The 142,481-nt window shown below is 47.3% G+C and overlaps 4 protein-coding genes and 1 non-coding gene across 5 annotated transcripts; 4 read left to right on the top strand and 1 right to left on the bottom strand.

The window, feature by feature from the left end:
• Positions 1 to 30,735: 30,735 nt before the first annotated feature.
• Positions 30,736 to 49,807, top strand: LMAN1 (lectin, mannose binding 1). The gene is made up of 13 exons (XM_061131221.1): positions 30,736 to 30,985; positions 34,321 to 34,475; positions 34,559 to 34,666; positions 35,413 to 35,474; positions 36,425 to 36,524; positions 39,986 to 40,109; positions 41,658 to 41,716; positions 42,132 to 42,264; positions 43,853 to 44,046; positions 44,203 to 44,273; positions 47,194 to 47,347; positions 49,210 to 49,331; positions 49,625 to 49,807. The coding sequence occupies exons 1-13, from the start codon at positions 30,748 to 30,750 to the stop codon at positions 49,659 to 49,661; spliced, it is 1,557 nt and encodes a 518-aa protein (XP_060987204.1). The 5' UTR covers positions 30,736 to 30,747; the 3' UTR covers positions 49,662 to 49,807.
• LOC133047878 (small nucleolar RNA SNORA26) lies at positions 37,686 to 37,808 on the top strand. The gene has a single exon (XR_009690885.1). It is a non-coding gene; the product is annotated as a small nucleolar RNA SNORA26 (small nucleolar RNA).
• A 6,280-nt stretch (positions 49,808 to 56,087) lies between the features above and the next one.
• Positions 56,088 to 80,703, top strand: CPLX4 (complexin 4). Its single transcript, XM_061130713.1, has 3 exons — positions 56,088 to 56,254; positions 64,208 to 64,295; positions 80,476 to 80,703. The coding sequence occupies exons 1-3, from the start codon at positions 56,088 to 56,090 to the stop codon at positions 80,701 to 80,703; spliced, it is 483 nt and encodes a 160-aa protein (XP_060986696.1).
• Positions 80,704 to 97,431: 16,728 nt separating this feature from the next.
• On the top strand, positions 97,432 to 101,584 carry RAX (retina and anterior neural fold homeobox). Its single transcript, XM_061130837.1, has 3 exons — positions 97,432 to 97,720; positions 98,013 to 98,269; positions 101,078 to 101,584. Exons 1-3 carry the CDS (start codon positions 97,432 to 97,434, stop codon positions 101,582 to 101,584), a joined length of 1,053 nt encoding a protein of 350 aa, XP_060986820.1.
• Positions 101,585 to 123,867: 22,283 nt separating this feature from the next.
• Positions 123,868 to 136,791, bottom strand: GRP (gastrin releasing peptide). The gene is made up of 3 exons (XM_061130876.1): positions 136,546 to 136,791; positions 129,607 to 129,831; positions 123,868 to 124,186 (listed from the first exon to the last, which is right to left on the bottom strand). The coding sequence occupies exons 1-3, from the start codon at positions 136,682 to 136,684 to the stop codon at positions 124,149 to 124,151; spliced, it is 402 nt and encodes a 133-aa protein (XP_060986859.1). The 5' UTR covers positions 136,685 to 136,791; the 3' UTR covers positions 123,868 to 124,148.
• Between the last annotated feature and the right edge of the window lie 5,690 nt (positions 136,792 to 142,481).

Here is a 142,481-nt window from a genome sequence, read left to right as displayed (position 1 = left end):
AGAGGACACCTGCTTCCTTTCCCGGGGCCACCTTCCGCCCCACCCCCCTTTCCAGGCTACGGAGGACGGGCCTGGAGCCAGGCCCACAGCGTGTGCTAAAGGGCTCCAGTCGTGCCCTAGTCTTTGCGACCCCATGGACTGCAGTCTGCCCGGCTCCTCTGTCCGTGGGATTCTCCAGGCGAGAACACTGGAGTGGGTCACCACGCCCTCCCATCGGGGAACTTCCCGACCCAGGGATCACACCCAGGTCTCTTACGTCTCCTACACTGGCATCGGGTTCTTTACCATCAGCGCCACCTGGCCCACGGTGACCCCCACAGAGCAGGGCTGGCCATGCCCTGCACTAGCCTCTGAGGTTACCTGACCATCTGGGACTCAAGAAGCTCCTGGCTTGGGTTCTAGTTAATTGAATAGTCTGGTTACTAGACTGTTAATTTAACAATCCTGTGTGCTCCGATCCTTGTAAAACTTTTCTAAAATTCACGAACTCACTCTTCACCAAAGTAACGATGGTTTAGTTAGTAGGCAAGATTCTTTTTTCATTCCTCTCTTTTCTAATTTCCCATAATGAGGTTATATGTCTATATGAATAGAAACGCATTTAGCAAACTCACAAGTCTAGTTTCCTGGCTTAATAAACAGTACACACTAGAGAAGTGAACTTTTTCACAGTTAAGAATACTGCAGGTTTCAGGTGTCTCTTCTGAATAGTCCTCACTACTGGAAGTGCTGATGTAGATTGTGTTGAACGTAGATTCTGATTTAAAGAGATGTCCTGAAAGCATCACTGAATTTTTTTTTCTTTCAGTTATTATGCATTTTTCTACTACAGTCATTTCTCTTTCCCACAATAAATGCAGTGTGCACTGCATCAGCTGGGGGTCTGCTGAGAAGCAGGTGCAGAGATGGAATTCGATGGCCCGGCTTCTATTAGAGGAAAGGCTGTGAGGGGAAGTGGGGCAGGAGCCGGGGCCAGCTGAGAGCAGTCAGGTGGGGTGGCAAGGGTGATCCCAAGTACCTGCTGGCATAACCATGCAGCTGATCAAATATTGACTAAATCTACGAACAAAGGAGTGTGCCAAACCCTGACGGGACTCCATCACCAGGGAGTGGTGATGTACAAACAAATGAATACACGAAAAAGACAATAAACGTGAAAACTTGAAAAGACTTGGTAAAAAAAAAAATGGTTGCTAAAACATTTTTGATCGAATCAGATATGGGTAAGATTGCCAGGAAAGTTTAGGGGAAATTTATTAATATTTAGTATAATTTTATGCTTTTATTATGTTCACAATGTCTCTGCATTTTAAAGAAACCAAAACTGGCCATCATCATCCATGCATTAAGGATGTGACTTATACAACACAAGTGATGAAGGGCTCTAATCAATGGAGTCTTTGCAAAGAAAAGACAGCAGGCTTACATCATAAGATTGATGTGAATATATGCGCCTCTGCTTTAAGCTAAATGAAAATGTTTGCTTTTTTAAGAGTCTGTGATTTGATGGACTTTCTCAATGAACCAACCAAGTACTCCTGACCAGGAAAGGCATCTACATTTGTTCCATACAGTACAACTGCACTTGCCACGCATTTTCATATGTGGGGTAATAATGAAAAAAAGATGTTCCTGGGATGGAGAAAGTATGTGAAGGTCCATTTAGGGTCATGGTTAGGTCTTTTTATTCCAAAAATAGATTTTGGTTTATGCCAAAATCATAGATGGCCTACTTTGATCTCACATCTATATTTTCCAAAGTTATATATATATATATATAAGGCTTCCCTGGTGGCTCAGATGGTAAAGAAGCTGTCTGCAATGCAGGAGACCTGGGTTCGATCCCTGGGTTGGGAAGATCCCCTGGAGGAGGGCATGGCAACCCACTCCAGTATTCTTGCCTGGAGAATCCCCATGGACAGAGGACCCTAGCAGACTACAGTCCATGGGGTCGCGAAAAATCGGACAAAACTGAGTGACTAAGCATAGCACATATGTATATATAGGCATAAACTTTAAGACCCCAGAGACAGAGATCAATCAAAGAGTTTCTACTATCTCATTCTCTGGCCAAGACATGGCTAGGGAATATTCAGCTACCAGCTATATCAATTCCAGCTCTCTGCTGAATAAAGGAAGCATTGGCTTTAAAATTGGATCTGTCCAGGCCTCCCCCAACCCCCTTCCACGTGGCTCACTCCTTCACGCAGAATTGCCAGCATGCTGTAACCTGCCCTGAACATGCCCCCAGGTGGTGTGGGAAGTGCAGGCTTCGCAGCCACACAGATCCAGGCTTCATCTCTCCTGCCACACACAGGAGGGTGTGATCTGGGCAGCCTCTCGTCCCTGCAGGAGGGCACCCCCTTCTCGGTGCCGTCTGCAGGGGTGCAGGCTGGAGGCAGGTGGACCCTGGATGTCGGAGTCTCTCCACCACCCGAGTTTAGTCAAGCTCTGAGTGCCGGGGGCACACGCTGTTGCCCCTTCTTCCTGCTGCCCCTGCAGTTTCACGGGCAGGGGAACCAACCAGTGGGGATGGCAGAGGGCTCTTTGCCTAATCACCGCTCCCTGGAGGTTTTCAAGGACGAGGTTGGGGAGTGTTGGACTGGACTTCAGAGGAGTCTGGAGGGAGATGCAAAGAAAGCTGAGTACTCTGGAGAAGTCGGAGACTGGGGTCTCTGACCCTTTTAGGAGGAAGAGGATATGGCTGAGTGTGGCACTGGGGCATATTAATGCCCACATGCAGAGGGGATGTTTGAGAATTAAACCACCCATAAAGCAAGGCATTATACATGGGCCGTGAGTGCGGCAAACATTTACTTTGGGCCACAGAAGTCTGGGCTGCCGAGCGTCACGGGTGAGTGGACGACGGGGGTTGGAGCCGAGGAGGTGACCAGGGGCGCCTCGGTGCTCTGGAGGGTTTTCAAGTCAAGAAAACCTACCCAAGTGCAATCTGATGGCTGAATTGGACAATATAAAAAACCCACAAAGCACCTCCAGTCTAACTCTCTTAATAAAGTTCCGTGGACACAGGCAGCGGGAGTGGGGTTCCTATTGGGAAGCTTCATAGTACTTTTGTAGAAAATTATGAATTCCACTTTAGAACCAAACAAAATGGTTTGAACATACCGCTTTCTGAAACTAGAATAACAGGCTGTCAGTGCTGGCTTTGCTAACCCCCTGAGCCAAGCCACCCACCAAATTGCTGAGAGAAATCGCCCCTGTGGTCCTGTTGCCCTGGCTCACCCCTTAAGGACCTCCTTTTTCTCTTTCCTTTTCTTCTTTCTTTTATGTACATTTAGTTCCCACAGGCTTCCTTTATCAATATTTCAATTGGTTGCTGCTGACCTATACTTGAATCCAAATATTTGCCCTATTCAGTGTGAATTGTGCATTCAGCCAAATGCTTGATTATGTCTGTGCCCTTTTGAGCAAACTGAATGGGCTACTTGACTAGGTAATGCCGATATAGCCCAGTCATTAGGAATGTTTGTTAGAATTGACCAGATGCAACAAGGCAGGCAGGGAGGGGAGAGGAGCAGGGGTCTGTGTTCAGTGTTTCTTCCAGGACAGCCTCGGTGCAGAAGATGAGATGGTGTGCTTTCCAGGGCATAATGACAAGCTGTCTCCGTGTTCTTCAAAACAGACTCTTGGTCTAGTATGAATCAAATGAGCCAGTTTCAATCAGAGGAGATGGACACCTACCCCTGAAGGCTCACAGTTTTGTTTACTCCCTGGAAAATTACCCTCTGTAAAATAAATACAGTATTTTCCATGGTGGCTAGCATTTTTATTTCCAGTGTTTAGATGAGGACAGAAGAAATGCAATAAAGCCGTATATACCACTTGCCCTCAATTCCTCTCAGTCTCTACTCAGCCTTATAACCATGGCATTGTTCTCCATTATACAAACTGAGCTTTTATGAAAATCAAATGTCACACGACTGCACAACTTACAACTCTAATATGCTAAACCGTAATTCATGCACTCATGTACTGGTCTAAAACATGCCTAGTGCTGTTATGTTGTGGAAACAGTTCATGTGCAATAAAATCATGAAGTTAGTATCCCTGGCCCTGACCCAAGGGAGGAAGTCAGCACAGGTCCAGGGGGATTTGGCCAAAATCAAGAATGGCTTTGAGTAGCACTGACTTATACACACTACCATGCACAAAACAGACAGCTAGTGGGAAGCTGCGGTGTAACACAGGAAGCTCAACCTGCTGCTCCGTGATGACCTCGAGGGGTGGGGCGGGGAGGGGCTCAGAAGAGAGGGGATGTGCGCATACTCACAGCCGACTCAGGCTGCGGGACAGCAGAAACCAACACGATGTTGTAAAGAAATTCAACTCCAGTAATAATAATAAAAACAAGAGTGGTGGCTGTGAAATGGACATAAATTTGGCCAGCACTGCAGAGCAGGAAGAACTGATGTTTCTGAACTGTGGTGTTGGAGAAGACTCCTGAGAGTCCCTTGGACTGCAAGGAGATCCAACCAGTCCATCCTAAAGGAAATCTGTCCTGAGTATTCATTGCAAAGACTGATGTTAGAGCTGAAACTCCAATACTTTGGCCACCTGATGCAAAGAACTGACTCATTGAAAAAGACCCTGATGCTGGGAAAGACTGAAGGCGGGAGGAGAAGGGGACAACAGAGGATGAGGTGGTTTGATGGCATCACTGACTCGATGGACATGAATTTGAGTAAGCTCTGGGAGTTGGTGGTGGACAGGGAGGCCTGGCGTGCTGCAGTCCATGGGGTCGCAAAGAGTTGGACACGACTGAGCGACTGAACTGACTGAGTAACTGCAGAGCAGGATGTGGTAACAAAACAAAATGTGAATAAAATGACTCTTCCCCTCTGGAAGCTTAGTCTGTTAGAGGAGATCGTTCACAGACGTAAACAAACAGCAAGCAAGGCAGATTGTGTTTAAAGGAACGATATGGTGACACGGTATTCAGAGCTGGAGGAGGCCACATCCTAGGGTGCTGGGTCTGTCTAACCTATGTTTTCAAAAGTCTTGCTTGAAGTTCATGGCTCTGATGTACTCGCAAGCTCACACCACCAGTAGTTTAAATCTGTCTAAAGAATTTACAAAAACGTGTAAGCACCTCCTACATAGCTGTTTGGGTGGCTTTGTGGTAAAGGATCTGCCTGCCAATGCAGGAGACCCACCTTCGATCCCCGGGTCGGGAAGATCCCCTGGAGGAGGGAATGGCAACCCACTCCAGTATTCTTGCCTGGGAAATTCCATGGACAGAGGAGACTGGTGGGCTACAGTCTGTGGAGTTGCAAGAGTCAGACACGACTTAGCAACTAAACAAGAACAACACAGCTCTTTGATTCCAAGCAGATGTGCTGCCTGACTTCTGTTCCTATTTTACTGATCACGATGCCCCCTTGTATAAAAGAGGAGAGGAAGGAGCGGCCGCTCTGCTGATACTTCTTTCTTAATTTTTATTGAATACAGTTGGTTTACAACATCATGTTAGTTTCAGGTGTATGGCAAAGTGAACCAGTTTACCTATACATGTGCCCACTCTCTTCTTAGATTGTTCTCCCACATAGACTGTCACAGGGTGTTGAGTAGACTTCCCTGTGCTACACAGCAGGCTACTAGTTGTCTATTTTATATAAACAACTCTGCTAACTTAAGTAAAAAAAAATCTCAGCAGTTAACACTGACGAAACTTGCCCTGAGAAGTTAGCCTAAAAGATCTGGTGTTTGCCTATCTATTCCAAAACCTGAGTGTTTCATATTTGTGAATCAAGACAACAGGGTCTTAGGAATTCCCTGGTTGTCCAGTGGTTGTCCATGCTCTCACTGCTAAGGGCCTGGGTTTAACCCCAGGTCAGGGAACTAAGATCCTTCAAGCCATATAGCATGGCCAAAATAAGGAAAATGGGGTATTAATTAAGAACACACAGAGGCTGTTTCAACAATGACCAAGCCCAGTGAATTATAACTGAAGGCCAGAAAAATATTGGTTCTCACACTGCTATGATGGATTGTTCCATTAAGACAACAAATATTATATTAATTCCAGGAAAGATTTATTTCACTTTGCTGATGAAAGGAATTTTTATTTTTCCTTTTACAAATGATATGCTTGGCTATGACAGCAAAGAAGGGGTTAACTATGTGTAAATTATTCTGAGAGAGTTTCATAGACTTGATGTAGAAAATAAAATTTTTCCCCATCCTTGGTATTTTCTACAAGATCAGAACTACTTGTATTTGATGTTTGTTGTCCCCAAACTGTATAATCTGAAAAGTTCAGAAAAGTGTAAAGTGTTATAATGGCATGCTTAATATTTGATGGTTTTAAAATGAAAGTGACGTGAGAAGTGTCAGTCACTCAGTCGTGTCCAACTCTCTGCAACCCCATGGACTGCAGTCGGCCAGGCTACTCTGCCCATGGACTTCTTCAGGCAAGAATACTGGAATGGGTTGCCATTTCCTATTCCAGGGGATCATCCCGACCCCGGGATCAAACCCTGGGCTCCTGCATTTGCCTCTTTACTGTCTGGGCCACCAGGGAAGCCACCAAGAAGTTTTAAAATAGTTGTCACTTAAAATATCTTACAAAACATAAATATTAAATATATGAATTAATGCAAAAATAAATGAATTGATGCATCTTGGGGCTATTCCAAGGTATGGAAGGCATTTAGCTTGGTTCAGTAAACAGTTATTATCAATCCACCATCTTTTCCTTATTAAAGAGTCCAGAATAAACCCCTATGGCATAAAAATTATTTTGAACTGAAAGCATTCAACTTTCTGAAGCTCCTTATCTACCTAAAAGCACTCGATTGTCATAAATCCTCTCCCCTAAAGCAAATCTAATCTCTTCTTGGGGAAGAGAAGGCACCACACCCAAACAAACACCACCACAAAACTATCATGTTGTTCTGTTTTCTGCTTGTGTCCGACTCTGCAACCCCATGGACTGCAGCACACCAGGCTTCCCTGTCCTTCACCATCTCCCAGAGTTTGCTCAAGCTCTTGTACTTTGAGTCTGTGATACCATCCAAACAAAACTATCATTTTTCCTATCTATTCTCCCAAGGGCCCATTTATCTTTCTAAAAAGTCATTTGCTTTTCTTAACTTCCCTTTCTCCCTCTCCCTCTTCCCTATTTCTAAGCAGTCATTTGTTTTCCCCAAAGTTTCCCCTCCCACACCTTATTAAAATGGATATAAGCCCCATGGGTTTCCCTCCTAGCTCGCTCAGTAAAGAATCCGCCTACAATGCAGAAGACCCGGGTTCAATTCCTGGATCAGGAAGATCCCTTGGAGAAGGAAATGGCAACCCACTCCAGTATTCTTGCCAGTGCCGCAAAGCAGGAAGAATCGATGCTTTTGAACTGTGGTGTTGGAGAAGACTCTTGAGAGTCCCTTGGACTGCAAGGAGATCCAACCAGTCCATCCTGAAGGAGATCAGTCCTGGGTGTTCATTGGAAGGACTGATGCTGAAGCTGAAACTCCAGTACTTTGGCCACCTGATGCGAAGAGCTGACTCATTGAAAAAGACCCTGATGCTGGCAGAGATTGAGGGCAGGAGGAGAGGGGGACGACAGAGGGTGAGGAGGTTGGATGGCATCACCGACTCGATGGACATGAGTTTGCGCAAGCTCCGGGAGTTGGTGATGGACAGGGAGGCCTGGCGTGCTGCAGTCCATGGGGCCGCAAAGAATTGGACACAACTGAGCAACTGAATGAACTGAACTGACTGACTGATTGCTTGAGGCCCCCAGTCTCTCTCTGGGCTTGTGTTTAATGACTGAACACCACTCTGCAGCCAGAAAGATCCTCTCCATCCATTCATGATTCACTGACATACAACGAGCCGTGTGTTTATGTGATAGATAGAACGTAAATATATTAGTTTCTAGCTAGGATAGTATTGCCTGATTAGCTAAACAGTCTTCTTTATATGCAAATTGAGATGGAGCCAGTGTAAACATCTGTGATGCTCTGGACATTACAGAAAAGCAGCTCTGCCCTCAAAATCAAAGTATCTCGTGTTACCCCAAACTTGCAGTATAGTGGCTTCTGCCCACACCTCTGCTTTTTCACCAGGCACTTCATATTTAAATCTTACTTCACAGGATCATTGCATCAATTAAGGAAGCATCAAGAAACCAGATTTTTAAAGGTCAAATCCCCAAAGCGCTGTAATTTTTTAAATGACTATGAAACGTATCATCGAAGCTCACGGATCTGCTGCTGTCCTAGCCAAGGTGTTAGGTCAACAACCCGCTTGCTCAGTCTGTGCACCTAAGGGTTTATTTTTCGCCTAGAAACAGGGACATGCCCGGCGCCTTCAAAACTCATGTTAGAAAGCGCTGATAATAAATTATTAGGCGAACAAAGGCTGAGCTCATGGAAAAGCGATTGCTGTGTGGGTAAATACAGCCCCACTGTGTATTAAACAAAAATTAAACCCCATTTTCTTTTTTATAGTTAAGTTGCCATCAATTCAAATAGCGAGAACAAGGCAGTGGACACAGTTAATAGTCTGCAGACCGACCGGGCCGGCTTTGAAAGCATTTAAGCTTCCCTGAAGTACTGCTTGTGCCCAATTATAACTTACTACTTACCATCTTCATAATTTAAATCTGTCCGCCCCTTAGGGGGGGAAATTTTTTGCTAATCAAAGCCATGAATGCACCTTTTTCCTTTTGACAGCATTAAATTAAAGCTAAATGGTCGGTTTTGAATGAGTTACTGTGAAGAATAAAGGCATTAATGAGGTAATTTCATTATGGAGACTCATCCAGGCCTATGTGAATACAAGGGAAGTAAGTAGAGGGGAAAGCTGAAAGCTGCAGAGGAAATTAGGGTTCCTTCCACCCTAATTAATGTTTGGGGGCATTTAGTACAGGCACCAAATTAACTGCTCCAAAGAACTCTCATTGAAAAAAAAAATACATTGTTGCCCTCCCGTATAATTAGGAGACAGTACAAGACGCCCCTCAGTGAGTATAAAGCCAGCCTTTAACTGATGGCGCGGCCACAGAGAACCGGCCATTAGGGCTGCGAGGTTTGAGGAAGCAGTAGGCAGACAATATAGGATTGTTTAGGTCCTTGGGCTCTGCGAGCTGTAAACAGGTAGCCGCTGAATGAGGAATTATGAGACTCCTGGGAGGCCTGTCTTCCCAGCAAAACAGTCTTAAATGCATCCAAAGGGAAGAAAGAAAGAAAGGTGAATAGGCCCGGCAGAGTTAGCAAAGAGAATGCTTGATGCTTGTCTTAAGTGATTACATGCGGCTCTGCAGGCCCCTCTCATTGAGTTATCTTTACACGGCTTTTGTCTCCTCTAATTGGAGCTGATGAGGTGCTAATTGGAGGCCTTTTTTAAAAGCCCACTACTTTAATCATTGGAAAATCTGGGGAGACTGGGGGAGTGGAGTTAATGAGACCAAAAAAAAAAAAAAAAATGAAAGAAAACTTATAAAGTGTAGCTTGACAAAAAATAAAACTGTCATCTATGTGGCTCTGGGAGGGTGAAAGGCAAAGGTTTGATGGGAAAGAAAGGGGAGCAGCCAAGATATTTTCTATAAAAATTCTTTCCAAAGCATCTTCATGGGTTAGCTAACAGAAGAAGAGGCTGGGTAGGATGGCTCTTCCCGGTCTTTAATTCTCATCATGAGCCTGAATTCAGGCTCAACCCTTTACGTTCCCACTCTGACTGGCTTTCAAAACTGTAGAGAGAGACTTGCAGGGAGGCGGGCCTGCGTCACACTGACCTGGGTCCCTCCTCTCCAAACGAAAGCTTTTCCTGAGCCCTTTGTTCGAGACTCGTCCTTTCTCCTGAGTGCAGAGAGGACCCTTCATCTCAGTTCTAAATCGCGTCGCAGGCACAGTGAAACGTGACGATGCTGAGGAAGCAGGCGTCCTTCCAGAAACCCCTTCCTGAGGGCACCGCACCTGGCTTGCCAGCTCCTGTTCTCACAGGACCCCGTGGAAAGGAAGGGTGCGGTGGAGACTCAGAGGTAAACATCGAGCGTGTGGCTTTCACAGGCTTCCCCCATCCCTCGGAGGACTTATAAAGTAGGCCAAGGGATTTAGCACTTTATACATGGTCTCACGCGGCTGTCAGACACTTCTCGAAGGGTGATTTCCTGACACAGTGTAACTGACCTTAGGGCCGTTGACCCCACCGTGTGTCTTCCACTCCCAAGTATTCTTGGTCTAAGTTGCCTTTTCCAAACACACTGCCTTCATGTAAAATCCAGCCACACTAAGAGCCCGTCAACCAAATTCACATGAAACTGGCGCGCCTCGAGTCGGCCTGTGAACGCACGTGCAGAACCTCGCGGGGCTGCGCTGCGTCTTCGGGAAATGAGCTGATGCGTGTCAAGGGCTTGAGACAGTCACCAGCATTGCAGCCAGGAGTCAGACATTTAGAGCCGACACAAGAGGACTGAGAAAGAGGACAGCCTGGCAGGCACCGTCTCAGACGGCAGAGATGACGGGCAAGGGAGGAGACGGGATGTTTGGTTTGAAAGCTAAGGAAGTGTCTGGTTTCGGGGTGAGGGGATACTTCAAACAAACATCAACTGTGTCATCCCTGGGCCGAGAGGGCAGCCTGCCAGCATCTCGGCTCTGGGTGGGTGAGACAGCGTCCCTCAGGAGAATCTGAGGGTCACGGCCCCGAAAGACCCGTCCGTACCCCCGTTCTGCAGTGAAGATGAGCTCACAGTCTCCCAGGTTGCCACGAGTGGCGCTAAATTCCGGACTTAAGACCTCAGTGCTTCTGAGCTCAGCGCTTCTTTTTCTCCGGGATGGCATGCAACCCACGGGACCAGGAGCCGGCTGGCCTCCCTCTCTGAAGCTCCTCCTTTGCATTTACACACCCATGCCGACACCTGGGCCTATATATTGCTGCCCTGCTGGCTCAGTGGTCAAGAATCTGCCTGCCAATGAAGGAGACCCGCATTCAATCCCTGGGTTGGGAAGATCCCCTAGAGAAGGAAATGGCAACTCACTACAGCATCCTTGCCTGGAGAATCCCATGGACAGAGGAGCCTGGCGGGGTACAATCTGTGGGGTCGCAAAAGATTCAGACATGACTTAGTAACTAAACAACAAAGACCCACATATCAGCCCCAGTTTGGGGGAAAATTCTTTTCTCATTTTACATGGACAGTTTGTACATCTGTGGGTCTGGGTGGCTCTCCGTGAAACTGAGTTCCATATACATCAGTGTCTGGGTTTGTGAGTGTGTATTTCTTTAGAATCTTTGGAACATTTGCTGCCTTTCAGACAGAAGTCTTTTTTGAGTTTACATCAAAGATCACTAGGTTAAAAACAGTTACAGTATAATTCTTTCTGAACAAGTACATTTGAAGATAATAACCAACTGGTGTTACTATTTAATCAGGACAATACAAATCTGGACAATACTGCTCCAGTTGAAGTGAATTCTGCCACCATTAAAATTCCGATAGTATTTAGTGTTTGTTCTCATTAATCAGATACTATCTTGAATGTTTATTCTTTTCAGGTGCCTAGATTTTGTTTCCACAATAACATGGAAGGGCATTCCAGGATTTAAAAACAAAAAGAAACAGATTTATTTGGTCACCACGCATTCAGCATCCAGCAAATGCTGGGATGACTGCAAAGCGCCCTACCCCAAGCTGAGAGCTGAGGATACGGAGGGAAGCAAAGTCTGACCCAGCCTGCCCCCACGGAGCTTGCTGTCCAGCGCGGGAGGCCGGCGTCACACAAAGGTTTTCGAAAGGAAAGCTTTGATTCCTGATGCTGTGATCAACGCCATGGAGGAAAAAGCACTGTGTGTGACGCCAGAGTAGGTGGGTGCTGAGGACAAGCTGTTCACCAGGGTCTCCAGGTGATGCTGAGGCAGGTGCTTGGGCAAGAACCCCTGAGCTGCAGACAGCAGAGCGTCCCCCACAGCGGCCGTCAAAGCAGCTTCTGATGAGTTAATGAGCAGCCTGCGCCCGGGGAGGGGCGGCTGGCCGGGGGGAGGGCGCAGCAATCCCGGAGCCTCGCCAGATGCTGCAGCAGGAGGCGGACCAGCTATTTGCCAGTTGGCTGCAGCTTCTGAAAGAGCAAGCAGAGGGCCGGTCAGTGCAGCCTCTACCAACTCTGGGACCATCCTCGTTCACGATACTTTAAGAAATCAGAACATGTAGTCTAACCCTTGTGTTTTTGTTTGCTTGACAAATGAATTTGGTAAAATAACTTGCCCAGACACAGAAAATCAAACTGAACTTCATTATATAATTACTGACTGGTTTTATTGGATAAACATCATTATGTGAATTCTGGGGCACGTGAGAGCCAGGAATTAGGATCTCAGCATTTTAGATTGAGAAGAAAATTTAAAGACTGTGGAGGCACCACCACCACCCCGATTTGATAAGGAAGAAATGACCCTTGAAGATAAGTGAGTTTCTTACAGGTCATGCCAGTGGCCAGATGAGAGAACAGGACTTCTGGTTTATAATTCAATGCGCTCTTAAGAACACCCTCACCACTTGGCTGGCCCATCTACTGGTCCGCTGCAAACTTAACATATACCCAGTGAAATACATGAAAAGTTTCTGTCCATTACTACTAATAAAAGAAATGCTAATTAAGACTCTGATTGGAAAAGTTCAAAAAGTTTCATTGCTAAGTCACTTCAGTCGTGTCCGACCCTGTGCCACCCCATAGATGGGAGCCCACGAGGCTCCCCCGTCCCTGGGATTCTCCAGGCAAGAACAGTGGAGTGGGTTGCCATTTCCTTCTCCAATGCGTGAAAGTGAAGTTGCTCAGTCGTGTCCGACTCTTGGCGACCTCATGGACTGCAGCCTACCAGGCTCCTCTGTCCATGGGATTTTCCAGGCAAGAGTACTGGAGTGGGGTGCCATTGCCTTCTCTGAAAAAGTCTTATTAGAAAGCAAGAAAACTGGGACTCCCCTGGCAGTTCAGTGGTTAAGGCTCTGAGCTTCCATTACAGCGGGCACGGTTCGATCCCTGGTCAGGGAACTAGAATCCTGCATGCTGCACAGTGCAGCCCCCAAATTGTTTTTTTTTTTTTTTAATTAAAAAAGAAAAAACCAAAGATTACTGGGATTGGATCAACAGGACTCAGGAGGCAACTTGAAGAGGCTCCCCCTGGAGTGATTACAGCATGATCAAGGATAGCAATTGAAGTGGATGAAAACACATCAAATAGGTTAACAATAAAATGAAATGCCTCAACTACGTTCAACGCCATGAGCTCAAAATGAGAACAGATAGAAAAATAGTGACAGCTGGTAACAACACGAAGATACAGGTCATTTTTCGAGGACCCCTGGGAACTACTAAGTTTGAAACTAAAGAAAAAAAAGAACGAATCAAGCATTTCTCCTGCTCTTATAAGAACTGTTGCCGCTGTTGTTGTTCACTAAGTCGTGTCCGACTCTTTTTAAACCCCATGGACTGTAGCCCGCCAGGCTCCTCTGTCCACGGGATTTTCCAGGCAAGAACACTGGAGTGGGTTGCCATTCCCTTCTCCAGGGGATCTTCCCGACCCAGGTCTCCCACACTGAAGGCAGATTCTTTCCTGTCTGAGCCACCAGGGAAGCCGGCGTCCTTAGAAAGAGAAGACAATTCAGACACGAGACATAGACGGCAGGCGGCCACATGAACACAGAGACAGAAACTGGGGCGATGCATCCACAAGCCAGGAAATGCCGAGGACTGCCGCAACCAGAAGCTGGGAGAGCTGCCGTTCCAGCACGTCTGCTGAGTATCCCTCCCTCACGCCCTGTGTCAGCTGCACCCAACCAGGCTTGGCGCCTCGAGGGAGCTGGGTTTTGGAGACCTCCTGTCTGCACATTTGGGTCCCTTTGACTATGATGACAGTCATTCTTCTCCTTTTCTACTCAGATGCTCACACTCCCTCTGGGGCAGAATTAAAGTCCTTATGGGACCAAAAGCGCTGCGTGCCCACCTCTTCCTTCATGTTCGCCAGGCACTCAGTCATGTTAAAGCCAACTCCCCAGCAGACAGAGGCTCTGCCATACGGGGAGGACACCTTACTCTCTCCATAGCCCCCGTGCCCAGCACAGTAATCAGAATAGCAGCTAAAGGGACTGGGGGACTCCTAGGTTCCAAGCACTCTTCCGTATCTCTTCCCTGTATTCACTCAGTTAATCTTCACATTTCTGGATCATTATCCCCATTTCACTGATGAGAAGACAGAGGCACAAAGGGTTAAGTGACTTGCTGGGTATCACACACGATAACATGGTGGTGTGATTCAAGACCATCCCAGACCCAGAGCTCTCAGGGTTTACTGCCTTCCAGGACATAGGGTAGTGGTAGGTGCTTCCCCGATGGCTCAGCTGGTAAAGAACTCGCCTGCCAACGCAGGAGATGCAAGAGACATGAGTTCGATCCCTGGGTTGGGAAGCTCCTCTGGAGAAGGGAATGGCAACCCACTCCAGTATTCTTGCCTAGAAAACCCCATGGACAGAGGATCCTGGCAGCCTACAGTCCACTGGGTCGCAAAGAGTCAGACACGACTGAGCGCCCATGTACAGGTGGCCAGGAGACTGGACGGAAGCTGGAAGAAGGAAGAGGCGCAGAAGAACAACAGGCGATAACGTCTCTTCATAGCTGTTCATAATCTGAATCTGACCAATTCATGGTTCTCTCTTTTCCCCAACTGACCAGGCGAGAACCCCAGAGTTGGAAGCACAATCTGAGAACATGTCCCAGAGATGCTGAACCAAATGGCAAGGGAACCCAGTGGTTACTTTGCAATCTTCAGTTCCCAGACACCCGAGCCCAGTTACTGAACTTGACATGTTGTCCAGAGAGCTCCCTCTGACTGTGCTCTCGGACCTCTCAATAGTCACCTCTTGTACCATTTCTCACCTTCCTGCCTTTAGTGACAGTCTAGTTACCCTGCTTGCTCTCACTGCATCGAATTCTACTTGACTCCGGCCTAATGTAGCCAAGTTCGTGTTACGTTTAGCTTTCAACAGGTCTATTAGCTAGGTGTTTTCTCAAAGAGATGTTCGTGCATTTTAAAGTGTTAGTATCCAGGTCATTAACAAAATATTACAAAATTAAAATACAACTGGCGACCACCCACTAAAGACAGAAGTGTCCCTTGAGGAAATACCGTTTGGTGTGTTATGTTATCCACTCTTGACCTGAAAGTCTTTTTTAGACTGTGGTACAGTGCACGTAACCTAAAAGTCACCATCAGTGATGTTCAGTGCGTTTACAATGTTGTACCGTCATCTCCAGGGCTTTCCAGACGGTGCTCACGGTGAAGAACCCGCCAGCCAGTGCAGGAGACATAAGAGATGCGGGTTCCATCCCTGGGCCAGGAAGATCCCCTGGAGCTACCCGCTCCGGTGTTCTTGCCTGGAGAATCCCATGGACAGAGGAGCCTGGCGCACTGCAGACCATGAGGTCACAAAGAGTCGGGCACGGCTGAAGCAATTTTGCATGCATACCAGCACAGCCATCACCACTCTGTTCCTGGACATTCATCACCCCTAAAAGAAACTCTGTCCCCAGGAACCAGCCACTCTCTATTCACCCTCTCCCCTCCCTCTGGCAACCACACATTTGCTTCTCTCTGTATGGATTTGCCGACTTTGGATATTTCATCTAAATGGAGTCACACAGTATGTGACCCAGAGTGTCTGACTTCTTTCACTCAGCAGGTTTGCAAGGGGCATCCATGCGGTAGCACCCATCCACGCGTTGTCCCTTTTACGGCTGGCTGATATCCCGCTGTATGGATAGACCACATTTTGTTTATCCATCATCAGTTAAAGGACACTTGGGTGGTTTTCCCTTTTTTGTCTCCTGTGACTAGTGCCACTATGAAGATTCATGTACAAGTTTCCTTCAAATTCCCATTCTCAGCTCTTTGGGGCATTTACCCAGGAGTGGAATTCCTGAGTCACACAGTAGCTTATGTTTAAGTTATCGAGAAACAGTCACAATGTTTTCCAACGCTGCTGCACCATTTTGCATTCCCACCAGCAATGTCTAAGGGTTCCAATTTCTCCACATTCTCACCGACACTTTCCTTTTTTTAAGAAAATTATAACCATCTCAGTAGGCTTTCTGTCAGTCTTTAAAAAACACAAATACGATTGTAGCAGTGCTTCTCACAGTTTCACATACATATGCATCACTTGGATCTTGATAAAATAAGACTCTGATTCAGTCGGTCTGGGGTGGGATCTGAGATCCTGTATTTCTAAGAGACTCCCAGATAACTCTGGGTCCATGAGATTCATTTATTGGGAAAGATCACAGAGAAAGATACAGCAGACATCTGCTGGAAACTCCAGCCACCCATCTGCGATTACCCAGTTCAGTTCAGCGGCTTAGTTGTGTCCAACTCTTTGCGACCCCATGGACTGCAGCCAGGCCTCCCTGCAATTATTAACAGGGTGAAATTCAAAGGACTCCCCATGTTCGGAAAACCCCCACAGTCCTTCTAGCTCTCTCTCCACCGCCCTCTAACTTCTGACCGTGCCCCAGTCATTCTGGGCTTCCTTTCTCGCCCCAGGGACTTTCTGATTTCTGTTCCCTGGGACACCCCGCCCCTCCCTGACCTCACTCGCTGCCTCTCTGTCCCTCAGGGCTCGGATCAGACGTCTCTCCCATAGGGAGGCCCTCACAGTGCCCGCTACCTAAAGCATCGGATCGCCTGGCCCACCCAGTCATACTCGCAAACTCATTTCTGTTTGTTTTGTGTTCGTCTGTTTTGCAGTATTTATCAGCATCACGATTTGAAATCTTTTTTAACAAACCATTCATCGGTTTACTGTCTCTCTCCAAGGACTAGTGTGCAAAACTCTGAAAGATCACGGTCTCCTCTGCCTGGTTCTCTGCTCTCTCCCCAGTGCTTAGAGCTGCGCTCACACATACGGGTCAATGTTTATTGCATGAATGAACGGGTTGGCTACAGTTTTAGGCCTTTCTTGCACAGTTCTCTGTTTTTAAGCACATTGGCTTCCCTGTGGCTCAGACTTTAAAGCGTCTGCCTGCAGTGTGGGAGACCTGGGTTTGATCCCTGGGTCGGGAAGATCTCCTGGAGAAGGAAATGGCAGCCCACTCCAGTATTCTTGCCTGGAAAACCGCATTGACGGAGGAGCTGATAGGCTACAGTCCATGGGGTTGCAGAGTCGGACACAACTGAGTGACTTCTCTTTCTTTCTTTTCTTATGCACACTGGAAATTTAACCGAGAGCAGGTAATATAAATTATTACAGTAATTACAGGCATAGAGCACCTTCCTACATATTTGCATATTATTTAAACAGACAAATAGCTTCAATTTTTCTCTAGAGCAGCCCCTAGGAATCCAAGGGGGATTGATGCCAGGATGCCCAAAGACATTAAAATCCAAGGATGCCCAAGTCATTTGTATCAAACGGCATGCACACCCTCCTATACACTTTAAATTATCTCTAGATTACTTGTAATACCCAATTCAATGCAAATGCTACGTAAATAGTTGCCAGCAAGCAGCGAATCATAGTTTGCTTTCTTGGAATGTTCTGGAATTTTTCCCCAAACTTTTTTGATCTGCAGTTGGCTGAGTCGGAGGATGTGGAGCCCACGAGTGCAGAGTGCCCACTGTACCCCCCAACTGGCTCGTTCACGGTCTCTGCTCTCGAGTCTGCTTCCCTCCCTATCCCACTACTTTTGTATTTGTTTATATAAATACACGGAGAAAGGAAAGCAAGACGCCCCCCTTACCTCCGCCCGTTCCATTTCCCTTTGTAACCACACACGGCTGTGTGAGCGTCTCCGCTGAGTCATCTCTTTCCAGTCTGAGCTTCCCGTGCCCGCTCGAATAAAGTGGCACATTTTCCCACCCGAGTGCTTCACAGCATAACGAAGTGCTCTCCGTTTCCCGGGGTGGAGTTGACATCTTGTTTTCCCTTCATGCCTTTGGGCCTGAAGACTCCAGATTTCTTTGGCACTTCTTTGGGGCCCTGCTTGTCTCTTAGCGATCTGACTTGAGTCTCACCTCCCCCAGAGCATTCTGAGTTTTATTCTCAGATAGTTTTCCATTTTTGAGGTGTGGGGGACACGTCACGTGGCTTGCAGGATCTTAGTCCCCCTACCAGGGATTGAACCTGGGCCCTGGCAGTGAAAACACCAAGTCCTAACCTTTGGACTGCCAGGAAATTCCCATAGATTGCCTTTTTTATGTTTTTATTTTATATTGGAGTACAGCCGATTAACAGTATTGTGACAACTCCAGGCAGACACCAAATGGACTCAGCCACACATATGGAGATATTCATAGGTTTCTTTTTGTTTTTCTCAGTTTTTGTCAAAACTGGCCCTTCATTCTTTCATCATTAAAACAACGTCCTAAGTAAGCATCCAATCGTCATAAATCCCATCAGTTTTTACATCTGTTTCAGGGAATCCTAGGGCTTCCCAGGTGGCGCTAGTGGTAAAGAACCCACCTGCCAATGCAGAAGACATAAGAGACAAGGGTTTGACCCCTGGGTCAGGAAGATCCTCTGGAGAAGTAAATGTCAACCCACTCCAGTATTCTTGCTTGGAGAATCCCATGGATAGAGGAGCCTGGCGGGCCACAGTCCATGGGGTTGCCAAAGAGTCGGACGCACATGGAATCCTAACACTAGTTCCCGATGATTAGGAAATCCGTCCTTTTTCAATTTAGTGTCACATTTAAAGTGAATTCTCGCTCTCCATTTCCTGTCACCTACACCTGATCAGTGTGGGTTCACTTTCTTCTCTCACGCACTCAAATCTGCCCTGATGGAAGAACTAGCTCTAAATGATGTAGATGTCATCAGATCCCAAAACACGTCATACAGGTCTTATTTTCCTAGTAAGGAGGTTGGAGTAAATCTTCGCCGAAATCTCTTTCCTGCTCCTTACCCTTTTCTGCCTTAGCCCAGAAGTTCACTGCTTTCTGCTTTTCATCTCTTTCTTGACTTGGTGAGTATGAACGCAAAGCTTGGCCTGCCAATGTGTCCCCAAATCCTTTAATGTGGGTGTTATCGGCCACACCGTTGGCCTCAGTGATAAATCACCTTCCTTGTTTCTAGCTCTCCTTGTGACTGAACAGCCAAGACTCTGCGGCACCAGACGTCTGTCCAGCTGCGCTGACATCTCTCTCGGAGTTTGGGACCCGTTTCTGCTCACTTACCTGCCTCCTTCACTCCTGTGAGCGCCTGCTGCCACTCATCTCTGTATCACCAGCATCTAGCACAGTGCCCACTTCACACTAGAATCTCAATAAAGGTTTTTAGAATATTGAATATATTCACCGGGTGGCCAAAACATTCGTTCGGGTTTTTCCATCACACGTTATGGAAAATCCTCGAACGAAAGTTTTGGCCAACCCAATGCCATGACTTACAAACCAAGAGACCCAGGGCAGGTGAGACAGTTCCTAAGCCCTGAAAGAGAGCATACAGTTGAGTGTGAAGTACGGCTCAGTGAGCTTTCAGAACAGGGGAGTAAATAAGGGCTCAAGAGCTGTAGAAAGTTTCATAGGGAATGTAAGACCTAAACTTGGCCATTGGGGGAAAAAAAGAGAGAGAGAGAGAGAAGCCCTTAAGGAAGCAGCGAAGGTGCTTGCATTTTCCACCGTGTCCCTCCGACCTCTCTGAGTGGGGCAGCCTGTGTCCGTCTTTCTCATCATACCCCAGCCTCTCTCATTAGGTCAGCTGCACGTTCCGCTTCCACCTTTCCCAACCTGGCCTGAAAATCCTCTTAGGGTGCTTATCTGCGCAGCCTCATCTTATTTTTTTAGCCCAGCGGGAGATATCAAAGACTGATGGACAATGCCATTTTTGTCTCTTCTCCCAAAGGTCTCTGGGGCCACTCTCCCAGCCTGGTCTGGTTACTAAGGCTGCCCCTCTGGAAAAACAAGGCTGTGGGGTAATTAGGTCATAGAGAGTACTGAAACCAGAGGATTCCGCTGGAGGCAAGGCTAAAATTCATAAACAAAGATGGGCATAGCTGGAATTCAAGACTAGCTAATTTTAGATCCATAGGCTCGCTCTAGCAGGACGGTGACAATCATATCCTTTCTCGAAACGCTTTGCCTGGGCCAGCCTTTGAAGCATTTATTTTCCATCACTGAATCATTCAATAACAATATAATTGTTATTTTCATTTCCCTGGTTCGAGTGACGGGTGTAAGAGCCAGTCACCATTCCCAGTTCATTAACCGACTGGCCTTCGAATTAACAGCCCCTCCATTGGGGGTTGCCTTGGAGACAAAGCTTCCTGTGGGTAATCCAAGATTATCTAGCTCTTTATCCTGCATGTGACCCTTAATTACTTGCTAAATTAGAATGGTTTTCTGAAAATCACAAGCGGAGGTTAATACGTTCTTCCAGAGCTGGTCAAGCTAAGATGACACTGAATTCACAGGGAATTCAAGTGACATGATCCCTGAAGGCGTCTCTTTGAGGAAGAAGATGAACTCTCCCCCTGGGGGGCACTGCCCCCCCATAAAGCCCTGTCACTCACGGCTCCCCTGCCTGCTTTTCGAGCTGGGGTTTAATCTCCTTGGGACAATTCACTATGTCAATATTGAGCAGATTCATTCTGGTCCTGGAGCCTGAACCCATTTGTCTTTCGTAACCAACTGCTTTCATAAGTTCATATTTTTTTTAAATCATAATTGCAGATTTTTGCTCTATGCATTTACACAAGGTCAAGGCTTCACGGACCAATTACGGACAAACAAGGAAATGGAAGAAACTATTTAAAGAAAAAAGAAAGTAAACATTTTAGCGGGGGGAAAGTTGAGACCCTAGAGTATCTTCCCTAACATTAGACAGGCATCAAAGGGAGATTAGGGGGAAGGAGGAACTCTTAGGATGCACCTAATAACATTGCCTTTCACATGGCTTTTCCCCAAGTAAAATATGTGCAAATACAGCTATTAAATGAGATTTGTCATGAAAGCATACATTTAACATTGCTAGGTTTTTATTCATTCAGGCTGTAATTAAATTTTTTTAAGGTCTGAAACATTTATTTTTTGTTTTTTCATTAAACAAATATTCTCATGCCATTATATGATTAAAATATTCTTTAGTCTTTATTTCTCATTATCCCTGGCAAGTTAAGGATATCCACATTTTTGGCAGTCCTTCCATCAAGACACTGGACCTATGTGTTATACAAATTAGATACATTATGAGATATAAATATACTTCCAGTAAACTGAGTTAATAAAATGAAAAAGGGCAGTTGGTTAATATTATTGAGTGTCATTCCAGAAGATTAAAAAACTGTCTTATAATCTTAAATAGTATTAGTAATCCTCAACATTAAAGTATCAAACTCAAAATACTATAGTCTGGAACCTCACAGGCATCCATCCAAAAAGTGTTTAGGAAATTCAACTGAATTGAATTAGAAATAAACCTCATTGATGATTTGGCACCTCAAGTAACTCATTCAGATTCCTGAAGGAGTTGTCCGCAAACTGCTAAAATCCTAGTCAATCAGAATGCTTGACTGATTACATATAAAGCTTTGTGTGTCCATGGTTATACTCCTCAGCTGTGTACCATCTTTAAACATATTTAAGCATTTATTGTGTATAAGACATCACCCTCACTTTGTTCAACTGTAGTAGTCAAAATAAGAATTATTATAAAGGTCATATGAGAATCATTTTATTACATCTGCCTATAGCTTAATCATGGTAAGTCTGAAAAACCAGGAAATTAACTTTGACTATGGTACCCTTCAGTTAGCCGTCAAAATGATTTGCTTTTAGAGAGGTCTGGTGAAGCTTGGAGCGGTTACTCATGGAAACTGAGTTTTTGTTTTTTTTTTCCTGACAGTGTTTTTAAGTAGTTTTGCTCAAGACTTGTGGTTGCCAAGGGGGAAGAGGGTGGAATAAGGATGGATCGGGAGTTTGGGATTAGCCAACACAAACTAATATATAGAGAATGAATAAACAAAGTCTTTCTGTAGAGCACAGAGAACTATATTCAATACCCTGTGATAGGGTTCTTGTTGATGTATGACAGAAAACCACAAAATTCTGTAAAGCAATTATCCGTCAATTAAAAAATTAAAACTAAATTAAGAGAAAATATCCTGTGATAGACCATAATGGAAAAGAATTTTAAAAAGAACATACATATATATGTATATGTGTATATATACATTTAACTGAATTGGTGGCTTAGTGGTAAAGAATCCACCTGCCAACGCAGGAGACCAGAGTTCGATCCCTGGGTCAGGAAGATCCCCTGGAGGAGGAAATGGCAACCCACTCCAGTATTCTTGCCTGGAGAATTTCATGGACAGAGGAGCTTGGTGGACTTCAGTCCATGGGGTCTCAAAGAGTCGGACGTGACCGAGCACGCACACACATGAGCACATAACTGAATCACTTTGCTGAACAGCAGAAATTAACACACTATTGTAAATCAATTATACTTCAAAATAATCCTTTTTTAAAAGTAAGTCTTGTTCAACATTCCGTGAGGGCTGTTCCAGATGATAGAAAGCCTGCAGTGTATTACTAAGTGCTGTGCAAAAAGGATTCTGTAATCAAATCACCTTTGGAAATGTTTATTTAAATCAAAATTAACTGGGCTTCACCAGTAGAGAGCTTTTATGAGCTTTTTTGCACTTTAAAAAATTCAAGTCTCCTAAACTTACTTGCTTATATTGAATAGAATTCTTATTCTCTTCGTACCTAACAGCGTCTCCTGACACTAGTGATATTTAAGCACACTTTGGGAAAACACCTCTTTATTTTTTTACACACTTTGGGTAATAGGTGCAGATACAACCGATTTAAAAAAACAAACAGGGAATTAAGCATTCCATTATCACATCCTCACCTATAAAAAGGTACCCCCATTAAAAGTATCCTGAGAAGAATTTAAACAAATCACTTTGTAGCCCTGCTCTAACAGTTACCCACTGGGTGTTCGGAGAAAAGAATGATTCCATAAGCCAAGAGGAGAGGGGACCCAGAAAGGAGAGCAACTGTCCTACATAAAGACTTGATCCAGCTCCATGACGACCTGCCTTAGAAACCTAACATCTTGTATCACTGTTAATCAAAACCTGATTATTTCAATTACAGTCTAATCTTGAACTGAAAACTCTTTGTTCTTATAATTATGGTTTCATGTCCTCCTAACTTAGATCACTCTTACACTTTGCCTCTTTAATAATCAATAAAATCTATAAGACAGTATCATGTTCTTGCTTAAACATGTGTAGGAGACACTGTTGGTTGCCTTCTGATCTTTCATGTCAACCTTCTGAACTGATCCCGCCCCCCCACTTTGGCTAGATATTCACACACACACAGCTCATGTGAGTGGGGGGCCGGCCCCATCTTTATCTCCTAGGATAGATCATGATTTGCCTAAGCCAGTGATTCTCAATGTGTAGACAAACAGCGTTAGCATCACCTAGAACTTGTTAGCAATGCAAATTCTTTATCCTATCCTCAACCTACGATGTTAACTAGAAATGTTGGGGTGAGGCTCCCCAGGTGATTCTGAATCCCCCTGAAGTTTGAGAACCACTGTTCTTAACCAGGGGGGCTTCCCAGGTGGTACTAGTGGTAAAGAAGCCGCCAACCAATGCAGGAGACATAAGAGATGCGGGTTCGATCCCTGGGTCAAGAAGATCCCCTGGAGAAGGAAATGGTAACCCACTCCAGTATTCTTGCCTGGAGAATTCCATGGACAGAGGAGCCTGGTGGGCTACAGTCCATGGGGTCCCAAAGAGTCGGACACGACTGAAGTGACTTAGCACACAGGCACGTGCTTAACCAAACCTGGTGATCCCATGCTCTGTACCATAACTGAGTCAGTGCATGGCTTTTCCCTGGCTACCATTAACGTTCCAAAGATGGACATGTAACCTGACCCCATCAAGTGAAGGGCAGAAATTTTATTCCGAGGTTGGAAGAGAGATTTTCTATCTTTCATGGAACATGAGGAAGGTACAGCCATCTTAGAACTTCGAGAGAAGCCTGAGGACAGGAAAGTCAACACCAGGTAGAACCATGGACATTTCCAATTCAGAGCAGAGTCTGCCTGGACCTTCCTGCACCCAGCCCTACTCCCCACCTCTAACTACAGCTCTGTCTGACGACAGGCTTCCCTACTGTTTCAGCCACTTCACATTGAGGTTTTTTTTTTTTTTGTTCCTGCAGCTGGAAGCATCCCATTTATTAAAATGTTATAATAATGTTTTAAAGATTAACCTGAAATATCCCAGGAAGCTGTATTCCTCCTACTTTGCTTCTAGTATAGTAGAGCACTCAATTATGTTTGATGAATGAATACGAATCAACGCAAGCATGCATGAATGAATGACCACATAAAGGAAGCAAGAAGACAATAGCATCTTCATTACTCTTATCAAATACAATTTATTCAAAGTCATTATGAGGTTCCACAAATAGTCAATCCATTAATGCAAGCAAAGAACTAACAAGTAACCGTAGTCTTAGCACCATTTTTGCTGGAATCAAGTGAAATCCTTTCCAGCTAGCTTAAGCAAGAATGAGGATTATCATAAGGAATTCTAAAGTGACTGAAATGTCTCATAGACCATAGTTTGTACCCCTGACTCTTTGCTAACAAGAACTGTGCCTTTGGGGATTTCCCTGACTGTCCAGTGGTTAAGACACTGCCCTTCCGATGCAGGGGGCACGGGTTTGAGTCATTGGTCAGGGAACTAAGATCCCACATGCCACGTGGCTCAGCCAAAAAATTTAAAAAAAAAAGAATATGTGCCTTTTGTGAGAGGAATATTTGAGAGTTCCCATTTTTCTATATACTAGCCAATATTTGATATTATCATACTTGTAAATTTTCACTAGTCTGATGACTAGGAAATGATATCCCATTGCTTTAATTTCAATTTTTCTGACTTAATTCACATTAGTTGGGAATAACATCTTAACATTTATTTCCTGGCATTTCAGATTTCCTCTTGAGGAAATGGTCTGTTGTAATCTTTCTTTCTAAATTGGGTTGTATGCTTTCTTATGGATTTCAAGGAGCTCTCTTTCCTTTCTGGATATTGATCCTTTGCCAGATTTATGCGTAGAAATTGTATTCTTCCTGTGTGTGATGTTTTCTCCCACTTTGTTTAGTGCGTCTTTTGTTGAACAAGAGTTTTCTTGTGTGAATTTTCAGTAGGTGAGCTTATCAATCTTTCTCCTTTATGAGTCAAGCTTTTGTGTTTGTTTGAAAGAAGTATTTCCCTACACTGAAGTCATAAGTATATTCACTTCTATTTTCTTATAAAAGATTTTACTTTTTCACATACAGATTTTGTTTAAGATCTCTTTATTTTTGACTGTGCTGGTGCTCGCTGCTGCGCGCTTTCTCTGGCTGTGGCTCTCTTGCTGTAGTCCGAGGGCTTCTCACCGTGGAAGCTCCTCCCGCTGCAGAGCGCAACCTCCGGGCACGGGGCTCAGTCGTGGCGGCTCACGGGCTCGAGAGCTCTGGCTCAGTACTTGTGGAGCATGAGTTCACGGCCCCAAGACATGTGGGATCTTCCTGGACCAGGGATCGAACCTGTGTCCCCTGGATTGGCAGCGGATTCTTAACCCCTGGACCATCGGGGAGGCCCTCACATGTAGATTTTTAATTCACCTGCAATTTAATGTTGTATAAAGTGCAGAGTTTGAAATAATATGGTTTTACTATATGCTTGCTATTTTGGAGAGGGGAGAGGAAGAGCTCCCCACTCTGACCTCAACTGCTTAAAGCAGTTTTTGGTCTGGTGGGAGATTTGCGTTGCTGGAGATTTATTGTTGAGAAAGTATTCTCTTTCCAGCGTCATCTTGCCATAGGTGCCACATGTTTAAAGAATTACACAAAGAATCCATTATTTACTGAGCTAGCCAGTAGCTGACGAATTTTTATTAATGCCTCACATGTCACTGAGATTTCCTTCAGTTTTCATATTGAATACACTCCAGCATTCCAAATGGACACAGAAGACTTTACCTCTAGGGCATGGAGAAAAAAAATCCTAAAAGCTCTGGTTCAATTCTTCTTTGATACATAGTGGAGGGTGCGATTATTCCCTGTGTGCGCGTCCCCTTTCCTTACATCGAACTTTGACTCCCAGTTTAAATGTTTTGCTTAACCTCTCTTTGACTGGCCTTTGTCATTTTGCACTGGGAAATCAATATCTACAAATATTTATTTTGTGGTCAAATATGGTGCAGAATAAAGAGACTCACAGACTTGGAAAATGAACTCATGATTGCCGGGAGGGGTGGGGGGAGGGATAGTTAACGACTTTGGGAAGGTCATGTACACACTGCTGTATTTAAAATGCATAACCAACAAAAACCTATTGTATAGCAAAAAAAAAAAAAAATTAACTTTACTGAAGTATAATTTAACTACAATAAATGAATTTTGAAAAAGTGGTGCAGGAGGTCATAGTTCAGATAAAAACATTTTCCTCCCCTCTCCAGTTCTTTCTTCTTTTGCTTTCTGTTCTCCTGCCTACTTTTTCTTCCCCTTCCCCACCACCGCCCTTAACGGTACCTGGAATTTGTCAAGGAATGAAAGGTAATGTTTTGTCCCAGCAGAAGTATAAAGAGTCATATAAGAAGAAAAGTTAATTTTTAAAAAAAGAAGGAGAAGAGTTTAACAGTTCGGGTTTATAGTGAACAACATATCTTCTTTCAGGTGCCAGGCTTAATTTTACACTTACCAAGATGTTATGTACATTTTACCAAAATCTCACATTTGGGTAAAATTCCAGATTTAAAAATATATTTTAGAAGTTGGAAAGGGGTAAATTAGTCTATTTAAACATCACAGGACCAAGAAAAGTATCCTCACATACACTGACTGCTTAAGACAAATACTATTTGATAGGTTATAGACACCTGAACCAAACTTCACACAGTAGTACACAGAAAACTGATGTCAACATGTCCTGTGCCAAACACAGCATCATTCTCCCTTAACTGTCCCCACCGAAACTGCATCCAGAACAGTCCTTACCTATATTTTATTCATCAGCCTGAAGGTAACCATGAAGAAATTAAATTGCAAACTTGATTATATCAATAATTGGCAAATTCTTTAGCACTAACTACTATAGCATTTGTCATACAATTAAAATAGACCAAATCAATCACATTGGTTCTGCTCTTTTCAAATCTGTGGCATGACCCAGAGGCTATTCATACACTGTGTGCTACATACCTAAAAGACGTCAGGCAGCCTATGCTATCGACACTGTGGAGTCACCAGTTCTTCAGCGCTCACTGTTCAAATCTGACTGCCCTTGGGGTGCATTTTCTTACCTTAAGGAGAAAAGAAGAGCTGGGAAGAAGAGATGCACTGTGTGTCCTGACGAATGCAACCATGATGTGACTGATTTGATGGGGCTGAGTTAGGGTTCTCTTTGCTGTTAGTGGAGAAGGGAAAAGATGTTAACCAGAATAGCTCATGTTTACTGAGAGCTTATTGGTTCCAGGTACTAAATTCTTTCTAAAACGTAAAATCTAAAATGGCAGAGGTACTATTATTAATCTCCCTATCTAGATGAGGAAACCAAGCTTCAGACAGGCTAACCATCTTGCCCAAGACCACGCAGTGGGAAGGCCAGCAGCCACCCCCAGCTGGTTGACTCCAAAGCCTTTGTCATCACTGATTTATAATTGATGAAAATTTGGAGAAGAGCTTTTAAGATGTCCAATATGTTATTTCGGGGAACAGAGTCATTGAAGTTGAAAAAGAGAGCTGTTTCTTAGACATGAAACAGGCAGAGCAGAATAAATAAAAACACTGGGTTAATCCCCAGGTGGCTCCGTCTGTAAAGACTCTGCCTGCCAGTGCAGGAGACACAGGAGACCTGGGTTTGAACCCTGGGCGGGGAAGATCCCCTGGAGGAGGAAACGGCAACCCACTCCAGTGTTCTTGCCTGGAAAATCCTAGGGACAGAGGAGCCTGGTGGGCTTCAGTCCATGGGGTCACAAAAAGTCGGACAGGTCTGAGCACAGCTCACAGCTACAGCTGTGTTTACCACCCAGACCCATGCCTGATACACAGTAGCTCTCAATACATGTGCACTAGGTTAGCGGGATTGCAGGTAACCAAACAGGAAACAGAGGCTTAAACCACTGAGGCTTTTCTCTGAAGGTAGAAGACGGGAAATAGGCAGACATCTCCTGCCAGAGTGGCTCATGAAAATCGTTAAAAATGGGACACCTCTGACTTCCTGGGCCATCATTCTTAGTGGCCACAAGATCTGCTGCTCCCACACTGCACACACGTTTCAGGCAGAAAGAAGGACAAAAACAGAAAAGCAAAGCCTTTATCTCATGAGGCTGTAGCTTTCTATTTGGTAAGTGACTCCTTCCTTAAATATTTCCACCTACCTCTCACTAGATACCCAGCAGGCTGGAGAAACAAGTATTTCAATAAGCTAACATGCTATATAAAATAAGCTAGAATGATGTACTGTTTAACACAGGGAATATAATCAATACTTACTTATATATTCAATGTTATATACTTATATATACTTATAACAACTATAAATGAATTATAATCTTTAAAAATTGTGAATCACTATATTGTACACCTGCAACTTATATAATATTGTACATAACTGTATTTCAATAAAAGATTTTTAAATAAAATAAATAATATGTGCACAGCCCTCAGTGCGATTCCTGGCATATAGCAAGTATTCCTTAAGGGTTTGCCATAAAGATTAACATCAGCATTTCTTTAACAAATATTTATTCTTTATGAAAGAAATAGAGTTTGTTCCCACAGAGATGACAGAATTGAAGAAAAAATTATTAATCTATGAACTGAAAACCCTGGAGAGCCCGGGGCAATGACCCACACATACTACACAGACAATAAGTGTTTTGTTCTTGCTGTTGCTGAGGTGGTAATGAGAATGTACTTTCCTTTAGTTCCATCTGGAAACTGAAGAGTGGAGAACTGTACATTCATATTCAACTTAAAGATTTGATTTGATTGAGCAAAAGAGATTTAGTAAGAATGGGCCATGAATCTGGAGATAAGTTGGAAGGTCAATGAAAAATAAAATATTGTGGGCATGCTGTTCCAAGGGCCCGGAGGTACTCACAGCCCACATTTAGAGCTCATGAAATAAACTATTTAAATCATACTGCTTATTCTCACCTTCCATGAACCAGGAAGCAGGTGCCCCCCCCATACCTGAATCAGTAGCACCTTGACCTTGGAATTCCCAGCCTCCACAGCTGAGAAATAAATGTCCGTTGTTTAGACGGAGGAAAAAAAAATCATACTGCTTGTTCACAGATTTTTAAAAAATTCATTAAGACACATTTATGAAAAACAAAACTCTGGATGATCATCAGTATTTTGACAATATTTTTTCTAGATAAGGAAAAGAAGGTTCCCCTTTAATTTTTATGTATTTATGTTTGACTGTGCTGGGTCTTCCTTGCTGCAGGGGCTTCTCTCTAGTTGCGGTGAGCAGGGGCGATTCTCTAGTTGTGGTGCACTGGCTTCTGGATTGCAGCTTCTCTTCCTCCTGGGCCCCGGGGCACAGGCTCAGGCTCAGTAGTTACCGTGTAGGGGCTTAGTTTTTCTGCAGCACGTGCAGTCTTCACAGACCAGGGATCGAACCTGTGTCTCCTCACGCGGATTCGTTACCACTGAGCCACCAGGGAAGCCCCAAGATTCCCCTTTAAAATGCAGAACTTATTTGTTGACTCAAACACCAATACTATCTCAAATGTCCAGTTTCTGTGGCTCCCTCCCTTCGCAGCTCCTAATCCTTCCTATCATATACTCAGTTTTATTTGAATGCATTATTGCTACGGTTTCAAAATTTGGAAAGCTATTGGAATTAGATTTTGAGAAAGGTAACGGCTGAGTGATAAATTCAGGCCTGAATCAACACCAACCAAAAGATGCTAGGTCTCTCCAGGCCCGTGGATTGCTGGTTGCCGGTTTAAAATGCCCTAACACGGCCTGGTGGAGCTCAGTGGGTTAGGTCCAGTAATACTCGCGATTATGCCTTAATGCCAGAAAGACCTGTTTCTACGAAGTTCACGTGCTGAACACCAGAAACTGAACAATTGGTATCACATCAAAAGGAAGGCCTTTCTCCTAACTAACGCTGTAAGGATTTAGTATGGCCAGGGGAGGATTGATGCGCTGGGTTCCACAGGTGTCAGGGCTCCAGAGTTCTAAGATATGTTAAAAGGCAGAAGGCAGCGTCTCACAGGTAGCCTTCCTGCGCCTCCAACCCTTCACGGCACGCGGTAAGACAATGCTAGAGTCCCTCGCCCACCCTAGAAGACCAGAGGCGTGTGCGCGGACCTCGCCGCCTGGCCCCGCCCCTCCTGTGGCCCCGCCCCTCCCCGTGGTCCCGCCCTCTCCCTGTGGTCCTGCACCCTCCCTCGGCCCCGCCCCCTCCGTGGTCCCGCCCCTCCAGTAGCCCCTCCCCTCCCGCGGCCCCGCCCCTCCCCGTGGTCTCGGGGGGGGGCCCCCCTGTGGTCCCGCCCCCTCCCTGTGGTCCTGCACTCTCCCGTGGCCCCGCCCCGCCCCCGCGGCCCCGCCCAACGATGCTCGGCGTCCCGCGGCCGCCCGGATCGCAGAGGCGGGGCGGGGTTCACCCTTGCCCCCGGGGCTCCGCCAATCAGCGAACGCCCTGTTGGCCGTCCGCGGCGCCCGCCCCGCCCGCTCGCGCCGGTCGCCTTCTCCCAGAGTCCAAGATGGCGGGGTCCAGGCGGCGGGGTCCCCGGGCCGCGGTGCGGCCGCTGCTCTACGTTCTGCTGCTGTGCGTCTGCCGTTCCGCCGGCGGCGACGGCGCGGGAGGCGGCCCCGGGGCGGCGGGCGCCACGGACAACCCGGCCGCGCCGCCGCACCGCCGCTTCGAGTACAAGTACAGCTTCAAGGGGCCGCACCTGGTGCAGAGCGACGGGAGCGTGCCCTTCTGGGCCCACGCGGGCAGTAAGTGGGACGGGCGGGCGGGCAGTAAGCGGGGCGGGCGGGCGGCCCGGGCCCCTCCGCGCTCTCCGCGCCCCTCCGGGCGCGCGGGCCAGCCCAGATCCGCGGGCCCCCGATCCGCACCCCGTCCCCCCTCCCCACCCCCCCTCCTGCCGTGCTCCCTTCCGATGTCCCCCGCTCCTTGTGTTCGGTCTCGGGGCTCTTCCTTTCTTGCTGCGCTCACTTGAGCTCGCTTCGAGGCGTCGCGTTTCACCCCAGCGCCGCGGCTCCGGGGAGACGTCCCGCGCCCCCGTCCCCCCGCTCCGATCGGCCCCAGCCTGGACCTGCGCCCCTGCTCCCCCCCGGGGTCGGCCGAGGTTGATGCTCCACTTGAGTGCCCGGTGTCCCCTGACGGCTGCAGGGATGGCCCGTGTTGGCTTTAGAGCGATCTCGAAGTCTTCATGTCGGAGGACATGCTTCTCACCCCGCTGGAACTTGTACCTTCAATTTGCCTTTCTCAGGGACGTCGTGTGCTCTTTGATTTTTTCTCTTGCATTAGCACATTATGTCGTTTATAGTTAGCTTCATTTAATAGAAGAAGGGATGCGAGGTATCGATTGAGAACTTGAGTCTAAAAACTAGCACTGTGTACAGCTGTTTCATGTTTAGTGTTTTTGGGGGTTTTTTTTGGCATGGGAGATTGAAATACCCTGTGCCCAGTGTTTTATTCATCTTGTGTATGTGGCGCTGTGAAGCCCCGGCCGTGGTAAGAGAGCCTTGCTCCCTGCTCACACATGTGAGAGGAAACCTATCTGTACCAGAGCTGATGGTTCACGGCCGCCTAAAACGTGGCAGTTGGCTTCTGTAAACTGCTCAGTGACCATCAGATGCAACCTTTGAAACAAGTGGCAAATGCCTTTCTATGGGGTGGGAAGCACTGGCAGTGTGAATTCCATCTTTGAGTGTCATGAGCGGTCCTTCATGTAAGGCTTGCATGCATTCTTTTAGATTGTCCAGCACTTGAAACAAAATGTTTCATTTCTAGAAAGTAATCCCTGCTTTACAAAGCACACTTTTAGGAAGAGCTATGTCCTTGAAATTAATGTATAATTAAAAGGTAGAAATTTCAGTTAGACTTAATGACCAAGTCATTAAGTATGTGGAGGAGAGTGCAACTATTCTTTCACTGCACAGGGTTACTGTATACCCGCTCCTCAAAAGCCTGTCCCCGGGCATTTGTTACCAACCTAGCCTTGTTAGTAACAGAGCTGGCGCAGGTGTCCCAAACACAAGTGTGGGGGAATTTTGTTCTTCTTGAAATGATGCTGAGTTTTTCAGTAGTGGTGATAAACGTGTTACGTTTTTCACTTCTGCATTTCTCCATTGTCTTGTTCTTACACTTTTTCTCTCACTCACACCACATACATCAGCCAATTAGGAATGTTAGTCAACTGCTAAAATTAGTTACATTGACCTTCTTTTCAGAACCTATAACCAACTAAGCTTTTCTGCTGCAGAAATACCACATAATACCACATACCTGGGTGAATGAAAATTGTATGGCTAGACTGAATTTGAAATAAGGAGTTCAGAATTTTAGCAGTGACTTTTCTGTTGACTCTGGGAATCATCGCTCTGGGTATCTCTTGCTTTATCACTGTGATTTTTACCGTCTCACAGTTTTCCTTAAGTCCATTCATCATTTTTCCCTTTTCATTTTGCCCTGAGATCCATTATTAAGATTTAGTTTAAACATATCCCCTTACATCATCCTCAAATTAAGACCAAATCTATGGTGTTTCTTTTTCTTAACTCTAATGTCCTTTTGTACTGTCAGTACACATCCTCAGGTCCATAAGGGCAAAAATGATAACAGCAGGTTGTCAGCCTTTGGAGCGGTCAGAGCTCTTTCACCTTCTTCATGCTCTGATTAGATCCCTAGTAGGTCAGGCAGGTGCTGGCTGTTTTATAGGTGAAACACCTAACATTCAGAAAGGTAAAAATTCTTGGCAAAGGTTGCGTAGCTAGTGTCGGTAGGATAGGACTCAGATCCAGCTCTTCTGGCTCTCTGTCGGGTGCTTTTTCTGAGAGGACTGCGCCGGACGTTTACGTTCTGCAGGTGATGGTGGCAGATGGCAGCCACACTCTCTAAAGGATCTCAGCTTGTCTTTCCTGCCAGTTTTCCTACCTGTAAAGAGACAATAGGCTTGTGTCCCAGCGTGGACGTCAGGATGTCAGAACTGGTTCACATCCAGTAAGGTGTGCTCCGGTTGTTCAGTTAGACTCGTAGGCGCTTTGATAATTACTCGTCCAATAAGGTGACAGTGGTGAAGAATCTGCCTGCCAGTGCAGGAGATGCAAGAGACATGTTTGATCCCTGGGTGGAAAAGATCCCCTGGAGGAGGAAATGGCAACCCACTCCAGCATTCTTGCCTGGAAAATCCCGTGGACAGAGGAGCCTGGAGGGCTGCAGTCCATGGAGCAGCAAAGAGTCAGACACAACTGAATGAATGAGCACAGTCCAGTAATAGGAATAGCTAACATTTATTGAAATATTTACATGCGCTTATATAAGCACTTACATGCCTGTGAAGTTGCTGGAGAAATGGAGTGACTTGCCTACGAGCAAACAGCTAGTAAGTGGATGGAGACACAGACCATCGTGTCCCTGTTCTCTCTGAGAATCTCCTGATGCTGAAGAACTGTATGTTGACTGGAAATTCAGTTGACCGTCTCTCCAGAAGAAAGTATACATGCTCAGAATTCTGCATGTAACTTTTGGGGTGTATATAAATGATTGAGCCCAGCCCCTTCATTTTACAGGTGAATATATGGTGAGCCCAAGAGAGTAAGAGAATTATTTGCTCAAAGGCACACAGCTGAAGTGAGACTAGGAATAGGTCTCTTGATTCCTAGTGGTATGTGCTTTTCACACTATTTGAGCTTTCTAACATTTGTACACTGGTAAAAAAAAAAATACACCAAAGTTTTAAAAAAGGAAATATATGAATTTCTGAGGTATTTGAGAAAGATTATCATAAGAATCAAATAGTTGATTTGCCTTTCAAGCTGTAATTTCTTCCCTCCTACCCCTTGAATTTTTAGTGGTTAGTTGCAGCTTTAAGGTTTGTTGTTTGTTTTTTGCAGAGATATCACGTTTTCCAAAGATAGAGGGGTATTAAACACCCCTAAAATTTAAAAGTTGAAATTGTCAGCATGGAATTTTTCCCTAACAAATTACTGTACAGGCGACTGAATTAAAGTTAGATCTCTTTAGGTATATATAACAGTTTGTTGATGATTCATTGGGTTTTATCTAATTATAACATAAAGCTTTTCTTCCCTGATTGCTATTCTAGATGCTATTCCAAGTTCGGATCAAATCCGAATAGCACCATCTTTAAAAAGCCAAAGAGGATCAGTGTGGACAAAGACAAAAGCAGCCTTTGAGAATTGGGAACTTGAGGTGACGTTTCGAGTGACTGGAAGAGGTCGCATTGGAGCTGATGGCCTGGTATGGTAATTTCTTTAACTTTGAAAATTTACATAGATGCATATACCACTAGTCTCTAAATGTTCCCTGTTATATATTTACAGGCAGTTTGGTATACGGAGAATCAAGGCTTGGAGGGGCCTGTGTTTGGATCAGCTGATATGTGGAATGGTGTAGGAATATTTTTTGATTCTTTTGACAATGATGGAAAGGTATGGTGTTTTTCAGGACTGTTACCCACTTTAAATGTATTTGCTAACAAAGTTAGTCTGTGAACAATATAGTTTATTTGACACTTTTGTCAGCTTTATAGTAGAGGACTTGAATCTTTATATAGCTGGGAATTTATAAATGGAAAGCTAGAAGTTCATGGTTTTTCTTATTCCAACTTGAGGTGACAATGGAACCTTAAGGCTGAGAACTTTTCAGGACCCACCTCCCCCGGACCTTGTTTATGCTTAATAATTGAGGATCAGCTTGAGTCCTTTAGATGCAGACAGTGAGACCAGTGGTGGTTCGGATTGTTACTGCTTTTTTCATGAAAACCTGTGCATTGCGACTATTAGCTCACTTACTGATACCTTTCTATACCTGGTAATCACTCTCTTTGATCAGCCTGATTTCTCCAGAACAGTTAAGGACAAAATGTACTTATGAACTGGAAACATTAACTTGTGCTTTAGCAGCCCTAAGACTGTGATCATTGTTTCTGCTGCTAGTCTGTGGGTTATCAGAGGTCGTTAGTAGCAATTTAACAGGAGAGTCTTAACAATGAACTCCTTCGGTGTTAGGGCCATGTTAATTCTCCTGCTACTAAGTTCCCATAAATCCCACACTAGTTCCATGCTCACAGTATCCTAGGATTTTAGAGGTGTTAGAGAATTTATAGCACACCCAGAATAATCTGTACTTCTTTGATGTAAGGATTTTAAAACAAATACATTCTCCTTATTTTTAGAAAAATAATCCTGCAATAGTGATTATAGGCAACAATGGACAAATCCATTATGACCATCAAAAGTAAGTGTATTTTTTTACAAGTATTCCAATTTTTAGTTTCTTTTTGGAAACCTTATAAAATATATTGTTTCAAATCTGAACATTTTCTAGATGAAAAAGATTATTCTTTTCCTTGAGGTGTTTTTGTAACTTAATGGGAAGGTCTTATTTTACTTTGGTGTTGTTGTAAAGCTCCTTCTGTGGACTACCTCGACTTTAAACATAAAAATGTGTTGTCGTTAACCTAAAGTTGTATAATACCTTCAAAGATATATGAAACATTCCTGGCTCTCAGTGATGCAATAGTCATGTTTTCTCATCTTTATTCAAAGGGATCTTTAAAAAATAAAGTTTGGAACCTTAACCACCCTAATGACTAAGCAATTTATGCCTCCTTGTTCAGTCCTGGTATTGCTGTATTGAGAAGATTTTCAGTGGATTACAGAGCTTTTGAGAGTTTAGTGTATTTATAATGTGTGTGAATTAGGCGTGTACATTTTTAATTTTCACATGGTTGTGGGGGCATTACCTTTCAGCCAGTCTGTAAAATGCAAGAAAAATTACTTTCCTGCCTTAGTGATGTTTAACTCTTGATATTTCATCATGACCACCTATTGAGCGATTTAAACTAGCAGTCCAAGGCCTCTCCCTTGTGATTCTGCTTCAGCTTTAAGGGCAGAGTTGAGGAGTCTGCATTTTTTTAAAGCTCCGTATGTGACTCTGACTCTGCAGAGGAAAAATCTGCAGCCACGCTAACATTGGCTCCTCGTCCAGACTCCTGACCTGAGTCTCAGGGAAAACTCACGTGTCAACTTGGTGTCTTCTGTATAGATAACTTCAGATACCCCAAACTTTGTCATAACTTGATACAGGTTTTGATGTTGCTGGACATTAATTGTTTTAAATAGTGAGTTTTTAAAATACCAAGAAACTTCGCTAAATTTCTTGTCTTCCTTTCCCTCACGCTATAGTGATGGTGCTAACCAAGCTTTATCAAGTTGCCAGAGGGACTTTCGTAATAAACCCTATCCTGTCCGGGCAAAGATCACGTACTACCAGAAAACCCTGACAGTAAGTAACGTGCTCGGAGAGGCAGTCCGATGGCCAGTACTCTCGTGTGCTTCTCCCGCTGGTGGAAACTAGCGCGTTTTAAATTGGGTGGTGTTCACGCGCTCATCAGCGCTGCTCTCTGAGAAGAAGTGGCTTCAAAGCTTGGTTTACGTGTCACACGTTGTCACGCGTTGTCACGTGTCCTGTGCTGTCAAACTTGACAGCAGGTTTGCATTTAGTCAGTGAATGTCCAGGCGTGCTGCTGTGTGCCACGCAAATATGAATGAGACCAAGGTCATTTTCTCCAAAGAGCTTGTCTGATGGAGGCGACCTTATGAACACCACACTCATGTCGTGTTAACTACGCTGTGTGATCAGCGCTGCAACACGGAGACCACTGGGGACCCAGAGGGCAGAGCCCTGTGACTCTGCCGGGAGGGCGGTGACGGTCAGGAGCGGCTTCTCAGTGGGGCTGCACCTGGAGGGAGGAGGAGGAGGCTCCTAGGTGGGGCGCATATTCCAGGCAGAGCAAACAGGCGTCAGAACTGTTGAAACATTTGAGAAAGGCCAGTAGTTGGTCTGGCTGCAGGCGAGGGGAGCTGTGGAAGGTGAGCTGGGAAGGTTGGCAGCAGCGAGCCTCAGCCGCCTGGTGCAGTGCGTCCTGTAAGGAACCGCACGCAGGGTTTTAGCAGGAGTGTGGAGTGAGCAGGTTCCGGTTCAGGACGGTGACCGAGGCAGCGGTGGTCTTCTAACGGTGTTTGTGGGAGAAACAAGAAGCAGGGAGATTTAGACTGATTCTTAGTGGGACTGTTAGTGTGGCTTGGTCCTTTACATGTGGTTTCTCCCTTTTTTTCCTTCCAGTTCCATTGAGATAGAATTGACACAGCATTGTAGAAGTTGGAAGTGTGTAGCATGATTTGACTTACATATACCATGAGGTGATGAGTGCACTTATGAGTTCAGTGAATATCTATCATCTCATGTAGGTAGAAAGCGAAAGACAATAGAAAATATTTTTTTCCTTGAAAAAATTCAGCCTGAGAGTGTTCATTTTTTTTTATTAGGTTAAAATTTTCTATTAGATCATATTTTGTGCATGATTTCCAAACTAAGATAAAGCTACACATGTTTAAAAAAAAATAAATAGTAGTGTCAAAAAAGAGTTTTTTATTGCCCTTTCCAGTGCCTTTTTAAGGCTGACGCAGTGCCTTAAGAGGCTAACACAGGAGGGTAAAGAAAGTCTTCATAAAACCCAGAGAAGAGATTTTTAGAACTCCTCTCTGGATCCTGTCTGGAGTCACAACTGAACCGGAAGATTTTAAGTCTTAGCACTTACTAGTATGTGTATAGTTAATACCAAAGTCATTAAATTTAAACTTGACAAAAAAAAAAAAAAGTTTTTTACACTAAGAATCCTTAGTATTTACTCTTCTAAGCACTTTGAGGTGTAACATCCAGCCGTGTTCACTGTACTTTCCACGTTGTACATTGCATCCTTAGTGCTTGTTTATCTTATAACTGGGAGTTTATTCTTTTTGACTGTCTTCATCCACTTCTCCACCCCCACCCCCCTACTGCTGGTATCCGTAAATCCAACGCTATGATTTTGTTTGTTTTTGGAGTGAAATTGACCTATAACAAACACTATGTCAGCTCCTGGTATACAGCGTAATGATTTGCCATTTCTGTACATTGCAAAATGATGGTGGTGGGAAGTCTGGTTATCTGGCACTGTACAAAGGTATCTCATGATTCCTGGCTGTTTCCCTGACTGTATCTCATACCTGTGACTGTTCAGCCACTAGAGGTTCTCCCTGTTAATCTCCCTGCCCTATTTCTCTCCTCCCCCCAGCCCCCTCCCCTCTGGCAGCCCCTTTCTCTGTATCTGTAACTGTGTTTCTGTTTTGTTCAGTGAAATCCTGAAGCACTGGTCTTGGTCTGCTCTCCTTAGCATAACACCCTCTAGGCCCTCCTGTGTTGTTGCAGATGGCAAGATTTCATTCTTTTTTATGGCTGAGCAGTATTTTCTTGTGTGGTTCATACCTACCACATCTTTATCCATTCATCTGTTGATTATTTCAGTTGCTTCTGTATCTAGTCTGTTGCAAAGAATGCTGCAATGAGCATGAAAGAAGAAAGTGAAAGTGTTAGTCACGCATTTGTTCACTTGTGTCCAACTGTTTGCAACCCCATGACCTGTAGCCTGCCAGGCTCCTCTGTCCGTGGAATTCTCCAGGCAAGAATACTCGAGTGGGTAGCCATTCCCTTATCAAGAAGATCTTCCTGAACCAGGGATCAAGCCCCAGGTCTCCTGCATTGCAGGCAGATTCTTTGCTGTCTGAGCCATGTGGATGAATTGGGTTTGAGGTAATGTTTAGGTGGACAGGACCTGGCAGGCAGTTAGGATAACTAAGGTCGCTGGTACCACGTGAACTCTGCTTTTTTAAAGGTGCTGTCAGTATCTGGTCATATGATACTTATAAGTAAAGTATACCTTGCTTACGTTTTTCTTTTCCCTGAATCATGAGCTAGCCTTGCACTCCTTTGTGTAAACTCAGAAAAAGACAGTCATTTGGGAAACTTTGTACTGGCTCAGTCTTAAATTCCAAACTGATTTGGAGACCTCAGAATCGAGGCAAGTGTCCAGTCTGTTATGACTGACTTAGATTTGCGTTCCACTGGAGTTGTTACACATAGTACGCGCTGTGCAGTTTCATCGGGGACATCACTGGGTCACGCGTACCTTCACGTGGCGGAGCCCTGACACCAGCCGTGGCAAGTGCAGACCCAACACTTGAATTCACAGGTCCCAGGGTGGGTGCGTGTACAGCCCCACACAGAGGCCGTCAGCCCTGCCAGCAGTTCCCGAAACAATAGCAGTCATCCTGCAGCAGGTGCCCACAAGAGTTCCACAGTCAGATAAGGTCGGTGGGACTGTGCCTACGAGCAGAGTCAAGATTGTGGAAGTCCTGGAATAAAGAAGCCTCTGTTACGCCGCTCATTCTTCAGGCTTACTGGACCGTGGGTGCTCTTTCCCCTAGCGTCTGTGAATGTCTGTAGAGCCAGCGTCCTGAAGAATCCGTCTTGGAGCGCCTTGGCAGGACAGCCGGCTGTGGCTCGGTGGTCCTGGCCCTTGGCTGCGGTCACTTCCTGTGATGCACCCCCCTGTCCTCGGCCTGGCAGAGGCGTGCTGCTTCTTGAACATACTAGTTCAAGACTTCTTTCTGTAATGATCCGTCTCTCTGAAACTCTCTAAGTGTTTTTTTTCTCCTCTAGTGCTTATTTTTTCTTCCAGTTTTATTGAAATGTAATTGACACACAGCACTCTATAAGTTTGAGGTGTACAGCATTACGATTTGAAGCTGATGGCCCTTTGACAGTGATTAGACCAGGTACAAAGATGAAATCGTCGTAAGCCGACTGCATGAGATTCATTTTACAAGGTCTTTGTAAAAGCTCTAACCTGCAATGTGTCTTTCTAGGTAATGATCAATAACGGCTTCACACCAGATAAAAACGATTATGAATTTTGCGCCAAAGTGGAAAATATGATTATCCCCGCCCAGGGGCATTTTGGAATATCTGCTGCCACTGGAGGTCTTGCAGGTAAGACATCCCTGTCTTCTAACATTAAGAGGTTGTGAACTGAATCTTACTAGGAATCGTGTAGTTTGGAAATGGGTAGCTTTGTTTACTTTTAACCTTTTGAGACAAGTTACAACCTTCCCATGATCAGTAGGGCCAGGCCTTTGGTCTCTTGGGGCTGCTCACTCTTCTGTAGGCTTACAGCTGGCTGGGGGCCACATACAATTACGTACATCAGAGCACCAGTCTGGGTGCAGTATTTTATAGTGAAGGAGACATATTTAAAAGGTTGATCGCCTAGTGTTTTAGGACCCTGAGAGTTGTCACAGCACATTTAAATGAATTTGGTTGCCTGAGGAAATATTACTGAGGACTGAACTTTAAAGATGTACTTACCGTATCTTTTTCATATGTGGTGATAAATGAACTTACCATTAGATGTTAATACCATCTTGTGTTCGTTTTGTATAATAGTCTTATTATTTCCAATTATGTGAATTTTTCGTTTCAACAGCACCGGGAAGGGGGGAGAGAGAGTGAGGATAGATCATATTTACTCTATTTTTAGGTGGCTTTGCCAAATCTTGGATTTAAGGGCTTTCTAAAGATCATGTGGCCAATAAATCAGACCCAGGCAGGACTAGGTTGGCTTTCTGCCCCTTGGGTCCAGGGCTCTATTAACACTGCGTGACTTCTAACGTTACCCAACCCACCCTGTGGTGTTTCAGTTTCCTCTTTAATCTGGCTATGTATCTAATCTCCATAAAAGTAGCAGAAAGCAAAGAGATTGCCGCAGTTGATTTTCATGTCTCGTTTGTGGGTGTGACACTGGCCAGGATGAGTATGGTAGCTCCACATTTGATCTGTGAGCTGTTTTTAGCTCAGCCAGCTTGAAATGAACAATTTCAGGTGAAATTAAATTGCTAGCATCTGCTGTATGAGGGAACAAATACAAAAGGGGTACAGAAGAGTGATCACATTATCTAATTGAGATGCTTCGGTAGTGAAAGGAGATGCTCTTAGTAACACCAGGAAATCATGGATAAATCGGGTCTCCCAGTAGGCCAGGACAGAGCAGTGTCCTATTTGAAACAGGAAAGTAAGGCTCAGGGTGGTGAGTGTGTAAGAAAGGTTCAGAAACAGATGGGAACAGGAAATACCTGAAGGACAGGCTTCTGTCTCACACGACTGGGACACGGTCCATGAGGAGATTTGTGGGAAAATAAAGGAGGATCTTAGTGCCGGGAGTAGGAGTTTGCGCTTGCATTAACACTTTGTTCATTCCCTTTATCGGGTATTAAACATCCATAACACGTTGAACACGTTAACCTGGTAAACACGTTAGATGTTCTGGTTTAGGGTTTAAGAAAGTAAATTCTTGCTTAGTTCTAATGTAAGTCTTTCAGATGAACTTTTGTCTCTAAGCTCACAGAGCACCATTGCCTTTACGAAATTAGAGCTAATTTTCATTATTTTAAAGAAAGATATGTCTGTAAATTCACAACCATAAAAATGATCAACTGTGGAGGTTTTTTTAGTTTTTTGGTTTTTTTTTCCTTTAATTTGTAGATGACCATGATGTTCTTTCTTTTCTGACTTTCCAACTGACCGAGCCTGGGAAAGAGCCAGTGAGTACACTTATTTTTCTCAGAAAGCTCACTTGTAATTTAGTGGTGTTGCCTCATAGCTGAAAACTTGAGAAGATTAACTCGGGTTCAGATCTAGTTTCTCCTAATGATTGCTGTTACGACCTGTGTGAGTTGCTTAAGCTCCGTACGTGCCATTCCTTTGCTAGTAAAACAGATGCTTGTGCTGGCCACCTTGACGTTGTAAGCATTAAAGGCAGTGCACTTCTGGCAGGCACTCAGTAAATGGTAGTGGCTATTATTATTTTTTGTCATAGTATTAATAACAAGAGGAAATTAACCTTTCACCTAGTGGTGGAGTAGTTAAAATGAGAAAAAAGAACATATATCGAGGCTTATCACTTTCTTACTTTTTAATTTTTTTTTTTTAATGATCTATTCTTAAACTCCAAACAAGCCTACAGTCGATAAAGAAATTTCTGAAAAAGAGAAAGAAAAGTACCAGGAGGAATTTGAGCACTTTCAACAAGAGCTGGATAAAAAGAAAGAGGAATTCCAGAAGGACCACCCCGACCTTCAAGGGCATCCTAGTAAGTTGGAGCCGAGCCGGCCTCTGCTGCAGCGATGGTCGCGGCCCTTTTGAGTCCCCAGCGCTTCATTCATCTTACCTTTGCTCACTTATCTGTCACACTCTTAAGTACTTCCCGGAAATGATTTTTAAGCCAGTCTGCAGTCTCTAAAGGGCTTGGAGATCGATGCTTTCACCCGAAAGAGTGTCGCTTAGAGAAGTGGGCAGCCGGGAGTGCCGGGTGAAGGACGAACAGGGAGCCCTCGGACTGCAGGCCCCCCGCGTGCCCCGCTGTGTCCCCCCCGTGCCCGCACACAGCGGTCGTGCTGGCGCGGTAGTTGAGACTCAGTACACGCTTGCTGAATGCAGCTGTCCGGGGTGGGTTTCTTTCCTTTTTTAGTGGCACACACTTACCTTAGTTGATACAAAGCTAGCACTTGAAAACTATTGAGACTTGGGAGAGTAATGTGAAGTGAATATCTCCCCTTATTACTCAGACAGAATTCTGGACATTAAAGGTTGAAAATTTTGAAATATTAGTCTAAACTAGTGTAACTGAGAACTTACATGGGCTCCATGTCACAAACAAGATAATGCCAAGTAGAATGACTCTATGATCTGCGAGCTTTTATGATCTCAGTTTCCCATCAGCACAGATGGTCAAGGCTGTAATTAATTAACAAGGGCTTCCTGGTGGCTCAGCGGTAAAGAGTCTGCCTGCCGGTGCAGGAGATGCAGGTTCGATCCCTGGGTCGGGAAGATCCCCTGGAGAAGGAAAGGGCAGCCCACTCCAGGATTCTTGCCTGGGAAACACTATGGACAGAGGAGCCTGGTAGGCTGCAGTTCATGGGGTCACACAGGGTCGAACATGGCTTACTGACTAAGCAGACATACTTAATAAAGTCTGGGGCTAGCTTTTGAACTAAGTAGTGTGTTAATCTAAGTGAGTAACAGTGTTATTCAGATTTAATGAAGATAAAAATGAAAAATAAATTCTATTTTTTCCTTGGATTTTTTTTTTTTTTACATATCACATATGATTTTTAAGTATATCCTGAAGCTTGTTGTAGTAAGTGTTTGCAGTTATATGGTTTCAGCATGGTCAGAAATAAAAGGGAAATTCAAACTTCAGCTCCGTTTCTTAGTCTTTTATGTGAGTAAAACGCACAGATTTTAAGAGAATAGTTTGATGAATTTTGACAAATTTTAACCATCACTCAGATGAGTGTATAGAATATTTTTATTGCCCCAGATCAAGTCAGCCACCTTTCCACAGAGACAGCCACTATTCTGATTCCTATTAAGAAATTAGATTAGTTCTGCCAACCGCTGTAAATAGAATCACACAGTCTATTTAAAAGGGAAAATAATTTTTAGATGAAAAAATTCAGACCTAAGTTATAAATAATCAGCCATCAGAGATGGCGAAAACAATTAGTAATTGAATCAGGGTTGAATCAGTTACATGCATGTTTGTGACACAGGAAGGACCATAACAACTGTGTTCTTTGTTTAGTGGAGGTTGGAACTTGGTCACTTACAGTAATTCGAAAACTACGTATGTGTGGGTGACTCTTATGATGATTTTTGATTTGTGATTACTTTTTCAGCGGATGAAATATTTGAGAGCGTAGGAGACCGTGAGCTGAGACAGATCTTTGAAGGACAGAATCGTATTCATCTTGAAATCAAGCAGTTAAACCGACAGTTGGATATGATTCTTGATGAACAGAGAAGATATGTCTCTTCCCTGACGGAGGAGATCGCTAAGAGAGGAGCCGGAGCCCCGGGGCAGCCAGGACAGGTGAGCTTGCCAGGTCCGCGGAGGTGCCTTGGTGAGGGGAGGAGCCTGGGGTGGAGGAGCGGCAGGAAGGAGGCAGAAGTGGTCTGGATGTTACGCGGTGTGTTCGCTGGAGTCGGGGCTCTCGGGCTGGCTGGTCATCTTGTGTTTTTCCTCCAGACCTTTCAGCAAGAACTGGATACGGTTGTGAACACTCAGCATGAGATTCTGAGACAAGTAAACGAAATGAAGTAAGTACACAAAGTCCTGTCTGAGTGCTGTTTGATACCTTTATCCTGAATCCAGGACTTCTCTAGATGTGCAGGCATGTCACTGCTGTAAGCTCCTCCATGAGTAAGAATCACGTTCTGGATTATTTCTAAATAGGGGAGTGTAGAGTAGGGACTTTTCATATATAGCAAACATGTCTAAATCTTTTAATTGTTCCCAGCTAGAAAAGAAAGCTTTATCATTTTCAAGGGGAGAGAAAAAATGTTAGTCACAGTTGTTTGATAGCATTTGTGCATTTGTAAAATCCAGAAGAACTTCCCAGGCAGCTCAGTGGTAAAGAATGTGCCTGCCAGTGCAGGAGACTCGGGCTCAGTCCCTGGGTTGGGAAGATCCCCTGGAGAAGGACACGGCAGCCCACTCCAGTGTTCTTACCCGGAGAATCCCATGGACAGAGGAGCCTGGCGGGCTATAGTCCTGGGGTCACAAAAGAGGCGGACACGACTTAGCAACTAAACAACAACAAAATAAAAAGAATATGGGTAATACAATACATACCAGTCCTGGGAACTAACTAGAGGAATAAGCACGCCCAGTATTACAGGGCTGTGAGACAGGCATACCTGATGCAGGGGCTTCTCTGCGATGGAACAAAGCCAGCGTGAAGGAAGTGTGCTTCGTGTGAGTGCCTCTTTTCATTCTGTATTGTGCTATAAGAGAGACTGGGCAGAGAGTTGCTGCAGAGACACTGTGTCCTTGTAATGCTGAATGGTAGGGTTTTTAAAAGGGTTCCCTTCCCAGATGATTCACAGCATTCAATGCCTGAAGCAGAGAAACAGCCAGCATGCCACATGTCATAGGCTAACACGTTAGAGAACTGTCCCAGCCAGTACAACCCTTGACAAGCTAGAATGTTAAGGTGAGTTCTTCGGGACTGGAAAATTAAACTGAACGAGGTTAAGCAGAGGGTGATAGCATTTAACACCTAGAAGTTAAAGCTAGCTGCAAATTTGTATTTCTTTCAGTTGTACTGTTTGGTATATTTGAAAAATCTTTTTCAAAAAGTTTTTTGAACTCATGATTAAAACATGTACAATGCTAAATGAATAGTTAGATTATTTTAGAAGTAGAAACCAGATCAGTATAACATTTTTTTTAAATGTTTTGATCTAATTTTAGACATTGCAGAAAATAAAGGACATATATCCATCATATATATCCAGTGTATCCCTCACTTCACTTCCTGATGTTACCATGTTATGTAGCCACGGTACAATTGTCAGAACAAAGAATTTGATGTTGGTTTGGTACTATTAACTGAACTAATAAGCCTACTCAAATTTCACCAGTTTTCTACCAATGCCTTTTTCATTCGAAGATCCCATCCAGGATTGCACATTGCATTTAGTTATTTCTCTGTTGACCTCTGCAGTCTGAAATAGTTTATCTCTCCTTGTCTTTTATGACCATGGCAGTTTTTAAGAGCATTGATCAGTTCATTGGGCCAGTTTGGTTCCTCGGTTTGGGTTTGTCTGATACTTCCTCAGGATCAGATGGAAGTTCTGCGCTTTTTAACGAGAATACAGCGGTGCATCATGTTCATGATGTTGATATGTCTTACTGCTGGTGACGTTGGCTGTGATCATTTGGATATTGTAGTTTCTTCCCAGTTTCCCTTGGTGGTTAATAAACATATATTTGGGGAAAGATACTTTGAGTATATTTGTATCCCTTACACTCCTCTTGTATTAAGAAACCAGGAGATCATCCAGACACTGGATTTTGGTTAGACTGGACCAGACACTGCAGGGCTGATGTTAGCCTTCCTCCTGTCCCAGCTTGAGCATCCTCTCTCCAGCAAGGAGGAACCTGGTTCTTAGTCTCTACAATGTGTTCACTTATTGGTTCAGTTTTAGTGTGCATAAAGTTTATATAGAGTGACTTCAAATTATTAAACCATACCCCTATAGGAGACATATTTACTGATGGGTTTATGTGAAGCTCCTTTTGCCTCTAGCCTTACAGTATTTCAAACTCATGTCCATCGAGTCGCTGATGCCATCCAACCATCTCATCCTCTGTCTCCCCTTCTCCTCCTGCCTTCAATCTTTCCCAGCATCAAGGTCTTTTCCACTGAGTCAGCTCTTCGCATCAGGTGGTTAGAGTATTGGAGCTTCAGCTTCAGCATCAGTCCTTCCAGTGAATATTCAGGGTTGATTTCCTTTAGGATTGACTGGTTTCATCTCCTTTCTGTCCACGGGACTCTCAAGAGTTTTCTACAACACCACAGTTCAAAAGCATCAGTTCTTCAGTGCTCAGCCTTCTTTATGATCCAGCTCTCAAATTTGTACATGACTACTGGAAAAATCATAATTTTGACTATACTCACCTTTGTTAGCAAAGTAATGTGTCTCCTTTTTAATACAGTGTCTGGGTTAGTCATAGCTTTCCCTCCAAGGAGCCAGCGTCTTTTAATTTCATGCTTGTAGTCACCATCCACAGTGATTTTGGAGCCAAAGAAAATAAAATCTGTCATTGTTTCCACTTTTTCCCCTTCTATTTTGCATGAAGTGATGGCACCAGATACTATCATCTTAGTTTTTTAAATGTTGAGCTTTTTCACTCTCCTCTTTCACCCTCATCAAGAAGCTCTTTTTGTTCCTCTTCACTTTAGTTCCTTTTCACTTCCATTTATAGTATTGGTTTTAACACAAATTATTTAGTATTCTCTGTCCTTAGACAGCCCTTAGTAAAAGATGAAGGCATAACAATGTAGTTTTTATAAGTTATTTTCCAATTTTGAAGACAATTTTTTAAAATACTTGTTTTTTTTTAACGTTCTGTTGCATTGAGCCTAGAAATGTGTCTACCCCTTTGAAATCTGTGACTGTAAAAATCATCCTTCTAGTCATTCTGCTGTCTTAACGGGCCTTTCTGTCTCAGGAACTCCATGAGTGAGACTGTCAGACTGGTCAGTGGCATCGCGCACCCGGGGCCGGCGGCGGGCGTGTACGAGACCACCCAGCACTTCAACGACATCAAGGAGCACCTGCACATCGTCAAGCGGGACATCGACAGCTTAGCGCAGCGAAGCATGGTCAGCTCTCCTTTCTGCTCATCTGTGATTAATTATCACAGTCTGCTTTTAGGAAGGACAAACGTACATTCTACTGAAATTATTTTAATTTCTAAACTGATGCCAGTGCTCACTTTTAATATTCGGGGTAGAATGACTCCATTATGACCCAGATGTCTACGTGTTCCACATCACACTTCCATTGCCCACTGAATAGAATTGTTTAAAAAGATAAATTGCTATTCCAGTTACTGGGGCTATCCCAACCTCAGACGTTTTTTTTTTCCTAGAAGTTCTCTTTTAAAAAACATCTCTTGTTATCAGAAATGATACCCTTAAACAGCTTTGAAAAAGGCAGCTGTTTCTTGACGCACCCATTGGTGAGACAGATAGGCCCTGGGTAATTCATGATTCTCTAGGCTGTTCAGGAAGTGCAGATCTAAAACTGGCTGACTTAGAGCAGCTGTTTTTAGGCAAGATTTTTCTTTTTTCTAGCTACTTTCCTGTTGTACTTGGTTCTTTTTTTGAAGTTTTGTTTTATTTGCTTTATTAGTTTGGGTTTTTTTTTCTTTGTTTTTTTTTTTTGTTAGTGTAGGTCCCACCTACATTTTTGGAGAGAGGCAGTAAATGTTAAAGATAGGTAGCGTATTTTTGAAGTTTAACACAAGTAAGAAGCAATATTAGAAAACAGGCCTCTGGAGTGTGTACGTTTTTTCTTATTTACTGGCTTTGAAAACGTGTGAAATCTACAAATGGTTATAGCGTTTGCCTCTTCCCCTTCCGGTTTTTTAAACATGGTTCAATAGTTTTCTCGTTGACCATTTTACCTCCCTCCCAAAGCATTGTCATCTACTCCCTAAATTCTATTTGAGGTTATTTCCCCCCAAATTCAGCTTTTGTTACAATGGCCAGGTTAATGCTGTGGGTAGTAAGTACACTGTGAAGAGCCTTGTCCTGCAGATGGGAACGTATTGAGAACAACTAATCTTTGAAGCCGTTTTGTCTGGTTACCTTGATGAAATCTTTGTCCCCGGATTTTAGTTTTTGATACTTGCTTATGAATGGTCCTTTCTCAGCGCTCATCCACCCCAACCTCCTACGTTCAACATCACTGATTAGTTTTTTGGGAAAACATTTCTTTTCCCATTTACACGAGCATTCCTTCTATTATAAAGTGAAAGTGAAAGGCTCAGTCGTGTCCAACTCTTTGCGACCCCATGGACTGTAGCCTACCAGGCTCCTCTGTCCGTGGGGTTAAGGCACCCCACTCCAGTGTTCTTGCCTGGAGAACCCCACGGACAGAGGAGCCTGGTAGGCTACAGTCCATGGGGTCGCAAAGAGTTGGACACGACTGAGCCTTTCACTTTCACTTTATAATAGAAGGAATGCTCGTGTAAATGGGAAAAGAAATGTTTTCCCAAAAAACTAATCAGTGATGTTGAACGTAGGTTAGGTTGGGGTGGATGAGCGCTGAGAAGGGGCCATTCCTGTTGGGCAGGTGAGTGTAGGGCAGCCATGCTTAGTTGTCTGAACCGGAAGCCCGCCGACGGGGACAGGGCTGCCGTTGGGAGTTACTGCAGCCGAGGTGACCGGGGGTGTCCCGGGGTGGGCTCCGTGACCCTCGGGGGCGCTGACGGCACGGTCACTGTCATGGGGGAGGAGCCGGATGATGGCGGGAGGTCGGTTGACCGAGGGCACAAGAGGGTCCTCCACCGTCACCTGCTCTTTCAGGAAGTTTGGTTGTGAAAATGAAGAGGATGTTTATGGGGTGAAAAAATGAACGTATTTGAGTCTGTACCATGAGTTTTATAAAGATTTCACATTTATTTCCTTTTCTGAAATACTGGTTTGACTAATTACAATAGAATTTTTTTTCCTCACAGCCATCAAATGAAAGACCAAAATGTCCAGAACTCCCGCCATTTCCATCGTGTTTATCTACACTGCACTTCGTGATATTCGTTGTGGTACAGACGGTGTTATTTATCGGTTATATCATGTACAGGTAAGTCTCTGAAAGTTGATCCAGCATTTTTCTGTATCTGTTTAATTTGAAATGTTCAATAAAGTTATCTGTATCTATAATGGAACTTTGAATACCTATAAAATTAGGTTCATACAAAGCAAATGTTATGTCGAGAATATTTCAGTTCGCATGGGAGTGCATGTGTAGGACATGTGTATCTTCATGTATTTCATACTTCAAAAGGCATTTGTAATTTTAAGCAGTCCTGTTTCATTCCACTATAAAGGGTACAGAATTTCACAGGGTCTTTTTTTGTCTCTCTTTTTCCTTAGGACTCAGCAAGAAGCAGCTGCCAAAAAATTCTTTTGACCACCATTTTCATATGTGTACATCATGTATGTATGTACAAAATATCTTTTTGATGGAATTTAAGTATTTAAATTGCTTTTTAGTCTAAATTATTTTGTATAAAAAAACTGTTTAAACATTGACTTAAGAATAAACCTTAAAGACAACCACGTGTAAATTTGTGCATAGTACATAAATCTATTTAAATTTCAGTGAATTTCAGGCCAGTAGAATACAGCCACTGCACAGAATACTGATAAATCAGAGGGTTAAAAACCAGAAAGGCGGAACCTATCCCATATATGAAAGTGACCTGTAAGTCTCCGGTGTTGGAGGCTTCTGTCTTTAGCATAAACGCCCTTGCCCTCCTGCCCCCAGAGTATGAGGTCTGAGAGCTACCTACCCATCATGTTTATTTTGTAACCAAAGTCTTTTTTTTTTAAGAGGCCAGAATTTCTTGCTCCAAGACTCAGTGCTATAGTCCTTGAACCTAATACAGCTGCCTTTGAAATCAAAAAATATTTTGTCTGAGTGTTAGGATCTGGGTAATAGGATTCAATATGTTTATTGAAGCATTTTTTTTCCCCTTCTGATCATCAATGATGTATTTCACTTTTAAAGGAAATTTGGGGGGAGAATTAGGAGCTGCTCTTTGCCTGAAAAACCATTGAGGTGAGAACTTTCCTCTGATAATGGTTTTTATGGGTCTTTTGCCTGGTGAGATGTTCGTTTCATGATTGCTCATATTCTTGATTGTCTGTGTTCCAACAGAGTCAGTTCAACATTACAAAAATCACTCTGCTTTTGTATCTAAATTCACCTCAGATGGCATGTTCTGGGGACATTTTAAGGTCACAGCACCTACCACTTTCAGATTTACATCCCTCCATGCGGCTCGGTGTTTCTGACGCTGCATATTAGTCGAAATCCAGAAGGCAGGAGCAGAAGCAGTGTTAAAGTTTCTGAAAGCAAAATCTGAAAAATGGTGTTAATTCTGATTTGTTTTAATGCCAGAACTAAGGGCATTGTGAAGCACGTGTTGGTAAGCGTAACCTTGAAATGCCAGGCTGGAAGGAGTTGCTGTAGTCTGTACATAGTTCTAGGTGTTATAGAAACTGTCTGTAAATGACATTTAATTTAGTTTTCATAGCTAATGCAGACTTCAAAATACTCTTTTACTTTCCCTTGTCTAGCTAGCTGAAATGATGCCTTTCATTTGTCATAGAACTGAGAATAGTACTGTTTTATAAATAGTACGTTTAATTCTTCACAGCTTTCAGAAATTTGCTGTGAGTTATTATTTGCTGATTGGACTGACTGCCTGAAACCCACACAGAGACTGAAGGAGTCTGCGTTAGAGCAGTCGCTAACTAGAGCCGCACATGCAGACAGTCCTAGCATGCTTTTACAGAAGCGTTTATCCCGGAACACTGAGCAAGAATACTCTATTGACCACTCACACACTGACAACCACTTCAACACAGAACTGCTCCACAGGTATTTTTTTTCTTGTAGTGTTAACATGTTGAAATTCATATTTCAGAGACATCATCATGACAGAATTTACTCTTATTCCATGAAAAAAAAATTAATACCTTCAGAAGAATGTTTCAGTTGTAGACTGTGAGACTTGGATATCTATCCTCTTGAGATGAAAAGCTGCAGAATATCCAGTATTATAAAAACCCAGAGCCACGTGTGCCTGAACTTAAAGGAATAGTAGATCTCTGCAGTGTACATTTTCCAGGCTAAAATTCAAGAGGAATTGTTCCGATCATTTCTAATACAAGTGAAGGCAGCTAGGACAAAAGAACACACATGTAAATCTTTCTTCCTTTCCTTTTGCTTAAAAAAAAAATCACTCAGTAAGACGGTTCATACAAGTTATTATTGTTGGAAATTTGGTTTGTTTTCCTCAAAATCACTGACTTCAAGTAGTTTATTTCTGTTTTTAAAAAAATGTGTTTGCTATGTGGGAAAATCAATCACTGCCAGGATTCTCTCATTTCTGTACTGTTTTATAGAATTGAATTAACTTCTCTCACACCAGCAAGTATTTTACAGGTGCCTTGGATTAAAACAAAGTTGATTTTACAATTTTACTGTAAATCTTTGTGCTTCTGCCACTTTAAAAAAGACATGCAATTGTATAATGGTTAATACTCTTATTTAATGTACTTTTTGTGTTCTGATTGTTTGAATGTTTTATTCAGCTTGAACCTTTACTATGAGGGCACAATATTCTGTCATGTTTTAAAGAGACAGTAGTGTTTCTCAGAGTGTGGTCTGTGAACCATCTGAGTCCTGAAGCGCTTGCTAAGAACACAGATTCCAGAGCACCATTCCCAACCACCTGCATCGGAACTCAGCAGTGGGACCTGCAGAGAATCGTTTTTTCGGCAGGCGCCTCAGGCGATTCTGAGTGCACTGCTGTAAAGAACCACTGAGGTGAGGGCTGGGGAAAGAAACAGAGGCTTGTGTAGCTTTACAGCTGAGCTGAGAGCTAACATAGTATCTTCATTGCCAGCGACATTAACAAATATGCAGTGATTCTTTATACTTAGAATGTATTACTTAACATTCTTTTCACCAAAACTCTTGGTTTATCAGCAGCTACAAACTAAACCCAGATTGCTGCCTGTGGCCCTCGGTACTTTGGTTGGCAGCTCTTACAAAATCATCTTCAGATCATGGTCAAGCCATGAAAACCCCCATCTTTGAGTCTGCCTGCTAAAGCGTTTTGCTTTTCCTGATTGTGGTTTTTGTGACATTTTATCTCAGACAATTGTACTTTTGATAACTTGGGGAAAACAAAAATTACTTGAATAAGGGATTGCCTGACCCGCTGCATTGCAGAGACACAGTCTTTGTAAAGAGCAGAAATGACAGTTGTGAATATTAAGATGTGATCATCTTTTTCCTGTCCATGTGCTTATTGCAGGGAGATAGTGAACAAATGATTATATTGGGGATTTTTTTATTTATAAGATCTAATGTAAAATCACCACTTGCAACTTTTTAGATCTGTATGTTGCCTGTGTAATATATTCTTTTAAAGTTTAAAAAGGTTTTCTATCCATTGTTAATTTCAATTAGGTGACATTTTGTCGAGTTTTTTTCCTGATTGTTAATTTGATGCTAGATGGAATTCAAAAGATGACATTGACCTTACTCAAATAAAGAAATATTTTAGTAAACTTACTTTTTCCTTCATTGGTCTCAGATAATAAGTTATTTCCCAAGTAGTTTATTTCCCAAGAAGGCCCTGATCTGTGATAGTATTTCATGTGTTACATGCTTTGCGTTCTGCCCTAGGGCGCCTACCACCTGCAGAGTCAATACACGGAAGCATAAAAAGAGAATTTAAAACTGCTATGGATAAATGCTTACCCTTGCTGGTAATGAAAAATACAAAATAATTAATACATTTGATATTTTCATCTTCAGTAACCAAATATTGGTAAAAGTGTGGCTAAACTAGAACTTTTAGTCGTTACTAAATGGCAGTTTTTTTTTTTTTTAATCTTTTCTTATTTTTGGTAAGTAACATTTAACCAAGTAATTCCAGTTCTGAGGGTCTGTGTGCTATGAAAAAGGAGAGTACAGCTTTAGTGTCAGACAAATCTGGGTTTAAAATCTTGGCTTTGCCACTTCCTAAAGATGGCCTTCATTTTCCTCATAATACCCTCTCAGGGTTGGCAGCTTGTAAAAGGTGGTCTTTATAAGTGGTTTCAGAAAACGGAAACTAAGGTAATGGGCCCTTCTGCCCTGAGCACGCAGAAGAGGGCTTTCCTTGTGGCTCAGCCGGTAGAGAATCCGCCTGTGATGCGGGAGACCTGGGTTCGATCCCTGGGTTGGGAAGATCCCCTGGAGAAGGAAAAGGCTACCCACTCCAGTATTCTGGCCTGGAGAATCCCATGGACAGTCCATGGGGCCACAAAGAGTCAGACATGACTGAGCAACTTTCAATGTAAAAGAAACTAGATAGGTTTGAGTATGACTGATTCATGTTGATGTTTGGCAGAAACCAACACAGTTTGTAAAGCAGTTATCCTTCAATTAAAAAAAATTAATTTTAAAAAAAGAAATTACATAGCTTTGAAAGAAATGAGAAGAAACCAAACCCCTCGGTCAGTGAGCCTGCTGGGGGAGGGGTGGCGGGAGCTAGACACCACTGGGGCCCTGGGGACCTGGCCATCGCAAGGATTTAGGATTTTATTCAGGTAGATGAGAAGGCTTTGGAAGGTTAACACCTCGTTTTCCCATTTCACCTGGGGTGTTTATTTTCCCTTTCTGGAAGATTCCACTGGATGGCCAAGTGGAAAGGCCATTGGAATAAACTAAATAAAAAGTTTTTAAAGACATGGTGGTCTTTTCAAGGGAATTATCTTACGGGAAAGCAATGAAAGATCTGATTTTGTAAACAATCCCAGGGAGCATTCGTTTGTCACCCTGGTGTGGTCATCACCCAGGAGTTTCTGTGATGCCCAGCACCCCCTCCCCCCATCACACACACACAAAGGACTGCTTAGGGAGAGATGGCCTCGCAGCCTGGCTTTGGGGTTCAGAACCGAGACCCTCACTGTTGCGATTTCCTAATTCCTAGTCAAATGGGATTGTAATCATTTTATAATATAATAATTTAACTGAATAACAGATTTTTATCTTTATTGTTTTGCTTTTAGAGATGGTCCTTTTCTTTGAGAAATAAAAAGTGTCTTTTAATGTTTTAAAACACCTGTAAGGAGAGTTGTGTTAAACCAGGAAGATAGCAGACAGAAACAAACTGGCTTCTCCTTTATGTAAAGTTCTATGATGCTTTACTAGTAAGGCTTCTCAATGGAGATGAAACGCAGTTTATCATAAATAATAATTTAGGGGTCATGGCTTGAATGTATTAAGTCCCAAGCAACACATCTTTAAAAGTGGAAGTGGAATTAAGTGTGAAAGTACATTCTCGATCAAAGAAGACCAAGAAAAGTTTCTTATTTCACCCTAAATGTTAACTTTTTAAACTGAGACCATTTTAGCAACATTTTAGGTTAGTAAAGTGAAAAGCAGATCTTAAAATACATAAAGCAAGCATTTTAGGCAAAGATCCAGTGTATGTGGTTGTGTGCCATCTGAGGGAGAGTCATCTATTTCCTGCAAGGGCTCATGCCTGTGGATAAAATAATAAGCCTAGCTTACAAACAGGCTGTCTCTCTCCCCTCCTCCCCACCCGCTCTTGGAGTGCTTTAATTAGAAAGATACTAAGGTAGATTAAAGTCTGAGCCATGCTCAAATTCCTCCCTTGACCTGGAGGAAACCACAGCCGTTGAGAATCTGCTATTACTAAACGCTGTCGAAAGTTTTCTCCAAGTACACCAGTGAGTTTAGACAGATCACCCGGGAAGTGACTGCTTGTAAGAGGAAAAACGTGTGAAAGTGTTGTCACTCAGTGGTATCCGACTCTGCAACCCCATGGACTGCAGCCCGCCAGCTTCCTCTGTCCATGGAATTCAGGCAGGAATCCTGGAGTGGGTAGCCACTCCCTTCTCCAGGGGACCTTCTTGACCCAGAGAAGGGACCCGGGTGTCCTGCATTGCAGGCAGACACTTTACCATATGAGCCACCAGGGGAGAGGAAAATACCAATACCCACCGAGGCCGACTCACCCATGTTCTCACCTTCTGGGTCAGAGCTTTGCAAGAGTCCGGCGCGTTGTCTCCATGCAGAAGTATAACCTTTCAGAGCAGGAGCAAGCTAGGCTCATCTTCCAGGTGTACGTGAAGGACCCTCTGGCTTGCCCTTCACACTTGCCTGGTTGGGTATTTATGTCCAGGACCCAGGAACCACTGAAACAGCATAGGATTCAAGCAAACCAAAACACAAATCCTTACATAGTCCTGAGAGGCCAATGAGATAAAATGATGGATCAAAGGATTATTTTTGCTAAATAAAGCATTTTAGGTTTTGCATCTCACTGGACTCAGTTCTCAACAGGATGTTGCTCTCATGGCCTGGAATTTGGAACTTCCACCACAGTCATATAATCAGTCACCTCCGATTCATTTAGTTGAAACAACCCTTGATGAAGCCCTGCTGCACTTATAATTTAAACCTTAGAAATGGGAGAGGGATGGATAATGTGAAGGATTCTTTTTTCCCCCTCTGAAATTAGCTTAGTGTACTAATTCAGAAAGTAGTTGGCTGCATCTGATTGCATGCCTTGGTAATCGGAGCCATCTGCCTCTCTGCTAAGGAGTTCACCTCTTTAATCCAGCTTAGAGCCCACAAACCACTCCTCGCTATCATTATGCCCTTGAATAGATGAGGCTGCGCAGAGTCCTTTGCTTTTCAACGTGTTGCTATCACTGAAAATACTTGGAGATTTTGTGATTTGTTTGTTGTTTTCTTTTGAGTTTTCTCGGAGTATTTGGTTTTCTTTCTCTGAGGGCAGACACAATGGCTTTCCTTATGAAAACTATGATAAGTAACCAGGTGAAGAATTTAGGACTCGGTGGCGGGTCTGAAGAAAAAAAAGAAGAAGGAGGAGCATCTGACCCCGCAGCTGCTCAAGGGATGAGTCGAGAGGAGTATGAGGAGTACCAGAAGCAGATAATCGAGGAAAAGTGAGTACTCGCAGCTCGGGTTCCCTGCTAGAGCAGAAAGAGGCTCCTTGTGGCCACGCTGTCCACGGCGCCCGGCTCTCCCCCTCTCCGCCCTTCAGATGCCTTTCCTATGCCATCTGCCTCCAAGCTCAGGGAAGTCTGTTCTGCTCAACAGTGAACCAGTTCCTAGCATCAACAGCTACTCTTATCTTATTTGTATGAATGGAAATGAAAAATGCTAGAAACAAATCTACATGTCATCCTTAAAAGCAGCTGAAACTTTCTGATCCGGGCACATTTTAATTGACCTCAGGTGTTCAAATGAAAAACTGGGCGCCTGAATATTTTTACAGCCATCAGGAAATTCACCCTGTTAGGTGAATGTAGAAAGCTTTCAAATGATGGGAATTCAGACTTTGCTCCTGGAAGGGGCCTTAAAGAGCACAGAGTACAATCTTCTTGAACTTACATGTGCAGAGGGAAGAAAGCCTGGAAAATACAACATGACACTCACGTCCTAAGACTTGGCTTCTCAAAGAGTCTGAATAGTTATGTGGACTGCCTATTATGAAAAATGTAAAGATACAGGAGAGTAGAACAGTATAATGAATGGCCATGTATACCTATGGCATAAAATCAACAGTTGTTCTGTCATGTTTGCTTACAGATAATTCGTTGGTTGGAGGATAGATGATTGATTGATAGATAAATAAGTACAGAGAAGCATTTTTAAAGTAAATTACAGACATCCTGATACTTTACCCCTGGATACTTTACCTATATACCTCCAAAACATAAGGACATTCTTCTGGCTATATAAAATGTAATAAAACATTAGTAACATTTCAGTTGGGTATTATGGAATGTGAATATTACCAATTTTTCACTACCGATGACTGAGTGTAGTCTATATTTAGTTTTTTTAAGTTTAAGGTAGAATTTAAGAGTTTTAATAATCAAATCAACTGAGTATTGAAGCATCAGTCTTGAAGTTAAAAGTTCACAATACGTTACAAAAGTTTTTTGGTGGTTTTTTTTTTGTGTGTGCCACTGTGGCTGTTTTGCTAATAATTACATGACAACTGCCTATGTCTTATTGCTGAAATGGTTAAAGGTGAAAGGGTTGATGACCTGGAGGAAACTAAGGAAGCTTAAAGCTTCCGTTTAGTGGGGACCTTGTCTGTTGTATTTTTTCCTGAAAGCAACTGTGGCTATAAAACTACCTAGAATGGTGCTTGGCTCTGCAGTAAATTTAAGGTCTGGTTTTGTTTTGTTTTGTTTTTTTGATGCAACTGCAAAAATAATGTGGGTGCTAAAATAATACACAAAAAAAGGCAGCATTCCTTGAATACTGGCCAGTTTTGCCTATGGCATGTTAAAAAGAAGCAGAAGCAGAAAAATAGCATTAAATGTTCTCAGCTCAAAGGGGACCGATAAAAAGAAAATGGTCACAAATATAGACTACACATCTGATATTAAAATATCACTTAATGTGTCCCAGTAATAAATCTGGTCACAGATATGGCATCTGTTTGATTAACTAATGTCATAGTTTTACCTAATTTTATATCTGGACAGATCAGAAACCAAAATACTCAAATGGTATCATCAGTCAGTTGTACACCAACTACTCAGCTCTATGTGTGTGTGGATGTGTGTGTCTGTGTGTCTGTGTGTGTGTGTCTGTGTGTGTGTGTGTCTCTGTGTGTGTTTGTGTGTATGTGTGTGTCTCTGTGTGTGTGTGTTTGTGTATGTGTGTGTGTGTGTCTGTGTGTGTGTATGTGTGTGTGTGTGTGTGTGTGTGTGTGTGTGTGTGTGTGATACATCTGTTTCATCACCCAACTAAAGCGATGGTAGCAGGACAGTGAGGCTCACCTGCTTACACAGCAAGAGGCAGGACTGCTTGAGTTTCCAAGAGCTTCATCACCTAGAATACAATATAAAGAGGCAGACATCGGGGGACTATGCTCAGTAATTTGTAATAACCTATAAGGGGAAAGAATCTGAAAAAGAATATATATAAAGGGCTCCCCAGATGGCACAGTGGCAAAGAATCCATCTGCAAGTGGAGGAATCTCAAGAGACTTGGGTTCGATCCCTGGCTTGGAAAGATCCCCTAGAAGAGGAAATGGTAACCCACTCCAGTATTCTTGCCTGGAAAATTCCATGGACAGAGGAGCCTGGTGGGCTATAGTTCATGGGGTCACGAAAGGGTCAGACATGACTGAGAACACACACACACACGTATATATAAAGCAGAATCACTTTGATGTACACCCAAAACTAACACATTGTAAATCAATTATACTTCAATATGTATATTGAAATGTATAAATTGGAGCAACTATTAAAATGAAAAAATTAGTAGGCATCAAAAATGGTTCACACAAGCTATAGCTAGAGACAGCTACACACATCATAATATATATAATAATTAGAATGAATATTAGCAAATAAAAGCCTCCTTAACTTGTCCTCATCATTTTAGAAAAGTTGTGGGATTGACTTTACTAATAATAAATCAAATATTACTCAACAATACACTACATGGCACATTCATTTTTGCTTTATTTCCATGTTCAGATTCCACCACCCCCACCCCCTGCCATATTGGTAATGTTAGTACTGAAAGAGGTCTATACCTAAATAGAATATTTGGAAAGTTCTAAATAAAACAACCTGTTTGTTCCTCCATTTCTCTCCATTATATGAAAATGTCCCCTCAGTTATGATACAGCAACTGCCATGGCATCACTTGTAACTTGAACTTTGATGTGCATCACAGACTTAAGCATAAAAACGAAAATTATAAAGCATCCAGGAAAAAAAACAGAGAATATCTTTGCATCTTGGAAGTAGGCAGAAATTTCTTAAACATGACCCTGAAACCAGTGACCATAAAATTTTGAAATGAGGAATTAGACATTATCAAAGTTAAAAACGTGCACTGCGACTAGAGAAATATATACGTCCACAAAAAGACTTGTACAAAAATGTTCCCAGTAGCTTCATTCACAGGAGCCCAAACCAGGAAATAATCCAAGTGTTCATCAATAGAATGAATAAACAAACAAAATGTCATCACACAGTAGAACACACTCAGTAATGAAAAGGAACAAACCCCTGGTAAGTAAAACAAGCTGGGTAAATCCCCAGGGTTTTTTTAAGCAGAGTGAAAGAAGAATTACACAGAAGAATGCATAGTGTGTGGTTACATTTGTATGAAGATCTAGAACAGGCAAACCCAACCTATGCTGGGAAGAAGACAGTGGTGGCCCCTGGGGCTGGGAGCAGGCGTTGATTGAGCGCGGGATGGGGGTATTTTCTCAGGTGATAGTAATGACTTTTACACCTTAAAAGAGGTTGGGTTTACACAGCAAGAGCAGAACCGAGAGAAGAGAAAAAATACATGTGTGTGCACACAGATACAGACGAGATTTATCACAAGGAGCCAGTGTTCACGTGGCTGTGGAAGCCGGGAAGTCCCACCATCTGCCCTCTGCAACCCAGGCAAGTCGGTGGTGCGGTTCTGAGAACTGGAGGGTTCTCAGAGCAAGAGGAGATTGCTGTCTCAGCTCAGCAGGCAGGCAGGCAGGCAGGAGGCCGTTTTGTTGATTCAAACCCTCCGTGGATTCCATGAGCACTGCCCCCCTCCACACACACACACACCGAGGAGGCCCTTCTGTTTCGCTCCGTCCACCGCCCACCGATTCCAATGCTCATCTCACCTAGAAACAGCCTCCCAGACACACTCAGAAATGATGTTTAATCAGGACACCCTGTGTCCCAGTTGAGCTGACACACGAAGTTAACCATCACAGTCCATTTAAGGTCTGTGCATTTAATAGCATGCAACATTTTGATTCAAAAGAAAAGGAGCCCCAATACTTTGGCCACCTGATGAGAAGAGCCGACTCACTGAAAAAGATCCTGATGCTGGCAGAGATTGAGAGCAGAAGGAGAAGGGGATGACAGAGGATGAGATGGTTGGATGGCATCACCAACTCAAGGGACATGAGTTTAAGCAAGCTCCGGGAGATGGTGAAGGACAGCCTGGCATGCCACAGTCCACGGGGTTGCAAAGAGTTGGACACAACTTAGCTACTGGACAACAACAACAAATAAACAGATACGTAATTGGAGTTGTGGTATGCACATTGAAGTGTTCGGGGGAAGAGAGTACTGATGTCAACAGCTTTGAAATGCATCAGAAAATATGATGGATAAATGAATGGAGAGAGAAAGAGAGAGGGCTAGGTAAGTGACATTTTCTAAAACGTATAGGAAGATGCCAATAGTAGAATATAAATGGTGAGTATATGCATGTCAACTGTAAAGTCGTGTCAACTTTTCTGTACACTTGAATCTTTTTATAGTAAAGTATCGGTGTTGGGGGGAGATTGGCTTCTGCCCATGCCCCTGGGTCTCTGAGCTCTTCAGCAAGTTCTCTTTCCCTAAAAGAGGAGACTCAGCCCAGGGTTCTCTCATGCCTCCTCCAGGCCTGACTTTTTGCCGAGGGAAATGAGTTCAGAGAGTGTCCAAAGCCAGGGCCCCGTGATGAGCCGTTTAATGTGATGCCTTCAGAGCCAAGTCTTCCTTCAGCCAGGCTTCTGTGTAATGGTTAAGATGATTCCAGAACCTGGAGTTAAAAAATAGAAACCAACGGAGCCACCTGAAAATAGGGTATTTCTTTTAAGGCAAATCATGTAGTTCAGGGAGGAGGGCATGGCTACCCACTCCAGCATTCTTGCCTGGAGAATCCTATGGACAGAGGAACCCAGTGGGCTACAGTCCATAGGATTGCAAAGAGTCGGACACGACTGAGCAAATTAGCATAGCATGGAGGTAGTTCAGCGGCAGAGAATCCACCCGCAATGCAGGAGACTCAGGTTGGATCCCTGGGTTGGGAAGATTCCCTGGAGAAGGGGATGGCAACCCACTCCAGTGTTCTTGCCTGGAAAATCCCATGGACAGACCACAGGGTCACAAAAAGTAGGAAACAACTGAGCAACTAACATGCTTCTTGCAAAGACGCTTCACCGGACCCGTTGCAGACATGCCCCCAGGCCTTGTGGGCTGAACCAGGACCAGAGCATCACTGGGAGTCACGGGCCCTCATTCGATCCCTGGCCACCCCGTCCGCCTCCGTGCGGCTGCTTTGTCCTTTCAGGGCAGTCAGCCCTCTGCTCCTCTGTTACCCAAACCACCCGTGAGGGTGGTCAGCCGACGTCCTCCAAGCTCACCTGTGAACAGATCCAGCCACACTGCGAGTCTCTGACTTACTCCGTCCCAAACCCAAATTCTCAGAGAAGAAATTCCACTTACCCAGCTTGGTCTAGTCCTGTGCAGCTAGCGGGCAGGGCCATGTATACAAAGCTTCCTGATATCGTCGCTGAGTCGCTCAGTCCCGTCTGACTCATGGCGACCCCATGGACTGCAACCCCCAGGCTCCTCTGTCCATGGGATTCTCCAGGCAAGAGTACAGGGGCGGGTAGCCATGCCCTCCTCCAGATGTTCTTCTCAACCCAGGGATCGAACCCACGTCTCCTGCAATGGCAGGTGGATTCTTCACCACTGAGCCAGCAGGGAAGCCCGTATATAAAAGCAGCCTCTAACAATGTGCTTCCCTGGGCAGCTAGGAGAGGAGGTGGTTCAAGTGAGCTTCACTGACATCCTCAAAGGTGTCTACTTCTCTCTGGATCATCAAGGACAAGGGAGCCCACTTCCAACAGCAAATCACAAGTTCAATTAGGCCATCCACAGAGCATTCTGAAAATCCACACCGTATCTTGTGTGAGTGATCCCTTCGCCCAGGGAAGGGATGGCTGTACCTAAATTGGGACTTAGAGGGTTGACAATGAAGGGAAATAGCTTTATATCAAATCCCCAAATCCTGTCTGCCACCAAACGGCCCCCATCCTGGATGCTGCATCTCTGTTTGGCTTGTGTAAGAATCACTCAGGCCGTTTGTTAAAAACGTCACTTCTCGATGGTAGGGCCATGATGGAAGCAGGGAGATCATTTAAATGGCCAATGCGGTCTCTAATCAAGTGGCCCAAGTTGTAGAGAAAAGTGGGCAAAGCATGTGGGCTGTCTCCATGCTGCGCAGTAAAGGAGACTGCCGCATCTGAGAGTAGCCTGATTTAAACAGTGGTTGAGAAAAATGGATCTTCCAGCCAGTGGTGTGCTGAGCTGACCCACGGCATCCTGCAGTGACCCATCAAAGTTACTCGCATGTGTCTCTCCCCACTTTCTCCCCAAATTCGGTGACATCAAGTTGATATTAATAGTTTGGAGTCCACTTCAGTGGAAGTACTGGCACCATGGAACCTGGCAGGTGCTACAGAGCTTCTTCCCCAGAAAGCTGGTCGTGATACGTCAGCCAGTACACCACTCCTTCCAGCTCTTTTCGATAATTTGGGACTAGAAACCTATTTTAAAAATCACTGCATAAGTCATGGTATGAAGATAAGAATCACTGCATGAGATACGGTATGGAGTGACAGACATTCATGAGGCTGCGGTGGTCAGAATGGAAGGCGTGGTGACGAGAGACACTGGAAGAAGTCTGCACGACCTGGCTTATAGATGCTGACAATGGGAAGGGAGGAGCAGGTGTTTCTCCCTGGACTAAGGCGCTGTTTCCAGAGCACGTCTCTTTGGCAGGGTCTCAGAGAGAACTTTTCGCAATTGGATTCCCTGTCATTTATATTTTACATGTCCCTGTTCAGCTGTCAAGGATTGCAAGTGCTTTTTTTTTTTTAATTCCACATTATTGTAGCTCAGTATTCTGATCCCCGTTTATTGATGGAATTAAATGAATTGAATAACGACTGAATCTCAAACTCTCAGTCACTGAGTGTAACTGTTTTGCAGAAACACAGCTCTGCAGAGATCTGGAGAAGAACATCCTTTAAAACACAGAATTACGTCTTTCACCTTGAGAATCTTGCAGAATCAAGGCAGCATGGGTGGAGACCGAACCTGGCCTTAAATAGACATGTGGAAAGTCCATGTAAGGGTTTCTAAAAGGACATCAGGAAAGGAAACGGAAGGAGATGCTAAGGGTTTGCTCCAAACATTTTTGTTCCATAAAAATAAGTGTTCTGTAGAATTTAAAACTTCTGTCCCAAGTACAAATTATTATGTATAAAATAAGCTATAAGGATATATTGTACAAAATAGGGAACACAGCCAATATATTAATTATGATCATTATAAATGGAAGATAACCTATAAAAATTGTGGGGAAAAAAGAGGGAGGAAGAATTCCCTGGCAGTGCAACACTTAGGACTCTAAACTTCCCCTGCAAGGGGCCCAGGTTCAATCCCTGGTTGGGGAACTAAGATTTCCTATGCTGAGCAACACAGCTCAAAAAATCTTTCTTAAATAAAAGTCATAAATTGCTCTATTGTATACCTGTGACACATAATATTGTACAGCAACTATATTTCAATGTTTTAAATTCTAGAAATAAATAAAACTTACGTCCCCAAAGTAATACTCTGCATCCTCTGTTATCAGCTTATACACCGATCATTTCAGAAGCACTAAATGTGTCAGCCCCTAAAAAGTATAATAAAATAAGAAACGAAATGATTTAGAAAACACAGCCTCTCTCCATGATGCAGATGGGCTGGGAAGCTGCATGGTAGGCAGGCGCCCCAGGTGGCCCTGACACCTGAGCTCCCAGGAGCCCGGAGAGGGACACAGTGAGGTCAGCTCCCCACCAGGGCGGGCCCCCTGCCTCCCCCACGCTGCATCACAGGGAGGTTCGCAGAGCCGACGTGTCTTTGGGAAGTCAGGTCTGTACTCAGTCGTGAGCGTGCAATTCCAGACGGAGAGGCAGACGCCTGGGGGTGTAGGAAAACACTCAGAGGGTGTGGCCCAGTGTCTGGCTTCTCTGAGCAGGGAGCTGGAGCAGCCAGTGGTCTCAGGTCCTCTGATCCTTGATTGTCTTCTTTCACTTTCAGGATGGAAAGAGACGCTGCATTTACACAGAAAAAGGCCGAGAGGGCGTGCCTCAGAGTTCACCTCAGAGAAAAGTACAGACTCCCAAAGGTGAGACTCTTAACACAATAAACAGACAGTCATTTTTTACATAATAAGAAATGCAGAGTGTTGGATTATCAGCAAGGGTCACACTCCGAAGTCTGCGCTTGTGTGTGTGTGTGTGTGTGTGTGTGTGTGTGTGTATGTATAACAAATGTAACTATGCATAAATATGTATATAAATACATATATATTTATATGTCTTAATCATAATTGGGGCTTCCCTGGTGACACAGCTGGTAAAGAATCTGCCTGCAGTGCAGGAGACCAGGGTTCAATCCCTGGGTTGGGGAGATCCCCTGAAGAAGGGAAAGGCAACCGACTCCAGTATTCTGGCCTAGAGAATTCCATGGACTCTATAGTCCATGAGGTCACAAAGAGTCGGACACAACTGAGTGACTTTCGCTTAATTGTAATTGAGGTATTTGATATAGTGAGAAGAGCATTGAATTAGTTCATAAAAACTAGATTCCAGGCACTTAACCTCTATGAACTTCCATTTCCTCTCAACGAAACGGAGTGATACCTGTTTATGTAAATTTATTTAAAGACTATAGAGTACCTGTGCATATGCACGATGAGAACAGCCATCATCCCAGCTGACGCTTACTGAGCTCTAAGTGCCAGGCACTGCTCTTAGGTTCTCCGCATGGATAAATTCATTCATCCTCACCACAGTCTTGTAAGGTGCGTTCTTAGAGGAAACAGAGGCAGAAAGAGAGTAAGCGACGCGCACACAGACACACACAGACACCCCATCAGCTGGCTGTGTGTCTTCCAGAAAGATGGGGCATTCTCAGGATATGTATATATATATGTTTGTTGTTCTGGAGGATATATTTTTGAGAACTGTTCTGTGGTTTGGTGAGGATGTAAGGAGAACTGGGTTTGAATCCCGGCTCTGACATCGGCAATCTCAGGTGGCTTCTTAATACATCTCAGCCTCCTTTTCCTCATCGATACCTTGGGGGCAGCGACACGTACTTCCTGAGGTCTTCGTCTGAAATAACAAGACAAATCGAGTGCCCGACTAGTGGGAAGAGCTCCGTGGGCGATCGCTCTTACTGCTGTTGTTATCTCTGTGCACAGAAGTCTTATTTCTCGACAATGACAGCAAGGGGCACGCCGAGGTGAGCAAACAGCGCAGGAACCGCCGGCCTCTCAGCCGAAAGCAGTAGGGCTTCCTGGGGGCTCGGTCAGTAAAGAGCCTGCCTGCAGTGCGGGAGACCCAGGTTGGATCCCTGGGTCGGGAGGATCCCCTGGAGAAGGACATGGCAACCCACTCCAGTACTCTTGCCTGGAGAATCCCATGGATGGAGGAGCCTGGCAGGCTACAGTCCATGGGGTCGCTAAGAGTCACGACTGAGAAACTTCACTTTCTTTCCTTTAAACTGAAAATATCTGCCCTTTGGTTGTTTTTTTAATGGTGAGCCCGTGGTCTTGCTCACCCAGATCCTCAGGGGTAGACAACCTCATTTGCAAAATAGGTTGATGCTCTTCAGAGAAAAAAAAATAATTCCCAAATCTCTAAGCTTGGCTTGTTTATTTGGCACAAGAGCCTTTCCAACAGGAACTATGGAAAGAGGGGAGAACTAGAGCCACGTGATGTATAGATTCACATCCTCCCTGGAGGGACAGTGACCCTACTCAGCACAGGCTGCCTGCCTGCCAAGTCTCTTCAGTCGTGTCCAGCTCTTTGCAGCCCTATGGACTGTAGCCCGCCAGGCTCCTCTGTGCATGGCATTCTCCAGGCAAGAATACTGGAGTGGATTGCCAAGCCCTCTTCCAGGGGATCTTCCTGACCCAGGGATTGAGCCCATGAAGCTTATGTCTTCTCCATTGGCAAACAGGTTCGTTACCACTAGCCCCACATCTAGCTGCTGCTGCTGCTGCTAAGTCGCTTCAGTCGTGTCTGACTCTGTGCGACCCCACAGACGGCAGCCCACCAGGCCCCCCGTCCCTGGGGTTCTCCAGGCAAGAACACTGGAGTGAGTTGCCATTTCCTTCTCCACCACATCTAGCTACTGCTCTCCAAAGCCACCGAGAGGAGGCAGGACCATGAGAAGCTGATACACCGTGAACAGTGGAGCCCAGTAACTTAGTTGCATGGGTTACTAATGCCCATGAACCCACTTTTCTATAGCTGGCTCCAATGCACCACATATATGAGACCCCCACCCAATTTTTTCATAGACCCTGAAAGAGACCTTTGAGTTTGTCTGAGAGTCTAAGCCATGGCCTCACTTCACACATGAGAAAACCGCAGCCATGTTTGGGTGGGGTGGGGGTGCTCAGGGACTTTGCAAAACCCCGCAGCTGCGCAGTGACAGAACCAGGATTGGAACTCAGGCCTCTCAGCCCTGAAAAAGAGCGTCCTACCCACAAAGGGATTTGAACACAGCACCCCCTGGCCCCAAGGTCTCTGCTCTTTCCACTCTTCACATGTTGGAAGTGAGGCATCCTGGAAGTTTTAGAGCCGTTTGGAATTCCACGTGGTTTAAAACTGCCCCGGCCCTTCCAGGACAACGTGCCCTGCTCCTATTTCAGCGAAGCATCTCAGAATCTGTCCTCCAGAGACCCAGGCCCATCGCTTTCCCCGCTGGTCTGTCAGCTGATGGCTTGATGGGAGACCGTGAGCACAGACAAAACTCTGGTACAACCCGAGTAAATAGCGGTAGCGTCGCCTGAAAGCGTTCCTCGCGTCATCTTGCGCCATGGAGTTTACTTTCAGGTGGGGACCTCCCTAAGAGTGCCTGGATGGTGTCAAAGTGAATTCTCTACCTGATGCTTCAAGAATTTGCCCTGGCGTGAAAATTCCCAATAATACAACAGCCTGCTTTTTTCGTCAGCACCTGGAAATTCTATCTAACCCCATGTGCACTGTTTGTAAAAATGGTAACTAGGACTTCCCTGGTGGGGCAGTGATAAGAATCTGCCCGCCAGCGCACGGGACCCAGGTTCGAGCCCTGGTTGGGGAAGATCCCACATGCTGTGGACTCAACAAGAGAAGCCACCACAGGGAGAAGCCCGCCCGTGGCCTCAAAAAGTAGCTCCTGTTGCCGCAGCTAGAGAACATTCATGCAAAGCATCGAAGACCTCACACAGCCCAAAATAAAATGAATGAATGCATTTTGAAAACAGGAATTAATAGGAAGAATGCCATCAAAGATTGGCCGCGTCATATTCCGTTCAGTCCAGTTCTCCCCAGCCGTGGCCGACGCCCCTGCCTCTGAGCAGGCCTTGGGCTTGGAGGGCAGCCTGCCGCACCCCCTCTGCCTTAAGAGACCTTCACAGGCTCCCTGTCCCCTGCTGCCCACCCTTCCGAGCTGCAGGAGGCAGCAGGCCCTCAACAGCGCCCTAGGCTAGACAGGGGCAAGGGGCAGCAGACCTGTTCCCCAGGCCGAGACCAGCTGCAGGGCGGCAGCTCCTGCCTAAGCCAGATCCTGGCTGGGCGAGGGACTCGCAGTTAACAGCCGCCGCCCGTGTGTGGGGGCAGGAACCCAGCTCCTTCCGGCCCCCTGGGGTCCCGGGACGAAGCCGTGATGCCCCCAGGCCGCCCCAGCAGAACCGCCCTTCAGAGGGTCTCAGTTCTTCCCCAGGGACTGCACGCTCTAGGAGGGTCAGTGCGGGTGGCCAGGAGCGATTTCAGGAGGGGGCTTGTTTTTTGAAGTCCACTCTGTCGATATTAAGGATCACACAGCACTGTGCTGGCGCGTGGAAAGGCCGCTGGGCCCTGCTGGGGCAGCTGTCGGGAGGCAGGAGGGGGCCACACCCTCGGGGGCCACGGGTGGGCATGGCAGGGGGCCCAGCCGCTGTCTCTGCAGCCACCGGGATGCTGGCTGAGAAATCTTGAAACGGCTGGCTGTCATTGAGGAAGCGTTGAAGGAATTGGAATTTTCAGCTGCAGGAGGAGACGACTTTGAGGAAATGATGGCTGTGGCGAGAGTCATTTCCCAGGCCTTGAAAGTCTTTGTATCAAGTCAGTCTCTTTGGGGGTGGGGCTGCAGGCTGGCATGGAAACATCGGTTAGCTCCTAGAGCTTCCTTTGAGTATTCAGAAGAGTCTGCATAGTGGAACCTTTAGAAAGAACCTTCCGAAAACCACAACGGGAATATAGGTGGTGGGTTTTCCTCTCCTAGATGTTCCCATAAGGAGCCCTGCGAGGAAAGCCAGACAGTGGCCTGTGGGCGTCACCACAGTGGGGAAAGGCCAAGGCCATGGAGATGCGTTCGGTGAACCAGAGCGGAAGGGATGAGGGCCAGCGTTTCAGGACTGGGCCCTCGCAGCAGCCCAGACCGGCTCAGGGCAGCCTGGGCCAGCGCGGGGACGGAGCAACAGGTTCTTGAGTCGTTCCCCGCAGCCCCTTCTCGGGACTTGCCTTCCTGATTACTGCACTAATGAGATCTTGAGACCCGAACACAGCGGCCTAACACGTCTAAACAGTGCCAGGCAGAGAGTGCAGCTCACCAGGGCCTTACCTGGCCCCCGAGAACAACCTTCCCTCCCCTGGGGGTTTGCAGAATCCTCGGTCTGGCCGGCCGTCTCATAAAATCCATGTTGGGTAAACAGCCCGACTAACAGTGTGAACAGCCCACAGGGGGTTGGACGCGCTCACCGGGTGCTCCCCGCTAACGAGGCGGGACCCCTGGGGGCCTCATTCAGGGTTCCCCGGGGTCACGCCCAGCGGTTACATAACCAGCAGGAGGCGGTCCTGGGCCCGAACCCTCGCCCAGGCCCAATGAGAGCAGATTTGAGGGAAATGTCTTCCCAGGAGCTGTCGGGTCTGATGAGGATAACTCCATCACATTCTGGAATTAGAACTGTATTTTCGAAAGAAGTCATTTGGCCGGTGTTTCCTGCGAAAAGGAGTTCTAGTCGACCGCTGATGAGGGAAGGGAAATTCGGTCTCTGAAACGAGCCATGGCGACCTGACTTCCGCCAAACAGCACACGCCTCCCCTCCGGGTTTTCTGCTCACCGTCAGGACACCCTCGTGGGTCGTACCCTCATCTTTTGATGCCTGCTGTTCATTGCAGTCATCGCAGGAGTCGAAAGAGTGCGGTCATCAAATCGCAATATCCGCACATGTATGGAGAAGAGTATACTCGCCATGTCCCCGCCCTCAAGAGCCTCCCACCACCCCCATCTCATCCCCCCGCCCAGGTCATCACAGGACGTTTGTGTCCACGTGTACGTCAGTTTCCTCTGCTTTTCAAATGCCCGTAATCAGGGGATTCCAACGGCCTGAAGTAACCCACGGTGCTCGTGTTAGACTTGGGTCCCGTCCCACTCAGCATCCTGTCCTGGGTCTCCAGCACTTTCTCCCCACTGGCCTCTCCATTGTAAAGGAGGTCAGGTCTCTCCCAACTAAGCGAGCAGCACTTTGAGTGAAGGTGGCTTTCTGGGCATCTTCCTAAATGAGCGGTTCCCGCTGCTCTACTGAAGCCTTCCTCCTGAAGAGGCTCTGAGGTCAGTCTTGCTGCAGTAGACAGTCCCGCTGTCTCTTCTGGGCCCTCTTCCTGGATCAGCCCTTCCCGGGGCAGAGCCCTCCTCCTTCGCTCAGCACTTCCTCCTTGAAGCCCTCCCTCTCTCAGCCTCTCAGTGCCACCCTCCTCATTCTGCTCCTTAACCTGTCTCTCCTCTCCTTCCAGGGTTACCTCCCCCGTCTGCCCCCAGGTTTCTGAACATCCCCGGTGGTTCCTCTTTGTCCCTCTCGCCGTCACGTTCTCCCCGAATGGCGGCATCTCCCGTGGCCTTCAGCTGCTACCTATATGTGTGCTGCTGACCCTCCAGCCTCTACCTGCTGTCTACGCCTTCTCCCTAAAGGTCACCCTCACACCCACATCTCCTCGGGCGCCTCCAGCTCAGACCCAGAAAGACCCTGACCCCCTCCCAGCCCTGCTCCCACAGGCTCCATCTCCCCCAGGGCCGCCAGCCCGCACCGCCCCCAGGCTCACCCTTGCCTGGTCCCTCCTCCTCCAGCCCCGCACAGAGCAATCAGCAGGCGACTGTCATTCCACCTCCTAAATCCTTCTCAACTCACCCCCAGGTGCAGGGCTCAGCACCTCTCAGCAACGTGACGACAATACCTCTTGTGTGTGCATTAAGTCTCTGCAGTCGTGTCAGATGCTTTGCAACCCCGTGGACTGTAGCCCGCCAGGCTCCTCTGTCCATGGGATTCTCTAGGCGAGAGTACTGGAGTGGGTTGCAATTTACAATACATCTTAAGTAGTTTTTTGATTGTGTTTTGCTTCCCTCAAAATTGCAGAGTAAGGTTTCCAAGATGGAAACAGATTCTGTTCTTCCCCATTTAAAAAAAAAAAAAGAAGGCTTAGCATGACTTTTTAGAGTCTAGTCTAGTCTCCTGGCCTGCACACCATGAGGTGGCCCCTAACTTCCCAGCCTCACCTCTTGGGGCCCCTCTCCTGGACTATCTCCTCCTCCCACCTCACGTCCCCTACACCCTGCTCCCCGTGACCCCTTTCCTTCCTGGAAGTCGTTGCTCTAGTGCTGCTTCTTCCAGAACCTTCCGTGACCTCCCTCCTCTACCCCTCCCCGGTGCTCCCATAACGCCTGGGTGCATGTCTCCTGCGTCATCTTTCCACCCTGAATACTCTCACCTGCTGGGTCGTGTGCTTGTTCACAAAGAGGCTGAGGTTTTTGTCTTTGTCCTCGGGGCCTTGCGTGGTGTCTGACATGGAGGGGCTGTACATAGACACACACATGCACACACACACACACATGCACATACTACACAGAGACACACATGCACACACATACATATGCACATACTATACAGAGACACACATGCACACACATACATACGCACCTACTGCACACACAGACATATGCACATACACACACATACATATGCACATGCTACACAGAGACACACATGCACACACATACATACGCACCTACTGCACATGCAGACATATGCACATACACGCACACACATACATATGCACATGCTACACAGAGACACACATGTACACACATACATGTGCACCTACTGCACACACAGACATATGCACATACACACATACATATGCACATGCTACACAGAGACACACATGCACACACATACACACACACCTACTGCACATGCAGACATATGCACATACTACACACACATACACATACATATGCACCTGCCACACACATACACATAGACACACACATAAACACCCCCACACAAAAAAGGCTTGCTGAGTGATCAGTGTTAGTCAGGAAAAAAGAAAAACAAAAGCACACCCAAAGAAAAAAATATCAAAATCAGCAGAAGGAATCTGTCTGCCACAAGAGTTAAACTACAATCAGTTTTCACGAAAAGAACAAGTCTGGATTCGACATTATGATTCCGTATAAAAATACAAAGGTTACTTTAGCTCATAATTAGGATGTCATATTTTTTCAAGCAGAGGAAGTCATACTTATAAATAAAGCCACGAGTTTTTTTTCTTTTCTAAAAACCAAGGTGCGCCCCCTCCCTTTCCTAGCCAATTCAAAATGTATATGTAAGTCAAGCCAAATTAATAAGAGAAAACAGCTCCACAATGAGCGCTAATCCTATTAACGGAATTGTCAATCTAGGTTAGTCATTGAAAAATAATGTCATCCCCCGCTGAGCCATAGGCTTTGGTTACACCTGGTGTTTGTCTGCCGTGTTAAGGGCATCGCTTGCTTTGAACAAAGATGAAGATAGAAGAAGATCTAGCAGTAGGGCTTCTTTCAACATACTACATTGAGGGCATCGTTAGAACTGAGACTTAAAGCTGCCTCTTACAGGCAGAGACGATTCTGTGAGCCTCTCTGCCTGCCTTCTTCAGACCAGGCGCTCTTGGGGCTGCCCCGCAGGGTCCCAGGCACTTAAACCGTCCTCTTTCCAGCAGCTGTTTCTGGCGGCAGCTCAGAGGCCCTCCGGGCCCGCTAGGCGCCATCCCTTCCCGCCCCTCCCCTGCTGCCCCGCTCCAATTGGCTGCTTCTGCTCCTGCCCTGGGAAGAGCTGAAGGTCCTGGGGGACCTGGGAAGGGGAGAGACAGGCATCAGGTTGGGATGTGCCACCTTCTCAATCCTCACGGCCACCCTGGAAGGGCGGGAGACCTCGTTTCCCCTGCTCGGATAAGAACAGCAGCTCAGAGAGGGTGCCGGAATTCCCGAGGTCACACCGCTGGTAAATGGCAAGACTCGGCCCCAGGCTGATCTGACTCACCAGTCGGGTTTTCCTACCAGACCCAGCAGCAGGGCTGGGCTCTCCTCCCCTAACAAGCAGAAGGACCTGCGCGAGCCTCTTCACCTCCCAGGACCTCGGTTTCCGCATCTGTAGAGGAGAGGCTTGGACACGTGGCCTCTAGGAGCTCTCGAGTCCCCCGGAAAGTCTGCAGACAGGAGAGCAGTGTGAGATGCCCACGGTGGGGGAAGTCTCCAACCTCGAGAACCCCCTGTGCGCACTCTCAGTCCTCATCAGAGACTGGCGGCTCTTTTCAGAGTCGCAGCCTCTGTCTCGCTCTCGAGTGCTGAGGGCTCCTCCAGGAGCTGAAGAGGGACAGACCAAGCGGTGTCGCAGATGCTGACGCTAGCAAGCCCTGGCAGGGTCTCAACACCTCTCACACGTTAGAATTCACCCAGGGAAGCTTCTAATTTAAAAAAAATTTTTTTAAAACACACACTTTTTTTTTGAGGTAGACCATCTTTTAAAGTCTTTATCGAACGTGTTACAATATTGTTTCTGTGTTCTGTTTGGTGGTGAGGCATGGAGAATCTTAATTCCCCAACCAGGGGTCGAACTGGCACCCCATGCATTGGAAGGTGAGCTCTTAACCACTGGACTGCCAGGGAAGTCCCAGGAAAGCTTTTTAAAAATTCTATTGCCTGGGTTCCTGCCACAGATTGTGCCTGTGGGCATGCTCAGTCGTGTCCAGCTCTTTTGTGGCCCCATGGACTGTAGCCCACCAGGCTCCTCTGTCCGTGGGACTTTCCTGGCAAGAATACTGGAGTGGGTCACCATTTCCCCCTCCAGGGGATCTTCCCCATCCAGGGATCGAACCTGTATCTCCTGCATCGCAGGCGGATTCTTTACTGCTGAGGCACCGGGGAAGACCCTGCCACAGATCACTAGAGCCAAATCTGGGGGTGGGACCTGCTCCTCGTATTTCAGAGGCACGGAGAAGGTTGAGAACCACAGACCAGGGGAGAAAACATAAACTCAGTCCTTCAGCAGCATCTGATCAGAGCAAGGATGACTGTGTCCGCTGGAACCTGGCGGCCAAGGGCCTCACACCCTCCTCCTTCCCAGTCCAGCCCAAACTCCACCTCACGTTCAGCAAAGCAGGCCCAGCCCCTTTTCCTCTCTGTAGAGGTATTTGTTGACTGGCTGTACTGTTTGGTCTACACCCCCACCCCCTCGGTGTCTTGTAAACTCTAGCAGGACGGGAGCCAGGAAATACTTCACCTTGCCTAGGGGCCAGTGTGACAGCCTCACTCGTCATAGGACAGTGAAGGGTGGTTTGTGAAGACAGGTGACTGCTGACATTGTTAAGCCTCAGAAACAGATATAACATCAAAATGTAGCTCAACTGGCCCAAGTGAAAGAAAGCTAGCAATCCAGCTATCCGGTGTCCTAAAGTCCAAAAACAAAGAAACAAACTGAAACCAAAATAAAATCTCGGGGTAGTGGTGGTGGTTTGGTCTCTAAGTTGTGTCCGACTCTTTGCGACCCCATAGACTGTAGCCCACCAGGCTCCTCTGTCCATGGGATTTTTCCGGCAAGAACACTGGAGTATGTTGCCATTTCCTCCTCCAGGGAATCTTCCCGACCCAGGAAGCAAACCTGCATCTCCTGCTTGGCAGGTAGATTCTTTACCACTGAGCCACCTGCGAAGTCCAAAATCATATCTTCCTCTTGTTGTTGTTGGGTCGCTCAGTCGTGTCCGACTCTTTGCAACCCCGTGGACTGCAGCACACCAGGCTTCCCCGTCCTTCACCGGCTCCCGGAGCTTGCTAACACTCACGTCCGTATCACTCCGGTATGTGTCTGCATATCAAGCTTGACTGACTGGACTCTACGTGGGAACACTCAACTTTTTGGCGATATAACCATGTGAAATAGTTGATCACCGTATTTCCATTTTGATACCAGATGAGGACCAGTTTGCCAAGATGAGGAAGAAGGAAGTCTGAATCCAGGATCATGCTTACCCTTCAGCAAAAGGTCAGAAGCAGTCAGAGGAGTAATAATGGCAGGAGGCGGTGATTTAAAGAATGGGGCATTCAGCACTGGCAATTAAGATTATAAATCTGGTTAAAAGGCAAGAGATTAAGACTGATTCTGGTCAGCCAACCTAAAAATAATTAGTTCTTAACTGCATTAAACAATATCCCATATTGATGAGATTTCTAGAAATGAGAAGACTTATGAAACAGGACCCTGAGAAATGAAGGTAGCCTGTGCATTCCTCTGTATATGCTAGCTCACTTCATGCCCTCCTCATTCATTCATTCATTCACCTGCCAGGGCGTCTCAGCATCAGACTTCCGCTCCCTCCCTGGGGCTGGTTCATATCATCTGTACCTGCACTTGGGCTCCTGGCGTGTGGTGAGGCATTGATGCCTTTCCTCGACGCATGAATTCTGTCAAAATATTCCTGGCGTTCCCAACCTGCAGCAGCGAAGTCAGGACAAGACACCCATTGCTTGGATTGCAGAGGAGTCCCTCTCAGCAGGGCAGTTTGTCGAGCAAGGGGTCCAGTGTATGAATCGCATGTGCGTGAGTGCACGCTCAGTCACTCAGTGGGTCCGACTCTTTGTGACTCCATGGACTGTAGCCCCACTGTAGCCCTCCAGACTCCTCTGTCCATGGAATTTTCCAAGCAAGAATACTGGTGGTGGTGGTGGTTTAGTTGCTAAGTCGTGTCCAACTCTTCCTGACCCCGTGGACTATAACCCGCCAGGCTCCTCTGTCCATGGGGTTCTCCAGGCAAGAACACTGAAGCAGTTGCCACTTCTTTCCCCAGGGAAACTTCCCGACCCAGGGATCGAACCCACGACTCCTGTGTCTCCTCCCGTATTGGCAGGTGGATTCTTTCCCGCTGAGACACCTGGGAAGCCCCTGGGCAGGCCTTAACTGCTTGCTCTGTCCTGATCTTTCTCTTAAGGGCTGATACCCTCCCACCCTCTTGTCTCACTGTCCATTCCTTCTTTCTCCCAGGAATCTTTTCAGGAGGATCTTCATGTCCTGCTGCCTTTTTTCCTCCAAAATATTCACAAGCACAGTGACTATTTGTCCTGAGCTGAGAGGCTTACAAGGCTGTTTCACAATGTAACTCGTTCGAGGGCTCCTCCTGGCGGGCACAGACGTGTAAGGTGACTTGCCCAAGGTCCTGTGGTGGGCGGAGGACAGAACCAGGTCTACCAGCTCCAAACCCCAGCCTTCCCACGGTCACGGCCGCCTCTGCAGGCTAGGAGTCTGGGTTGGCTGCAGCGATTGACACATGGAGCCCTAACTCCTGGCCTGTCCGAGGTCCGAGCCCACTTGCTTGGGGTCCAGTGCTCACGAGTCCAGGAGTCCAGGAGCTTCAGTTGGTCCTCCAGCCACTCACCGGCCCTGCCTGGCTGTCAGGCGCCCGGGGCCCAGGCTGCAGTCCGGGAAGATTGATTCCAGGGCTGGAATCATGCCTGGGAGCAGTGGTGATGGGCAGTCAGTAGCGTTGTCCTTTTAGAAGGACGGTGACCGTAGGACACTGACCATGGTCATGGACCACTCCCGGTGCTGCCTGTAGACTGGACAGCCAGAGCTACTTGCCCTGGGGCCAGGCTTTAAACTTTATTTATTTACGTATCGATGGACGCACTGGGTCTTCGTTGTTTCACTCTCTCGAGCTGTGGTGAGCAGGGGCAGCCCTGGCGTGGCGCGAGGCCTTCTCATTGCAGGGACCTCTCTCGAGGCCGCGCGCCGGCTCTCAAGCACGGGCTCAGGCGCTGTGGCGCACCGAGGCAAGTGGGGTCTTCCCGGAGCAGGGACCAAACTCGTGTCCCCTGCGTTGGCAGCCGGATTCCGAACCCCTGGACCCCCAGGGGAGTCGGGCCCCATACTTCGGAGGCTTCTCCTGTGTACCTCCTCCAGCCACGTTTCTTCACAGGGGTAAGAAGCCAGGGACTTCCCTGCGGGTCCAGGGGTTAGGACTCTAGGCTCCCACTGCAGGGGGCCCAGGGGTGATGATCCCTGGTGGGGGAAGTAAAACCCCAGCCGTGTCCGACTCTTCCCCGACCCCGCGGACAGTAGCCCACCAGGCTCCTCTGTCCATGGCATTTCCTAGCAAGAATACTGGAGTGGGTTGCCATTTCCTCCTCCAGGGGGGGATCTTCCTGACCCAGGGATCAAACCATGTCTCTTATGTCTCTTGCATTGGTAGGGGGTTTCTTTACCAGTATCTGGGAATCCCCAGGCTGGGAACCGTATACACAAGATTCCCACAGGCGGGTGGAAACAGGGATTGGGGGGCAAACAGAAGTGCAGATCGTGAGCCGGGGACCTCGGTCAGTCTTCAACCTCTGTGCCCCCACAAGCTTAGGTCAGGCCTGACAAGGGGTGAGGGGAGCTGGGTGCTCTGAGTCATTTTATCCCAGAATTGAGCATCTAGTGCTGAAAGGGAAATGAACAGGCCCAGTTTGCTAGGAAAGCCGAGGCTCTGGAGTGAAGGTAGGTAGGGACACTCCCAGGCCAGAGGTAAGGGGCGGGAGAGCAAGGCCTCCTTCTGATGGGATTGAGCACCACGTGCAGGGCCAAGGCCTTTCAGGGCAAGTCCCCCCCCAACCCAGCTTTACCTCTGAGGGTCATTACATTTAGGAATAGCCACCTTTAATTGTTTAATATATTCCAAATTATTCAGTCATCATTAAATTCATCTTCTATAGAACTATGAGAGTTATGTTGGTTCATCACCCAGTCGTGAGCGGCTCCTTTCGACCCAATGGATTGTAGCCCACCCAGCTCCCCCGTCCATGGGATTCTCCAGGCAAGAATAGTGGAGCTGGGTTGCCATTCCCTTCTCCAGGGCGTTTTCCTGACCCAGGGATCAAACCCTGGTCTCCTGCACTGCAGGCAGTGTGTATTTTATGTTATTTACCATCTGAGCTAGCAAGGAGGCAAATAACATAAACCCAATTTATAAATAAGGAAATAAGTTCAGAGAGGGGGTGTTAGGTGCCCAAGGTCACACAGCTTGTACGTGGTGGAGGTAACCTTCACACTCAGGTGTCCAATCTTCAAGCCAGCCCTTGACCTCTAGGCAGCCCTCGTGGGAGTGGGAAGGTAAACATGTCAGTAGCTATGAAATGAGAGCTTGTTTGCAGTCAAGAGGGCCTGCACGTTCAAGCGTCATCCCTGACAACAGGCTCCTGGAGCCCTGTCTGTGACAACATGCCAGACACTCGTTGGGTTCTGAGACGTAGAGATGAGTGAGTTACAGCCCACTGTCTTCAAGAGAGGTGGGGTGGGGCTTCTTAAACTTTAACAAGCAGCAGAATCACCAGGAGGGCTAGCTAAACCACAGAGGGCTCAGCCCGGCCCCACGGCTTCTGAATCAGCAGGTCAGGGTAAGGACCAAGAACCCACGTGTCTAACAAGGTTCCGGGGGATGCCGCTGCGACCAGCCTCGGGAGCCCACTTTGAGAACCGCTAGGGTAGACGTTGGGGCGATCAGGATCCCCTCTGTGAGTTGGGAGGCACAGTGGACCCTCACAGCTCTTCCTTCCATGGGTCAGGGGAAGTGAAAGTGAAAGTCACTCAGTCATGTCTGACCCTTTCCAACCCCATGGACTCTACAGTCCATGGAATTCTCCAGGTTAGAATATACTGGAGTGGGTAGCCTTTCCCTTCTCCAGGGGATCTTCCCAACCCAGGGATCGAACCCAGGTCTCCCGACTTGCAGGTGGATTCTTTACCAGCTGAGCCACAAGGGCCAGGGGAAGGAGGTGAAAATAAACCCAAGTCAGTCCACAGCTGCAGAAGCTGCATGCTGAGTGGCCTGGAGAACGGGGGTCAGGGGAGCACCCTCCTGAGTGCATCAGGTCTCTCAGGACACCAGCCGCCTGTCCCCCCAGCCTGTCCAGGTTCGAACCTGGTGACAAGCACAGAGATGTTCTTTCCACCTGGAGGGTGTGGATGCTGGAATTACCAGGAATGCCTTTACAGATTACATACGTTTTATTTCAAGTGGGCAGGGGCCCGGCATTTAGGTGGGCTGAGAATCCAGGCTGCCCCCTGCTTTTCCCCCCGTTTCCTTCAAAAAGGCCCAGAGAACCGTCCATAAGGGAGGCACCCTCGAGGGCAGGTGGATACAAAATAAATAGAAACGGAGGCTTGGCCGGGAGCCCCTGGGGATTAACTAACTAATTAATCCCCACACCAGTTTGATGAGGAACTAATTGATCCGTTAAGCACTTTGAGAGGCCAAGGCCTCGCCAAGTGCATGGGAAGCTTCTGTCACCTGGGAAGGTGACACTGAGAGCGCTCCTTCCCAGGCGGTCCAGGGAGAGTCAGGGTGAGGGCCGCGCCCCCCAGAGGCATCCCTCCCCTTGGCATCAGAAGTCTGCGTTCCGAGGAGGGGAGAGAAAGCACAGAAGTGAACATGGAGAGGGAACTCCGGGCAGGGCGGGGCGGGTAATCTAGACGTTGCATGTTGGAAGGTGAGCCTCCAAGCTCCATGACCACGTGTGTGTCTCTGTGTTAGTCACTCAGTCGTGTCCATCTCTCTGTGACCCCATGGACTGTAGCCCACCAGGCTCCTCTGTCCATGGGATTCTCCAGACAAGAATACTGGAGAGGGTTGCCATTTCCTTCTCCAGGGCATCTTCCCGACCCAGGGATCAAACCTGGGTCTCCTGCATTAGCAGGTGGATTCTCTATCATCTGAGCCACCGGGGAAGCCCCTGTTTGATCTTCTGTGTCCCCCAAAGCCCAGTTTGCTCCATGTTACAACCTGATCTCAGAACATCATATCTGAGAGCAGCCATCTAAGAAATGAAAGGACTCTTGTCTTTCTCAGAGAAATTTCTTCTGTAGAGTCCTCTCTGTTACAAAACAAAGGACTCTGCAGCCTGAGGGTAAAGGCATATTCAGAGGCCAGGCAGCAGGAACTAAGAGACTGCAGAACAGCGACACCCAGGACCACAGGTGAAAATTGTAAGGCAGTAAAATTGCAAGCAAGGCTAGCCCAGGGGTGCTGAGTTGGAGTCCTGGCGTCAACGATTCACTCAATAAGAAGGTGGTGTGCGCCAGACTTGTTTCTAGGGCTCAAGGACATAAAGCTGAGTTTGAGCCGCTTCTGTATCTGGTAGAAGGGAGGGAAGGGGTGATGGTTAACCAGAAGTTGCCCCTAAAGAGTGATGGCTGAATGGAGACAGCCTGGTCCGGCCCTGTGAGCCCAATGCCCCCCGACCCCAGAGAGGGCTCAGCTTGGGCCACTGAGTCATAGCCCGGGGCTGATAGAGAGCAAGTGTGCAGAGGGGCCCTGAGGCAGAGTTGGTCAAGCTTCTTGGGTATCAGCAGAACAGACAGGGAGTCTGAAAATGCAGATTGCTGGACCCCAGCCTGGAGTTTCTGATCCAGTAGGTCTGGGATGAGTCGAGAATTTGTGCTTCTAACACCTTCCCGAAAGATGCCAATACTGCCTGGTGCAGCGACCACGCCTCCATGTTTTTAATTACTGAGTTACTTTTGGCTGCGCTGGGCCTCCTTTGCTCTGCGTGGGTCTTCTCTGGTTGTGGCGAGCGGAGCTCCTTTTGCTCATGGTGTGAAGGCGTCCACCGCTGTGCCCTGTCTCGCTGTGAGCACCGGTTCTAGAGCAAGGGCTCGGTAGTCGTGACACACGGGTGGGCTCTTCCCAGACCAGAGCCCCCGGCGTTGGCAGGCAAATTCTTAACCCCTGGACCAGCAAGGAAGCTCCTCACCCTTTGAGAACCACTGTGCTAGAAGCTTCTGAGACCCAAGTGCAGAGAGATGGGGCATCTCAGCTGGGACGTCCGGCCTCCGCAGCTGGCCCCAGACCCAGGTTCTGCCGCAAAAGGGCCGAGTGTGTCCTTCCCTGCATCCCTTCTCAGCAGGCCTCGAGCTCCCTGCCGTGGTCAGGGTCGGCCGGTTGGTTGGTTTCAGAAGGCTTTTCCTCTGTCTCCGTGTTTGTTTTTCCACGCAGAGTGAGATGGATGAGAACCAAATCCAGATGGCTGGAGACGATGTGGATTTGCCCGAAGACCTCCGGAAGATGGTAGATGAAGATCAAGAAGAGGAGGAAGACAAGGATTCTATCCTCAGGCAGCTACAGAACCTTCAGAACATGGACTTGGATGCCATCAAAGAGAAAGCCCAGGCCACCTTCTCAGAGATCAAGCAGACGGCGGAGCAGAAGTGCGCCGTGATGTGAGGCGGCGGGAGCGGAGGAGACCGGTCAAGGCAGCGCTGACCGCTCCCCTGAGGGGCGCTTCCAACAGCGTCAGCGTGATCGTAGTGAACGTGATGAAAACTCGCCACCAACACATAGATGACACCTCGGTTGTTCTAAATGTTCCTGGTAGCGCCCCTGACAGCAGGAATCACACTGTCCTTTTAGTTGTAAATATGAGGAAGCCTGAACTTTTCAGCTGTGAATGAAGCAGAACATACATCTGCTTAAAGGTCTGCAGGACGGCCGGGAAGAAACAAAAGCAAACGGTATTTCACCTCCGACTTTCTGCTGACAGGACAAGGTCCTGACTCTGTCCAACCGTTAGCAGGACTCCAGGTCCCTTCAGAGAAAGATGTGGAAGGTCAGGGTGCCCCCCTGAGCCCAGACTGCAGGCTCAAGGGCCATCAGAGATCACACCACCTCTGTCTCCAGGGTGTCTTTGATGCTTCTCATGGATGCTTGCATGAAGCAGAGGGGCTGGGGTGGGGTAGGAGACGAGAGAGGAGGCAAAGAGGGGACCTGGCCAGTGTTTGCACCACCATCACCCTTCCAGAAGGGTGGGAAGAATGGATTTGGGTGGAGGTGGGAGGTTGGGGAGAGGGGCGGCTCAGAGGTGGGGTGGGGGGCCGTGGGGGGCCGTGGGGGGCCGTGGGGGGCACCTGGAGCGGCTAGCACTGGTCCAGTATTCCGTGTCAGCTCCTCTTGTCTGACCTTGGTAACAGCATGGGGACCGTGAGGGTGGACAAACAGACTGAGATATTAAATCCGCCCGGGTGCGTGTCTCTCTCCCATCCTCTTCTCCCCTCTGGTCCCTCTCCCCACCTCTCCTGCTTTTTCTTTCCTGTCCCTCACTCACCCCACTCCCTCACACTAGCTTCCAGCAAACTATGCTGTCCTTCTCTGCCACAGTCCTCCAGGCTGCAGTCAGCCCTCCATATCCACAGACCCCGGACCCGGGTATATGGAGGGATGACTGTCCTATGCCGGTTTATACAAGGGACTTAAGCATCCTCGAATTCTCTGTACGCGGCAGGTCCTAGAATCCTTGGCAGACATCCAGGAACGACTGTATACTTGGAGTTTTTTTTTTGCCTAACATTTGCTCTCTTATAAAAGGAAATGACCCAGAAGATTTAGAACATTTACCTCTGAAGCACTTAGAGCTGTTTAACCAAACCAAACTCAAACAAAACAAAATTCTAGGTGTTGTTTTTTTTTTTTTTGGCCCTGCCATGCAGCTTGCAAGATCTTCCCCAACCGGGGACTGAACCCCGGCAGGAAGTCCTAACCACTGGACTGCCAGGGAACTCCCAAATACTGGTTTTTCAGTGAATGTTACAGAAAAAAATAATTCCCAAAGACCAATTTTATCAAGAAGAATTGCTCCATCAGAGGAAAGGGAACTAAGACCCAAAAGTTAGGGGCTAACCTGTTCTCTATGCAGAGTTCCTGAATGAATGTGATATATAAGAAAAAGTTTCATGTTATGAAAACATGTTAATAAAATGAATTACTAGGGGTCAAGAACCCATGGTCCTTGGCAAAGTGTAGCCCCTCTTGGAAGTTCCTGGGAGAATACTGGTACAATGTTTGGGGGTAATTAGCCTTCACGTCGGCTTAGTCCATTCAGGCTGTTGTAATAAGACACCAATACACTGGGTGATTTACAGCATTCTCACTTTATCCTCACGTGGTGGAAGGGGCAAGGGAGCTCAGAGAGCAGGGTCTCTTTTATAAGAACGTTAATCTCATACACCGAGAATACACTAATATATTCAGTGCCCTGAATATTCATTGGAAGGACTGATGCTGAAGCTCCAATACTTTGGCCACCTGATGCGAAGAGCCAACTCATTAGAAAAGACCCTGATGCTGGGAAAGATTGAGGGCAGGAGGAGAAGGGAATGACAGAGGATGAGATGGTTGGATGGCATCACCAACTCGATGGACATGAGTTTGAGTAAGCTCTGGGAGTTGGTGATGGACAGGGAGGCCTGGCATGCTGCAGTATATGGGGTCCAACTCGAAAAGTCAGACACAACTGAGCATCTGAACAACAAAATCTCATACGCCAGGGCTCCAGCCTCATGATGTAAGCATGAAGTCCTACATCTTAACACCATTTCCTTGGGGTTTAGGACTCAATATATGAATTTTGGCAGGAGGGACACAAATTCAGACTGTAGCATCCATGAGCGTCAGATACCATGAACATATTTTAAAACCATGTTCATCTTTTATCAGAACTGGCCTGTGAGTTGTGATTTGTTTGAAATATTCATAATTTTAAAAGCCACAAATAAAGAAGAAGACTTATCTTCAGGGACTTCCCTGATGGTCCAATGGTTAAGACTTCGAGCTTCCACTTCAGGGGGCATAAGTTTGATCCCTGGTCCGGGAACTAGGTCCCAAATCCTGCAGCAGAGATCCCAGGTGCCACAGATAAGACCCTGAGCAGCCAAATAAATAAATATTTTTAAAATAAAATGTAAATACCATTTTTAAAAAAGATGCCGCATGCTGTGTAGCACAGCCAATAAAAAAAAATTTCCTTTTCGTCCAACCTGACTCTGCCATTTAATTGGAGTGGATGAGATGAACGGGAGATGCATGAGACCCTCTTTCATCTACTTTGTTATGACATAAAATACCATGCCTTCCAAATTATTCCACAGACCAGTTGCAGGATGATGTACAAGACTTGCTTTCTTGTGAAACATGCAGCCAGTACTGCTCAGAAAGTCACTAACCTGGCAGTTCATCCTGACAACCCACACTGCTCCAATACCGTTTGGAGTTGCATAACCGTAGAGGACTCTGGCCACGGTTATCTGACTCCTCTCATTTGACAACACACCGCAGAGCCCCACGCCAGGGCATATCCCACCACACCGCAGCACCCCGGGCAATACCAGCCCATCAGGACGGCGTCACGTGCGTGGGGGGCGGGGGGCAGGGGGTGGCGGGGCAGGGAAGGGCATGTATCAGGGCATTCAGAAGGCATTTTTCCTTCTAGAAGGTAGACGTGTCTATACCATGGGACAGACACAAAACACAGAATCCAACAACTATAAAGGGCCAGAAGGAATCTATTCTAGACTCCCATATGGTAAAGGGATCCCTTCTACAATAGCCCAGTGGAGCCTAATCTGAAAGCTCCCTGAGGGAGATGGCGAAAGTGACTCACTCGTGTTCGACTCTTTGCGACCTCATGGACTATACAGTCCGTGGTATTCTCCAGGCCAGAATACTGGAGTGGGTAGCCGTTCCCTTCTCCAGAGCATCTTTTCAACCCAGGGATTGAACCCTGCATTGCAGGCGGATTTTTTACCAGCTGAGCCACCAGGGAAGCCCAGGAATACTGGAGTGGGTGACCTATCCCTTCTCCAGCGGGGCTTCCTGGCCCAGGAATCAAACCGGGGTCTCCTGCATTGCAGGTGGATTCTTAACCTACTGAGCTACCAGGGAAGCCCAGTGGTGCTGAATTCACCTTCGGCTGCTGCAAGGGAATTCAGCCACCAGCTCTTCCGTCTGTGGGTTTGTGGACACCTTTGATTGTTAGGAAATCCTTCCATGTCTTAAGCTGATATCGGCGGCACCTCCGACCCCTTGGCCCTGGCTCTTGTATGACGCTCCGCAGCTGAGCCTCGGGTCCCACTCAGGCCCCTGCTGAGGCCCCCACTCAGTTTCCTCATTTCCCGTGAAGATGACTTCAGTTCTTTCCTCAATTCTCACCACACAGTGTCAACACTGTTAACCCACCGGGCAATCCTGCCCTGACCGTCTCTGTCCCCAGGTGAAGCCAGCCTTGCAGGAGGCTCTGGTGCTATCGCTCTCCACACCTGGCCTCTGGACTTGATGTTTGAGCCAACTGATAGTCGGGAATTAGGATTCCAGCACCAACTCTGCCAGTGCGTGACCTTGACCCAGTCATTGATTGCCTCTGGAAGTTCATTTTCCCAAGAGTAAAGATGGAGAGGCTGGGTTACTTTACATTCTCTGATTCATGCAATGCTTTCAAGAGTGGTCAATATCCAATTCAGACTTATCTTGTGAAACACAGCAGATTGGCCCACGATCACTGTCGCAGACCTGGCTTTCTTTACCAACTCCAGCTGAGCAAAAGGACAGCAGGCCCCTGGGTGGACAGGGGACAGAGTTTTTGTAGCTACTACAAAGGAAAGGGATCAAGAACACAGAGGGTTGCCCATGGAGAGAAAATGTAGGGGTCCAGGGAGCATTTCTAGCCAGGCAGAAGGAACCGTGGTGACTCTGGGGAGAGGTAGAATGGATTCCAAGAAGACAAATGAAATGGACTTTCCAATTTGCCAGGAGTTAGTTTAGTCCTCAATTAGATATGCACCCTTCCAGTGTAATGAAACAGGCGGTCTTCTTTTGAAGGAATATTGACACAGGGATCTCAGCCATTCGGAGACCAACTAATCCAGTCTGTGAGGCGTATGAGCACTTCATCTCCGCTCTTTGTCTACCTGCTAGATCACCGCTTACAAACAGAACCGTCAGAGACAGGGAGAGGAGTGAGACTAGACGTGATCACAGCTTCTGATGACAGGACACTTTCCTACGGAATTAAACCTCCCCCTGGAAAGAACTGCAAGCTCCAGACAAAACACAGAGAAACAACAGCCTGCAGGCACCGGAGAACAGCCCAGAGCAGGTCTGCCCTGGAGGGGAATCAGATCTACACTAGGAAGGAAAACAAAGCATGCGTGAGTTTTTGTTTTCTTTATAGGTTACTACTGCCGGCTCGCCCCACTCAAACCAAGTTACTTAAAACTCAGGGAATGTGCAGGCATATTGGCTGCAGGCGTATGGGCTCCAAGAACCAGCAGAGTCTGGGATAAAAGAGCGATTCCCAGAAGGGAGAGAGACCTAAGGGGGGGATTCTGAAATCTGTGTAATTAGTCAGTGTCAGTTGCTCAGTCATGTCCGACTCTTTCGACCCACGGACTGTAGCCTGCCAGGCTCCTCTGTCCATGGACTTCTCCAGGCAAGAATACTGGAGTAGGTTGTCATTCCCTTGTGCAGGGGATCTTCCTGACCTAGGGATTGAACCCAGTTCTCCTGAACTGCAGGCAGATTCTTTACCATCTGAGCCACCAGGAAATCTATGTAGATACTGGCTAATCCCTGACCTATGCATGTGTTAGGCTGACTGCAAGCAGCCCAGTTAACTGTTTCTTAACTGAACTAAGAATTCTGTTGCTGCCCATCCGAGAGAAACAGTTGGCAGTTTGCATCCAGCTAAGTTCACTAACAGCTAAACAAACAAAAAAACAAACAAAAATACTCTTTAAAAAACATTACTCACCAAATAAGTAGAAAGGAGGAAATAATAGAGAGCACAAATCAATGCCATAAAAAACAAAAAAAATAGAAAAAAATAAACTCAAAAGTTTTTTTTTTTTTTTTAAGGAGCAACAAAGTTGACAAATGCTAGAAAGACTGCTTAAGGGGGAGGAAAGAGTGAACACAGATACCAACACGAGAAACAAAAGAAGGGATACACTACAGATCCTCCAGATATTAATAGCTTAGATTCCAGTCTTCTGTCAGGTATAAATTATATAATTTGTAGAAATATATATTTAAACTCTTGCAACAAAATAATTAAAATTTTAAAAACAAGAAAAGAAAGGCAAAATAATTGAGCAAGGAAGATACACCAATGGTTGAGCAAATGAAAAGGTGCCCACTCCAGCTGTCATGAAAATGAAAATTAAAAGCAACCACAAAATGACCTTTTATTTCTTATTTCTTTCTCTTTGGCCACACTTCATGGCTTGTGGGATCTTAGTTTCATAACCAGGGGTCAAACCATACCCGCTGCCGTGGACATGCAGAGTCCTAACCACTGGACTGCCAGGGAATTCCTTTTTCTCCTTTTTTTTTCTTTTTAACAAAGTGACATTTCACCAGTAAAGTGTTTAAAATTTTAAAAACTGACAATGACAAGTGTTGGTTGGAATGTGTTGTAACTGGACTGTTCATATATTATTGCAAGCGAGTATTAACTAACACAACAACTTTTGGAAAAAGTTCTGGAAGTTTCACATAAAAATAACATAGTCAACTAGACTACCTCTGACCTAGTGTTCCGCTCGCAGGATTTGAAAGTACATGTCCTCAAAAAAGATGTGTCCACAAATGTTGACAGCAGCTTTATTCATAACAGCCAGGAAGTAGAAAGAGTCCAGGGGTCCATTAACAGGCGAATGGGTAAACAGCCATGGACTATTCCCACAGCTCAGTAGCAAAAATGAAGAACCTCTGATACAGAAAACAACATGGATCCATCTCAAAAACATCAAGCTGAATGAAAGACGTCTTGTGCAAAGTACGTGCTACTGCAACTCCATTTGTATTAAGTTCTTGAAGAGGTAAACTAGTCAGTGGTGAAAAGTACCAGCAAAGTGTTTGTCTCCGCAGGAATGGTGGTGAGCACTGACCAGGAAGGGGCAGGCAGGAATTTTCTGGGGTGATTATAACGCACACTGTCTTGATAGGGGTTCGCTACAAAAAGCATATTAAGGTATACATCTTTGTGAAATTCATTAAATAGTACATTAGATGTATACATTTCACCATATGTATGTTTTACTGAAAAAGAAAAAGAGAATCCTTAAAAAACTATCAAACTCTAGCCAACGATATACTCGCAATTGTGTATTTGGGGATAAAATGCACTGAGACCTGCAGCTTACTTTAAGAAATACAAAAAGGAACAAACAAACAAAACCAAGAGATTGATTGATAGATCAGTGATGTGTAGATGGAGAGATATAATAGAACAATATAGCGAAATATTAATTTTAAAATCTAGGTGGTGGGTACATGATGTTTATAATCCTTCAACTTTATTATATGTTTTAAATTTCTCTAAATATATATTTTATATTTATAATTATATTCTGGGGCAGAATGTGCAAACTTCTCTACTTCTGGCAACTCTAGTGAAAAATGTATGACAGGAAGAAAGGCTGAAACAAACAAGTGAAGCAAAGTATTGTCCACACTTTAATCTTTCACTTTCTCTGCCTAAGTGTTCAAATAGAGAACAGATATTTGTTTCATACTCTTATGTTCATATGTAGGAGTTTCATTTAAGAGTTCAGAGCATTGAACAATATGTAAATATCACTCCCACAAAAGACAAAACTTTCTACAAGAATTTGACATCTTTTAATGCAATTAAAATAGAAAAGTTAATGCATTCTAATGCTCATAACAGCACTATTTACAATAGCCAAGACACGGAATACAGCCAATCTGATTTCAATATTGACCATCTGGTGATGTCCATGTATAGAGTCTTCTCTTGTGTTGTTGGAAGAGGGTGTTTGCTATGACCAGTGCATTCTCTTGGCAAAACTCTATTAGCCTTTGCCCTGCTTCATTCTGTACTCCAAGGCCAAATTTGCCTGTTACTCCAGGTGTTTCTTGACTTCCTACTTTTGCATTCCAGTCCCCTATGAAGAAAAGAACATCTTTTTGGGGTGTTAGTTCTAGAAGGTCTTGTAGGTCTTCATAAACTGTTCAACTTCAGCTTCTTCAGCATTAGTGGTTTGGGCATAGACTTGGATTACCATGATATTGAATGGTTTGCCTTGGAAATGAACAGAGATCATTCTGTTGTTTTTGAGATTGCACCCAAGTACTGCATTTCAGACTCTTGTTAACTGTGAGGGTTACTCCATTTCTTCTAAGGGATTCTTGCCCACAGTAGTAGATATAATGGTCATCTGATTTAAATTCACCCATTCCTGTCCATTTTAGTTTACTAATTCTTATGATGTCATAGAAATTAAACTCAGATTCAGAAACTGTGAAAATTTTTTGCCTCCTAAAAAACTCTTACTATGGAAAAATTACAAATCTAGTCAAAAGTAGAAATACAAGTATAACAAATCCACATGAACCCAAGTTTAGCATTTGGATGGCACTTTACCCAGAGCCACTGTCCTTGGAAAACTCTATACTGTCGAAATTCTGTCCATAAACTGAATACATCATTCCTAGATGGTGTCTAAGCCCTTGAGCTATAGAAGGATAATATAAATAAACACAGTGATGCTTGCTTGTTTTCTTAGGTCATTTTAGAGATCTTAAAAGATTTCCAAGTTGTGTTTCTTTAACTCTCATTCCTTTAACTTATAACACATCTACCCTTCAGTAAGTGTGGCAAGCTCCTGACATTTGAATAAAGATGACTTATGGGGAGCATCTTGAAAACCCCTTTGAAAGCATCTTGTGGTTAAAAGGGGCTAATTAGATTGGTTAGGACATAAGATCAGCATTTTTAGGGCTTAAGGGGTCAAAGGAGAAAGTACAATAAAAATTGACAAACAAATGTCCATAAAGTTGCAGTCAACTGTAAAAGCTAATAGCCTGCCACAGAGACAGAGGAGCTCCTCTGCAGGAGAGAACGGCGTTCCCTGAGACGGTGCACCCCGCTAAGACAGAACGGTGCAGGGCGGGCTCTCGCAGACGGCAGTGGGCAGTGGCGTTGCGTGGAGCCCAGGCCCCCGGTTTGATGAACGTTCACATCAAAGGCGGAGCAGGCAGCCCCAACCAGCGCTGATGCTAACAAGACCGGAGTGCACTGAACTGACTTTTGAAAGCGATCAAATGATTTCTATGGACTACTTGGGAAGGACAAGCGAAACAGTTTGACGTTTCCAAACGTCTGGGAAATAATTAATATTTTAGAAAAGTTCCAAAGGACTGAATAAAAGAATGTGGGGGGGAAAAGAAAGTATACACACGCTCATTAATAGCTGTATGAAATGAGACAGTTTACTAAATCTGTGTCCTCGTCGGTGAAACAGAGTTCCTCCCAGTTATTCATTAAATCAACCACCACTGTGCGTCACACATGTTCTAAAAGCTAGCGATCTGAAAACAAGGTCCCCTTTCTCATGCAGCATAGGTTCTAATGAGGGGAGACAGGTAACAAAGAAATCAGTAAAGAGGAAGGCAGTTTTGGAGAGTGGGAGGTGCTGTGAGACCAATAAAATGAGGAAGAAGGATCACGGAACGTGTGAGAGAGGGCATTGCAGACAGTGAGCAGAGTCAGTGCAAAGGCCCTGAGGCAGCAAGGGGCTTGGGCGTTCTCAAGAGAAAAGGCCAGTGAGGCTGCGGCTCAGTGAGCAAGTGGGAGCAGATGGGAGAGTGGCCGGAAGTACTCCGGGAGGCCGTCCGGAAACTGGGGGAGAGACAGACAGGCCTATGACACTGCTGCCCTTACAGGGCGCTGGGAGAGGAAATGAGGACTGACGCCCTGATCACTGCCCTTTCAAGAAGGGGAGGAGAGGGCTTTCCTGCGGGTCCAGTGGTTAAGAATCGGCCTGCCGATGTTGGGGACATGGGTTCGATCCCTGGTCTGGGAAGATTCTATGTATCTCGGGGCGACTAAGCCCGTGTGCCACAAGTACTGAGCCCGCGTGCTCTTAGAGCCCTTGCTCGGCAACAAGAGAAGCCACTGCTAAGAGAAGCCCGGGAACTGGAGAGCAGCCCCTGCTCTCCAAGACGGTAGAAAGCCTGGGCACAGCAACAAAGGCACAGCACAGCCAGAAATAAAGGAAACAAAAATTCTGAAGAGAAGAACCCTGGAGACGACCAAACTCTGGGCGGCAGTTAGGTCAAGCCTGCTGCAAAGCGGGCATCCTCAGATTTGCCTTCTTAGCACCTAAGAGGATTGATGGGCTTCAAGACCATCATCCCCTTGAGATAAATGTCTCTTGTGCCTCCCCTAGACACTCTGAATTCAATTAGTTTAATTAGAAAACAAGTAAAGAGGAATTATCTGAATATAGCTTTGCTTTGCTTCTAACAATTTGAAAAAAAAAAAAAAAAGGCCCATTTCTTTGGCAGAAATCCAAGTTTCCCTTTATTTACTTATTATGAGATAATGATGTAAATGTCCCACTTTTTGGGCAAAAAGGTGAACATCTCTTGCCCAAGAGGTCATATTTTACTTTTTAGAAGTAATGACACTCTCTGATTTTTTCACTCTTGAATGAAGTAGGAGCATTGATATGCTAGTCAATATTTTAAAAACATAGCCTCCAACTAATAAAAATAAATGAAAAAAAAAATTTAAAAAAAACAGTAAAGGACGTTGAGAGTTAAGAATGCTCTGATTTTGCAGTGTTTGCTAATTTGGGTTGTAAAAATACTCCCACTATGGCTGATTCAAGCCACTGATAGGAACTCAGAGCTGGTGAGAGGTGCTAACCTTCCGAGCACAAGCCAGGGAGAGCTGGTTCTGAGGCAGCAATGGGTCGGGATATCAATTGTTTGCCCAAAGGCCCTGCAAATCTGTTGCCAAGGGCACTTTTCTCCTCCACAAAGGCCACCCGGATTTGCATCGGCTGCAAAAGCAAGCTCAGGGCAGAGGTAACTGTTGACAAGTGGCTGGGGAGTATCCTGAGGAGCAGCTTCATCGCATGTGCACAACAAACATATTCCTCCGGGATTCAAGGTGGACCAGGTCTGTGCACGAGCGTGGGGCACCCAGTGACGGGTCCTGCGAGCCGAGGGGCAATGGCAAAGCCACAGCGGCCTGGTGGAGTCGGGGAGCCTGGAGCCTGGCCTCCGGCCCAGCTCCATGCAGACGCTCTGTCTCATTAGGGTGAATCACTCAACTTCTCTGGATCCACGTTTCCACACCCAGTAAGGAAAAATGGCAGCTAGAAGCAAAAGAGCAGACACCAAGCTTTGCCACCAAGCTCCGTCTTCTAATTCCCAAGCCTGCGCTCAGTCACTAAGTCGTGTCCAGCTCCTTGTGACCTCATGGTAGCCCGCCAGGCTCTTCTGTCCACGGGATTCTCCAGGCAAGAATATTGCAGTGGGTTGCCATGCCGTCTTCCAGGGGATCTTCCCCACCCAGGGATCAAACCCGGGTCTCCCGCATTGCAGGCACATTCTTTATCACTGAGCCATCTGGGAAGCTCGTGGTCCTCTGAAATAACAGAAAACTAAACCGGAGGTTAGTTTTAAGTATTGTTGTTCCCAAAATAATGTAACTGGGAAGCAAGGGGAGTGCCAAAGAGGACAGACTTCTTGCTAATTACTGGATGGTGTGCAGAGAGCTGTGGTCCCTGTTCCTACATCAAAGGAAGACTTTCAAATGGAGCCTGCTGCTGGGAAACACAGCTGTCCCCAAGTGGGCTATGTTTCATTTTTGTTAGTAGATGGGATGTCTGTTTTCATCTGCTCTTCCAACAGGGCACTCAATTCAGCCAGAGATGCCTGTGAGGCCCATCTCTTCATTGGCTTATGTATTTTAGCCACAATTATGTTATAGGATTTTTATTCACTGCAATACACTTATATCAACACTTTTTTTTTCCGCTGCACTGCTGGCCTTGTAGGATCTTAGTTCCCCAAACTGGGGTTGAACCCATGTTCTCTGAAGTGGAAACCCACAGTCCTAACCACTGGATCACCAGGGAATTCCAAACACTTATTTCAATGTAGCCTGAAAAGAGTAGAGAGGATTTAGGTGGTCATATTGGCTAATAAACTGGAATTTAGAAAGTGTGTTGATCATTTGGGCCAGTTTTGTGGAAGTGGTGAGGGATTGTCTACTTATAAAAAATGGAATTTGTGATAAGAACTCCAAGAACATTTTCCTGATATACCTTCTGTGACGCTTCAAGTAGGGAAATGTTTCATCAGTTGGGAAGATCTGATAGTGAGAGATAGTATATTTTATCTCTGGACTCAATATGTCAGTATTAACGAGTGAGTTTTGCTATTGATTTTTTGGGCAGTGACTGTCAGCGGCTTGTATATTGTACTGATGACATACAGTAATAGACAGTATACAGGAGAATGTATGTGTGCGTGCTAAGCTGCATCAGTCATGTCTGACTCTTTGCGGCCCTATGGACTGTAGCCTGCTAGGCAGTAAAGAACCTGCCTGCCAATGCAGGAGGTGTAAGAGATGTGGGTTTGGTCCTTGGGTCGGGAAGATCCCCTGGAGGAGGGCATGGAAACCCGCTCCAGTATTCTTGCCTGGAGAATCCCATGGACAGAGAAGCCTGGTGGGCTACAGTCCATAGGGTCGCAAAGAGTCAAACATGACTGAAGCGACTTAGCAGGCACAAATGTGGGAGGTGGTACATGAAGTGATTAGATGGATATCCCTGAAAAAGCACCAGGGTTCAAGTCCTAGCTCCACCCGAAACCAGCTGTAAACCTCTGGCAAGTGACTTGTCCACAGTGCCTCAGGTTCCTCGTCTGGAAAGTGGAGATAATAATAGTGTCTACCTCACAGGGTTATTGTGAGAACTAAACAGGTAATCTACGTAAAGGACTCAGAGGAGTGTCCACTGGCACATAGCTAGTATTCAATAAATAATGTGTCATGTATACATAAATTTTAACTTTTTTTTCCACTGTCAACGCTGCTTTTTTTTCCCATTTATTTTTATTAGTTGGAGGCTAATTACTTTACAATATTGAATAAATTTTAACTTTTGATGACTGAATTCGTTGAACTCCAGTGTGTCTGTGTGTGCATGTGCGTGTGTTTTCAATGATTATATGCATTGAATTTTGCTTTGGGTATAATTAAAGTTAAGTTGCTTTGCCCAAATGAACATGTATCAGTTTGCAGGAGGAGACGGTGTGGTATGAGACAGATGGACTTATTCCAGAATTAAAAGGTATCTACTAAGGGGATAGTCTCCATGAAGATGTCGAGTTGGTTTTATACACTTTATGGAGTCATAACCCGCAGGTCCTCCAACAGGCACTTAATCCACCAGAACTTGAAACACCTCTTCAAGGTGAGATTACTAGATTCCAATGCCATGAGCTCACTTTGCGAGTATGCCCCGTGCCACCCAGCGCACATAAAAGTCTCTCTGTAAACACCCATTTCCTCAGGAGTGTTGTGGGCAAAGTGGTCCACCCAGAAAGGAGACCCCCTTACACATCAAAGGTGAAGAGCCACCACAATTGCTGGCGTTTGGACTTTGTTTGGACTTTGTTTTCTGCAAGCTTGCCAGTCCCTAGCCCCTCTCTCCTCAAAATCTCCCAACTGCGATTATCGTTCTAGATTACCTACCCCACATCAGGCCCAGCCTCCGACTCTCAGACACCCCCTAAGTCCTAACCACCCTCTTTCTCCTTACTTCCGGAAAGGTTTCCCCAAACCACACCAAGACTGAAGGGGTTCAGCAGCATAAGATTCAGTCCACAAGGAGTGGGGGAGGGTGCGGAGGAGGGGGGTTTTCTTTGATCTACCTAATGAATTAATGAATTAAACAAAAGTGGAGTTCAGAAGCCAGGCTCCTTACTTTTGCTGAAGCTGGGCTGATTACAAGCAGGCAAAACTGCTGGAAAAAATGCAGCTTGGGGCCAGAAGAATTAGGGACATGGCCGAGTCCATTCATCTTCCCTAATCGAGTTCTTGGGAAACACACATGTAGATTAGCCCCTAACAATGGCCCCCGGCTGATTGCTTGGAGGACCCTGCACTGTGCCCACAATGGCGCTGACCAGCTCTTTATGCCACGCACAAAAGAAGGCCCAGCCTCCCCTCGTCCTGCCTTGCCCTGTCTCCCCCTGGTCCCTTGCCAGTGGTGGCTGTTGAAGTCCTTTCTGCTTTTCTCTGAAATAAACTCTGAAATGAACTGTAAATAGAAGCTAAGCTCACCTGCACCTATTGCGGAGTGCGGGGCAGTTCCAGAGGGAATTAACTTTGGAAAACAAGGCCGGTAAGCCCCTTAGCGTGTGGGCAGGAGCTTAAGAAAATGCTGCCAATCTTTGTTTAGCGGTGGTTACAGAGATCAATGTAACATTGGGGAAGTTGACATAAAAAGTATACTCAGAGGGGAAACAACAGATAGCAACCGATTATCCCTACGGCTGCCTTCGGGTCACTAAGGGGTCGTCGCCCCCCCCCCCCCACCGCCCCCGGCTCTTTGTAACTGGGTGGGAGACCGCGTGGGTGCCACCAGCCCGTTTTCAGGGAGGGTGCTTCGGACAGCCTAGAAGAGCTGAAGGAGGCTGGCGCAGGCTTCTCCTGCCCTGGGGCGGGGCGGGGCCCTCCCGAGGGTCTGTCCTTCCTCCTGGACACCTGCGCCCAAATTTGACACATTTGATATGTGTCAAATCATTATTACAGGCTCGACTGCATCTCTTTGAGGAACTAAGCTGCCTCTGCCTCAGCGTCTTGTACACAGGATTCAGGGTCCAGGGAGGATTAAAGACAGACTGCATGCTAAGATGCATCTTGAATCTGTTCAAAAATTTCACACTCTGCCGTAATGATTACAAATGAGGGACAGCCAGACAGCACTGAATAAGGAGCCAGCGAGTCTGAGTTCTGGTCCTGTCTGCTCCACTTAAGGGCTGTATCATTTAGAGCCTCAGTCTTCTCTTCTGTAAAATGGGAGTAAATATATTTTTCCAGCTCACCTCACAGGGTTATGAGGCTAGGATGGTATGAAGAATGTGCTGCAAGCCATAAAGTGATATGCAAAACTGTAAAGTGTGTATTGATCTTCATTAATGTAGCTTTAAAAAAAAAGTTTCTCACATAAATCAGTAGCTCAAGTCTACCTACTGCAAACTCATATGTTTGCTATTTTAATTTACCTTTTAATAGTTTTATTAAAAACAGAGATTAGTGGAATGAATCCCTCCCATGTGCCCATTTTGGAGAAATAACCATTGCCATTTAAAGATCCTTAACATTGTCACGTGCCCTTTTAAATGTCCTTCTAACATTAATTTAAAGGTGGAGGATCCTAAGATTTGAGTTTTTCTCTTGTTGTCGGCAGAGGATGAAATGCTTAGATAGCATCACCAACTCAAGGGACATGAATTTGAGAAAACTCCGGGAGATAGTGAGGGACAGGGAAGCCTGGCGTGCTGCAGTCCCTGGGGTGGCAAAGAGTCGGACACGACTGAGCGACTTAGCGACTGACCAGCAGCAACTTCCTTTGTCTTGCTCTCTTACTGGAAGTTAAAGCCCTTGAGGCCATGGGCCCCAGGCTCTTCTTTCTTTTGTGATGTCAACGAGGCGCACATCAGTGTCCCCCCTCGGTAGGGATGCAGTAAGTGCCCATCTTAGTGCAAGATGAAGTCAGTCTACATGGGGCAGGGGCAACGCGTCGACCTGGAGATCAGAGGGCCTCTGCAAAGGAATTTTAAAAGTCTCAGGTTTCTATCTGTATGAGATGGTGGATGTTAACTAAACCAGCAACCATTTATGTGTGTATGTGTATATGTGTCAAATCATTATGCTTCACACCTTAAACTTACGCAGTCAGCACTACTAGGAAACAAAAGGAAAAGAATCTCTAGATCCTTAGGCTTTTATTAGGAAAGCGTTTTGGTTCACACTTCCTGCCAGCATTTCAATGAAGGTGCTTCCTCGGATCTAGCAGCAGGTATGAGCAGTGTTGTTCATAGCACTGGGAGAAGGGGTGGGGGAAGTTCACCCGCACAAATCATCTTTCCACTTGGCCTGTGGAAGCCACTCTGGACCATGGCAGCCTCGTGGAGTCCCCAAAGGGGAAAGAAATGCCGGTTGATGGCGGCCGGAGCCCGCAGAGAGGCGAGACCTTGCCCCGGGGGGAAGGTCCTTCCGTCCTCAGCCTGAGGTGGGGTCATCTCGGCCTGGAACAGTGTTCGGTGGGGAGGGGTCCCTCAGGACAAACAGAGGGACAAACACCCAGACGGGTCTCCCACCGGCCGGAGGCCGGCCGCGCGTCGGACTCGGTGCCCCCGAGCCTCGGGCTGGGCGGTGGGCCCGGGAAGTCGCCAGGCCTGGGGACGCGGATGGCCCCACCGCCCATGGAGCGGGCGCCGTCGTCAGGGAGCTGCGGGCGCGCGATCCGAGGGGACAGGGAGAAGCGGTTAAGTCAAACACAATCAACCTGAAACCCGAGGCTTCGAACTACGGAGAAAGACGAGCGCAGGCGGGGGGACATACAGAGGGAGAGAGAGGGGGAAATTCAAAGTTAAAGAGCGTGGACAGACTTCCGACGCCGTAAAGCCGGGTAGCCTTCCCCCGGTCTTTCAAGGGTCGCCGCAGGCGCTCAGTCCAGCGGAGGACGGGAGCCTGGGGGAAGGCGGGTCTGGAGAAGGGGAGGGGGCTGAAGGAGGCAGCTGAGCCCCCGGGGGAGGTGGGACGGAGGGCGTCGGCCCCACGGGGGAAGGCCTAGGCGAAGCGGGCCCTCGGAGCCGGGCGCCCGGGCCCGTCAAACAGGCCACCGCGGGCCTCCAGCTTGTGGACGGTGGACGGAGAGAGGGGAGGGAGAAGGTTCCGAGCGCGCGCCGCTGGGGCTGGGGGGGCGAGGACCCCGAGGACGGACCGGGGAAGGACCCGCCCCGCTGCAGGGAGGGGCCAGGGCTGAAGACGGTGCGGGCGAGGGGAGGAGCCGGGGCGGGCGCGCTCCCAGCCTTAGCACCCCGAGTCCCGGCCACCCGCGGGCGGAGCTCCAACTCCAGCCGGGACCCAGGCTCCCGCGGACCCGGCGCTCACCCGCCTCTAGTGCGCACAGGCGGGGCTGGCGGCGCTTGCAGCTCTTGGCCGCGGTTCGGTCCCCCTCGGGCTGGACGGCCGCCCCCGGGGGAGCCGACTTCGAGCCTCTGCTCGCGGTCTTCTGGGCCGGCGGCGAAGCCGAAAGCGCGGGCCGCGTCCTCCCGGCCCCGGCGCCCCCCATGCACCTGCCGGGCTGCGCCCCAGCCATGGCCGACGGCAGCTTCTCGCTCGCCGGCCACCTGCTCCGCAGCCCCGGCGGGAGCACCTCACGGCTGCACAGCATCGAAGCCATCCTGGGATTTACTAAGGACGACGGGGTCCTCGGCTCCTTCCCGGAGGAGCGGGCCGCCCGGGGCACCAAGGAGCGAGATAGGAGGCTGGGCGCGCGGCCCGTCGGCCCCAAGGCGCCTGCCGGAGGGGCCGAACCGTCCCCACCGCCCGCCCCGGCGCCAGCCCCGGAGTACGAAGGTGAGTGCACACCCCGGCTGCCCCGAGACCCTCTTAGGGCTCCCAGACTCAGGAGCTCTGCGAGAAGAGGAGAGAGCCCCTACCTTCGCTGTTATTAAAGCATCTGGGAGCGGGGCTGGGGCTGTGTGCATAGCAAGGGCTTCCCACCTGCTCTCTGGAAAAGCTTAGGGACCCCTCGCAGCCCTCACCCCCCCTCCTCCTTGGGCCAGCTCGGAGCCCGTGTAGGGAGGCAGGGTGGCCCCCGGGTACCCCGAGCAAGTGTCTCTGACCGTCGGGGGTCTCCTCGTCCCAGCGCCCCGCCCCTACTGCCCCAAGGAGACCGGGGAGGCTCGGCCGAGCCCTGGGCTGCCTGGAGGACCGTCCGCCCCCGGCGACTCGAAGCTGTCGGAGGAGGAGCAGCCCAAAAAGAAGCATCGGCGGAACCGCACGACCTTCACCACGTACCAGCTGCACGAACTGGAGCGCGCGTTCGAGAAGTCGCACTACCCCGACGTGTACAGTCGCGAGGAGCTGGCGGGCAAAGTCAACTTACCCGAGGTCCGAGTCCAGGTAAAGCGCGCAGACGGGCCCCGGGGAGGGCGGGTGGCTCAGGCTGGGGCCAGCGCTCCCTAGAAGCCCCGGGGGGCCTCGCGTTTATGGCACTTTCCCCGTGGGCCCTCCTCGACTTGGCTCTCCCAGAGCCCCCCGAGAGCGTCACAGATTTTCCGTGCGCCCCGCGCACCAGCCCTTGGACGGTCTGTTCGAATTAATAGTAGCATCTCCCCTTTGGGGTCCCCTCCTTCTAAACCAAAGAGAGGAGATGGGAATGGCTGATGAGATGGAGAGACGACAGCATCCTGGACTGGGGAGGGGGCTCGGGGACGGGGTGGGGGGTGGGGGGTGGTGGTCAGGGAAACCCTGAGTGGAGAGGGAGTGTAGGAAGCGGCTCCAGTGTAACCGGATTGAGGCCCCAGATGCCTCCCTATTCGCTAACGGCGCGCACCTCCTTGAAAGCGAAAACCCTGTCTTCTTACGGGAGCCTGGCGCCGCGCAGTTGAAACTTTCGGAGGATTTGTTTAAGAAACTGACTTTTGCTTCTCTGGTGCACCTCCAGCCAAACTTCCCGCCGCTGCGGAGGCCCTTTTCTTTTTTATTTAAAGGGGTTTTCGCTTTAATTAAGGCTGAATTATCTTTAATCCCTGATCATTAAAATATTTGAAAGCCTTAAATATTTGCTAGTCATCTGTGAAAAATCTGGGAGGATTTCCAAATTGGGAGAGGCCTGAAAGGGAGACATTGGGAACAAATTTCACCGCATCTGTAAGGCCAAGGGGCTGAGATGGGACTTCTGTGTGTGTCTAATGAGTTGGATTTCCAGGAAGGGAGGAAACTCAGACGTTTGGGGCTTTTAGCCTTGTCTTAAAAAGTAAAAGCAGACAGACTCTTACTTTTGTCTTTTCTGCTTAGTTAAAGGGGTTAAACTAATGGGTTAATGTCATGGTTTGAAAACATAGTTCCCTAATGTGACTTAGCACTAACGGGCAGGGACAGTTCCATTTCTCCTAATTCGGGGCAGAGGAGCTGCAGGGGTTTCACTGAAGGGGTGGACATGTCAGCACCTGCTTTACAGGGAGGGAGGGTGGGGTGGGGAGAAGGGAAGAAAACAAGTGAAAAATGAAGAAAACGGAAAGGGCAAAGCCCCCCAGTGCCTCTCTGGGATACAGGCCCAGCCCACTCAAGGGCTGTCTTCACACCGCTGTCCCACCTTCCTTCTCCTTTACTTGTTCCTTCCCTTCGACTTGTTCGGGGATGTTTGCTTCTTGTTTAAGATGTGTGCTTCTTGAGAACAGTGTCTGACTTCTCTGTATCACGGGGCTAGCACAGTGGCCCAGCATATGGTATGCGCTTAACACATGGCTATGATGTCATCAGATGGGGGGGAGAGTAGACAGGGTCCCCACTGTGTTGAGGGAGCAGAGAGCAGAAGAGCGGACTACCCCAGGCTTTAGCCCTTGAACTCTGGATACTGGACCTAAAGCCTATAGCTGATATTTCAGGGGATGGTGTGGGATTGGGGGGGGGTGCGCGCAGTGGGATGTGCCAGTGTTTATATATCTAATGTTTCTGGGGAAATTCTGGCCTGAGATACACAGATGAATCATTTACAGAAAGGGGCCCAGGGAATCTGCATTTTCTGTTCTTTCTCTCCCTCCCCCTCCCACCCACCGAATCCCAGCCTTGCAGACAGTTGCCTTGCTCTACTCAGGTGTTGGGTGTTTTTTTTTCTCAGTTTTCCTAGGGAGTCCCTCTCCCTATTATTAACTCAGAACTGCTGTCTCCCTTTTGAGGTGTCAACTTTCCCCCCATTTTCCTTCATAAATTCAATGCTGAGGCCACCAGTTTGCCCAACGTTCCTCCTAGATTCTGCACTAAACTAGACCAGTTCTCTGTGTTCTGTTTTGGGGGGGGGGGGTAACTCGGTAGTGAAACCTTAATTATGCCCTCTCCTGTGCTTTTTATCAAATCAGAAGGGAAGTTTCAGCATTAAGAGACTTCACTCTTTAAAAAAAAAAGAGACTTCACTCTTGGCATGGACTCTCTAAAACAAAAAGAAAAACTTGAACTCGTTGAATTCATCTAAGGTCATGTCAAAACTAACTCCATACAATAAAAGGAGACTATTAAACGAACTATTGTAATCCTCGAAAGCCACTTTTAAGAATATCAGAAATACGAATCAGATATCAATTAAGTAAAAATGAAAATCTTAGGAGTGCAGCAACATGCATATTTAAGTATGCCCGGGATAAGAAAATCAACCCAGTTTGTCCTGTCAGTTACCGTAACCAGGAACGGGGAGACAGGTCCATTTTGACAGCCAGTGTTGCCAGTTGGAGTGCTTCGAGCCTTCGTTTATACCTATGTTTATAACGAAGGCAGAGGTAAATAGGTACTGTGAGCCGCGCCACGCGGGGAGGAAGCCGGGTCCAAAGCGAAGTGTCAGCATGGGGCGCCAGCCAGCAGTCGCAGAAACTTGGTGAGATCGGGTTTCCCAAGCCCCACGATCCGGTTCCGGGGTTAACTTCATTTCCCCCCCCGCCTGTTTGGTGCCACGAGGTGGAAACTACCACAGCTAAGGGTGAGGTGAAACAAGGATAGGCTGGAACCACCCCGGACGACCGGGTGGGACAGAGTCTCAGAGCGCGCGAGGGAGGAGGGTAGCCTTGGGCAGACGGGACAGAACAGAAGGGCACCACGGGTGTGCAGCAGGGGTCGGGGGATGAGAGGCGCTGGGAGAGCTGCGGAGCCCCGGCTTTCCTCGCGGGCGGGGAGTCGTGCGCCCTCCGCACCCCGACGGCGCTCTGCTGCCTTCCGCAGGTGTGGTTCCAGAACCGACGCGCCAAGTGGCGGCGGCAGGAGAAGCTGGAGGTGTCGTCCATGAAGCTCCAGGACTCGCCCCTGCTCTCCTTCAGCCGCTCCCCGCCCGCCGCGGCCCTGGCGCCCCTCGGAGCGGGCACGGCGGGCGGCGGCGGCGGGCCGGCGGGGGGCGCCCTGCCGCTCGAGTCGTGGCTCGGGCCGCCGCTCCCGGCCGGGGGCGCCACGGCGCTGCAGAGCCTACCGGGCTTTGGGCCGCCGGCGCAGAGCCTGCCCGCCAGCTACACGCCGCCTCCGCCGCCGCCGCCCTTCCTGAACTCCCCGCCGCTCGGCCCCGGCCTGCAGCCCCTCGGGCCGCCGCCGCCGCCGCCCGCCTACCCGTGCGGGCCCGGCTTCGGGGACAAGTTCCCGCTGGACGAGGCGGACCCGCGCAACAGCAGCATCGCGGCGCTGCGCCTGAAGGCCAAGGAGCACATCCAGGCCATCGGGAAGCCGTGGCAGGCCCTCTAGGGGCCCCAGGGACCCGGTCGGGCCAGACGCCGTCCCGGGAGCCGACCCCCGAGCCGCAGGCGCGCGAACCCCTTCTCCCTGGTCCCCCGGGCTCGGCCCTTCCTGCCCAGCACCGCCGGAAGATCCGGGTCCGGGTCGGGCTTCTGCTCCTGGCTCACCCCGGAGGGCTGACTCTCAGGCCGGTAGAGGGCCTCTGGCCACCCCCCACGTCCCCACGGACCCCTGGCCTCGCTGCTGGACGGAGACAGGTGGCCACGTTACCACCACCCGGCGGGCCCCGGAGCCGCCAGGTTCAAGGAACCCAAAGCCTCTGACCTCGGCCCCTCCAGGGCGGCGTGGCAACCCCGATAAAGAACAACTGGGAGGAAGGGGAGACGGAGAAAGTTTGAGGGACTATTTGTAATAAGTAGCTTCAAAGAATTGAGTGGGGCGGGGAGAATTAAAGATTGACCTGTTTTGGTTTGACTCTGGTTCAGCGCTCTCAGGACTGCGGGGGCGCGTACGAAGCTATGTGTATGAATGCGTGTTCTGGGGGCGGGGGGGGGGGGCGTGCTCGGGTGTTGGATCCGGGGTTGCGGGAAAGCAGACAGCGGAGGAGGAGCCGGAATGCCCCCCGCCTCCCCGCCGCGCATCCTCACGGACCCTGCGCTGCCGCCAGGACTCGCCCGCGTCCACGACCCCGCGGCGCCCTAGACCGGAGCGCCCCTCTCCTGGCGCGACGGGCCCCTACGAGCGTGCGGGGTTCTGGGTGCTTGGAGCCGAAGTCTCAGCTGCCTGTGCGTTCCCAGCCCCTCGATACTCTAATAGCCGGGCTGCAGCCGCTACTTGGAAGGACTGACTCCAATAGGAAGCATCCAACCACACCATCTTCCCAGGGTAAGAGCTGAACTTCCCGAAGCTCCTGGCGGCCCCGCCTCCCTCTTTCCAGCCCTCAGCGGCCCCAGACGCCTCTCAGATCACCAGGTGTCCAGGTCAACAACTTGGGGCCAGCCCCTGCTACCCAGGGTTGATGGCATTAGTGCTCTGGAGGCTGGAGCAGACCGACGTTCGTAAGCTCCGCGTCTCAGTCTCGCCTCCCTGGACGGCTCGGCTCCCCCCAGCCCAGCGGTTTGGCGTGGCGCGCGTCGGGCTGTGCGCCGCGACCCGGAGCGCACGTCCTCGCCGGCGCGTCACGGACAGGATTGCAGTTCTTTGGCGCCGTCTCCGGGGCTGGGGGAGGAATTCGGAAGTCTCTACCGGCGTGAGCATCTCGCGGGGCACTCGCGGAGTACTGTCTGAGGGTCGTTAGCACGTTAGTGAACCACCCCAGCCCCCTTTCCTCCTGCGACGAGCCGGGCCTCCCTGGGAAATGGGAAAGATGGGTCGTTTACCGCATGGTGTAAACTCCCGGCGACCTGGCAGGAGGCAATATACGTTGTGATCCCACTTCTCTGATCCAGAGTACCCCTGTGCGGCCCTTGGGTTCCTGAAACCTACCCGGGAAAAGGAGGACTGTTGGGGCTGGAAATAGAGGAAGCGTCATCACAGGACCCAGTCCTTGCCCTGTGGGTCCTTAGAGTCTGCGGCATAACAGGCCTGTGTACCCTTAGGCCGTCCTCTGGAGCCTAACATAGTAAGCTGGTCAGTAAGAATTTATTGAGTGGGTTGTTTTACCCAAGCGGTTGTTGTTGCTATTTAGTCTCTAGGTCATATCCAACTCTTTTGTGACCCCAGGGCCGTCTACTCAGACACCTCTGTCCATGGGATTTCCCTGGCGAGTATAATGGAGTGAGTTGTCATTTCCTCCTTCAGAGGATCTTCCTGACTCTGGAGGGTCAAACCCTGGAGCATCAAACCTGCGTCTCCTGCATTGGCTGACGGATTGTTTACCACTGAGACACCTGGGAAGCCCCTTTCCCAGAAGGTAGGGAGTAATACATTTAATGCTTTTCTCTAATAAGAGAAATGAATGTAGTGGCCCAAGTGATATCAGCTATCCGCAGGGAAAAAAATAGGTAAACTCAGGATAAATAAGTAATTTCTTTCACTTTGGCCTGTTTTCTCTTTCATCCTTCAATGAGGAAGGATCCAAGCTGGATCCTTTTCTCTTTCATCCTCACTGGGGAATAATTTATTCAGAAAACTTCCAAATTCAGTGGCCCCAGGTGAGTACCACACTTTCTCTGCACTCTTTCACCTTAGGCCTGGGCACCTCTGACCTATCTCGACATTAGCATCTACTTTGATTTCTTTAGGTCATTTCCATTACTCATTCTGTCTCCTCTCTGCCATTTTCCTTCCTTTTTTTTTTTTTTCATATGCAGCTTTCCATCATTTTCCTCTCTTCTTTTACTCTGAGAATAAATATTCTAAACCATCTCTTTTGGGACCAACAGACTGAACTATATCTGGATTTCAGGAACAAGTCCTTGGAGAATGATCAAAATCCTAATAGCTAATCAGGATTGAAAGCTTACTATGTGCCTGCACTCTTCTAATTGGTTTTCATCTCAGTGACGCCTCACAAGGACTCTACCAGGAAGATTCAACTAGCCCCATTTTATGAATGAGGAGACTGAAGTATTGGAGAGGTTGCACCAATCAACTCTGCTTGTAAGCCTTGAAGCTGGAATAACTAGAAGTCCTCTCAGTTCACGATCATATCGCATGTTTAGGAAATATTTGCTGAATAAGGACTCCTTAATTCCAGTTCCCACGAACAGCTCATTAGGCTACACTGGGAACTGAGATGCTGAGGAATGGATGCTAGCTGTGAGTGCCTTCCTGGGCTTCCTGGGGGAGATGTGGGCGAGGTGAGGCCCCTCCCCCTGCAGTCCTACGGGCCGCCTACCAGGGCGGCTCTCAGGGCCCGCAGTGAGTCAAGCTCCCAGCTCCCGGAGGAGGGGTGCAGGTGAGGCGGGCAGCGGGTACTTTACTCAGGCTGGACGTGAGAATGGCTTGCGGTAAAGAGCGTTAAAACCCCAGACGATCCAGAAATACCTGGGGCTGCTGCGCAAGTTCACAGCTATGGGAAGCAGTTTGCGGAGGCGGCGGCCAAGGAAGGGCCCCAGCTTCCGAAACTGGACTCTCCTGGCTGTGATTTGGAGGACGGGCACCCGCCTTTCTGGGACTCTGGGGAAAGCCCCACCCCCCCCCGCCCCCAGTAAACCTGCAGCCCTTGGGAAGTGGCCCTTGCCTCTTCCACGATGAGGCTGCGGGTTTGGTCCAGACGATGCTACCGTGGGTGCACCGCAGGGGGACAGGAAACTGTTGGCACTGGTTTCACGGGGATCGGGGAGAAAAGGCAGTGTGGGCTCTAAGCAGGCCTTGGTTCAGGCCAGCTCGGATCCAGGCAGTCTGGGGGCGGCCTGGGGGACTCCCTCGAAGGAAGGAGGGTCTGACCCGCAGCCGGGCCGGGGAGTGAGGGTGGGACAGTCGGGACCGCGGCCCTCGTTTCCCGGGAGCCGGGATATGAGCCCCCAGCGCCGGGCTGTGGGGCCGCGGGGGCGGGGCGGGGAAGAGCGCCTCGGATTGGATGGGCTGCCGGGGGCGGGGTGGGGAGGGCGCCTCTGACTGGGCGGGCTGCGGGGGCGGGGCGGGGAAGGGCGCCTCGGATTGGACGGCTCCGCAGGGAGGGCGGGGCCCGGCGCAGCCCGGGGAGCGGCGGCCGCTCCGTGAGGACCGCGGCTGATGCCCAGAGCCCTGCCCGCGCCGAGCCGGCCCCCCGGCTGGCCCAGACTCGGTCAGCCACGCCCGCCGCGCTGGGGACACTTCCGTTTCCGCCTGTCTCCCTTTTGGAGGCGTCTCTTCCCGCCCGTGAGCGTGGCGCCTCTGTCCCCGGCGGGGTGGCTCCGGACTGCTGGTGGCGCTTTTTCTCTCCCTCGGGGGCGCCGGGGCACCGAGGGCTCCGCCTCTGCGGGTCGCCAGTCTCCGGAGCCCCGGCGTCCAGAGACGGCCGCAGCCGCGCGGGGTCTTCCTCGCTCGGCCCCCGCCTGCGCTGTGGCCCGAGGCCCGTTCCAGCTGTTCCTCCGCCGTGGGCTTGCCGCTCTCGGAACCCGGTCCTGCCTCCCGCTGGCCCGAGCTCCCAACCCTGCTGCTGGGAGGGGGCGGGGAGGGGGAGGGTGAAACGGGGTGGGAGGACTAGGAGAGAGCCCTTGGGGTGGGGCGGGCTTCGGCCAGAGGTCAGCCCCTGGACTGGGGCGGCCCCGCTGTATCCACTTATTGTGACGTGTCAGTCGCTCAGTCGTGTCCGACTCTCTGCGACCCCATGGACTGTACCCCGTCAGGATCCTCTGTCCATGGGATTCTCCTGGCAGGAATACTAGAGTGGATAGCCATTCCCTTCTCCAGGGGATCTTCCCAACCCAGGGACTGAACCCAGGTCTCTTAAGTCTCCTGCATGGGTAGACCGGTTCTTTACCAACTAGTGCCGCATTATATGTGATTGCTCAGCTCAGTTGCTAAGTCGTGTCCGACTCTTTGCGACCCCATGGACTGTAGCCCACCAGGCTCAGACTTTGTCCATGGGGTTTCCTAGGCAAGAATACTGGAATGGGCTGCCACCCCCTCCTCCAGGGGATCTTCCCAACCCAGAGATGGAACTGGGGTCTCCTGCATTGTCCAGCTGAGCCACCAGGGAAGCCCTTATTCACTTATTTTAAACGTATAGCTAATTTCTGGGGAGATGGGAAATGTTACACGAAGAGAGATGATCCCTGCCCCCACGAGGGGGTGCGGGGAAGTCCTCATGCTTGGTTCTCTCAGCCAAGTTCATCAGTTCAGTTCAGTCGCTCAGTCGTATCTGACTCTTTGCAACCCCATGGACTGCAGGATGCCAGGCCTCCCTGTCCATCACCAGCTCCCAGAGTTTACTCAGACTTATGTCCATTGAGTCAGTAATGTCATCCAACCACCTCATGTGCCATCGTCCCCTTCTCCTCCTGCCTTCAATCTTTCCCAGCATCAGGGTCTTTTCCAGTGAGTCAGCTCTCCACATCAGGTAGCCAAACTATTGGAGTTTCAGCTTCAACATCAGTTCTTCCAATGAATATTCAGGACTGATTTCCTCTAGGATGGACTGGTTGGATCTCCTTGCAGTCCAAGGGACTCTCAAGAGTCTTCTCCAACACCACAGTTCAAAAGCATCAATTCTTCAGTGCTCAACTTTCTTTATAGTCCAATTCTCACATCCATACATGACTACTGGAAAAACCATAGCTTTGACTAGACGGGCCTTTGTCGGCAAAGTAATGTCTCTGCTTTTTAATATGCTGTCTAGGTTGGTCATAGCTTTTCTTCCAAGGAGCAAGCGTCTTTTAATTTCATGGCTGCAGTCACCATCTGCAGTGATTTTGGAGCTCCCAAAAGTAAAGTCTGACACTGTTTCCACTGTTTCCCCATCTATTCCCCATGAAGTGATGGGACTGGATGCCATGATCTTAGTTTTCTGAATGTTGAGCTTTATGCCAGCTTTTTCACTCAGTTTATCAGTTACTTGAAAGTTTTGCAGAGAGCCCTCTGTGTACCCCCAGTTAGGGAATGGAGGGCCGCCCCCAGGCTCCTCCCACGTCCATCACACAGCTGATGGACTGCAGGATCTCGGGCCTCTGATGCGCCCCTTTAGCATGGGCTGTAGTGTTTCACGCCCCCAGCCCCAGCCTGGCCCCGCGTGGTTCTGTCTCAGGTCCATGCGCTCCTTTTGGTCCACAGACCTTTACTACATTAGTGGAACTGAAGCCTCCAGGAGGCCATCAAAAAAAAAAAAAAAGACTTTCGGGGAAGGTAATATTAATGGAAAACTGGCCTTTCCTCTGCCCAGCCAGCGCAAGCCCTGGGGGCTCAGCCTGCGTCCTGACTTGCCGTGGAAAGGGGAGGCCGGGCTCGCCGACTGTTCAAGAGGCCGGTGCTGCGCTTTCTGCTCTGCATCGTCCCCTTAATTGGGAACGGGCTCTAATAATCTAGTCTCAGCTCATTAATGCTACAATAGTGGGCAGAGTTAATGACTCATTAGTGAGTAATTCCTTAACTGTGCCTTAATTGCTCACTGTAAACACCCTTGGTAAAAACCGGATTAAATCGTCCAGGTCCTTGGCCCCAGTCTCTCACAGCCCTGGAAGACTCAGCGAGGGCTGGGTTCCCTTACCATAGGAGGGCCATCTCTTTTTTTAAAGGAGAAGTATCATATGACATTCCTTATATGTGGAATCTAAAAAGAAATGATACAAATGGACTTACCCACAATACAGAAAGTGACTCCCAGATATAGAAAATGAATCCATGGTTACCATCAGGGGAAGGACTAGTTGGGGGCTTTGGGAAGGTCATGTATACACTGCGATGGATTCGTGCATATATCTGGCTGAGTCCCTTCGCCGTTCACCTGAAACTATCACAACATTGTTAATAGATGGCGCCAGCTGATATCTGTGAATCATCCTGGAAGTTCACGCTAGAATCATCCATGTAGACTAAAGGGTCTGGCGGGGGATTCTCTTGGACTATTTTGCTCATCAGGAATGCTCACATCTGACAAGGAAAGATTGTCATGACTTCCCCCTTGGCGTGCTTGTTTTCAAGCTACTGTGTGTATCTCTAGAATGTGGTTCCTTTAGCCTGGTGGGTCATCTTCTTAAGGGCAGGTGCAACATCTTCCCTCGGCCTGGAAGTCCTGAGGTCTCTGGTCCAGTCATGGCTGTGACATTGCCTAGTCATGTGACCTTGGACAGGTCCCCTTGTGAAGCTAGATCTCCTAAATCTCCCTTTATCCCTCATCACCCCACCATAGACTCCCGAAATGGAATGCTCTGTTTTAAAAGCAGCCCTCGTCTGCTCTGTCCATGGTATGAGTGTGTCCATGTGTTTACGTTAGTAGGTTCTGAATGAAGTGTGTACAGGCTACCTTTCCTGTTCAGAGTGGTCTGAGAAAGCTCTTTCTAGGGCTTATAGTAGCTGGGTTCTGTAGTTTTCCCATTTGTCATTTAAAAATTAGCTGTTAGTCTTTTTCACCGTCTTAATTTTCCTGCCATCTTTGTCCATTCCTAAAACTTGCAAGGCACGGTGGACATGTAAGGATGGATAACCCAGAGTCACCATCCTCAAGGAGCATAGCTTAGGTAGAGGAAATGAGAATGAAACTGTACACACGTTCTCCAATGCCTCCTGGTTTCCACCTGAGGTTCCACAGGCCACCCCAAAATAGATATGTTCCAAATAAAACATTTGTCCTTACTCTGAGGCATCTTAAAAACCTTCTTAGAAGTCTCCTCTCTTTCTGCATTCATAGTCCTCCAATGGCTATGATGGAAATTGTTCTTGACCCCTTGAGGCAAGCTATTTTCCAGTTTTTTTTAAATCTTATTTCTCAAATAAAATGAAATCTTATTTCTCAGCCATACATCTTCCAAATTTTAGCTGCTCAGAACAAAGACATCACCCAACCCTCCCTTAAATTAGCTATGATTAAATAATGACCAATGTTATGTAAGAGAAAACAGTTTTAGGAAGTAAGTTCTTAAAAGTCACCGGCAGGGCGTCCCTGGTGGTCCAGGGGTTCAGAATCCACTCTGCAATGCAGGGGACCCTGGCTCAGCCCCTGGTCTGGGAAGATTCCCACCTGCCATGGAGCAACTGAGACCCTGGCACCACGACCACTGAGCCCACGTGTGGCAACTACGGGAGCCCGCACGCCTGGAGCCCATCCTCCCCGACAACAGAGGCCCCCACAAAAGAAGCCCACCCACCACAACTCGAGTGTACCCCCTGCTCACTGCAGCTAGAGAAAGCCCGTGTGCCATAACAAAGGCCTACCACAGCCAAAAAATTATGTATATATATTTAAAGTCACCAGCATGCCCTACACTTGTCTCTTTCCTGCAGTCTGCTGGCTACAAGGCAGGCGTGATGCTGGAGCCCCCATCTTGGACCATGTCATGAAGGCATGTGGTGAGGCTGTTGAATAACAGGATGGAAGGGACTGTATGTGATACTTCCCTGAGGCTGGCACACCAGGCCAGCTTTGGACTGCCACCTGGGCACTCCACTTTAGTGAAAGTGAAAGCTGCTTAGTTGTGTCCAACTCTTTGTGACCCCAAGGACTATACAGTCCCTGGACTTCTCCAGGCCAGAATACTGGAGTGGGCGGCCTTTCCCTTCTCCAGGGGATCTTCCCAACCCAGGGATTGAACCCCGGTCTCCCACATTGCAGGCAGATTCTTTACCAGCTGAGCCACAAGGGAAGCCAAACCTAACCTTCATTCATTCATTCCTTTCCTTCAATGCCGGTATGTGGTTAACTACTCAGCCCTGTGGATTTTACTTCAGAATGTCTCCTAAATTCACCTAGCCCTGTCTCTCTCAGCAAGTTCTCTAGCTCAGGGCTTTATCGACTCTCACCATGGTGCATGGCCTCCCGTGGCGTGCAGTGCTTCTCATGGTACTTACCACATATGGTCCCATTTTATGATTATTTACTCATTGATTCATCTACCCATCACACTTACTGGGTTGTTTCTTCATTGACTTGTTTATTATATTTATCGAGTTCTCCTTTTGCTAAATTCTGGAGCTATAAAGATTCTGAGCTATAAAGATTGCTCAGTCACTCAGTCGTGCCTGACTCTTTGAGAACCCATGGACTGCAGCACGCCAGGCCTCCCTGTCCTTCACCATCTCCCGGAGCTTGCTCAAACTCATGTCCATTGAGTCAGTGATGCCATCCAACCATCTTGTCCTCTGTCATCCCCTTCTCCTCCTGCCTTCAGTCTTCCCCAACATCAGGGTCTTTTTCAATGAGTTGGCTCTTCGCATCAGGTGGCCAAAGTATTAGAGCTTCAGCTTCACCATAAGTCCTTCCAATGAATATTCAGGATTGATTTCCTTTAGGATTGACTGGTTGGATCTCCCTGCAGTCTAAATGTAATAAAGATAAAGATACATCCTCCATATTGTCTCCCTGTCCCTCAATTCTTTCAATCTGTCCTTCACACTGTAGGCAGAATTAGGTGCTTAAAACAGTTCCTTATGGCTCATGGGAGCACCTGATGAGCTTCTGAGTCTGACCCAACCCATCTTTGCAGGCTTGTCTCCGGTCCTTCTCCTCACTCCCCTTCCCTCCTCATCCTCTGCTCAAGGGACACCGTGTACTCTGCATTTCATTGGTCTGCCGTGTGCTTTTCCACCTTCTGGCTTTGGGTGTGCACATTCCTTCCTCCTGGAAGGGCTTCTCACCCTCCCCTTCCTGCCAGACCCCTTCAGGACCAGGCTCAGGTGCCGCTGCCTCCGGGCAGCCAGCCTGCGAGCCTGCAGCAGTCGGCTCCTTGTTGCTCTCCCCCCAGGGCACTTTGCCGGCGGGGTCTTGAGCACTGTGCCAGCACTCATCCCGTGGTGATGCCCGGGGCCCCCAGGGAGACCATGGGGTCCTTGAAGGGCAGCTGTCTGATTTACCTGCATATTCAGTGCCCGACCTGATGGGGGCACCCAAACTGATGCACAGTAACTAGCACACAGATACGTGATTCCCAGAGAAAGCTCCCCATCCCGTAGGGCTTACAGCAAAGAATCTGCCCCAGCCCGAAAAGTCACAGAAGATTTCTCTGAAGAAGGGACACTCAGGCGGAGCTCTGAACAAGTTAGCCAGGCAAGAGGGGAGGGGAGGGCAGGGTGTGTGCAGAGGAGGAGGGACCAGGGCCAGTGTGAGGCTCACGGAACAAGGCTGGTCGGGCAGGGGCCAAAGGACAACCCAGAGAAGTGAGAGTCTCTACGACTAAAAACGGTCTTAGGAGGCAGGGTCTGTGTCCAACCAGGATTCATAAGGAAGGGAATTTTCCAACACAGGAAGTGTGTTCAGCTGCTCTGGACAGCCAAAAAGTAACTGTCTGCTATAGGCGGTGACAAGGTCATTTCAAGTAAATCATCCTGTCTGCAGTATGAAGAACTGGGAAGGAGGCAAGAGAGAGTTCTAGAAGACCAGTTAGAAGGCTACTGCGGTGATGAAGGGAGGACAGCGTGAGCGCCTCTTGCGGTAGCAAGGAGGCCAGGTCTGAGGTTGAATGAGGAGACTGTGAGCTTAGTCTTGATCAAATGAGTTGGCGTGGAGAGACTGGGTAGGCAACTCTTGGTACTGGCTTGGAGCTTAGAGCAGAGAGCTGGCTGCTATTTGAGCTCAAGATCAGGGTTCACATGATAATTGAATCCCTGGGCAGACTTGAGATGAGATTGCAGAGAGAGGGGGACTGTGGCGTGAGCAGAGGAGACTGACGACGTCAGCGCCTTGGAGGCTCCGGCTTCGTGGGCAGTGTTGGAGGAGGCAGGGAGTGGGGGAAGGAAGCTCAGGGAAGTGTCGTGACATGGAAGCTGAAGAAAGAGTTTCCAAAGGGAGAGGATGAGCAACCAGAAGGTTATTATTTTTAAAATTTAACATTTAGCCAGTGATGAAGCAAGGATATACAATTTCTGCTTCCTGCGGGGGGACGGGGTGCAGCTATGGGGAAACCCCATCAGCGTTTCCTGCTGCCTGGGAAGCGATCGCAGTGGTGGCCGGACCCCGACCGGTCACTTCTCCAGGACTGGGAGGTCAGCGCAGGATTGCACTGACCCTATTTCTCTGTTTGTATTGACCCCATGCCTGTCCCTCCTTCTAAACCTTTCCCCAGCTGTTTTTTGCACCTTCAGAAAGCCACTCACTCCACATCAGTCCTAGAAATGGCAACTGAGGCTCTGAAGTCTATTCTGTATGAAGGCTTTTCCTTCACTAAAGATGGCTTCAGCTTACCTTCCTCCGTCACTCAGACTCTTCTGCACACACCCTCTGCTCTTGCCAAACTGTCCACCAAACTTGACCCAAGCTTTCCTACCTCTGTGCCTTTACCCAAGTTCTTCCTTCTACCAGGAATATCTTCCCCCACAGAAAATACTTTCAGATGAGTGAAAATGAAGATGCAGCATACCACAGCTTACGGAATCCAACTGAAGCAGCGCCTAGGGGGAATTTTACAGCTGTCAGTGCTGGCTCTATTAGAAAAGAAGATCGCAGATCAAGAACCTAACCTTCCATCCTGGCACACGGGAAAAAAGATCGAACTAAACCTGAAGTGAGCAAAAAGGAGGAGACAGGAAAGATTCGAATGGGAATGAATACAGTAGAGAGGAGAAAAACAGTAGAGAAAAAATACTTCATGTAACAAGCCATCGGGGAAATGAAAAGTAAAGCCATGAGATCCCACTTCCCTGACATTAGGATGACTATAATCAGAAAGTCAGCAGCAAGAAATGTTGGTGACAAAGTGGAGAAACCAGAACCCAACACATATGGCTGGTGGAATGTAAAGTGGTGCAGTCACTTTGGAAAACCATCTGGCTCTTCAAATGATTAAACACAAAGTTGCCATAGGAACCATCAATTCTGGCCAAGACAAAGGAAAACATATCCACACAGAAACCTGCACATGAATATTTATAACATGCATTTTTCATAACAGCTAAAAAGTGGAGACAACCCAAATGCTCATCAAAAAATGAATTAATACACAACGTGGTAAATGTTAATATGTGAAATGAAGTATTATTCAGCCATAAAAAGAATGGGGTACTGATACACACTCCAACGTGGGAGGACCTTGAACACGCTATGTGAAGTGAAAGAAGCCGGACACAAAGACTCACATACCGTGTAGATGGATATTCAGATGAAATTCGGAAAAGGGAAATCTATAGAGACAGAAAACAGAATCATGGTCGCTGTGTGTTGGGAGGCAGGGGGAATGGGGACGCGGTGGGAGATTAAGGGTATGGGGTTTCTTCTTGAGGTGATGAAAGTGTTCTAAACTCAGCTGTGGTGACGAATGATTGCATATGTCTTTGAACATACTAAAAACTATTGGATGGGGCACTTTAAATGGGTGAATTGTATGGTATGTGAATTATATCTCAATAAAGCTTTTTTTTTTTGGTAAAAGTATTCCCACCAGGCTCTTGCAGCTTCCATCCATTTCAGGTAGGTACTCACACTGGAAGAATTTTCCTAAATGCCGTGATGCTCCCTTGCCAAGGAGCCTCTTCAAAGTCAGTAAGACGTAGCAATTCAGCTAACAGATAATGAGCTACTACTGTCCTAAGCACTGCGATCAGTACATCCACCCACTTCTTCTGCCTTCAAGGCTCCACCCACATGTCTCACTCCTGGGTGGTAGAGACCCTCTGCTCTGGACAACTGACCTTGCCAGCTTCTTGCTCTCCCCAGACCCCCCTCTATGCTGTTGTTCAAAGCAGACAACACCTTTTGAGGGGGCCAGACCACGTCACATGTAGGATTCTAGTTCCCCGACCAGGGCTGGAGCCCACGCCGCCTGCAGGGGAAGCAGAGTCTTAACCACTGGATGGTCTCAGGAAGTCCCTGGACCACACCTTTTCTTCAAAAGGAGCGGCCATCCTAAAATGCCAGCTCTACTGGGAAAGAGAACCATGGCTGAAATTCACCCTGTGACGCCTGGCTGGGAAAAAATTTTCTGCAGTGGTAGGTCAGGGAGGTGAGGCTGGGGAGGGGCAGGTGTGAGGATAGCGCGACCTCAGGGCCCAGGGAGGCTGCAGGGTGGACCCGGTCCTGCTCTTTCACCGACTGTCCTCTGTCTCAATCGCCTCTTCTCTCCACGCAGCCTTCTGTCCCTAGTTCAAGGCTTCTCTCCTCGGTCTCCCCTGCCTGTTGTCCTCTTATTTCCCGGGGTCAGTCTGTCCTGTTGTATTTCTGAAATCCCACTCCTTCCCCCTGCCGACTCCAGGCCCTTTATCAGAGCAAACAAGCCTACAGTAAATGGGACTGCCTGACCCTTGCCCCAAAACCTTGCTCAGGCAAGACTTTGTCCGCAGACTCTATCAGCAGCTCCTCCTGTCTTTTCTGTATTTTGTTGCACGTGGGGTGAGGAGTTTTCTTTCAGATTACTGTCATAGAGAGATGACTGGATTCCTTCTCAGGAGGTCACAGGAACCCCAGTTCAGCCACCGCCTTTTTTTTTTCTTTTTTAGCCACAGACTTGATATAGGGCTTCAGGCAAAGTAGTTTCACCCCGGTAGTTTCTGCAGTTTCAAATCTCGACTTCTCTTTCTGCCCTCAAGGCTCCACCTGCGTCTCACACCCACCTATTTCCTTCCCGCAGGGACTTCCTGGGTACTAGAGACCCTCTGCTCCAACACCTGACCTTGACATCTTGAACAGGAAACCACGCGTCCCCCGCTGTAAAATAAAAGGGTTATTAGAACAAGGAGTTCCCTGGTGGCCTCGTGACTGAGATTCTGGGCTTTCACAGCCATGGCCTAAAAACAAAAACTAAATTAAAAGGAAATGAAGTGAAGTGAAACAAAACAATTCAAAATATTATACCAAAGGAACTGGAAAATCCTCCCAGCTACAACATTCTGACTCAGCGAAGAGAGTGCTTCGTAATTTGGCTGATGGCGACACCCGGTGGTTATCTTGAGAACTTCACCTTCTGATTGGCCGCCAAGTCGCCTCTGACTCTGCGACCCCATGGACTGCAGCACGCCAGGCTTCCCTGTCCTTCACCAGCTCCCTGAGCTTACTCAAACTCGTGTCCATTGAGGCGGTGATGCCATCCAACCATCTCAATCCTCTGTCGTCCCCTTCTCCTGCTTCCCTCAGTCTTTCCCAGGATCAGGGTATTTTCCAGTGAGTCAGTTCTTCGCATCAGGTGGCCAAAGTATTGGAGTTTCAGCTTCAACATCAGTCCTTCCAATGAATATTCAGGTCTGATCTCCTTTAGGACGGACTGGTTTGGATCTCCTTGCAGTCCAAGGGACTCTCAAGAGTCTTCTCCAACAACCACAGTTCAAAAGCATCAATTCTGTGCTCAGCTTTCCTTATAGTCCAACTCTCACATCCATACATGACTACTGGGAAAACCATAGCCTTGACTAGACGGACCTTTGTTGGAAAAGTGATATCTCTGCTTTTTAATATGCTGTCTAGGTTTATCATAGCTTTTCTTCCAAGGAGCAATCTGTTAATTTCATGGTTGCAGTCACCATCTGCAGTAATTTTGGAGCCGAAAAAAATAAAGTCTGTCACTATTTCCATTTTTCTCCCATGCATTTGCCATGAAGTGGTAGGACCAGATGCTATGATCTTAGTTTTTTGAATGTTGAGTTTTCGGTGAGCTTTCTCACTCTTTCACCTTCATCAAGAGGCTCTTTAGTTCCTCTTCATTGTCTTCCATTAGGGTGGTGTCATCTGCATACCTTCTGATTGGGCACCAACAGTTTTCCAGTAGAACCCTCCCTTCTCAGAGCCGTCTACAATGAGAAGGGCGTTTCCTCAGCCAAGTAGCAGTCTTCCTTTCTGAGTCCTCCCAAGTTCGTGGGCCTCACACTCTCCTTGTGATGGAAAACCCTTGCTTTTCCACCCAGACTCCCTCCCACGCAGGTCAGCCCAACCCAGGGGACTCTTCTGTCATTAAAGCTGAGAAAGGTTATGCTTTCAAGTTTCTCATGCTCCTCCATCATTTAGCCTAGAAGGAAATTAGTTCTAAATCAATTTATTCAAAGCATGAATGCCTTAACCTCTTTATCACTTTCACGAGGAAATACTTTGATGTTTTAATGAAATGAGCCCTGAAGCAGGGAAATTCTTTTAATTGAATGTGTTTGACATATAACATTGAGTACGCTGAAGATGTACAAGGTGTCAATTAACATATTGCGATATGAGTGATATTTAGCACCTCTATCACATTACATAATTTCCTCTCTTTTTAGTGGTTGAGATAATTAAGTTTCAGTCTCCTAGCAGGTTGGATGATCATGGCACAATACTGCTGTCAATACTGAAGTAGAGCAATTCTTAATTCAAATTGAATTAAAAAATTATACTAAGGGTAGAACTTCAGATGCCTGTTGAGTAAAAAATATTGATACAAGCGATCTTCTTTCTGGTATCCTTTCAAATCACACAGATAGATAATAAGCTTAGTGCTACCACTAGACATTATATACTATAGGACTTCCTCTCAGGTTAGTTTTTAATACCTGGTATTTAATGCCAAGGTATTAATGACTTAAATATCTTAATATATCACCCACCTAGAAATATTTACATTCTAAGAGTCAATTTCTGGGGTACAATGGCCAGCCCAAAGAATTAACAGTAGCATTTAGGTATATAAGACATCTGGTCAGGAGATACTTTGAAGCTCAGTGACCTTTTCGGCCACCCACTAATGGCTGAGATGCTGATGATACTTAAAGTTCAGAGAAGAGAAAGCAGATTAAGAATTGTTCCATTTATTCACTTCCTTCCTAGAAAAACAGACGTTAACTGTCCCAGGAGGGGAATTGCCATTTTGATTCTGAAGTATTTGCAGGAGGCAGATGTGATATAAAAACTAGAACTTGCCTTAGAGTTTAAAGGATGGGTTTTATTCTGTTTTGGTTTTTTTTTTCCAATTTACAAACTAGGTGCCCTTGAGCTAGCTCTTGGGCTTTGCTTGCAGCTCAGTTGGTAAAGAACCCACCTGTAGGACAGGAGACCGGGAATTATATACCACATGTTACTAGTCTGCATGTGATTGGCGTGAGATCATCTATAACCTATTCAGAACTTCCAAGTTTGACTTATTTATTTATTTTCCTGGCCATTCTGCTTGGCATATGGGATCTTAGTTCTCAGACCAGGGATCAAACCCACACCCCTTGCACTGGAAGCATGGAGTCTTAACCACTGGAACGCCAGGCAAGTTGCTCCAAGTCTGGCCTCTATAGATGCTAAATTGGTATCTGCCCGCCCTGGGAGAGGAAAAGTCAAAGACGTCACCTCCCCCAAGTGTGGGAAGGCCAGAGGGAAGCAGTCCATGGGAAAGTGAAGAAGTGGCACCGGTGGTGAAGAAGGTGCCATCGTGACCCTAGTGATGACTCGGGAAGTGGTGCGGGAAAGTCGGTGCCGGGAGGGGCAGAGATAGGACCGGGGCGGGGCCTACGCAGTCAGCTGTGTGTCCGGAAGGTGCAGAGGCAGACGAAGGCTCGTCCGGGGACGGCTTCCTCTCGGGGCTGAGTGGGGATGAGAACAAAGGGTCTCATCCGAGAAGGAGAGGGTCGGGCAGGAGAAGGGGGCAAAGACAGCCTGTTTCCCTCGGTGACCCCCTGACCTTGGCAGGGCTTCCTGGCCTGGGCTATGCGGATAACACACTGAGGACACATGGTTCCCTTTCTCTAGGCCGGATGCTTCTTCACTGTAGTGTAGTGTTGTTACTTGCTCAGTCCTGTCTGGCTGTGATCCCATGGACTGTAGCCCAGCAGGCTCCTCTGTCCTTGGGATTCTCCAGGCTAGAATACTGGGGTGGGTTGCCATTCCCTCCTCCAGAGGACTTCTGAACCAGGTATGGAAGCCGGGTCTCTTGCGCTGTAGGCAGAGTCTTCACCGTCTGAGCCACCAGGAGGTGCTTTTTCACCGGGGATCCGAAATGCCGAATAGCATGCCGTGTGTCACGCGTCAGAAGAGGAATGATGGACTGGCAGGTGCGTGTCCTCTCAGCTCTCACTGTGGGTGGTCGGGCAGATGATGTAAACAAATGAAGCGGGCTGGGTGGCCCTAGGGCGTGGTGGGGACTGTGGCAAAGTGGACAATGTGGGCCCCTCCCTGCCGTGCGGCCGCGGCAGCACTGGTTGTCTTCTGGGAAAGCAGGCCCGGTGGCAGATCCTCTGATTTTGCAAAGGCTTGCAATCCAGATTTGTAGGTGAAATCCCTTGATGTTGAAATGTCTGTGACCGACTGTCGTTATTTTGTCTTATTTTCTTTTATTCACTTATTTAGCTGCACTGGGTCCTGGTTGTGGCAATCGAGATATTCAGTCTTCCTTGTGGCATGTGGGATCTTCAGTTTAGGGATGTAGGATCTAGTTCCCTGACCAGGGATTGAACCTGGGCCCCTGCATTGGGGGCATGGAGTCTTAGCCACTTCCCTGAACCACCAGGGAAATCCCTAATTTTCATTTTTAAGACACTCCCCAGGCAAACATCCAAACCAGCAGGCTGCCAGTTCCTGACTGCTAAGTTATTAATAAATTGTTTTTCACATTATTCACGTTTCTTTTCTACATCCGTCCCCAGGAGTTAAGTGGGAGTGGGGGGTGGGGGCAAGTGGGGATGTTCTCTCCAGTCTACGCATTTTTATTTGTTTGGTTTTGTTTTTTCCAAAATCAAGTTCACTCCCCAGCCTCTCCATTGAGGCCATCCATAGCTGAGGCATCTTGGGAAAATTGCCAGGCCGTGGGGAGTACCATTTGAAGCTCTCGATGTCCTTTCCATTTCTGTGTATCAGAGGAGCTGTTATGTTGATTGCACTCGTCTTGCAAAGCAAGGAAGGAGTAAAGGATGAGAAAAGCTGGGTCAGAAGTGAGGGGCATCCTGTCAACTGCAATCACAGCCCAGTGTTGCAACAAGAGAAATAGACTGTCGCCCTAAAGGACTCGTGGCCCTAAGACCATCAGAAGGACTTTCCGTGAGCATCCGAGAATGGAATAACACCCAGCAGTGACTAATTTTTGAACTTGCTCTCCAGCTGGAACCAGGGTTGTGTGAGGTCAAAAGAAATGAGGTTCATGCCCGTTGCAAACACTGTTGAAAATTCCTCCCACATCCTCACTGAGGGAGTCTTGACTTTGCTTAGGTTCCTGCCCCTCCTTCCACATGACTCATGGGTAAATCCTAATCGGCAAGGTCAGCTGCAGTGGTCTGGTTGTCTTCATTAGTGGTAGGATTAGGGCAAGCATGTGACCCAGCTGGTCACTGAGGTGCGAGGGATTTAGAGACCTCTGGGAAAGGACTTTTCACTATTAATAAGGTGAGGCCTAAAAAGAGATGGCCTCTCTTCTTTGGAATGTTGTCTTGTCTGGATGTGACAGCTGGAACACCAGCAGCCATCTAGTGACCACGGGAGTCGTCAGCTCAAGGATAAATCTGAACCCTGGTGAAAGAGTGGGAAGATGGGAAGACAATTTTCCTTGAGGGTATCGTTTAGTCACTGAATTAAACTGAACAACCTTGAATCCTACCTCCCTCTGGCGTTCTAGTATATGAGATAATAAATCGGGTCTTTTATGCCAATTTGAGTTGAGGGTTTTCTTTTACTAACAGCCAAAGGTATCCTAATAGAAACAGTGACCATTCCTGGAGGTCTACAACCTCTTTCCCATCTATAGTCTCTTTCCCATCTAGAGTCACATGGACTCATTCATTCATTATTCACTGCTTAGTTTAATGAGTCTGATCACAGGGCAAAGAGAGGCAGGGCTACGGTTAGAACTACCAGCAATCCCACTTGTGGGAACCCAGAGGAAATGAAATCCACATCTCGTAGAGACACCTTTATTCTCACATCCATTGTAGCATTATGCACCTGGTCTTTCTGCTTTGGGAATAGCGATAGTTTTTCATTGTGGGTCTCCCTTGAAGGGCTGTCTCATAATCTCTGATGAGGCAGCCTGTGGTTGAGGAAATGAGTTATGTAAACCCCATCTTTTGCTTAGACCACTCCTATGAATCCAAGCTAGGTTAGGATGCCTGTGGTGAGCAAACACCCCAAGAGGAATGGAGAGGTGGGTGTTGTGGAGCTAGAAATTGTGCTGCGCGGCTTGAAATGTCTGCTTAGTGAGTGGCTGAGCCTCTGATCGTAAGCAGAGACTGCTGAATCACCCACAGCAACCCGCCCTGTGGCACATAGAAAAAAAAAAAAGACTGTGGTTTTTAAAAGAACAGATTTGAAGGCAGTTATTGCTTTCTTCCCTTCTGGATTCTTCCTCTGAATTATCCTGCTTTGCTGCAAGGAGGCCTACATACTGTCACCTCTTAAAAGCCACCCTCTCTCCTCGCTGTGGGCACGCACACACCCAGCCTGTGTGGTGCTGGGAGTAGTCAGAAGCCTGTTCCTTCCCCAGAGTCTCAGGCTGGGGCTGAATCGTTCCCTAGAATAAGGACGGGCAGAAATCAAAAAGGAAACTCTTTTTTGAGAACTGCAAGGGGCAGGGGACATCCGTAACCTGGAACTGACCACATCTTTTATTTCTTATTATTTATGTATTTTCCTTTTTTTTGCCCCCCTTGGGCTGCACCCCATGGCACGTGGAACTTAGCAAGCATGGATTGAGTCCGTGCCCCGTGCAGTGGAAGAGCAGAGTCTTAACCCCTGGACCATCAGGGAAGCCTGACCACAACTTTTGAACACACTGTCTTCTCTTTGATAGCGTCTGTGGACTGCGGGGGGGAAAGGTGTAATGTGAGAGTTGTGAGTTAAGCTTTATTTGGGGGCAGAATGGGGACTCCAGCGCGGAGGACAGCGCTCAGATATCTCCAGGAGCTGCTCCGAAGGGGTAGGAGGAAGCCTGGAGGATGTGTGGTTTTGGGGAAGGGAGTTAAGGACAGTCGAGCATAGGTTTTGGCAGAAGGTGGCCGCTGGTCACAAGAAGGTGGCCTCTGGTCACGAGGAGCAGATGCGTCCGTTGATGATTTTAGTGCTTTTCCAGGTATGAGCAAGAAACCGAGCTCATAAAACCCTCTCCTGGAAACATCTGTCAGTAACTACCTGAAGGCCTGTCCTGCCCGTCTTCCCAGAGCCCAGAGCACCTCCCTCCTGATCTGCCTTCACTCCTTCAGGGCTGTGTTGAAGCCAACGACTGCAGCGGCCGGTGAAGCTCCTCCCTGCAGACGCAGACGGCAAGGACCCATGTTTAGGTCTCACAACATTTGTCCCATATTCCCAAAGCAGAACCTTCGTTAACTACATTTCCCAGCTTCCCTCACTGCCAGATTCAGGCATGTGATCTAGGTTCTGCCAGTCAGACACAGACATCGCAACTCTGGATTCAGAAGCAAGCCGAGGGCAGAAGACAGTTGGGGGTGCCCGGTGCTGTGGGCACAGGGAGGGGCAGACAGCGCTGACTCCGGTGGTTCTGTCGGAGGCTGCAGGGGCAACTGTCCCATCGACCTCTCGGAGAAGTGGCTTTGAGCCCTGAACGCGCAAGTCCAGCCTTGAGCTCCGGGCTTCCCCGCTCACTGTCTGCTCACAGAGCTTTCCCTTCCTCCTCAGGCAACTCAAAGCGGATGCTGTTCCTGCAGCTGAAATTTCCCCGGCTCAGCAGGCACTCACAGATAGGGAATAGGATTCCACTTGCAAAACAAGGGTTCAAGAAATGTATTATCTTTTCACTAAAGGGATTCTGAGCTTTCTTTTTTAATTTTTATTTTTTGCTGGACAATAGTTGGTTTACAGTGTTGCTTGGTTTCAGGTGTATAGCGAAGTGATTCCGTTACACATATACGTCTATCTGTTATTTTTCAGATTCTTTTTTCCATGTAGGTTATCACAGAGTATTGAGTAGACTTCCCTGTACTATGGGTCTTGTTGATGATCTATTTTATATATAATAGTGTGTCTATGTTAATCCCGAACTTCTATTTTATCACTCCCCCACCTTGTTTTATAAACAAGTTCATTGTATCATCTTTAAAGATTTCGCGTATAAGCGAGATGTGTCTTTCTCTTTCTGACTTACTTCACTTAATGTGATCATCTCTAGGGCCATCCATGCTGCTGCAAGTGGCATTATTTCTTTCTTTTTAAGGTTAGGTAATATTCCACTGTATTTATGCACCACATCATCTTTATCTATTCGCTGACGGATGAACCAAGGCTTGACGCAGGGGAGCTTGCCAGTGTCAAGGCCTTTGAGTGAGCAGTTCCTGTGTCTAGGTCAGGACAGGTGAGGAAAACATAATTGCAACCCAAACAAGGCTCACATCCGCTCTCATGAAACAACCAATCAAGTGACATCTAGATGGGGTTATTCCAGAAGCATTGCCTTCCTCTTCCGACCTGAAATGCCACCCCTAGAGAAGTGTCCCCTGGGTCTGGAAAGGTTGTTTCCATCTTTATGAGTGTCCTGTGTGTGTGCGTGCTAAGTCACTTCAGTCGTGTCTGACTCTGCAGCCCTACGGACTGTAGCCCGCCAGGCTCCTCTGTCCATGGGATTCTCCAGGCAAGAATTCTGGAGTGGGTCGCCATGCCCGCCTCCAGGGGATCTTCCCCAACCAGGGACTGAACCCAGGTCTCCTGCACTGCAGGCGGATTCTTTACCAGCTGAACCACCAGGGAAGCCCCCTGGAGGGTAAATGCTGGTGACGGCGCTTTCCCTTATCATCGGCTGCCTGAGGCTTTAGTGGGCTCAGCCCAGGACTGAGTTCTTGAGAAAAGGGGCCTAGGCTATCCCAAGAAGAGGAAGGGTTCCCCTGGCCCTGAATAAGCTGGGAGCCAATGTAGTTTTAAAAGAATCACAACACAGCACAACTTGTGTGATTCTTTGATAATCAAGCAAAGGCAAGATACATCTCTTCACCGTTTCAAATGTGATTTCCCCAAATGAAAGAAATCTAAACATATGGCAAGAAGCTTTAAAATCTGTTAATGTGTGAATGCCATGATAAAAATGGAACTGGGGAGCGTCGTGAACTGCCAGGCCATGTTCTCAGAGAATCAAGGGGCTCTTGGAAGCCTGTCTTCTCCCTCTGCTGTGGAGCTGACTAAATCTGGCTGCGGGGACTACCTCTCCCAGACTGGTGGTGGAATATTGAAGAAATGGCGCTGCTTGCTAGGCTTAAATATCCTGGCAGAGGGTCTCAAAATGAGGTAATAGAAACACTGAAATGCTACAGAATATCTGATGACTGTAGAAGTTTGAATCCCAGTTCCCTTGAGTGTGTGACCTTGGGCAAGTCAGCAGACCTGACTCTCTGTTTCCTTGGCTGTTAAGTGAGAAGAGTCATCTCAGCTTATGAAACTCTTGAGGAGAATATCAGTAACATCGACAAAATACCTGGTCATGGTAAGGACTGCGAAGATGGGAATTATTACATGATAAATAAGGCCAGCTTCTATGTTCATCCTAGCCCATCTGCTGGTAATAAAGCAAGTCTGAGCTTCTAGTAGTGGCAACTATAAAGGATTCTGTAAGTGGCTTTCAGGGGGGAAAGCTAAAAATTCAGCCCGCCTTCATCCATAAGCACCAAAGTTCATTATCAAGCTGTTTGTTTCCTTTTTGCTGTTGTTTTCTGGGGTTTGTGTGTGTGTTTGCGCCCTGCAGCACATGGGGCCTTAGTTCCCCAACCAGGGATCGAACCCACGCTCCCTGCATGGGAGCGTGGAGTCAACCACTGGGAAGTCCCAGGCTGTTTGTTAGTCTCAGTGCTAATCACTGCCTCTTATCTGGAACTGAAATAAGAGAACTGCCTGCCCTTTGGACAATGTGTTTAAGCTTTTATTGTGAATGATAACAGGTTGGGGACTGGAATCTAATAGCCTAGATGTAAAGAACATTAATTAGAAGACTCTTTACGGACAATTTTTCACAGCAAACAAGTTCAAACCAGAAGATGCTGCTTGAAAATCATGACTTTAGTCAAAGTTGAAAGGTACAAGAATAATTAAGTATTTTGCACAAAGGAAATTTGTTGATGATCCAGTAGAACTGATGCCCATAGAACGCAGTTTCTTAAGGGTTTTGTTTTGCTTCTTTGAGGGAGGCGGCTATCGTCATTGTCAGTTCAGCTGGGGGTTCATTCCTTCATGCTGAGAACCTGCAATGAAGAGTCCACCAAGTTAAAAAATATTAGAAAGAGTTAAGCAGACGGAGTTAGTGATGCTGAAGTCTAATGCTAGAAAGTAAATCCATTCCCAACAAACCATCACTTGGGAGCTTGGTAGAAAGGCAGATTCCTGGGTCTACCCCAGACCTACTGAACTGGAAATACTGGGAATGGGACCCAGTGATCTGTGATCTCACAAGACCTCCAGGTGACTCTGAACACATTAATCCTTAGAACCACAGCTGTCCCCCGAGAGGGAAATTAACGTCCTCTTTTTGGGAAGCCACTATATTTTCAGGTGTTTTTGTAATATTAGCTTACTTTATGCCCTGATGTGACTACACAGATGTAGTCACATATATATTTTCACAAAGTTTTCTGCATATTCACAAAGTTTTAAGGAAACTTTTCTTAAAAATGTATCTTATTGAAACGTAATTGATTTATAATGCGTTAATTTCTGCACTCTAGCAAAGTGATCCAGTTACACATATATATGCATTCTTTTTTCCTGTTCTCTTCCATTATAGTTTCTCACAGGATATCGAATACAGTTCCCTGTGCCATACACCTGTGTTCATCTGCTCCGTGTGGAACAATTTACTGCCTCTGCGAATCCCAGACGCCCAATTCATCCGTCCCCCACCCCCTCCCACCCTTGGCAACTACAAGTCCCATCTCTTTGTCACTCTGTCTCTGTTTCCCAATAAGTGCATTTACACAGGTATAGTTTGACTAACATTGGAAATGTAAATGTATTATTTCCAGGAATTTGCTACTAAAGTGGCAGCCGGATGGGGGAATTGCTAGAGAATGTGGAATCTTAATTGCTACTTTGCTTCTCTGGCAGAGCCTCCTTCCACAAGTCAAAGCTAGCTCATGAATTACACAATTACACATTATAAACCCACGACCGTAAATGGCAGTCGTGTGGGCAACTTGGGAAGAGGAGCTAATGTGGGTTTCTGCCAGTTCTACATTGCTGGTGGCTGGCTTGTTGTGGCTTCTGTTCAAATTAGCTAAGACTGAAGAAAGGATGAGTAGCTTTGATTTTTAAACCACTTGTTTTGTTCCCATGCAGCACTCTTTACCCACTGAGATGAGAAAACACTTTTCATCCAGACGAGAGCTTATTACACCTTCCCAGATTCTCCGGCAATTCAGGTTCCCCAGCATCCAGACCAGCCATTTGTTCCTAATAAAGGAATTACTGAGATTCTCAGGTCAGTTATTACCTGCTCAGTGGCTCGATTGTTTTGACCAGGTGATAATGAAGCCAGGGCCTGGGGTTCAATTCCCACACAGGCCAATTAGCTTTGCTTTCCTCCAGGAGGCCAGGTTGCACTATTCAGGGTCACCAGCCTGCCTGAAGATGCAGCCATACACACACACACGGGGTCAGCCGAGGTCAAGCCGCATGGAAGTCCCCGGTGTTGGCTCAGAATATTGAATCTGAGAGTTTGGCTCAAGAGTATGGAAGTAAAGTGACAATAAAAGACAAATTGTGTAACCGAGGGCAGGAGAAGCGTCCATGGTTAGGGGTGGGAAGGAACTATACTTGAGGTGGGGGCCGGCTCCTCTCTGCTCCTTCATATAAATGGTCAGGGTAATCAGAAGCTTTTTAGTTATTCTCAATTGTATGTTGTTTTTACGATATCTGGCTACCTTTAGAGCATTTCACATATTAATAAATTAAGTTATTCCCTTTGCTGATCTGATGGAACAGTCAGAGCAATCCCTTAAAGGTGAGGGCAGGGACTTCCCTGGTGGCGCAGTGGTTAGGACTCTGCACTTGGAATGCAGGGGGTACAAGTTCCATCCCTGGTCCAGGAACTAAGATCCTGCATGCCTCATGGTGAGGCCAAACTAAATTAAAATAGTACTGACTTAAAAAACAATTTTAAGTGAGGGCAAATTTGTATGTTTACTTTCTTTCCATAAACACTCCTTGCAATTCATTCTCCATGTCCCTTCTCCCATGTCAACCAAATAAGAGAAAAAATGCTAGGCTGAAAAAAGAAGAAGAAGAAGAAAAAAACCCAATGAACTGGGTCCAGATTACAAAAGGAACCCAAAGACCAACCTCAACATTCACTGAAACTCAGGACAAACCACAGCCACCTCCAGGATTATGGATTAGATTCTGGGGCTGAGCTGAACACTTTCATGTTATAGAAACCATAGGGTAAAAATTCCATTAACTTTTGTGAGAAGGGAAGAGTTAAAAGATATAGGTTTAACCTTGAAAAATTACTGGCCATAATTGCTAATAAAGTTCTGGATCCTGTTGGTCATGATATACTGTTCTAGGTTCAGTGTGCTTTATACAAATCTTTTCCTAAATCAAGTAAATATCTTTGTCATGAAACATAAGAAGATGCTCAGTTTCAACTACAGGTCTGGGAGGTTTGGCAACAGGACTTGATGCTTTATTCCTAAAATGGGAGAGGGGAGCATGTGGATAGTTTTTAATTTTAAGAAAAGTCCTGCTGTTAATTCTGATAATGCTTGGCTGAATTGTTAAACATCTTTCTAACACTGAGAGATATAAGAATTTCTAATAAAATGATTCTCTTGGTACTTCCTCTGTGTAAGATAATTGTAGGATGTTATCAATTTTTTTATCAACATACTTTCATTGAGGTGGAGTTTCTAAAGCAAGAGAAGTGATCAACTGTTTTGGTCTCTGCAAAGACTAACTGTTGAATTTGTCTTTCATGCTGCTGGGAAATATATCCAAAAGAATGGGACCAGTGTGTGCAATAGCTAATTATTCAATCTGAGGTGGAATTAAATGAGATGGGCTTTCTGAAACTGTAAAAAGAGGAACGAAACGAAGCATAGAGAGATGTAATAGAAAAGCAGGGCCTGATTAGAAAAAGATGACTTTTTCAGCTCACACTGCATATTGATAAATATTGTCCCCTTAAAACAGTCACTCTCTGTAACTGCCCACCCAATCCATCGTAAAGTTATGCCACTCAAAGACCTTTTTGGAGCTATTCTTTTGCAATTGCTTTTGAAGTTTACAGAATGTCCTTCTGAAGATGGCCCAAAAACTTTGATCCTTGAGGGAGGAGTTGCACTTTTCCAAACATTCCAGAGTTATGCAGAGCTAGGTTTGGGGGAATAAAGCAACTCAAGCGGATGTTGTTGCTTGAGTCAAAATGAAGCACTGTGGATTAATAACATGGGAGGATGTGGTGTGTCTGCCCGTGTGCTCAGTCGTGGCCGGCTCTGTGTGACCCCATGGACTGTATAGCCTGCCAGGCTCCTCTGTCCATGGGATTCTCCAGGCAAGAATACTGGAGTGGGCTGCCATTTCCTTCTCCAGGGGCTCTTCCCAACCCAGGGATCAAAGCCAAGTCTCCTGGGTCTCCTGCATTGGCAGGCGGCTTCTTTACCACTAAGACCCCTGGGAAGCCGGGGTGGTATTCTATGAATGCTCTGTGAGGGTAAGTCCATTTCAGTGTTTGCTATTTTGGAGGGTTTTACCGTGGTGATCACGGTTAGTCTTCTGACCACGGAGAAGGCCCTGCTATTGGATATCCACCCACGGGAAGCAAAGCACTTGACCAAGAATAGCCCCAGGCCAGCCAGGGCCCAAGAAGTCAATCACAAATCCCCAAAACCCCCAGAGCCACGTGATTCATTAGCAGACACGGGAGCTTATATAACACCGGTGTGGACCAGAGACTCAGGCCCTCGGGGCTCTGCACAAAGTTGGTACTTATTTCTGTATCGGTTGATGTAATCCAGATTTTCTTTCTGAATAAAGGCTTTAGAAGAGACTTCCTCTCTAGGTGCTTAATGCAACAAATAACCTTTTTTTGTTTGCATTTAGAACAGAGAACCCACAATAGACTGGCGCAGAAAGGCCGTGAGAGGCCAGCCAAGGCCTGGCCACGCCAGCCCGGAGCCTCTACCGAGGGGCCTCCAGTCAGGGGCGGCCACCGCGAGAGCTCCCCAAGGTCTGCGGGGGGAGCTCGGCGTTATTGTCACCAGAAGCAGCAAGAGGGAAGGCTGCCACTGCCCCCCGAACCCTTCATTTCTAGGATCAGCAGGACCATGCCTCTCCTCGAATGGCGGCAGACTGTCCAAGGCAGACCGCACTGGCTTCTCCCATGAAAGGCTACATGGCTGGTCTCCAAGTATCCTCACCTTTAAAATGGAGAGAGGAAGAGAACCTTCCTGAATCTTCCTCCTAAGACTGCTGTGAGCATCCACTCGAGGAAAAGGGTAGAGGTAAGCTCTGCTACCCAGTACTTGGATTATGGAAAATACTTACTAACACTAGTGGTTATTATCCTTTTTAATTAATTTTTTATTGGAGTATAGTTTATTTACAATGTTGTGTTAGTTTGGCTATTATGATTAGGATTTCAATGATTATTTTTGCCTTTTGTCACAAATTTCATGGAAACTTCTTAAAAGTTAGCAAGACATCTCATTTTCAGTTGCCCTGCTTTCTTCCTATAAATTTTATTTTCTCTTTCATCTTGTTTACTGTCTTTGTACCTAACAGTGCCAATTTGGTATAAATCTTTTCCTCTGTCCTCTGTAAAATCACATACAGAATGAATTAGTTGACCTGAGATATTTTCACCAAGTTTTAAAATATTCAGATGAGACTCAAACTAGGTAAATTTGGAACAAATATGAAGGGGTACGAGCTTGCATCTGAAGTAGCAAACGAGACTGCTCTCTTGCAAAAGGCTCTTCCACTAGTGTTCATCAAAAAGTAAACATATCTTGGGACTTCCTTGGTGGCCTAGGGGTTAAGAACCCGCCTTCAAATGCATGGGACGAGAGTTTGATCCCTGGTCAGGGAACTAGGACCCCCATGCCAAGACTAAAAGTTCACGTGCTGCACCTAGAGATCCTACATGCTGCAACTAAAGAGATCTGCAATGAAGATCGAAGATCCTGTGTGCTGCAGCTCAGACCCAGCGCAGCCAAATAAATGAATCTTTAGAATGTATACACATGAATAAACATATCTAGAGTTCCACAAGAATCAGCTCAAATAATCTACGGCCTCATGATCAAAATATTGGGGAAGGATGTGGTAGATTACAAAACCCTACCAATGCACAATTGCTAAAAAAAAAAAAAAAAAAACCCTACCAATGCACAATTGCTACCAAAACTCCTAAACAGGAGTTCGATGTGTTAGGGGGAAAGATGATTGATGACGTCGGAAAGAAAAGCTAGCGTGGGGACCGGCCACGCGTCCTCTGAGTGTGTACAGCGTCAGCCTGCAGGAGCCGCTGTGAGGAGCAGCTTTGTCCTTCCCCGCGCAAAGACTTCCCCTCCTTCCAACTTCCCCACGCGCCTTCCACTCCCGCCCCAGCCCACCTCTCCCGACCTCCACCTTCCCGGTATGTTCACTGTACTCTTGAGTCTCGAACCTGTGTCTCTGAAGTTGCTGATGTCCTCTGAATCCCAGGCAGGCTGGTGAAAGCTCAGGGGCTCCTGTGGAGGTGGCTGGTGGCCTTGGGCCGCCTTTGCTTGTAGGAGGCTTAGCAAGGTCTTTGTTGCTTCTTCCCACTGGACGTACTCCCTCAGCTGTTCCTTCAGGCTCTCCTCCTCCTGAAGTTGTGGGGAATCTGCTCTTTTTTTTCCCATTAAGTGTCCTGTTCAAAAGCAGAATGGAGAAGGAAATGGCACCCCACTCCAGTGTTCTTGCCTGGAGAATCCCAGGGACAGAGGAGGCTGGGGGGCTACAGTCCATGGGGTCACAAAGAGTCGGACACGACTGAGGCAACTTAGCAGCAGCAGGAGCAAAAGCAGGAACCATACAGAGCCAGTATTTTATAATAACTGGAAATGAAGTCTAACCTTTAAAATTATGAATCACTATCTCGTACACGTGTAACTTACGTAACATTGGATGTCACTTATACCCCAATTTTAAAAAAGGATGTTCAATGACACATTCGTAAAAAATAAAATAAGCATATACTCTGGTTCAAAAAAAAAAAAAAAACCAACAAAACCAAAAACAGCATGCCACTAATTTAACCCAGGGGAATGAATGAACAAGATATTAAAAAAGGCACCAACTGCGTTTGTGCATCTTCCTCCTAAATGCAACATAAATTGCACTTTATTAGGAGGAGGAGTTAGTTTGTAAACAACTGACAGATTTTGCTCCCAGCTCAAAATCCCTAATGAATGGACAGAATTCAGAACCGCAACTCAGGAGCCCTGGGTCTGGTCCCTCTGCTCACTAGCCTGGTGACCTCTCTCAAGTCATATAGCACCCCAGCCTTCAATTTTATCAACCATAAATGAACGTGTTGGGTCACATGACATCAAAGGAAACTTCCATATCTAAAATTCTTTTTTTTTTCATATCTAAAATTCTATCACCAGTTCTGCCTGCGTAGAATTCTATTCCCAGCTAAAGGATGGCATTTGAACATCTTCCCCAGTCAATTTTGAATTTCTCCTGAAAAGAAAAGTCTCCATGCTCTTCTTTGTGTGATTAAAAAGGTGTTGCTTTCCTCTTATCTGTACCAAAGGAATTTTTCATTTAAGCTTCCTTAGAATTTTAGCTGAGACTGAACCTAAAATTGCACCTAGAAATTACAGTTTGTAATGAAAAATAAGTTGAAGACAAGTTCTGGCCAATGCATTTCAGCCACCAAGATGCAAGATTTTTCTCTAGGAGGTTAAAATGGTCACAAAAGTCTATCAGTCGCTCCAGAGACGAGCATTTGCCACAAAAAACAAATAAAAGTTGCTATGCAAGAGGCCAAACCACTAAAAACATAAAAATTCATGTACGCAAATGGGGTTAGCCATAGGATCAGAAGGGGTATAAAATTTAACGACTGCATTCCTAACACTTTAGCCCATGGCTTAAATATACTCACGGTATCTTATTTACTTTCTTCGGTTGATTTTCCTCATTTCTCTGTAATTGGATTTTGTTGTTGTTTAATTGCTAAGCTGTGTCCAACTCTTTTGCAACCCCATGGACTGTAGCCCCCAGGCTCCTCTGTCCATGGGATTTCCCTGGCAAGGATACTGGGTTGCCATTTCCTTCTCCAGGGGATCTTCCTGACCCAGGGATCAAACTCTAATCTGCATTGCAGGTAGATTCTTTACCAGTGAGTGACCAGGGAAGTCTGTGTAATTGAGTTGCAGAACACTTAATTTCTCACATTAATAAAACTATGGTGCATTTGATTTAAAGTTCACAAGGAAAGAGCTCTTTGTGGCTTTAGTGTTGACTGGCATTAGAAGTATGTAAGGCAAAGACCGTGAAAAAGGTATTGACAGACCCCGAGACCACTTGAAATGGAAGGAGGCTCCTTCCTAACAGCTCTGTCTACCAAGAAAGAAGCCCAGACCTTGACTTCATTGTTTGTGTGTGTGACTTACAGTCCACAGGATGTTTAAATTCAGACTATTTCATTTGACCCACACCCCAATCAGTTTGATGAAAATGAGGCTTGCCAAAGGTCACACATGTACAAGTAAAGATTCTGGGATTAAAATCAGCTTGCAGTCCCGACTCTACGGTATTATACTGCTTTTCAAGTGTCTTTGAACTTCCTAAGAATAGAAGGCAGTTAGAAATCATTGTGGGGCTTGGAAATAAGGATAAAGTTTACAAAAGGCTTTCTAATGTCATCAAAAGGAATGGTGATCATATATCACTATGTCATGACTCATTATGTAACTCAGAAAAATTGATTCTGTGCACATTGGGAAGCCTAAAAATGAGGTTTTCCTGCATTATAGTGTGAGCTTTGCCAAGTCGCTTAGGGCCTGACGCTTCACACAATTTTAAGACTCGATTGAGGACACTGTCCCAAGTGAGGGATTGGAGTCTTGAAAGGCTGGCTCCCCACTTATCTGCTGGGTGACCTTGATGTCCGGACATGCACTAAATAACCTTGCCTTCAGCCATCTAAACGATCATGTTGCACAACTTCCCAGGAAGTAGCAAGTCACTTGGCTTTATTAATATGGAGGAAATTGAATCATGATAATGGGAAAGCAGGGTTAGAATCTGATGCTCCCAATAATGACCTCGTGGCTCTTGCTCTTGGTCATTGCCTGTCATCTAGTTAGGATCCTGGAAATGAGAAAGGCATTATTGGCACTGAAGCGGAGGGACAATGGAGATGTTTTTACAAAGAAGGACTTTGTTTTTGTCATGCTTGAATAATTTTGTGACTTTTCTAAAATGGAAGGCTAAAGCAGGCCTCCATTCTTTGGGTGATTTAACGTAGACTCTTGGGACTTTGGGGGCTTCCTGGGTGGCTCAGTGGTAAACAATCCGCCTGCCGATGCAGGACACACAGGAGATTCAGGTTCGATCCCTGGGCCGTGGGGGAGGAGGAAATGGCAACCCACTTCAATATTCTTGCCTGGGAAATCTCCTGGACAGAGGAGCCTGGCGGGCTACAGTTCATGGGGTCGCAAAGAGTCGGACACGGTGAGCCTAGCACATAGCTACACACAGCTACTGGGACCTTGTACTGAATTTCAGTATTTGCCATTTTGGTGGCTGGGTGTTCAGACTCCCTTCCCTAGACCATAGACTTTTCTCCTTTTCTAAGGAAAGTGCATCACCCATAACATCCCAGGGAAGCACACATCCCCTGGATCCTAATGCACTACTTAGCTAGTGACCGTCAACCAAATAATCGTCTCCATGACAACATGGATGATATGCCCACTTCCATCTCTTCTCCCATCATCATTTGTTATGTGTCCATATCACATTAATGGAGATCTCAGCAGAGACAAAAGACAGGCACTAAAAAAAAATAAACCCTCACTGGGGGTGGGGAGGTGGGTTTTATCCTTTTTTATCACTTAAAAATATCACTAAAATAGCAGTTTTGCAAGAGAAAAGAATTTTCTTGAACTGCAAACTTGAAGATTATCCTAACTTCAGACAATATCTATTAAGACAGAAAGTGTTAAGTATAAGAGCTGGTTTTTCTTTCTTTTGGGGCGGGGGGAGTGATACTTCAGCCGTGTTTCACAGTGACTGCTGCAGCACAATTATGTAAACCATTCTGCAGCGGGACATTGGCGTTTGGAGTTGAACCTTCCATGGCACGCTCGACATCAGAGTCAGAACCATGGCCAGAAACACTTCAAGGGCACAGAGGGGAGAGGCCCCAGTATTAGTGCTGACCTGTATTTTCATCACACACAAAACATTTCCATGAACATCAAGCCAGGTAAGAACTGGTTAAGTTTTTAGTCTGTTAACTTCCTCTCCACGGCCACATCACGTTCCTCTCAGCTGGAAGAAGCAAATCACTTAACAAACCTGCAAATTTGGGCTGACAGCTTCTTCACAGTCAGCAGTATGTGGCTTTCGTTTGCTTTAATTAAAAGCAAACTGCATGTCTTCAGTGATTGAGGAGGACAGGCATTTACTTAGAGCAGAAAGCTCAGTTTAAAACCTAGCGTGTTATTCATGCTTGTGAATGCTTGCAGGCCAATAGAGGGCACATCCACCCAAAGCAAACTTCTTTGCCACTGCAGGAAAAGTTGAGTCACTTTCAACTCAAATGTGATTCTCTACATCACTTCCCTCTTTCCCTTCATCAACTCTGCACAACTCTGAAAAAGGAAGATGAGTGTGTTTGCAAACACAAAATAAGACAATGTGGGGTGCCGCTGGTCAGTACTCTTTGGAGCTGGGAACAAATATACGGATACCAAGAGGGAAAGAGAGGGCAGGAGGAACTGGGAGCTTGGGATGGACACAGAGACACTGCTGATATTGTGCACAAAATAGACGACGACGAGAACAGGCCGCGAAGCACAGGGGACTCCACTTAAGGCACCGTGGTGGCCTGAGTAGGACGGAGCTCCAAAAGGAAGCGGATAATGGATACGCACGGCTGACTCACTGTGTCCACAGCAGAAACTAAGGCGGCTTTGGAAAGCAAGTATACTCCAATAAAAATTAGAAGGGCATTTTTATTTTTATTTATTTACTTGTATTTATTTGGCTATACCAGGCCTTAATTACGACACATGGGATCTAGCTCCCTGACCAGGGATCAGACCCGGGACTCCTAAGTTGAGAGCATGGAGTCGTCACCACTGGACCACTAGGGAAGTCCCCAAAATTAACCTTTAAAAAGAAACAACTTAATTCTAGCTTTCCTGCTAGCTCTCTTGTCCTGCTTTTGGCCTTCAAGGGTTACCTAACGATGAACCTTTTTAGTACAAAAACATGTATGAGGAAAAAGAGGCTAGAAATCTGGAGGTTTCCACCTTCTCAGCCCATTGGCTGCTGGCCAGACTAGGCAATGACCACTTGATCTAAACTCCCAGGAGCCCTTTTTCAGTATTGATAGGGACAGATTAAAGGGACAAAATAGGTAATTAAATAGTTAACCCTACTAGGGGATTGTAAGTAGGAAAAATATGGGAGACTCCTGGAAGTTCACAATTACTCAAGAGAGCAGGTTTGCTTAATGACAAAACCAAGCAGGCTTGCTTACAACAAAACCACACAACAGAAGTATGAGACGTGTCCCTAAACAATAAAACAATGGTGGCATGAGACCCACATCCTGCCAGTGAGCTCGGTAAGTTAATGGTCCTTAGGGCATGCTCTGGGGACACACAAAAAACAACAGTTTGTAGACCTAGTTTGACCACATAGGGACCACAGAACTCCCCTCCCCAACCTGGAGGAGGAGCTGATGGTGGAAGCATGACCCTCTACTCAAAGCAAAGAAGCTCTTCTCCCCCTCCCTGTTTTTCCTTTGATCATGAAACCGTAGTCCCGTAAGGTCTTAAGGTGCAGCATTTCTCACTGGCCAACTTGTCAACCTCACAAGCAGCCTTTTATAATAAATCACTTATTATCTATCTCTTTGCCTCTCCCTGAATTCTTTTCTGCACTAAGACATAAAGGGCCTGTGGAACCAGAGCTCTTCAGAAGCCCCCAAACACACCCAGCTGGTTCAGTATCAATTCTAGGTTTGGCTTCCTTAATACCTTCCAAGACTCCTTCTCTCTGGGTGTGCAGGGCTTTTCACTCATCCCCATCTTTCCTTTCTATACCCGGCTCCTGGGCTTCGCTGTCCCTCAAAGATGACAAATACCTTCCTGTCTGGGGTTGAGGACTTGGCAAATGATTCCTTAAGTAGTCATGAAAACTATGCTATTGCAACCCAGAGCTCTCCATTTCTCTGCGGGAACCCTACACAAGGCACCGGATCTGAGCATCTGAAGTTCTAACCTCACACTCCACGCCCCCCGCCCCCATAAACGCACCCTAGTCTTCACACAGAGATGCTGTAACGCCTCTAAGAGTTGAATTAGCAGGTATCTTTCCAACACACCCTCCCACCTCTCCTAAGTAGATGACTAAGGAAATCGTGAAACATGCCGCCTGACATCTCTCCAGGGATCGACTGGCTTCCGGGGAAATGCTGGGTTATTGTAGCTGGCTGTGGTGTAGAGGGGAGGTGTCCGAGGAAGCCGAACGCTTTGCATTGTTTGCCAAAGCCTCTGCTCCGCAGGGCAGAGGGCTCCGGCGTGATGTCGAAGCGGCGGGGTCGCTCCGGGCGGCCCGGGGAAGGCAGCGAGCGCGCGCTCCGCGGCCCGGCGCCCAACCCGCCTCGGTGCCAGGCCGGGACCCGCACATCTCCAAGCCGGGAGAGCCGGACTTACAGGCGGAGGGGCAGGGGGAAGGAGCGAGGTTAGAGGGCGAGAGAGGCGGGGGAAATTAGGACTCTGGGGACAGAGACACGGGATCCGCGTGGGGACCGGGTGATTCCCCGAGCGCAGAGCCTGCTGGATGGAAAGAGGGAAAAGAGGCAAAAGGGCAGAGAAAAGAAAATCGCTTCAAGGCAAAAAAAAAAAAAAAAAAAGACTGAGGAAATTCAGGCGGGCCCCAAACCGAGGTGGGATTCAAGCGCTGAACGGATCTGAAAGGCGGGGTGGGCGCCGCGCCCCGGGCCCACACCTGTGGCTTTGTGAAGCGCAAAGGCGCAGACACCGGGCTGGACCAGGGCTCCGGGACGCCCTGGGGACCCAGATCCCTGAAATTGTTCGTGCCAGACAGGGTTGTGATTAGGTGGATAAAGGGTGGTGCAGGGAGATGCCGCGGAGAGTTATCTCTGGGATTTGGAAGCGCTGCGTGCTGGGTGGGTGTCCTGGGGAGAAGGGAAGACAGCGGGAAGGACCGACGGCCTCCCTGGATGCTGAAGGGCAGGGTGGGCGTTTGGGTCGAAAGGTCAGAGCAAACCCAGCCCCCCAAGGCCGAGCCGCAGGAACGGCGGGAGATGCGGAGACGCGAGCCGGCGGCCGGCTGGCCCCGCAGGGACTCGAGCGCGCGGGACACTCACCGACCGCCCAGTGGTTGCCGCGCGTGTACATCTTGGCCAGCGCGGTTGCTCGGCCAGCCGTCACCGGGGCGGCCGATCCCCGGGACACTAGGCAGAGGACCAGCGCCAGCAGGACGAGCGGGACCTCGCGGCCGCGCATGGTCCCTACGGGAAGCGTCCGGAGCGCCGAGGCGAGGCTTGACGGAGAGCGCGTTCCCCCGCGGAGGCGAGCCGAGGACTCGTAGCTCGGAGGAGCGCCGCCGCCGCCGCCCGCCTCTGCTCCGGCCGCCGCCGCGCCGGGGCTTTATATGCAAGCCTGGGAGGGCGGGGGGTGGAGGTGGGGGGCTCCTCCGCCGCGGCCCAGAGCGCTCTGACGTCTCCCTGTGGCGAGAGCCAGGGCGCTGGGCCCGCGGTCTCCGAAAACCACCCATCTTCCCGCCCAGGGGTGAAAAGGCGGGATGTATCCGGCGCATCTCTCTCTTTCCCGCGTAGACCCGCCCGCCTCCCCACACTGGACTCCTTTCCACCCACGACGCGGTCGCTCCAACACAATATAGTGAACCCCTCCTTTCCCAGCCCGTCCAGGGCGCCTCCTGGCTAGCTGCCTTCGGATTCAGCAAGGGGGAGCAAGGACGCGGCCGCCTGACCCCAGGGGCGAGGGGCGCGGCAGAGCGAGGGTTGCAGAGAGGGATGAGCACGGAGGATGGATATTTTTAGGCCGGGCTTTGCTGGAGGGGATTGGAGCCCGAATTGCAAAGCACTTTATTATTATTATTATTATTATTTGGCAATTTTTTTTTTTTTTTTGGAAAGCACTTTTTATTCTCAAACCTTTCCCGCTCTGGGGACCACCTCCCTCCTCGCGTCCCAGCCCACGAACCTCCAGACCTTTGCCTCCCTCCTGCAGAGCGCCCCTAACCCCACCCCTAACTCGCCACCTCCAGCAAATACCCTCACCCCACCTGGGTTTTCCGTCCCTGCCCGTGAGGTGCAATGGAAGCTGGAGCGGGAAAGACTTGTAATGTGATGGAAACTAGCAACAGTTTTACTACCCTCCTGGTTCCCTTCATCAGCGTCCGCGTAGCGGATGAAGCTTTTATTCCGGTTTCCCTGGGCTGCGCCTACCAGAAGGCTCAAACTGTCCCTCGATTGCTGTCTACACACTCCTCTAGAGCTGGGCGTCTTTGCCCTGCGCCTCCTGTTCTCGGAAATGAGGAAGGGCCGCCGGCTCAACTCCAGAGATTCTCAGCGCCATGGATACAAAGCAGGTGGGCGCCACAGCCAGGCCGCAGTGACTGGAAGCCGGGAGGATGCTGTTGCCCACGATGCGGCTGCCAGAGCTGGGGGTGTTGCTGCGATCCTGGTGCCTCTTCCTCACCAAGTGCTGGTGAATCACCGGCTGGTGGGTCCCTGCTGGTGTTCCGTGTCAATACTGGCTGTTGGTACCAATTAAAGTTGAAATCATACATTCTTCTCTATCTGGTGGTCCAATGCACCTGAGCCAGTCTCAGGTCTCAGTCATGTGCATGTCGCATGACTGAGTGTTCTTGAGCTTGGAAGAATATTTCCATGTATGTGTCTGGCTAGAAGGTTAAAACAAGCACTAATTTCAAGAGCACTATTATTAGCCAGGCAATAGAAAAGGATCCTGAGGGATGCCCCCAAGTGAAAATTAAGGGGGGGGGGGGAGCCCACGTCAGTTTGGACTCCATCCTGCTGGGCTCCCAGGCTCTGCTTATTAGGAAGCAAATGTTCCACCATCAGATGACCATTTGTAGGTTCACTGCCTCCCACTTGGCGGTGAGCTCGCCTGAACACAAGGACGTGGTCTTGTCCCCCTGCGGGCCTGCAAAGCGCCTGGACACAGTGGTGCCCAGCAACTGTGTGATGAATGAACAGCTAACCTAAGAAATGCTCGCGTCTAAATGCCTTCTGCAACCCCGTGCCTTCGGAGGGGCATTAAACCTTTCTCTCTCCAGATTAAGCTATAGAAAAATATCCTTTCCCCTTAGTTTAATCAAGATTATTTTAGAATCTTTTAATAAAGTTTTTCCCACTTTGAGACCAAGGGAAAGCAACTGTAAATATAATAAAATGTGGGAATGGTTCTACAAAAAGAGCTAATTCAGGCAGGCCACTCTTTCTTAGGTCTTTTACAGGCCAAGAGGCACCTGGGCTCCTCCATTTGTTTCAGCTCTTGCTCTAAACCCCTGGTCTATAGGCTTTCTGCACCCAGGTTCCAGCTTGGATACATCACTTGCTTTGGCTTAGTGGGGCGTTGCACCCTCTTATCACCATGGCACAAATTAGGGTACTCCTTCATTGAATTCCCCATTTGGGAACATTTCATCTAATCTTTCTAAATGGATCTCAACCCTTTAGCTACTTCCACAAAAGACTGATGTATCCAACAGCCATGATATTTCAGTGGCATTTGCTTTGTATGTGTGTGTAGGTGGGCTGGGTTCCCGGCCTCCTGTCTTCCAACTCTACTGGAAACTGCCTCCATCTCTGTTTCCCAACTCTTGATTTCCAAGAGAGAAACGTGATGGGCCCAGCACATTATTTTGACCCAGCTACACTACATGGATTCTAGATCACCCAACAGCTTAAAGATGAGGGAGTCTACAATGTCCGGGACTTCATCAATGGTTCAGCAGGTAAAGAATCCCTCTGCAATCAGGAGACACAGGAGATGCAGGTCATTCCCCAGGTCAGCTCAGTCCCTGGAGGAGGGCATGGCAACCCCCTCCAGTGTTCTTGCCTGGAGAACCCCACGGACGGAGGAGTCTGGTGGGCTACAGTCCATGGGGTCTCACAGAGTCAGACATGACTGACTAAGCACAGGTCCATGTCCGATGTGCTCTTATCAGGGTCAGGACATGCGGTGACGGACATGGCAGGGCTCTGCTCAGGAGAGTGTTCCCTAAACAGAAGGTGCAGGCAGGGCAGGCACCCCAACATCACACACCACGGCCCTCCTCCCCAGATGCTCAGACACAGGCTTATACCTGACAGCTCATGACTTCTGCTGTTTCTTTTTAGCTCAGTGACTCCCAGACTTCACTAAGGGCATTTGTTATTATTATTCTCTTCCATAAGTTTAGGTTTTGATTTTTTTTTTTTTTTTTTTGCTGTGAAACAAGCCATATTGCTTCAATCTCATTTTCACTCATCAAAGACATAGGGACTGTCTGTCCATCACAGTTTCTAATCAGGTTGAAGTTACCAGTATTACCTTAGAGAGTCGATGTCATTCTAGCTTACATCAGTGAAACATGGCCTCTTAGTTCATCTTTGCAGCTTCATCAGGGCTAAATGAATGGCCTTTTGAATTACGGAAGATAGCTCATGCATCTCTAACTTTGTCCTAAGGAGAGTCTAGGTTCAGGGGGCAGGTGTCTCTGTTGAACGTGTAGGGGCTAGTTTTGCTGTCACTGGTCATTTATACCTTGGTGTCTAGGAAGGCTTTGAGGGCAGGTCTTGCTGCAGTAAGATGCCCCAAGAGCCCCAGGTCCAGTCCAAAGCCGAGGAAGCAGCCTGCAAAAGCAGCTGGTGGAGGGGCTGGCAGGGAGGCACTGGTGTCCTATACGCACATGTGTTCCAATTCTGCCTCTGCCACTGAGGACCTACTGTGTGACCCAGGCCAGTGACTTAGCATCTGCATCCCGGTTTCTCCATTGATTTGGCAACATCTCCCTCCCTAGGGCGTTAGGAGGATCAAGTGAGGTCATGTCTCCATTGACGGGCAGCTGCTTCTCTGTTTTAATTAATAATAATGGAGAACTTTAATTAGGATAAGCTAATTTTTATCTTAGATGTGAGTGTCGAGATGGTGTAATTTCCTCACTCATTGCCTAACCCAATGCCATGTGCTATGTTGATCTGCCAAGGAGGACTGCCCTCACTGAGCATCTAGCGTGTCCCAGGCATTGTGCATGGGTGGATGTGTGGTCCTCACAGCTGTCCTCTGACATGGATGTTATTTGTCCTGTTTTATAGACGAATGGCTTCCTTGATGGCTCACTCGGTGAAGAGTCTGCCTGCAATGCAGGAGACCTGGGTTCGATCCCTGGGTCAGGAGGATCCTCTGGAGAAGGAAATGGCAACCCACTCCAGTAATCTTGCCTGGAGAATCCCATGGACGGAGGAGCCTGGTGGTTTACAGTCCATGGGGTTGCAAAAAGTCAGACACGACAGAGTGACTAACACATTATAGATGAGGAGGCACAGGAGGGTTAAATAACTTGCTCTTAGGGAAATTAAAATGGAGGAAATCTTATTCAGGCTTCAGAAGCAGGAGAGCAGACCTCTGACCCACTTCCAACCTGCCTGGACACCGTCCGGATTCTGTACCTGCCTGCAAGGACAGCAAGGCAGGTGGTACTTTAGATAAGAAAGGGAGTGGGTCTTGGAATTCTTGAGCCTCCGGAGGTCTGGCCCACCCTCCAGGATCTAAGACATCTTATGGCTAACAGGGTGAAACAAACAGAATTGTAAAAGTTAAAGTAAAACCGGAGCTGCAATTTTGCGCACAAACTGATGATGATACCAGTTTGAGGACTGGGATCTTAAGCAGGAGCCCCCAAAACGGCAATCTGAAGTCTCACCCATGGGGTGGATGCACCACCCAGGACCCTCTCCCGGTTGGGACCCCAGATTGCTGGTAAGGAGGGACTTCGCAGTGCTGTTAAAGTCTGGACGCAGGTTGGCCCAGTTTGGTGATGTATATATACAGTTACTTCCCTTTACTGTTTCCATTTCTTTTTTTCCTAATGACTGTATACTGAAATTAACTTAAATAATCTTCTGTTAAAAGTTGAAATTGCTTATTTGTATGTAACGAATGCTTTCTTTTGTTAATGAAGACCTTAAACCTAAAATGAAAGTAGGGGCTTCCCTGGTGGCTCAGTGGTGAGGTGTCCATCTGCCAGTGCAGGAGACACGGGTTCGGTCCCTGGTCTGGGAGGATCTCACATGCGGTGGGACGGCTGGACCTGTGTGCCACGGCAGCTGAGCCGGTGCTCTGGAGCCCGGAAGCCACAGCTGGTGACCCACGTGCTGTAACTGCCGGGCCCCCCGTTCCCTGAGGCCTGTGCACCACGGCAGGGGATGCTGCCCCGGTGAGGGGCCCGCTCACTGGAGCTGGAGGCAGCCCCCCGCTAATCACAAGTAGAGAAACAAAGTCCTGCGGTAATGAAGACCCAGCACAGCCAATAATAAAATTTTTAAAAAAGGAATAAATCTTCCAGCAAAACACTTGCCCAGTGATCCGATGGTAACTGGCGAAGTCAAGAGTTGACGTCAGAGCCGTCTGAGTTTCAAGCTCTGAGTGTGATAAATCTGGCAAAGATGGGTTTCTTTGTAGCTATAGCAGTTTTTTGTGGGTCAGTAAATTTCATCACCCAGGAGGTATAAATGTATATTAAAATAATTTTAGAGGCGATATTGGGGATCATTTTTACAGGCCTTTGGTGAAACTGCCTCTGTTTGCTTGCTTTCAGCTATTGCCCACCCCACCTCTAGACCTGTGCACTTGGCCCGCCAACTTGTATGTGGAAGTAGGCAGAGGTGATGGGGACATATACGTGCTTTTTTGGAGAATAACAGGCTCCTAGTTTAGCTACAGCTGGGACAGCCAGAGTCCAAAAATGTAGCCCATGATGTCTGAAACTGCAAGTATATTTCTGATGTCTACTTGAACATCTGACTTTGAAATCTTCCTTCCAGTTCTTTTTGGTAGTTCACTGATTTCCTTCCATAATCTTCTGAGCTTCTAGACAGATTGCAGGGACAATTACCCTAGACTCCAGCCTTCCAGCTTACCTACTCCAGGGTTTTTACAACCGCAGTGCTGTTCAAGTTTGGGGTGGATGATTCTTTGTTGTGGGGAGCTGTCCTGGGCCCTACAGGGTAGTTGGCCTCTACTCACTGGATGCTGCCAATGTGTCTCGGGG

The sequence above is a fragment of the Dama dama genome, chromosome 27 (assembly GCF_033118175.1).
Source record: "Dama dama isolate Ldn47 chromosome 27, ASM3311817v1, whole genome shotgun sequence".
In the NCBI taxonomy this organism is placed as follows: domain Eukaryota; kingdom Metazoa; phylum Chordata; class Mammalia; order Artiodactyla; family Cervidae; genus Dama; species Dama dama.
The sequence above is the reverse complement of the archived record's forward strand: the minus strand, read 5'-3'. Positions and strand labels throughout refer to the sequence as shown.

Excerpts from the sequence above, each read along its gene's own strand:
- LMAN1 (XM_061131221.1), top strand. The coding sequence starts at position 30,748 with ATGGCGGGGTCCAGGCGGCGGGGTCCCCGGGCCGCGGTGCGGCCGCTG. Across the intron at positions 35,475-36,424 it reads ATCCATTATGACCATCAAAA|TGATGGTGCTAACCAAGCTT; the intron begins GTAAGTGTATTT and ends CTCACGCTATAG. Across the intron at positions 44,274-47,193 it reads AGACAAGTAAACGAAATGAA|GAACTCCATGAGTGAGACTG; the intron begins GTAAGTACACAA and ends TTTCTGTCTCAG.
- CPLX4 (XM_061130713.1), top strand. The coding sequence starts at position 56,088 with ATGGCTTTCCTTATGAAAACTATGATAAGTAACCAGGTGAAGAATTTA. Across the intron at positions 56,255-64,207 it reads AAGCAGATAATCGAGGAAAA|GATGGAAAGAGACGCTGCAT; the intron begins GTGAGTACTCGC and ends TTTCACTTTCAG. Across the intron at positions 64,296-80,475 it reads AAAAGTACAGACTCCCAAAG|AGTGAGATGGATGAGAACCA; the intron begins GTGAGACTCTTA and ends TTTTCCACGCAG.
- RAX (XM_061130837.1), top strand. The coding sequence starts at position 97,432 with ATGCACCTGCCGGGCTGCGCCCCAGCCATGGCCGACGGCAGCTTCTCG. Across the intron at positions 97,721-98,012 it reads GCCAGCCCCGGAGTACGAAG|CGCCCCGCCCCTACTGCCCC; the intron begins GTGAGTGCACAC and ends TCCTCGTCCCAG. Across the intron at positions 98,270-101,077 it reads TACCCGAGGTCCGAGTCCAG|GTGTGGTTCCAGAACCGACG; the intron begins GTAAAGCGCGCA and ends TGCCTTCCGCAG.
- GRP (XM_061130876.1), bottom strand. The coding sequence starts at position 136,684 with ATGCGCGGCCGCGAGGTCCCGCTCGTCCTGCTGGCGCTGGTCCTCTGC. Across the intron at positions 129,832-136,545 it reads CGGCAACCACTGGGCGGTCG|GACACTTAATGGGAAAAAAA; the intron begins GTGAGTGTCCCG and ends GCTTTTGAACAG. Across the intron at positions 124,187-129,606 it reads CAGCAACTTCAGAGACACAG|GTTCTCAGCATGAAGGAATG; the intron begins GTTCGAGACTCA and ends TCTTCATTGCAG.